Genomic DNA, 115,000 nt, shown 5'->3' with positions numbered 1-115,000 from the left:
CCACCACAATGACATGCAGAATTATTGTAGCTTAAGAATTATACTTAAGCTATTGGTCATTTGAGAGACAGAAGCTCCTTATTGTAAGTTCTGGTTGTCTGATAAATCTATACATACAATGAATGGGGAAAAGACATGAAAATATTTACTTTATTTAAAATATAAATAAATAAATAAAATGTTGATGTTCCAGTTCCGCTGTCGGGGTTAGTGGCAGCTTAGACCCTCAGCTCGTCCACAAAGAAAAGGGGGTCATAACACAATCACAATCAGTAATAGCTTATAACAAGAGAGGTATGATGGATAGTAATGGAGTACTGTATTTTGATTACTTAGAATACTTTCACATTAATTTGCATTATATTATTGTAACCATTTATTGTGTTTTTTTCCCACTGTTCGTTATGCATTTATTTAAAAGATAAAGAAATCCTTTGCCTGAAATAGAGAAGGTAAAAATTGCAAATGCACTCACTGTAAAAATTGCCTTTTCCTTTTTTTCTCATTAATTCATTATATATACTGATCAGCCAGTATTAATTAACAAACGACAAGAACATTCTTAGATGCTAATACACATGATAAATCATATTCACAAATACCAAAATTGAGCTATAATGATTAGTGTAGCTGCAAAGAAAGTATTAAACAGATTTCAAATATGTGAATTAATAATGAATAACATGAAGGCTCTTTATAATAATCCAACATCAAGAATTTGGATTCACGGTCACCAGACTCACTGACTCCAGAAAGAGGAGTGAGTCAGGGCTGTGCCTGGTCTATCCTTCTTTTTGTTTTGTAATGGAATCATTGTCTCTATATATTGGACAAGCAAAAACAGTGGGATAACCAATTAAGAAAACATAAGATATCCTGCTATACCAGGGGTGGGCAAACTACGACCCACGGGCCACATCTGGCCCGCAGGGCCTTTCAATTCGGCCCGCCAAGCTTGTCCAAGTGATATTAAAAATATATATATATATATATTTTTCCCCTTTTTTGCCCTCAGGCATCTGTCTGCACTTGTATCCTTAATAAATATGACGTGAAATGAATCAAATAATAGATTCAATAGCCTATATTTGACAGAAAAGTGATATTTAATTTTTGGGATTTTTTTTTCTCACACCAATGATCGCGGGCCGGCCCTCTGCTACTTGCCTGGATTCGAATATGGCCCTCGGAGGAAAATAATTTCCATTCCTTATGTGATGCATTTTCTTCTCAATTCAGTCTCAAAAGTGGAACCTTATATTTGTGTCAAAGGATTGATACTAAAATGGTTTGTATATCCGTTCAAAACTCTTTACATTTTCTTTCCTAACCAATTATTTTCTGAATTGGACAAAGCCATTCAAGATGCATATGGCATGGCCAAAAACCTTGAATCAGAATCAGAAAAGGTTTATTACCATTGTCAATGAACAAAATTCACAAACGTAGGAACTTGCTTTGGTGATTTTGTGCAACATACAAAGATGAACAAAACAGGATGTATAGAATCAAAAAGGGCACGCAATTTAAATGTACTATAAGATAAAAATAACATTACAGATGTAGTGCAGAAAGTTAACAGTGTAGTGAGTGATTGATTAAATTGCAGTTAAAGTGGCAGGTGTTTAGAAGTGTTCATGAGTCCAGCAGCAGAGGATAAAGAATCTGTTCTTGTGGCAGGAGGTTCTGGTCTGGATGGACCGAAGCCTCCTGCCTGAGGGGAGTGGCCTCCTGCCTGAGGGGAGTGGCCTCCTGCCTGAGGGGAGTGGCCTCCTGCCTGAGGGGAGTGGCTCAAATAGTCCGTGTCCAGGGTGAGAAGGGTCAGCTGTGATCCGACCTGCCCGTCCCAGAGCCCTGGAGACGTACAGGTCCTGCAGAGATGGAAGTCTGCAGCCGATCACCTTCTCAGCAGAGCGCACAATGCGCTGTAGTCTCTGTTTGTCCCTGGCTGTGGCTCCAGCGTACCACACAGTGATGAAGGAGGTGAGGATGGACTCAATGATGGTATTCAATTCACGTAACAAACTTTACAATTGTCAAAAGAAAATAGTGGCTGGGATTTACCTTGCAAGCAAAATCTTTATAATCTGTAAAGACTCAAGAGCTAATCAAAACATTACAATTTTTGTTATCTTATGATCAAAGTTTAGTACCATACAGCACTGACTCAAGACTTTAGATCTGGATTGCAAAAGGCATTACATTTTATTTATAGTTTTTACCAAATTGTGAAAGAAAATCACTGTGTTTTTTTACCGCCATGTCAAAGTGCATTACTGGATTTCTGGTTAATTATAAAGTATTGGACGGTAAATGATTTTCAACATTCTCTCCCTGGGGAGAGAGACGAGGCCCAGGGAAGACCCAGGACACGCTGGAGGGACAATGTCTCTCTGCTGTCTGAGAACGCCTCGGGATCCCCCCAGGGGAGCTGGAGGAAGTGTCTGGGGTGTGGAAAGTCTGGGAGTCCCTGCTTAGACCGATGCCCCCGCGACCCGTGATAAGCGGATGAAGATGGATGGATGGCATCCCACTAGACTTTAAAACTATGAATCTGGGACAGAAAACTCCTGCAATGGAAACAATAGATGGATATCTTTGGAATGTACTTGGTAGCAGGGAAAAAACGTTCACAAAGGCATGGATGACACAGAATGAAAATAAAATGTAAAAATAAAAATACCTGCACAATTCACTTGAAAATTGAAATAATTTCTAAACAAAAGCCAAACTTTGTTTAGAATGTTTGCACCAGCTTATGTTTTCTTTGTGCTCTCTATTTTTAAGAAAATTAAGAAATTAGTAAAATGTTGAGGTATGAATTTGAAAATACCGAAATGTACTGTGTGCAGAGCTGAGAGGGAAAATACTGTCCATATACAAATCATCATTCCTCGGATTCTCTATTGATATTTCAAGGTCATTAAATTATGTATTTTTTTCAAAAACAGCACCAAAAAAAAAAATGCAGGCCAAAAAAAAGATCACAGCTCTTCAAATGATTAATGATTACATCTGAAATTGAGAATTGTGAAATGTTTTTCAAAATTGTAGAATTTCATATTAGATCATAAATTAGCAAAACAACATAAAAGAAAAACTCATTACTCATTTGTGTAATTGTCAAAAAGGCATCTGTAAAGATCAAAAATGAAATAGTGGTCAAATGTTTTTGTATTTATTGTTAAGTGTCACTTAAAGTGTATTTAAAGAGTTATGAGTCATGTTAAAATCTTTTCATTTTAAAACAGTTTGGTGCTGACATGTGCAAACATCTATCTAATTGATTATGATCTTGATTTCTGAATCTTTTGCTCTGAGGTATGTTTGAAATCATCAAAAATACAAAGTGTGAGCATGTGAGTTTGGGTTGTGGACAGATCCATAATAATATTCACAGGGATGTGGTCTATGGTGACATGTGTTTTCTCTCAACTCTGGTATGAAGCTGAAGCAGTGACATTAAAGTACAGTCTATGTCCCCAGAGCTGGCACTGACAGTCTAAAAACATGCAATATAGAAAACTGAAAGGCTATGTTTTAACTTCTACTTCTGTTTTCAATATGTTTCTGTGCAGGAATCTAAAAAATGTTCCACTGTTGTAACAATTCAACACAAGTCAATACAATTCAAACTGCAATAAAAGGCGCTTTTGATTTCAGAAGGATGTTTGTGTGTGATTTTAACCCATTCAAATCCCGGCAAAGCGGTAGAGACCCCGTTGGCATTTTCTGCATTTATTACAGGTCTCTAAATATCATGTTGTGCTTTGAATTCATTAAAAGCATAAGATTATCTAATTTAGTCTCTGGTTTGAAGCTGATATCTCCTGTTGAGTTTATAAAGCAAGTAATGATCAGTTCATGAATTAATACACAAAGTCCTTTATTTATTTATTTTAAGATGCTATTCTGTTTGAGGCTCTTTTACTCAAGTTACCTTCTCTCTATCTACCTTATTTAATATATTGGTTCACAAATAGACAGTCCAAAAACATCTTCTGTTTGTCATTAACCTAAAGTTTATTTCTTAGACTCAAGACACTAAGACTTACATTTTGCTATTGCTATGACTATTACTTGTCTATTGCCATTACCAATACTTTTATTTACTGTTGTTTAATCACTCCCGCCCTTTTTGAAAAGTAAAATTTTGGAGTGAAGCGTTTCCTCATGTGAAAGAAACCAGCCGAGTCAAATGAAAAGAAGTTGCTTTGACCTTGCTGCTTTCATTAGTACCAAACAAAGAGCACTGCATAAGTATCTATGTGAGAATAATTATCTAAATACTTCAGTAAATACATTAATTAAACTTTGATCAGAGCATTCATCAGAGCAGTGCTTAAGTGGAGCCTTGAGTTTTATGGCGGTCGCTGTCAAAACCTCCGCGTATTCAAAATGTTTTGAGCTAGTTGGAGGAGGTTGTGGCTTAACCTCCAATGGAGAGTGTACATATGCGTGGCTGTTTACCCACTGTGGGATTATTAAATTATTATTAAATACTCCAACACTTGCAAATGCGATAGAATGCTGTTGTTCCGACTTCATTTAATGATATTTTGGTAAATGAAATGTGGAGGGCCAAGTTAACAATAGTCAATCATATTGTTTCAGATGACATCACAACATTCAATATTTAATACAGATAGTGGCAGCTAAAACGCATAGTTAAAATACAGATTCTTGTTCTACTATACTGAGTCCTAGGGTCTGGTCATTCATAACAATGATCAACATTTGGGAATTTACCTTTTGAACCATTCATGGCAAAGATAGAAAAATCTTGCTCTTGACCGCATCTGGCAGTATAACATCATCACATTTTAGAAACTGAAAACAACCAATTTGCTTCCATGTCGTACTAGTCGATAAAGGCTCATCCAAATCCGTTGTCGATCTGGCGACAGATGTTGCAATGGCCATTCACCGAACAAGCAGGGCTGACCACAAACTCAAGTCATAATCATTTCTATCAGATACCTTGATCTTATTGATTAATACAATTCATCTAAACGTATTTGAAGTGCCAGTAAAAGTCTAATTCGTCAAACTTCTACGACCCATGAGGGCTACTGTGTGTTTTGGGTTGAGCCTGGTAGAACATCTAAACTCAAACAGAGTGAACAGAATGCACCATTGTGCCAATAATTGAATATATATATATATATATATTTATATATATATATATATATATATTATATATACTTACATATGACAACATAAACATTCCACTTGACTTAAAAACTATGCAGTTAAAACATAAACTTCCTGCAATAAAAACAATATATACGTATCTTTAGAATATACTTTTTGCAGCAATAGAACAAATAAATAAATAATTAAAATAAAAACATGCAAAATAGGCTCCACCCCTGAAAAATAGATACAAAGGTCAGGTCAAGTGGTGAATCAAAAGATATATACCAAGCAGAATATCCATTGTTTCTATTTTATAAAAACTGACAGGAAAAAAGTAAAATACTAGTCATTAATCTTCATTTGTCTGGACTAACTTACTGCATTTCCATCCACATCATTTTGTCCTTGAGCAGTCTGACCACAGGGACACCAATCCATATGTGAAAAGCATTTGTAGAGCTGTATCCTGTTGTGTCCTGTATCCCCCTTTTCAGAAAATGACTGATGCATTCCCAATTGTCCTGGTTTGAGCTCGGTTTTGACCCGTTGCAGACTTAACTGGGCCATGTTACAGTTCTGGTTTAGTCCCAGTTTAGTCCCCTTTTTGATGTGATTTGTTTGAACGTGTGGATACGTAATACAGTTTTGTTGTTGGCAGATTGACTTTCATAAGCTGTGAATACTGCACTGTACCGCAATATTATAACCATTTCTTTGTGTGTAGCTCTTTATGTCCTCATGTGAGAGCCTTGCTGGTCACATGGGGCCGCCTGCCTTAGTTTGACCCTCTGTTTCTCTTATGACTGTGGTCATGTGATTAGATATTGGTAGGTCCATATGTTTTGGGTTGACCAGGTCGACAGATGAGCTTTGAGAACACTGAAGAATGATGATGCCATTCCTCTGTTGCACATACGTGTAATACAAGATCTGTGCAGCAACAAAACATTCATCTCGGGAAATGTAATGTAACGAGGGAGTTCTATTGATGTTTACATGGCAGTGCCATCAGTGGTTGGATCAGAATATGATCAGGATATCTGGTGTACGCTAATTAGATAGCAAGATATACATGCATATTTCTTTTTTTATTCGTGGTTAATGGCCAAACAATGCGTATTTGAAATTTGAAAGTCCTACTGAACATTTACCCATGTCTGTTAGTTGAATTAATTTAATGAATTAAAGCAGGACCTTTTTTCCCTACATTATCTTTAGGCCTTTTTTTCCGTAAAAGCAGCACCATGTGTCAAACCAAACCACAGCACCCAATTTTAAAACATTTTATCAAAGCAAACATTTAAGAAAGGGCCATTTGCATCGTCACATGACACTTAGGGATCTGATTGGCTGTGCAAGGGTGGTCCACCCTGCTTAATTTCTCTGTCTGAAAAGGCTTTTCTAAACTTGTGCTAGTGGTCAAAATATCAGTTTGTGAGAGCTTGGAAGTTGTGAGACAGATGTAAGTATCTACTTCCTAAATTTATAGTTGAGGTACCCCATCTTACAAGGTGCACTATTTAACTATTTAACTATTCTAGTGGAGGGTTTACTACAGTATGGCATTGAAATTCTCTAGTTCAATGAAGAAAAGCAGATGACATCACCAGGGCAAGTTACGGTCATATCTGAGCAGAAGTGAGTCTGTTTGCCTGTTACAATAATGAAAGCATGTTTTTAAGGAATTTCTTTCTGATATCAAAACACAATAATTGGATAAATGCAAAATGGATCTGGGGAACAATTAAAGATGGAGCCCACTACCTTCTTTGAGCAGTATTATTATAACTATTCACAGGCTGTTCTCTCAAGTGCCTTAAACCACAACTGATCACATTCATAAACAGTACACTCAACATCATTACTGTTTTGAGTTGTAATACTACACGCACACATGTATGGGCAGCTCCTCCATTACTGTGGTGTCTTCAATCAGAGGAATGCAGTCCTGTGCCCCCATGTGACCCCCGTCCTGAGCGACAATGCACCAGTAATGTAATAAGTGTGATGTAACAAGGTAATATGGAGCACACTGTATTGGTCCCTGGTGAAGGGGAGCAGAGGAAATGGTGATGAGATTGTAGTCTATCCCTGAGGATGTGTCGAGAGCATCGCAGAGGCCAGTCGTGGGTCCAGTTACAGATGTGGCACAGGTCATTCACTAAACACACGACTGAGCACAAACTCCAGTAACTCCAATTATTACATTTTACCAGATATTTTATTTTAGTAATCAAAAGGCCTTGATTAAGACAAATAACTTTACTGAATAAAGAAAAATATGAAAAAAAATTTCTTGCAATTAAAAAAATAATCAACGCAATATGTGCAGTACACATCCTTATAAAAGCAGACAAACCTTGAAGTAGCATGGTCTCAAAAGCATCATTCAAGTTTGCAGTTTGCTCGCATTGTAAACACAAAATACTAACTAGATTAATCTGTGAACTCTGAAAAGACCTTCTTTTGCAGCGTGCCTCTGTATTAACAAAGAGCACAATACAAGAGTTTAATTACACACGCTTCTGTGGAATGTGGAAAAATGTCTGTTGGGGTCAGAGCAATTTAGAAAGCCTTCACACCACTTTTCAAATCATCGCTGCAAGTTTATTAAAAAGTAAACAGTTGTCTTGTTTTCTTGTGGAAAGTAAAAACAACAACAGTCAAAGATGCGAGAACTGATTTATTTTAAGCGCTGCAATAAAACAAATAGATGAAAAAGAATAAGAGGGAATGTGGTGACAGTTGATGGCTGAATGTATTTGCAGCTTTTACACTTTATATGAAAAACTAAATGTGTACAATGTAATTTTAAGTTCTAAAAAATTACACATATGTATTGTGAAGTACAATACATGATGTCATGCAATAATCAGGCATTGGACCATTCGTACAATAAGCAGCCTTTTAATAAACACTTTAGGGAATCTTAAGCATTCACAAACATTCACCCTAGAGTTGCTTGTCTGTTGAATCAGACATAGATAAATGTTCAGTTTTCATGTACATCATGTGATCTCTCTCTCCCATTCAGTTTGTACAGTGCTTTTCAACACACCCAAAGCACTTCACAATAAAACTAAATAGTCTCGGATTAGAAAAAGAGATGTTAGTCTTTTAAATTAAAAGGAGGCCTTATACTAGAAGCTGGTTTATGATATAAACATTTAACAATATACAATTTGGTCAAATATTTGAAATGTTCAAGGAAGACATAGTGAGGTCTAGTGCACAAATCATGATCAACAGGGCAATATAACAAAATGTGAAATAAATACAAATAGCATGTCCTCGTTTGGTAAAAAAAAGTATTGTTGTTATATAAAATTCCCCTTTAGACCACTGAATGCCATGGAGATAAGACATATATATTTATATAAAACAATATCCAGAAGCATTGACTTGAGTCTTAAAGGGATCTTGCCAGACTTCCAAAGCAAAAGTCCTTACAGGACACTGAATAACATGAAGACAAACAGAAACAATAAAAAATGGCATGTTCAGCTGTGTGCGTTCCCTCAGATGGTGCATAGTGCTCAGTCCACATTTCTGTAGCGTGTGAAGAGGTTGTAGAGGACACGCAGCGTTGACTTGAGATCACAGTTCACAATGTCTGGAAACAAAACAAGGACAATATGATGTTTTGCTAAGAGAAGGCTAGCAGATCTTCACAAACCACACAATCAACTGAAAAAGCTGCATGAAATACATTGTCACGCCTTCCACTTTCCACACAATTTGTAGAAACACTAACAATAAGTAAGTAAGTACATTTTATTTATATAGCACCTTTCACAGACAGGTCACAAAGTGCTTCACAAAACACAGAATAAAACAATAAAAACACAAAAAACTTACAGTGAGCAATACATATACAACAATATACAGTAATAACCTGCACCTCTACTGAATTCTACTGGTGTAATGTGAGTGATGCGACCCCAGTTGACCCCATGTGTGTCTTACCCTCCGGCCGCGGCTTGGGCCTCTCCAGTCCTCCGTCCTGCATCAGCTCGAAGGAGAAGGACACATTGTGGACCTGCAGACAGAGCAGAGCACGTCAGCAGCTCCCTGTGTACTCACTCAATACTGGTCTATACAACATACACCCTGTTTATGAGATAAGTGATAAGAGCACATGGAAACCAAATCCCAAATGCACTCAGGTGGATTTGCGGCAGTGTCAGTAAATACAGATTCTGTCCTTTAGCAGCTGTACAAATACATGTCTGTTCATTTAGCATGAGACAGACTCGCATTGTCACCAGCTCAAAAGAAACTAAAAAAAGAGAAAAAAAATGCGTTCTTTTACTGTGGCTAATGTAATTACCATGTTCTGTGACACCCAAAACGTTTTTAATAGCATTTATCACACGCAAGCACATCACATATAACATTGTCTTTATATTGATTTGATCAGGATTTTAAATCAACTTGGTGCTCATTAAAAAACAAAATAATACAATAATGTATTTAACTGCAAATTTCATTAACATTAAGATTTAAATCAGAGCCTTTTAACATAAAAAATAGACAAATGTATAAGGCTTGACCTCTCAATTTAAAAGTCCCAAGCTGATCATTAATGATTTGAAATAATTAGATATTAATTATAACAAAACTAAATCTATTGTGAATAAAACATGAATTAGTATTTATTAAATACATGTAATTTATTAAGCTTTATTTAATAATACTTTATCAGTAAATCAGTGACATAAACTTGGGAGAGGGTCAAACTAACAAAGGCTTTTGGTGCTTGCTATATTTTGTGGTTTCATCGCTTTTATTTCAAAATGTATACCCCGAACTCTTTATCTTTATATATTTAATAGCAATTGAACTACAGTTCAGTGAATTTAGATAAAACTTCAATGACATGTTTTTCAACACCAAACGTACAACAATTAGAATAGATCTGATATTGTGTTTCCATATACTGGTAATCTTTCTCCAAAGACGACAACTTTTCCATGGAAACTGCTCGAATGAAACACAAGACTAGTGTTTATTGAAAACAGAGCAGCGGCAAAACCCTTTCAGACAATCACTTAAAAGATAGAATTATATAGATAGTGCACTAAAATAGGAGAACTCCTGATGCGTGTAACTACTCTGATTGGAAGTGATAAATGTAGAGAGGAAAAGGGGAAAAAACATTTGAAAGATGTTTTGTACCATGTTGGATATCAGTGTGCGTTCCTGCTGAGAGGAACTAACAGTTTCCTCTTACAAAAGGCTGTATTGTGACAAATATGACCTTACAGACACCACAAAGACGAAATGAGACAATTGGCCTTTTCCTACTAACAAATACAACATGGCTCTGTTCAGTCCAGTCTGGCTCATGGCATCAGGTACTCGGCAGAGCCAGCTATGCCACCACCAGTCTGTAAAGAGTAAACATATCCACTATTATAGTGAATGACGGCACGAATCATAATAAATGATCCACCACGAGAGTAACAGTCATTTAACGTCTCACAAAAACAGAAAATTGTGAATGAAGAGGAGCATTGTCCGATTCAAAAAGTCTCATACTGTCTCACACACTGTCGGACAAAGGATTTAAAAGACCAAAATACATATCGTACAAATAATACATTTTTCTAATGTTTTTGTTGATTTATTTGAATCACCAAATGTATCGAGAGTCATATAAGATGACTAATAATGCTAATTGCTTGTCAACAGTAACATTAATTTAATGTACGTAATATCTGCAGTATATATATATATATATATATATATATATATATATATATATATATATATATATATATATATATATATATATATATATATATATATATATATATATATATATATATATATATATATAGTACTATTTACAGTGTTTTAAATTCAGAAAATTGTCTATGCAACATTTTTGAACAGAATTTATCTTTGCACAAAATTACTTGTTTGAAGGCAATTATTGTCATTTTTTAATTACGCTTAGACCTAGCTACTCTCACCTGCCCGAACAATGAAATACCAAAGGGAGATGGCAGCAAAGGTTTTGTATGAGACCCGCCCAGCCCCACAGTAAACAATAATGGTCAGAGAAACAGTACTAATGGGGTTGTAATAGGAATACACTCTTTCTATCGTTTAGATGCGGCCGGAGCATCATACGGTATGTGGAGCCCTCACATGGCTCTCACATGCTGTAATGGAGTGCAGCCCTGAGCCTTTTCAGGGACTTGTGTGAACAGATTACAGATGCCCAGGGGCTGCCTCTGCTCCTCAGGGCAACAGGGGGGACATTGTGGCCATACTGTCCATTCTGTTTAGTGGATTGGCAAAAGAAGAGTGGCTAAGGCCCAAACAAAAGGTTACTGTGGTGTCCGAGTATAGAGCCTGTTCAGAATTATATAGTGCTACAGGATTCAATAAGGTCAAGAGAAAATGGGATCCGGAGACCTTGCTCAGAAGTGAAGGAGACTGAAGAGTGTTTGAGTTAGGTCCATGTCAAACTATGTCCTAATATACCAGAAATTCCACCTTTCCTGTGCAATAGTACGTATTAAAAAATGGTTTGTAGAACAAAAATACCTCTACTTGTGAAAATAAAATAATTTACATGTACTGCTTTCTCTTATACTTTTTATTGTTATAAGTATCAGTTCAAAAAATAAAAATCACATAAATAGGACACAATGTGACCATACTCAAGTAGTTTTAGAATGGACCTTTATCAGAACTATAAAACCATATAATAACATAAAGAAGGTAACTGAGAGTCAATTGTCACAGTGGCATCAACATTAATTTTGAGTATCGAGCCAATTCCCTTGTTTAAAAATGTTGTTTGAAATGTTTATATTGTGACAACATTGAAGCGATTTAGATTTTACCTTTTGGTCAAAATTCTCAGGCGTCAGAAAGAAGTTGTATAGCGGCACAAAGTATCCCTCCAGCAACCCCATCAAGAGCACCAGGTAAACACCATCTGCAAACTACAACAAATATCTATTATTTATGGGAACGTGTATTTTAAAAAAAGTTTTCAATGTTAAAATTGCTTTGATTAAATGTATAAAGTGTATATCAAAGCTTTTTTGTGTAGTTTACATGGTACCTGTGTATCCAGTTCTGACACCTCGAGGTTAAGCTTGTTCAGATGTTTGTTGACAAATGTAATTAGCGTCTGAAACAGTAAGAGGTACTCATCAGTATCATTATGTTTACATTGTGCATGAATACATAAGAACTGAAGGAATTAATCAGCCCTTATTTTACTATTACTATAGGCAAGTCAAGTTTATTTGTAGAGCACATTTCATACACAAAGTGTTTCACACAACAGGAAAAAAATGCATTCAAATCACAAAGAAATAACAGAAACAGTTTAGGACATAAAAGAGAAGAGTGCAAAGATGATCCTTCTATCACTATCATCCAATACAATCTATATTGTTATATTCATGTTTCTTTTAAGTCGTTTACCTTTATAAATATGCATGTTACACTGACATTTACATGAGTTCAATAGTTGAAAATGTGAGCAACCGTATTTGTACCTTTTTGACAACGTTGAGCTTGTCGGGTGCATGGTCAAAAAGAGTGTCAAAGGCGTCACGCTCTGTGGAGAAATGCATCTCATGTCCATTATTCCCCCCAAAAACTCCACAATGCAACAAAGCAACTCATGGTGAAAGCACTTACCGTGCCTGCCAGAGAAAGCCCTGGAAAAGAGGGGGAAAAAACATAACAGGTGACAATTTCAATACAACCGTCAAAATGTAAATACAATCCAATGGTGTGCAAATCTCATTAAAAGATGTTTATACAGGCTGAAAAGTATTGCAAAATTTAGCTAATAGCACATTCAATTTAATTATTTTTTTTTATGACATGTTGAGTCTCCCGAATGGTAAAATGTGTTCTCATACTTTAAATCCACCGGCCAACATATTATGATTTAATAACATTTGTAAACCACTACATTTGGTTTCACTTCACACCGCATTTTTTCATACCCTTTTGGTATGAAAACCACAACAATTCGATCACAAAGGAATGTATCAGGATTTTGATGCACACACATTCACAAGAGTCGTCAAGAGGATGTCATAATTTGATAAACAATAACGGCACATGGGAAAGGTGTGAAAATTACATTCTCAGAGACACTGTTGGACACAATGAAGACGCTACAATGGCACCGTTCTGCTATTCTACGGAACGAGACTATTATTATTATATGACAATGTAAGCAGTCTGGGCAGCAGTGGTTCTTGGAAAGACTCAGGTGCTGGTGGAGGGGCAGAAGAGGCCTCCCCCGAGGACCAGATATCGCGGCGGGCCGGGTGGCGACAAATGGCAGGGAGGACAGGCTTAGCCCCCCCCACTAACACACACAGTACCACGCGGTCATGGTGTAATCTGGGATGGCAAATGCAGGCAGGTCCGGGCAGCGGTCCTCATGCTCTGGTAATAACCGGATTTCCAGTGTGACTGAAGCGTGCGCGTGTCAACAGTGTGTATCCATGGTAAAAGGTGTGTGTGCTGTTGGCCTCTGGTTATCTCGCACTGCTGCTGCCTCTCTGGAAGCGCGTGTGTGCCATCACATGATTCAATACAATGGATGTCTATTCATAAATTGCATAAATTACTAGATAAGAAATAAAATAAAGCAAATTAAACAGAATAATGTTTGTCATATTCAGCCATTCTAAACCAGTTAAACAAAATCTATACTTTAATATTTTAATGCTCAACAACTACAATTGTGCAACCCAATCTTGACACTTATAATACTTCTATTTTTGTCTAAAACATTTTTCACTGTACATTCATGACATGCATTTTAAAATGTATTTACGGTTTATACTTGATGTACTCTGAACGTAATATCATCATCAAGAACACTGAATAGAAACTGTTTTATTTCCTGCAGATCCTTCCCCTAAGGTCACTTTGTCTGATTAGTCAAATGAACCTCTCTGTTGTGATTGGGTTGCCTTGGCAAAGCATGCGCTCTAAACCAAATTTTCTCCAAATTAGTTCTCATTTAGTCATTGTATATAGAAAAAAGGCTTCACAAAAGCCAACTAAAATCTCCATATAGAATGAATATATTTAAAGCCCCAAATGTTAAAATAAGATGTAATTCTACATTTTATTTAAAATGAAGGAAAAAAAAAAAATTATGATAACGTCTAAAAAGGCTATTGCTGTATATTTTGCATTGGATGAATCTGGTCCCATTGCTGGTCATCACAGTCAATCATCTTAATTTACATATCGATTTGCATTGGAACGTGTTCACAGATCACAACCACCTTGATAAAATAATACTTGAATACCAACATGAAAGTATTTGCTTCCAAGAGATAACAAACTCATTGTTATGACATTATTTTTTCAAATCCAATCCAAAACTAACTCAAATGAAAAATCTTCAATTATATTTATTTTGCTCCACTCCTCATTCTCAGCACTATAGCCTATATTTTTAGTGTCAATAGTCCAAGTTTGATGCTGAAGGCTGTCTCCAGACCTAAAGCTCAGCACTGAATGCCACTCGGGCAACATCAACCCTTTTATAGCACTTTCCTTGAGTTTCCCAGTAAAAAGCAGACTATGTGAATAATAATGAATAGTTTTCTCTATTACCCAAGCAATAAGTGCAGTGTGATAAATATTAAAGGCATCGTCAGGTCACATATTCAGTCATCAAAGCCCGGAGCTGCCTTTGTTTTGCACGGTCCACTTCTCTGCAAACTTGAGTGGAGCTCTTTTATCCGCTTGCCTCCAATGGACGACACCGGACAATACATTCATGAATACACTTGATTATAATTTAAATATTTTACTGCAGCACAGATACTGCATCTTCAGTAGCCCTGGTGATCTGGGCCATTTGTATGAAATATCAAAAAGGGACATCTCTAAAGCTTCAATTCGGTCGGTCTCAAAGAAAAATCTAGCCAATTAGTCCATGTCTGAATATGGGTGACTCGTGTCCAAGGATAGGTATTCAAAGGGCTTGTGAAGACAACCTTATGAGAGATGTTTATCACATAATGTCTGATTTAGCAACAGAAATAGGTAGTGACATTATTTCTGTTGCTTTCAAGTAGGACTCGGGTGATACTGAGTTCAGGCCAAGGCCTTTAGTGTGTGCAAGTGTATTCCCAGAAGGACAAAATGATGGGATGCCAAGCTTTGGCACTGGTGTTAGATCAGGTATTCCTAATCAAGGTTGGAGGCTATGAAATTAATAGTGTGACTTATGGGCATTGTTAAAACTTCCGCCCATTCCCATTACTGTTCTTGTGTGGTACAGTGTGATTGGGATGTTCGTATACTTATTGCATTGTTTATTTGTTCATTTATTTCATTCTCTCTGAAATTAACTGGGTTACATCCCCTTTGTCAAACTCATGTAAGGGTGGGCAATAGATAAAAATTACTATCTAAAATATTTATTTGGATTACGATATTCAGACAATATCCCTGCAATCATGAATGTGAAATGGCTGTAAATGCTTAATATCTAAAATAAGTGTATAATCAACTTGTGGATTAAACTATTATATTAAAGGCGGTATGGACGATTTTTCTGCGATTTGAGAACGCAGGCGGAAGTGCGCATGCGCACTCCCCCGTGAGGACTGATACAACTCACACGTGCGTTTGTTTATTAGCGCAACGGAGCGCATCGCATCTCTCGTCTCCCGTAGATTTCCCGTACTTTCTCAGTCTTCATTTTGCCCCGTACACTGAGGGAACTATATTATGATAGATCCATGCGCTTAGACACGCGGAAACGTGGGGACGAACCGCAAGCGGCTGCAGTGAGCGATAGGTGCGTTTTATGATTGATACGTGGCCGGACAAATGATTTATCCACGCCACGAGGACATATGATTTAAAAAAATTGCTGAAAAAAATCGTCCATTCCACCTTTAAGAACCTTAAAAAAGGTGATATACTCACTAATATAATTTAGCATGGCCCCAAAACAATTTCATAAATTTGTCAATATATATTCCACCTTTCTCATATTATTAGGCCCGAGCGCCACAAGCTGGCGAGAGGCCTATTAATCTCGTAAGGCCGTGCGAAGCACGGCTGCAAAAGTGCGCACGAAATCGAGCGCGAAGCGCTCGCCCACTTCCAAACACTCACTAACGCACTCCTTCACTCATGCACGCCCCGTGCATACTAATTAGTAGTAGGAAAATGGAACATTACCGTTGTAAACGGGCAAAGCCCGTGCAAAAGTGTGCACTAAACGAGCACTTTACAAAGCACTCATTTGCGCTAAGTAGCTCACGAATATGTTCCCCATCTCTTGCATGTTCCGTGCATATAAGCATGTAATGCAAAAATTGAACATTATTACTGTATAGAGGGCCAAAAACACAAAGTGGGCGGAGCCCACTCAAAATTAACGAAAGTACCCGTCAGTGACCAGGGACTCACACCATGAGGTAGGAAAGCGCGAGCGCTGTCCGAAAATGTATAGTTTATGATATTTGAAAAATGGGAAACATTATTTTTGCATCGGAATATTATTCTTTCTTCTTTCTTTCTTCTCGGGACCAACCCCCCTATTTTTACTTCTCTTGTCACCATCTACCTCTGCGCCAAATTTCATGATTCTAGGATCAGATTTTTTTGGGGTAATTTCCTATCACGGTCTCTGTGCGGCGAAGCCGCAAACTGTAGCTAGCATTTCAGAAATCTCCCAAATTTAACATTTCTGCCGTTTGCGCGGATAAAGTCCGAATTGCGTCAAATTAGAATCAGTTGTTAAACTCTTTGCCCTAAACCTACTTCAAGTGAAATTAATTAATTTGGCGCCACAGCGCCCCCTACAGATTTTATATGGAGGTTAAATGTTTAGTTTTGCGAAATTATCTGAAATTTGACACAAAACTCAATTTTGGCATACCCATCAAAAAAGTAAATTGGCAAAAAGCCGCACATTTTGCCAAGAATTCAAAATAAAATTGCTTTTTGATGTTAAAACAAAGGGGAGAAGATGTGACAGCGTCACAGATTCAGCAGTAGGCGTAATAAAAGGACAATTGGGGCGCGTTAGCGCTCCCTCCTCTTGCGGCGTGGCGGCGGTGTGGCGAGGACCGATCATTGCCGCTTGCGGCTATATTTCCTATTTATTGTCTTAACACCTTCACATTTTTCGTGTGACTTACTCTGTGTTCCCGGTGATCTCCTCCTGGATCTGTCTGGACTGAAGGATGCCTTCTCGTTTCTGAAACAAACATTTCATTTAATCGAGGTTTTCTGCTCTGATGGGACAACTGTGGACTATCTCACCTGTACGACCACCACTTGAATAGACACATGGTCGGGTAATCTGATGGGGGCTCTGAAGTGTTGGGATAGCGCCACCAGCAGGTGCAAAATGGCCACAATGCTTTTGGCGTGGACCGCTAAAAGACAAAGGCATATCAATTCAGACAGTGAAACTGATTCATTTTATATTTTTATTTCAGTTAGAATGACTTTGCTGATAATGTAATTTAACAGCTCAAAAATACAGAAACGTCAAAAGTCATTTCTCAAACAAGCGTATGAAGTGATATTTCTGCCCTTTTGTGGTTCATTTCTTTTTCTTTCATTTAAATGTTTTTTTATTTTTTGACATGAAAGAACATGTACAAAAACAAAAAGAAAAACACAACCAGAGAGAGAGAGCAGACACAAAATAAAAGCAGCAGATATCCAACAAATAAAAAATAATTTAAAAAAAGAAATAAAATCATGGCCTAGAGAACCCTAAAAAATGTCCCATTTTGTACAAAGTCTGTCAGATTTGTCCATTTTCAATTGAAGTCCGAATGTAATTGTTTCCATTTTACCCATGTCCATTATAATCATAGTCCAGTTGTTGGTGCCTTTTGTGTCATCCATTTTTTGTGAGGGCTTTTTTGCGGCCACTAGTTGGAAGCTCCAGAGAGAGCTGCTGGTTGTGTCCAGTGCAGGAGTCCTGAGGCCCAAATACATAATGGAATGGTGATATCATAAATTGTCTGTCAGGCTTTGTTGATACAAGTTAAAAAAAACTTGTGAACAACAGGACAATCCCAAAACACATGATCTGCATTTCCCTGAGTAATGGGCCCTTTGACATGGGGTTATAAAGAAACAAGACACACTTTTCCAACAGAATTCCCTCCAAATATGTGATCCTGTGGTTCTCTAGTGGGATGTACATATACCTTTCCACATCAACCAGAACAAAGGGACCCTCTCTTTCCCATTTACTCAGTGTAATCAGTAGAGTGGCTGCCCAGATTGTAAATACAATCATACAATTTTAAATATCAATCCTCTTGAAATTTCAGATTTACAAGATTTAATGAATGTTTCAGTCAACAGGCTATAATGATCATCATCATTTTTAATTTCTTTGTGATAGTTACTCCTTATTTGTAAATACCTTTAACACACCAAAGGATTATTTCAACTCATCAAAGCTCTTCAGATGATTCTCCTTTACTATCTGGTAAAAGACCTTTTTTCAGACTTTAAATCTTGAGTCTATGCTGTCAGGTGTGATTTTTTTTATTATAAGCCAACCAGTTTAAAATTTTAACATCTTGGTTTAGTTTATGTGTTTTCATAAGCTCCTTCCATGTTGTAAGAACAGATTTCACCCAAGAGTTCTCCACCTCCCCCAAATGACACAAACTGTCTGTTATCTGCCATTGAGCTTCATATTCTGGGTCACACCGGTGTAGCAGGGATCTGAGCTGAAATAAAGTCATTGTTCACACAAGGTAAACCCTAGCCTCCTTTTTTTCTTTTTTTAAATAATTGTAAAGTCTTAAATCAGATACATGTTTTTTTTTTTTCCCCTTGCCATATAAATCTAGAGATTGCTTTATTCCACTCATAAAACAGCCAGTTGGGGATGGAAATCAGAAGAGTCTGGAACAGATAAAGAAACCTAGGCAAAACATTCATTTTTATAATTTCAATCCTTTGACTTTGACCATTTGTCTGAAATACGCTGCTCGACTTCATCTATGCGTGCTCCAGTTACTCCCTCTGCTTTCAGCTGAGCGGCCAATGCAGCGGACACAGGAGCTAACAAATAGGCTCTATCTTAAGAGGACATCTTAAGCTATATCTGATGATTAGTTATATTCTTTCCCCCTTCCGATGCAGAGAAGTCACGAGAATCTCTATCTGGGCCGGCGGTAACCCGCTTGCGGGGAGGGACTGCGGTTCTCCGAGTCAGGTTTGATAGCCGGATTTGTGTCTTCCTTGTTTACTCATCTCTTGTTCTTCTTTGGGATTAGGTGGGTCAAACAATGATTTTAAAGCTAAGTTTTGCAGCAGCGTTGTGAGGTGCGTCTACTCATGGGTTCCGGTTATGCGCCGCCATAACCGGAAGTCTTTTGGTTCATTTCATTATCCATTCATGTTTTGTGCAATACTTCAAGATCGATCCTCCAACCAAGTTGCCTGACCAGCCATTCCCAACACGTTTTGACAGACTACTCTCCCGCATTTGAACAGAATGTGGGAGGGACTGGCTGGTCAGGTAACCAACAAAGACCTTTACAGACTCTTTTTAACACTTTCCTGATGCATTGTTAATATATCATCTGAATATTGTTATTGCAATAAAAAAACAAATACATCTAGATATTGATTTTTTTCACTATAGCCTACCATTCCTCCAAATAAATACTGTGTGCTGTACCAAATATAACAAGTGTTAAATAATGATTGTGTCTCCACCTCCACCTGAAACCTTAAGAACATTGTTGCAGTGTGACATTTAAGAGTGTTAGGTAATGCAAGTGTCTCAGAGCGCATCTTCACTCATCCGAACCACGCAAGCGAACCGACAGGATTTACCTTTGGATAAACAATACAATCAGGATCAATTAAGTGTCTAGAGCGGGCCTTTGATTGTCTCCCGTGGCAATGGCGAATCACCAAGAGCTAGCTAAAAGCCTTCATAAAACCTATTAGCTCCTAAGATAAGATAAGATAAGAGGATTCAAATAAGTTACATCAGAACGAGTGTTTTTCTGAGGCTCGGTGAATGGGGGGGATGAAAGCAAAGCGAGACAAAGGAGAATTGATTAAAAGCAAACTCAAAACTTCAAATAAAAAGGAAAGCAACAAACCAACAAATCAATTACATTCAATGTTATTCATAACGCTCTTTAGCATTTCTGTGGACGAGCCCCCGGAGAAGGGCTCTCAAGGACGAACATATACTAAAGGTGCATTATACAGTTCATGTCATTTTCATCCAAGTGTAACTATGAAGGTTATTTTGTGTTTTTATTACCAAAGCTTTCATTTTACACTGAATTGATGTAATTTTATTTTATTCCTTAAATATGAAAATGATGTACAGAAAAATCTGGGTTGAAAAAAATACAATGTTTGGTGGTACAACCACATAGAATGTGGTCTCTGCTTTCCGCCTTGTCGCTTGTTGGTGATCAGTGACGTTTAGAGACGAAGACGGCTCTTTGTCATTAAACAGCCAAACGACAACTCAATAAAGCCACAAGAGGGCGCTCCAGGAAAAAACGTACACATAACTCTTTCTATCGGCCAAGTTTTGAACTAAACGTTCATAAATATATTAATATAAACAAAAATATAAACCACATACTCAAAACATTTTAAAAGTGTAATTTCCCTAATTTTAAAAGCAAAGCAGGTATGAAGAAGCAGGACTCTGGTCATGGGGAACAGGAGCTCGACTACTTCAGTCTGGATTCAACCGGAAGTTAAATAAAAACTTTGAGACACTGAAAATGTTTACACCAAATTTGTTTGCACCTAATTAAAAAACATACACTGTATTTTATTTATTTTTTTAAATTAAAACACAGTACAAACTGAATATTAAAGCATTGTATTATTTTCTAAAGATTTATTCATTTTTTAACACAGAATCATTTAATTTATAATGAATATCTTTGACTTGATTGGATGTTTAAAAAATTCAGTTCACATAATTCAAATGCAAAAAAATCTATTACATCCATTCAGTGTCAAATAAAAGCTTTGGTAGTAAAATCAAAATAACCTTCATACGCAACAGCCTCAGATATGGCACATATTCTTTGGGATCTTGTATATGTCTAATAATATAAGTAAAAGCCTGCATGTTAGTAATTTAGATGTGGGCTAAGAGGATGAGATGGGTATTGACACACGGCACAGCTACATTCCCCGATGGCTGTTCACAATATGAAAGCTCACGGCTCAATAAGAAGCATGGTCATTTGAATCAAGACATAGTACGATCAGGCAGAAATCTGTTAAGTGGACATCTGAGTAAGAGCTGGCACATGCCGAACAGCGGGAGAGGTGTAAGCAGCACCAAAGAGCCTCGAGAGCGACACTCAGAACAATAAAAGTATCTATGTAAAGAAGAAAGAAACACGTGTATAAAGCCTTTACCAGTCTCCCCTGAAAATTGAGTTTAGGATAATAATGATTATTAAATTGAACACGAGTGGTAATGTCAGACAGAACTAGAGTTTTAACTGAGCCAGGCCTGATTCTTTTAATCTTTTCCCATTCAAAAAATACCAGTAAATGCTTTTTGTAACCATCACCATGACAACAGTGTACCACAATAAATCTGCTTTCAATAAACAAATTATGTAACCGTTTCAAACGGTAAGCATGATTTTGATTCCATAAACTTGACCAATCGTGTTCCCAGATACAACATAAACATCAAGTCAAGTCCATTATAGCTTTTGCTGATCTAATCTTTAATACCGTTTGATATTATTTTAATTGGCCGAATAATACCTGTGGTGAATATTTATTGTTATAAGTCAGTCTTTGAGAATAATTTTTTGAGAAATAGTTTAAAGTAGAAATGTCATCAATTGACAAAATTCCCTCAAAATGCTGGGACAATTTACATGCAACAAACACAATATTCTGATAATTTAAACAATCATCTAACAAAATAAAGTTTTCAGGTATTTTATTTATCAAATCATAATGGTCATATTGTGTAAATTAGATGGGTTTTGTCTTTTGTTTACAGTACTTATGGGTAACAGTTGTGGAATTACCTCTACGTATGTCACATCTGTTGCCCATGTCCAACCAGAAGAAAATTAAGGAAAACTAGGAAAGACTAAAAGAAGACTAAAATCCTCAAAATAATGGTGTTAACTATGTTTTAGTGAAACAAGTAGTAAGTAACAAACCTGTCATATGCACTTTACAGTATGTAGCGCCACGTCTGGGAAAATGTATAATAGTTTGAGAATGTACGATACTGTTCAAACATGCTCAGTGATTTTAACCTAAGCAACCTTTTAAATTCTACACTTTCTACAGCTGTTGTAAGTCAAATAAATATTTGAAATAGTTCTCACAGTCGACATTCCAGCGGATGTTTCGTGTGGACAGTTTGAGTGAGTCGTTGATTCGTTCCAGCACAGTCTGCAGCTTCTGTTTCTGCGCGATCTCTGACTGTGTCACCTCTGCCACGTTCAACTTTTCACCCTCCAGTTTTTCTACAGTAAAAGACAAATAGTTTATATTGTAAGATCAATTGCACCAAGTAAATTCAGCGGAGTTCAAATTGTATTATTAAGGTTATCATTTTCTCACCAAAGAGCTTCTGCAGCACCTGTCCGTCAAACAGATCTTCAGCCAGATCTTTCACAATGATCCTCTCTCCAACTAGAACGTCATTGATCCAATCAATCAGCACCTAAACGGGACGATGACAAAACAAGCGCTGTCATATATCAGAAGTTGTTTAGTCTTTTGATGCTGTATTAACTTGCCTTCATGAGCTCCTGTAGTTTGCGGTCATGCTTCGAGTTGGGGTCTACCATAGTGCGCACCTCATTCTCCTCTGAAAAGTATAGTATAAGATACACATACACATTACAAGTCAATAAAGCAGTCATATCTTAATAACTAATAACATTTTAACCAATTTACACCACTGCAACAAAGTTCATATTTTTAAACAGAATAGTTGAAAGATTGAAAACAAACACTTCAAAATATGCAACAATCAACAATGTCATATAATGTTAGTTGGATTAATAAATGTATGTAAATGTAACCTACTGCAAACTAATATTGTTTCAGACATGCGTGTATTTTTTTAAAATTATTCCTAAGTGCTAGTGTTGGATGAAGTGAGCCCTTAATGCTTGAACAGTGTATCTGCATGGTGGCACATGGATCACAGGCAGGAAAAGCCTATGAGCTTTCCACAAAAGGATTTGGCAGCTCAAGCAGCAATGTTGACTTTGGGCTAAAATGTACTTGTCCGATAATAAAGCCAGCTCATGTACCATCACTGCAAACGCCAGGCTGCCAAAGTGCTTCTTCTGCCCACAACCGGAGGACACGGAACTGCACCATTCAATTGTTTTGTTTCTTTGCATCGTAATTAATTATCCGCTGCTTGCAAATTATGCTTTTGAGTCGAACTAAATACATCGGTCTGAATACATAGACCCAATTATTTTCTGGGATGTTGAATGAGGAATTAACTGGCTCTTTAAGGAAATGAAAATGAAATCGATAGAAACAAACAAGGAATAATGCATCAAAGTGGAATATAAATGATTTTTAAATTCATTTATTTTCAAATTGTTGTTTTTTCAGAGTGTGGAGAATAACAAGCATATTAGTCCTGAAGTGTTTACCGAGCATAGTGTCCTCGGGGTCCAGCTCGTAGTGGGAGGGGCTTAGAGGAAGATTGATGGCATTTATCCCTTCCTCCTGGAGATCTGAAACTGAAAAGCATACACAAAAGACATCACTGAATAGTGACCATAACGTCACCAAAATGATCAAACTGGGGGAGGCTAAATGTTTTGTAAAATCCTAAATATAATCATGTTCATTGTGTTTAAGTGAAATCTGTTGTCTAACCCGTCATATGCACTTTAACTACAATTTTACTTCAATCTGTGGACCTTGCTTTATTGATATTGTCAATTATATGTTGTCGGCCACAACAGGAAAAATCACCTGTGTCGACTTTAAAAAAATCTTGTACACAGTCCACATATTTTAGGCCATAAACAATGTTTAAAGTTATGTTAGAGAAACAGTTACCCAGAGGTCAACTTTGAACATAGCCATGTTTTTACAATAATTATTCAATAATAGATTTGGACCATTTCTTATAACAAACTTGTCACTTTTGTCACTGTCAACACGTTTTATTTATTTTTGTTTCAAAGCTGCAAAAACCTGGGTGGCAAATTATGTAATGAACTCCGATCAACAAGTCGAAACCAGATCTGCATGTGTCGTGCACTTCAGGAGCACACAACACAATTAAAAGTTGACAAACAAAGTTATTTACCACAGGTAGCGCAGTGCGGTTCATATTTTAATTGGTTAAAAGGTGCACACAGGGCAGGGGGTGCAGACACAGACAGCACCTCACTGTAGACCTCCAGCATGGCTTGGATGCCTCCTTAAATGTCCCCTTGATTCCACAAACAACCATTAGCAGCATCACTGTGGAGCGCCACTTGACGTCAGACACAAACAGTGTGCTGCTGTTTCCTGCCTCACAGCGGGCTTTACAGACTCCCAGCATGCCGTTCTGCTCAGTGTGTCAGATACCTCCAAAGGCTTGATCTAAGGATGAGTGTGTATGTGTTAAGAGCACAGACTGAACATCCTGTGCATGTCTCTGTCTGTACCAGAACAACATCCACATAATCAGACCTGTACACGAGGGGCTGCCTTTGTGCCCCCAGTCCACATAAAGCTCACATCCAAGATTCTAGACATTACCATTTAGTATATCACCCTTGTGTCTGGACTTTGTGGTTTTGTTGTAAGAGGAAAACACATACAAAATATAAATAAAAGTATGTTTTTTAGATTGCAAGGCTGATAACATACAGCGTGCGTCCTGACAAAAGGAAAACAATTTCCTTTAATAAAAAAGTACTGTTTTAAACCCACATTTTGTATAGATAAATCTTTAGAACAGGTCTGTATGTCCTATAAGTAGCGAGCTGAGCTGAATTCCTGGGGAGGAATAGTTGGATAAGAGCACAGATGTGCAAGTTTATAATAGCTACTGTCAGGGGTTAGCAATTTACAGATTGGTGAAGGGTTATAGCAGCTATACATTAACACCAGCCCAATTAGCACTGGCTTTAACTCCAAGCATCACTTGTGCTATTTAAAGATGACAAAGTCTGTGCATCCAGGAAGAAGGGGGGGGGGTTATCAGCAATATGGTATCTATAACAAAGGGGTGAAAGACACAAGTAATGAACTATCACACTAAAAGTGTTATGCATCACTGGCTAGGCACGTACACCTCTATGGTCACTGGCTCTGATTGGTGTGTGCATATTTCTCCTCCCGCTTCTCCCCCACTGACTCCCTCTCATGAATCTGTTTGTTTAAATAAAGCCAACAATAAAAACAGTCAAGCCATATAGCGAGACGTTGACAAGACAGCATCCTACCTAGAGGACAGAGAGCTCCACATCCCATGATAGTCCGTCTCCGCTGCCCAGTCTTAGGCATCGTCTCGTGGCTAACGTCGCAGGGTCTTGTAGCTCATTCTCCAAGGACCAGGCTAGTGTCTATTCCAGCCAGCAACAGTGTCGTTTCTTGGGACAGTATACTTATCGGTGTCCTTTTTTAGATTTGGCAGTCCTTCTCTTACCTATTCGCTTTCTTGCGTCCTAAGTCGCGAGTCTAGCGGCAGAGTGCAGTACCATAAATATCACAGACTTTAATTTAATCAACGCTCGCACAAGAGCAGGACCAGCCCACCCTTTCCATCAAATCATAAAGCACGGTGCATATGTGTGTGTGTGTGAGGCCTGTAGCGAACACGAGCCAGAGCAAGACGGGGACAAAGACAGCCTCAAATGGGGCTCAGCTGGTCAACAACATCCTGAATGACACCAAGTAATCATCCAATTGAACGAGACCTTTCCCATCTCATCATAAAACCTGGCCTTTAACCGTGAATGTCAGGCCAACTGAAGCCCACAATGAAGCCATGAGGAACTGCAAACCCGCCTCCACAAAAAAGAGGAGCTGGTGGCGTCCTCCATTTACAGAATATCTTTATCTTAATATCTTATTCATGTCTACGAGAAATGCACCGTAAAAGCTGTCGTTAAGCCACATTCAAACGTAGTTCCCAGAAAATTGCCAGGTACAAATGGCCAGAGCCCCTTTCACACATGCCCAGAATGTTGCTGGGTCTGCTCTGTTCACACTTACGCCAGCATTCTCAGCCCTCAGCCTTTCAACGCCTTCACTAAGGAAAGGAAAGTGGTGGCACTGGGAATTTCTATATTTATTATAAGACTCCCTGAATATTCCCGGTAATTTTATTATGTTCCGACTCTAGAAATTGCCAGATTAAAAATGCAAACAAATCTATTAAGATGCCAGGTAAATCCCCTAGTCAGGCTGCATGTGTGAATGGTGCTTTATAATAACAAGTAACACATTAGCATCCTAATGGACCAAATATGGGCAGTGGGTCAGGTAGACCTGGGGTTTGATTGTCCTTGAGTCACAGCATTTGCACAAAACACCAACATTCATCAAGCTACTAACATGTCCATGGATGCATTTCTGGAGAAGAAAAAGTATAACCATATTGACTAAACACTTGAGCAGGTGCAATACCAAAACCCAACACAAAACATGCACAACAGGTAAGAGGTCCAGACCAAGCAGAGCTCAAGATCTGGAGATGGGTCACTTCTCCTGCCAGGGGGCCCCCACGGCAATGAAGGATGGGTCTAATGCAGAAAACAATGTCCCTATATGGAGACAGTAGAGGCTAAACCGCAATACATGTCACTTTTGCTTTAAATATAGGCCTACTGTGTTTTCACAATGTTTTTACAACTTTTGCCTTCAAGCAATCTTCATCCAGTGTTCAAGGCATTTTATACACAAGAGACAGCTCAGAGTTTGATATCAGATATGAAGACAAAACACACAATGACAATGAGTGCTGCTTAGATAACAAAGCAAAGGCAGATGAGACATGGTTCAACATTCAACTATTCCATTTTCAGAAAAAAAACAAACCAAAAACATGTATATTTTCCATAATGCTGTCTGAGTCCAAGATAAGGCTCCTCCATAGTCAGTCCTCATAATGATGGCTCTTATAGTAGGAATGAGATGTGTAACCTTTAAGACTGCCGTACAGTTTAACTCGATTTATACATTTTGGTCCAAGTCTGTTGAAGGCCATGGAACTAGAGTTTTAGAGACATGACAGTGAATGGAGCTTTGAGCACCAGTGTCTTATTGTCAAGCCTTTCATAAGCAATGCGCAAGATTCAGACGGATTTTAAAGGCAAATGACCTTTGACCCTTTTATATAGGGATAAATGTTGTTATCAATAGCGCTGGGTAAAGCCTGTGTCAGTGTGAGTCTGTGCAGGGGCCTCATTCCCCGTTAAGGAGCCTTAATAGAGGAGTCATTACCATACAAGGAGACGGAGCGTACGCATTTCATCGAAGTGCACTTTTACTCATCTATTTGTGTAAGGATGTCCCTTTTATGTTATTGTGGTAAGGATAAGTATATTTTGTCTTTTTTCAACCATAGAATCAGTTAAGTTTTAATAAAGTTTATGCCGCTTTGGACAGCACTTTGCGGGAGTTGACTTGACAGTGCGTAGCCTGTGGTTTTAAAACAAAACAAGCCGTAAAAGATCATATAATAGTTACGAGTCGATTTGGTCTGCAACTTACCTTCTTTAGCTTTTTTCCTCCTGGCTAAAGTTCCACCGAGTTTGCCCAGAAAAGAGTCATCTTTCTTTCGGGAGGACGGAGACTTTGGCGTCGGGGATTTGGGAGAAGACGGAGACTTCTGAGGCGAAGAGGCCATCGTCGTGAACTGATATGAATCCAAGATGCTTCACTTTCCGCAGACTAAAGTTAGCCTAGAGTTACTAAAAACAGACAAATCTGCGTCCACTCCCTAAAGCGGAAACGGAATTCCAAGCATTTTCTCCTGAAGTTGGCGGAGTGTCAGGCCCCTCCTCCAGAGCCCTGTCCCACTGCGGGAGGAGGGAGCGCGCGCCTGTCCGGCCTGTGGATGGAGCTCACCACAGCTAAAGCATAAACACTCATCCCAAACATGTTACACACATCCCAAACATGTTACACACATCCCAAACATGTTACACTCATCCTCCCAAACATGTTACACACATCCCAAACATGTTACACTCATCCTCCCAAACATGTTACACACATCCCAAACATGTTACACTCATCCCAAACATGTTACACACATCCCAAACATGTTACACACATCCCAAACATGTTACACTCATCCCAAACATGTTACAATCATCCAAAACATGTTACAATCATCCAAAACATGTTACACACATCCCAAACATGTTACACACATCCCAAACATGTTACACTCATCCCAAACATGTTACACACATCCCAAACATGTTACACACATCCCAAACATGTTACACTCATCCCAAACATGTTACACTCATCCCAAACATGTTACACTCATCCCAAACATGTTACAATCATCCCAAACATGTTACACTCATCCCAAACATGTTACACTCATCCCAAACATGTTACACACATCCCAAACATGTTACACACATCCCAAACATGTTACACACATCCCAAACATGTTACACTCATCCCAAACATGTTACACTCATCCCAAACATGTTACACTCATCCCAAACATGTTACACACATCCCAAACATGTTACACTCATCCCAAACATGTTACACTCATCCCAAACATGTTACACTCATCCCAAACATGTTACACACATCCCAAACATGTTACACTCATCCCAAACATGTTACACTCATCCCAAACATGTTACACACATCCCAAACATGTTACACTCATCCCAAACATGTTACACTCATCCCAAACATGTTACACTCATCCCAAACATGTTACACACATCCCAAACATGTTACACTCATCCCAAACATGTTACACTCATCCCAAACATGTTACACTCATCCCAAACATGTTACACTCATCCCAAACATGTTACACTCATCCCAAACATGTTACACTCATCCCAAACATGTTACACACATCCCAAACATGTCACACACATGTTACACACATCCCACACATGTCACACACAACATGTTACACACATCCCACACATGTTACACACATCCCAAACATGTTACACTCATCCCAAACATGTTACACTCATCCCAAACATGTTACACTCATCCCAAACATGTTACACTCATCCCAAACATGTTACACTCATCCCAAACATGTTACACACATCCCAAACATGTCACACACATGTTACACACATCCCACACATGTCACACACAACATGTTACACACATCCCACACATGTCACACACAACATGTTACACACATCCCACACGTCACACGCATTCCAAACATGTTACACGCAACATGTTACACACATCCCAAACATGTCACACGCATCCCAAACATGTCACACACATCCCAAAAATGTCACACACAACATGTTACACACATCCCAAACATGTTACACTCATCCCAAACATGTTACACACATCCCAAACATGTCACACACAACATGTTACACACATCCCAAACATGTTACTCATCCCAAACATGTCACACACAACATGTTACACTCATCCCAAACATGTAACACACATCCCAAACATGTAACACTCATCCCAAACATGTAACACTCATCCCAAACATGTCACACACAACATGTTACACACATCCCAAACATGTTACACACATCCCAAACATGTTACACTCATCCCAAACATGTTACACTCATCCCAAACATGTTACACTCATCCCAAACATGTTACACTCATCCCAAACATGTCACACACATCCCAAACATGTCACACACATCCCAAACATGTCACACACATCCCAAACATGTCACACTCATCCCAAACATGTCACACTCATCCCAAACATGTCACACTCATCCCAAACATGTCACACTCATCCCAAACATGTTACACTCATCCCAAACATGTTACACTCATCCCAAACATGTTACACTCATCCCAAACATGTTACACTCATCCCAAACATGTTACACACATCCCAAACATGTTACACACATCCCAAACATGTTACACTCATCCCAAACATGTTACACACATCCCAAACATGTTACACTCATCCCAAACATGTTACACTCATCCCAAACATGTTACACTCATCCCAAACATGTTACACTCATCCCAAACATGTTACACACATCCCAAACATGTTACACTCATCCCAAACATGTTACACTCATCCCAAACATGTTACACTCATCCCAAACATGTTACACTCATCCCAAACATGTTACACACATCCCAAACATGTTACACACATCCCAAACATGTTACACACATCCCAAACATGTTACACACACATCCCAAACATGTTACACACACATCCCAAACATGTTACACTCATCCCAAACATGTTACACACATCCCAAACATGTTACACTCATCCCAAACATGTTACACTCATCCCAAACATGTTACACACATCCCAAATATGTTACACTCATCCCAAACATGTTACACTCATCCCAAACATGTTACACACATCCCAAACATGTTACACACATCCCAAACATGTCACACACATCCCAAACATGTCACACACATCCCAAACATGTTACACACATCCCAAACATGTTACACACATCCCAAACATGTTACACACATCCCAAACATGTTACACACATCCCAAACATGTTACACACATCCCAAACATGTTACACTCATCCCAAACATGTTACACTCATCCCAAACATGTTACACTCATCCCAAACATGTTACACTCATCCCAAACATGTTACACACATCCCAAACATGTTACTCTCATCCCAAACATGTTACACACATCCCAAACATGTTACACACATCCCAAACATGTCACACACAACATGTTACACACATCCCAAACATGTTACACACATCCCAAACATGTTACACACATCCCAAACATGTTACACTCATCCCAAACATGTCACACACAACATGTTACACTCATCCCAAACATGTTACACACATCCCAAACATGTTACACTCATCCCAAACATGTTACACTCATCCCAAACATGTCACACACAACATGTTACACACATCCCACACATGTCACACACAACATGTTACACACATCCCACACATGTCACACACAACATGTTACACACATCCCACACATGTCACACACATCCCAAACATGTCACATGCATCCCAAACATGTCACACGCATCCCAAACATGTCACACACATCCCAAAAATGTCACACACAACATGTTACACACATCCCAAACATGTTACACACATCCCAAACATGTCACACACAACATGTTACACACATCCCAAACATGTTACTCATCCCAAACATGTCACACACAACATGGTACACTCATCCCAAACATGTAACACACATCCCAAACATGTCACACACATCCCAAACATGTAACACGCATCCCAAACATGTAACACACATCCCAAACATGTCACACTCATCCCAAACATGTCACACACAACATGTTACACACATCCCAAACATGTTACTCATCCCAAACATGTCACACACAACATGTCACACGCATCCCAAACATGTCACACACATCCCAAAAATGTCACACACAACATGTTACACTCATCCCAAACATGTTACACTCATCCCAAACATGTTACACACATCCCAAACATGTTAAACACATCCCAAACATGTTAAACACATCCCAAACATGTCACACACAACATGTTACACACATCCCAAACATGTTACACTCATCCCAAACATGTTACACTCATCCCAAACATGTTACACTCATCCCAAACATGTTACACACATCCCAAACATGTTACTCATCCCAAACATGTTACACACATCCCAAACATGTTACTCATCCCAAAACATGTCACACACAACATGTTACACTCATCCCAAACATGTTACACTCATCCCAAACATGTTACACTCATCCCAAACATGTAACACTCATCCCAAACATGTAACACACATCCCAAACATGTAACACTCATCCCAAACATGTAACACACATCCCAAACATGTAACACACATGTAAATGAAAATTGCTTGAAATGTCACCAGTTTTGCAGGTTTGAACAGGAAGTCAAAAAACGTGTTTCCACTAAGACGTTTAAGATCAATATTGTGGTTTACAATGAACAAAATGTAAAACGATAACCAACTTATTTTATGCTTCATTAGGTCCATCCTTTAATATTAGAACTCGTAAGCAATACTAAAGAAAAGACATCAGTGGATGACATTGAGTATTTACATCTGATTATTAGAATAATCAGGTGATGATAATAAACCCAATAATCATTTTTTGAACAGGTTTTCATGGTTTACCATTATTCATTTAAATGGTAGGATGGTACCTGATGTAAATATTTGTCAAATATTTGCCTCTGTCAAGAGACAAAAAATAATAAGGAAATAACAGTATCACAGAATCTTCCATTTAGTTAATTAATACACAAAATGTAATTTAATATGTTGGGACAATGCAAGGGACACATTTTATTGACAGTTTAAACATTAATTTGACAAAACAAATTTGTCATACAGGTTTGTCAAATGGTGGACCAAAGCCTATGTCAAAAGAGGAATTCAAATTATAAAATTGTATTCACATTTTTAAAATGTAATTATATTAACTACATTTTAGTGTATTTATTACTTTTACCAGTTACATGCACTTTAAATGAAATTATTAAATTAAACTTTATTGATTTAAGACCTTAAAATGGGCGTAATGAAATGTGTGCTAAGAATATGTCAAACGGTCATTATAAATATATAGCATAAATTATGTTTTATTAAATATAATTCAATACATTGAAATGACTAAACTAAAACACACACGCACACACACGTGCACACGCACACAGGTCAAACACGAAAGGTCAGACTTCAACCATAACATTCAAACTTCAGCCTCTCACTGACACATCAGGACCTCACAGCTGAAACTTTCCTGTTGCTTTTTGCAGATAAGATAAATATTTGTTAAAGAAAGGGGAAATAATGTGCAATTAACCTGTCATTACGGTACAGTCGCAGTCATTTCCGATTAACCCATGAGAATAAATTAAAATGTCAAGAGATTACAAAAAATGTGAAATCCCAAAACTGTAGTCACTTAAAGTACAAAAAAACATACATTTATGGGCTGAAATGTTTTTACTCATTTGTTGTAGAGCAAAGAAGAGCATAAAGTAGAGAGAAAATAACATCCCTGCACTTCTGTGCAAAGCCAATACAGAACTTGAATCGGTACAAGGGAGAGCGGTTCCTATGCCAACAACAACCAGCGTGTTAAAACCCTTGTCTTCCTTTCAAACCAGTGTTGTGCTTTGCCACGGCACACTTCACTCATCAGGTTCCTCGCTTTGGTCCGGGTGGGCCCAGTGAAACTCGTACCCTCGGGACAGCAGTAGACTCTCCAGGTCCCTGTCCTCGGCGCGCTCCTGGAGCCTCTGCTCCTCCAGTGCACACACCAGTTTGTCCCGCCTCTCCACTGTCCTCATGATCTCTGCCAGCAACTCCTGCTCCTGCTGCAGCTCCAAAGCACTCTTCTGGGCATCTGCCCACAAGACAAGAATGTTTATTGAGTTAGTATGCTTTGTTGTATTGTGAGCATGTTTTACAATGGTACATTGTTATTTTTAAAAAGATGTTAATGAAAAAAGGTTAGTACATCTTATAACCACGTTTTCTATAGACCGTAGTTTTGATTGAAGGGTCCCTACAGTTGGGTGAAATGGAAGCTAATATGATTCAGACTGTCAAGTGGATATGGTTAATCACTTGAAATGACATGCAGAGCATTCTCATACCGTGTTTTGATTGACAATTTTCAAAGGCAAAGTGTTAATTTGCAAATGGTCTTTCATTAGTCTAATGAACATAAACAACTGCATACAGTAAGGCTGTTTAAAGCCTCACAGTAAATAAAAGCCTTTATTTTTTGTTATAGGCATTTTTATTGCAGTCAAAAAACGTTAAAAACATACATTCTTTGTCAGCGGGCTTGCCTCTTTACAAACCTGACCTGTAACTTGGCTTGGTGGAGAGCATGCCACCTGTCTACACCTACCTATGTCATAAAACTGAGCCATCACCATAGAGAACTTTAACTTTAACCTTCCATCTCCATGGAGATATGCAGGTTGCATGCCCGCCATCAGGAATCTACATGTTGCTGTCTGTGACAATCATTTAGAATATATTTGTTTATGAGGAGTGCTTACCCTCTTCTGTCATTCGTTTCCTTAGCTCTTGCTGCAGCCTGCTCTGTGTATCTTCAAGTTCAAGCTCTTGAGCACTAATGGATAAGACGATATTTAAGTTATAACAGATAACATAGTTATTCATATTATTCTAAATGCTACTTTTTACATACAAGATCATTAGCTCGGACTCATAGCGAGCCAGTCTGTTCTTCTCCAGAACTAGTTTGAACCAGGCCTGATACAGCTGGGCCTCATCTCTGTCATCTGAATGGGACTTTTCTGTCAAAGGAAAAAAAAGAAAAGTTATTAGGAAGTGAAACAAGATGAATGAAGAGGAAAAATCTCAGCACAGAAGCAGCACCAAAGACTTTTAAAATCAATTATATACAACTGATAGAAAAGGCCGCTATGCACTCAGATCAAATCTCAATGGCAAAAGTACACCCGAAGGACATCTGCTTTGGCTCAACCAAACAGGACCATACCACGCACTATACAAAACCAAACAAAGGCTCGTACTGTAAAAAGATGTGGCAACAATGAAGCGTCACTGTTCATTGTGGGTGCTGCCATTAGCTGTATGCTTTTATCACACCAGTGGTACAAATGGGTCGAGAAGTCCATAGAGGAAGAATGTGGCTTTTACAGAAAAAATGTTATGGAAACTACACTACTATATTTGTTCAAAGTGTTAATGACAGCGATGTGACAAATCCTGTAATTATGAGGCATGCTGATGATTGAGAATTTGAAGTCTTAAAGCATTAATCATTGTCTGTGACATTAAGTACCTGTTTCTCCTCTTATGAGCTTCTCTATAGCAACACCTCGCTCTTCCAGATCACTTTGTTTCTCACCGACCTCCTCCAGTTGTCTTTGAATTGCCTTGGAAATAGAGAAAATATACTCTAAGCAAGTGACAGTGTTTAGATTTGTGTGAACCCCCAACCTTAAGGTTTGAGGGCAAATATCTATTGGCTGAGCTTCTGCTGCTCCCTTTGGTAAATGTAAAACATGAAATAAGACTGGAGTTGGCCTTTAAAGCCTGGAGTTTTGTCTGTTGCCCAAGTACGTAAATACTAGAAGAAAAGGTTAAACTTTTGGATAAGGACATACATAGGAATGTAAAGGAGTCCTGAATTAAAACTAAAGTTACTAATGTAACTACAGTTCTATGAATGGATGACAGCCAGAGGGCGGAGCACGCATGAAGGGAATCATCAGTGAGTCAAATGCTTCTTGGTCTTTTCTGAGATTTTTTTTTCTCTGAAAAAACACATTTGGGGAACAGTATAACAACATTTTTGAAATGCTGTTGTTTAAGAGTGTTTAAATTCTAACATTATGAACATCAAAGTCTTCAAGGTTTCTCTAAATCATATTATTATATAATATATATAATTATTATATCATATTTTCATTAATATATATTTAATGTCAAGTAAAAACTTTAAGACCTCTAGTGGTATCTATTTTCTATTTAAAGCAAGGACCTCGGTCATACAGTGGTAGTACCTGAGCTCTATGCAGCCTCTTGAGCTGGTCCCGTTTGGCCTGCTGAGCCAAAGTCTTCTCTTGCTTGCTCCTCTGCTGGTCTGGGTGCCACTGAAAATACACACTGAAGTTAGAATAACACATTTTCTTCTTTAATTAAAAACAATTGTAATAACCTTCTTGGTGAACACGGGGTTATCATTTTCATCTTCACTGGAAGATAGTTCTTCTAGGCTTTGCCGCTTAGACACTAAAAAGCACACATTTTATTTTAATAAAAATGATATGCAACTTGTGACGTGTGCTTTTTCATTATTAACTCCAGAGACCTTTGTTCCTGAGGTTGGTGAGGATGGTCCTGATCCCCTCGCTCTCGGAGCCCTGTCTCTGCCTCAGGCGCAGAGAGGAGAACAGATCGACCCTGCGGCGGGGCACAGGCACTTCAGAGACCCTCCTGCTCTTTAGTGACACCTGCTGGAGTAGAGAGGGCAGGTCCCGACAAGCTCCCCATGGGTCAGAGCCCACACTGGGCACTTCACTGCCCTCTTTGTGTTTCTCTGAGCTCCACTCTGCTGCGCTGAACATGGAGCTGAAGTTAAAAGCACCCTCAGACATCGGCCTCTGTCTGCGAGCTCCATCCCGCTTTGGTCTCCTTAAAATCAATGGATATTACACCTTAAAAATAAAATACTGAAGCAATTGGAGGGCCACAAAACAAAACAAAAAACTGAAAATTCCGATCATTTAGCAATATTCATTTATATAATTACATTTTTAGTCTAATGTCTCTAGTAGACGATACAATAGAAACAGGGAAAATCGCTGCATGCATCAGAACACACCATGTGCAAAACATCAGAGGGTTTTATTCATGATCACATGGGTTACAAGGTTGGACACATAAGCCATTAGGGTACATACATAATGACAGTTGTGTTTGTGCTGCTGGGACAGTTCCTCCTGAAGGCGCAGGCGATGAGCTGGAAGACTGAGGACTGAGAGTTCTGGCTTGGGGCTGGACCCTGGACTGGGTCTATCTGGGCTTTATCTCCTACTGCGTCTGTTTGCACCTGATAAGACATCAGAGCAGTGGAAAAACACTTGCAATGCAGAAATAATTCCCCTTATCTCATACACATCATTATCCTTGGACTAATTTTAATGCCAAATCAGAAATCCAGAAACCGAAAGTGCCCAAACTAGGGCAGAGTGAACTTTGATATTATTATATATTATATATTATTGGCGGTATTAAAGTTTTTCTGTTTATTTCTCAGAAATGCTTTGAAAATGTGATTGACCTATTGTGGATCCCAGATGAGACAAGAATTAAATCTCCTATTCGTCTATTATAACTAATTCTAAGAATGTTCCATCGAATAGTATTAAAAATGGTATCTGTCGTCATGGAGACAAGCAGTTGATACCACCAGGTCAAGTTACAGGTCAGATCTGTGAACAGGAGACCACGCTCACAGTAAGAATGCATGTTTTTTAAGGTATTTGTAAAGAATAAAACACTTAAAAGCAAAAAAGGTCAGTTTAATGCTGTACAGTGGAACATTTAATTTTCAGCAAAAACATGGCTATGACGGAAAAGCTGCATAGTTAATGTTAATCTTAATATTTTGACTGCTTAGATTTTACACATGGATTAAAATAATCACTGTTAGATGCTTGGACTAAAAGTGCACTATTTTATTTGGTACAATCCAGGCAAACGAGCCACACATCTCAAGCAGGTGGCAGAACCCTCCACCGGAAAAGTTACACTTTAAGAAGTGCATTTATTTAAACTGTTAAATGGTAATATCATATGTAAATGACCCTCTGTAGAATGTCTACCTGTTTGTTATGTTCTTTTGTTTGGATTTGTCTTGACGGTTCCTCAGCAGTGACCACCTCCCAGTCCAGCAGCTTCTCTCTCTCACACTCAGAGATGGTGAGGCGCTTCTTTGGGACAGACACACCGTCTCCCGTCTTTGTTTCTCCTCCCTCCTTTTTCCCGTCCGAAGAACATTGAAGATCTGTCTTCGAACATTCAGGTAAAACCTTGAAAGTAAAACAATACAGATACATCTTCATTTAGCAGTGAAATTAATTCCACATCTTGTAAATCACCACCAGGACTGTTTGTTACTGGTCTTAATTAATATTACAGTTTGTGCTACAGTTGTGGATATCAAAATCCCTGAAGAGAAATGCACTTGCCCGTTTCTAACATATGCATTTTAATCATTGTCCCCTTCTAATACTGCATGTGCAATAGTTAACAGCTGGTGCCAAGACATAAGGATATTCCTCCTAAATTCCCATGTCAGAAGGCCTCTTTGCTAGAACAGAACATAAACATACACCATGACTGTCTTTTGGTGTGACGTCCTCAAAGTCTGAGTCTGCCTCAGGGACGGAGTCTGCCTCAGGGACAGAGTCAGGTCCTGGTTTGTGTCCTGACCAGCTCCTTTGGAAATGTTTGACAAAGATCAAAGGGAAAGCTGCAACACAACACACAAAATATTACATTAAATCCCACATGCTTAAACATTATCCCATTACTGAAGTTCTATTGGTTACATCAAATAGTAAAAATGTCCCTCTGGTCTATCTCTCTCTTGAACACATTATTAAATCTCAGAATGGACCACCGAAAAATAAGAAGACCAAACCTTAAAAATACAATATACACAAAAGATATACCTGTAGATAAAAAAAAAAATGGGACCAATTTAAATTTAAATGCCTGACAAGAGGGGAAAAGGAAAAGAAGTCATGGGGGGCCAGATATTAAGACAGCAAAATACAAGATAGTCAAGCCTGCCCTCTAGTGGATTATACTGTATGGTGCATCATTTTAAAAAAATATACACAGATTTAAAATGTTGTGTTTAAATCGTTGTGTCTTTGGGCAAGGCACATAAGGGGGCAGCTTCGGCTACAGAGTTAGCTTACCACCATAAAGCTAGGGAACAAATACACAATTGTATAATAATCATACATCAAGTTGACGATACTCACTGGCTTGGATTTTCCTTTTCCATCGATGGCTTTGTTTGCCATTAGACTGTTCTATGATGAAAGGTGAGAAGAAAGACTTACTTCAAACCTACTGTGTGTATGTGAATGTGAACAAACAGTATGTAAATAACCAGTGTCAGTGCGTCTGTCAGTTGATATTAATGGCACACAAACATAGGCAGTGCCAGGACAGTATCTCAGTGGTGATCTGAGATGGACCGTTCAGTCAGGAAATTACAGTCCAGAAAAAACAAACATGAGGCTGGATAAGAAGCCACAGTGTAACAACCGCACCCTGTTAACCCATGAGGCAGACTCCTAAACAAACATCCCATATTCATGAAGCAGAGCTGCTTAGAGTTCAGTCAGTTTAAGATGCTCCCTCAGGGAATATAAAGTATTCAATTCAAGCTTTGAATTACAGGGGAAAAATTAGTAATACTATGCTATGTTTTCAGGGAACGGCACAATATTTTTGATACTCTTAAGATTTGACTGTGTTTAGATTCCATACAGACCTTTGAGACCACCCTGACATGGGGCCTCAGCTGGGTCATTTGAGGCAGTGACCAGACAAGAGGCTTCCAGAGCTTCCACCGCCACCTCAGCATCAGTCTGATCCTCCTCGGGACACTTCTGAAGCAGCACCGCACCTACAATTGAAAACACAAATGAGTTCACCAAACACACATTCCATGCATCGATATCCACTTGTGCATAACATCCCACTGTTTCGTTTTAGCTACTGAACAGTTTAGTTTACATGATGGAACAAAGAATACAAAAGCAAGACAAAGTACTCACAGAGGAGAGATGATCCCACTTGGTTACAGCAAAGAAAGGATTTTCGTTGTAATGATTCGCTCAATTCTCCAAATGTATTCATATTTTATTGATGACTTTGAGGATGTAGAGTGAAAGGATAGAGCAGACCCACAAGCCCATCAGAAGACCTTATCATTCACTTCAGTTCTGTTCATGTCGATGAGACTGGATTTGGTTGGCTACACAAATGTTATCCTCAGTCTGCTATTAATCAATGTTACAAGTGTGTTTGTTTAAAAAGTTGGGATAGTGAAGTTAATTTGGTTGTGTGATGTTAGATGGGGCAATTTGAATGCAGCCAAATACAAACTAAAACAGAGGAACACACAGGGAAACAAAAACAATTAAACAATATATTTTTATTATATATTCTATTTACAGTTTTACAGCATATTTACAACTTAACTTCTTTGGACAATATATCATAATTACTGTAAAACCGTTACAGTACAGCCAGCAAATTGTGCAAAAGGTAGACTGTAAAAGAATACTGAACTTCAGCGTTTCTTATAAATAAAGCTACAACACAATCTGGGGACCCTAATCCCACCCATTATCAATTATGTCTAGATAAAGTAGAGTTTCTGGCCAGTTCTACTTAGGAGAGACATGAGAGGGACCGGGACAGGGGCTCTGAGGGGGCAGGGCCTTCGCCTGAAAGAAAGGGAACCACAGACACCAGATAGACAGATGGACGAGGTTACTTTAAATGGACCGGACAATGAGGCAGCACAAACTGGCTGTGTTAGTTATGTTAGAGGAAAACGCATCACAAGATGAGCATTAGTGAGTCATGAAAACAAAAAAGGTTTTAAAAGAACAGTACATAGTTTGTGTTCTTACTGTTACAGTACATTTGCAGCTAGAACAAATATGGCAGCAGGTTGCTAAACCTATATCTGTCAGCGAGAGAGACATTTTAAGTTCAAACAAACTGGATTTCAGCAGTGGAATGCCATTTCCAATGCTGAAATCAGTTCCAGGAAGGACCCAAATGAGTCATGTGAGGTTCATTCTGATTGGATAATTTTCTTAAGAACCACAACACCAAATGAAAACAACAAGGCCATAATGTCCAGTGTTTTTGAAATAAATCAGAATTACAATTTTTATCAGTAAAAGCAATATTTGATATTTATCTTGTATTTGGGGATGTTACATACTGTTCCTTTAAATAATCCATTACCGGTCATATCAATTTTTTTTTTTTATATATATATATATATATATATATATATATATATATATATATATATATATATATATATATATAAAAATAAAATTTTAAAATATAGAGAGAGAGTTTAAATGAACATTCTGTACAATAGCAGTGATAATCATAAATATATTTAACTCCATTTACAGTCCATTGAAGTTGTTAAAAGGCAGGTATGCAATTAATGTGTAGCCAATAAACACAAGGAAAATATGAAGACTGCATACATGCCACCTTCACTAAATATGTCATGCCACCTTCATGCACAATTTTGGATTGTGACGTTAGCTGTGTAGCTCAGCCAATGTTATACTAAATCTTACAGCCATCACCTTTCCTACTGAAGGAGGATGCAGCATTGGAAACTTAAAATAGACCGAGCAAAATGAAGTGAATGAGAATCAGAACAAAGAATTTAGGAAAAAGAATGGGGGGGAATTAAACTGGGATGGAGGAAATAGATGTTAAAATAAATTACATGAAGAACTTACTTACAAAGTTACTGTCCAAGTGAAACATTTGTTCAAAACTCCCTCAGACAATTCTCTTGCTTAACACTGAAAATTCTTTATTTATTGTGGTCCTTACATATAATGGCAGTTCACAAATGGAGCTTTTGGTTTGTTTAGTTTTAGTCCTAATGAACTAAGTGTAATTCTAATAAAATATAAAACAATATGTTTGATAAAAAATGATGAGAATGAGAAAAAAATAGTTAAAGAAATGAATAACATTAGTCCATAACAGTAATGAAGTTAGAAACCTCATAGGTGTACAATCTGCTGCAATTGTTGCTTAGGATTTCCATTGCACATCTTTGGAGTGCAGTGTTAAGATGCAGCAGACCAGTGCAGTCAGTATAAAAACATGAACGTCTCAAAACAAGCACTTTCAACACTGCTCTGCAAAGCACCGCACACATGTTGGACTAACAAATAAAAGCTTTTGTTGTATAAAAAGAACTAAAAATGTTAACAGTCGACTTTGAAAATAAACATTGGCCTTTTCTAATGGCAATGATTGTCCATCTGTGAAGGGTTTTCTGCAGGTCACAGCATGGAAAAGGCAAAACCGCAGATCCACTAATTCATGAGTATCAAAAATCTGATGCAGCAATACAGTAATTCATGCATATAAAATCAATATAAAAAAGGACACTTGGAATTGTAAAAGCTCTAGTATTTACTCTACTGCTTAAGCCCATGTCTAAGTGAGCTGGTTTAACTGTTCCTGGTAGATCTGACTCGACACCTCGTGCATCAGGCACAGCAGAGGAACAGACACACTCAGCAGCTCATAGAGATACTCATAGTCATGTGAGTGGCTCCTCAAGTGGGACCCTAAAGCTGCCACACACCCACACACATTTCCCAGCAGCTTTTGAGGCAACACCCAAGCAGCCCGGCTTGCACGCCTTGGCCAGTACAGGCCTTGCCTAAGCAAAGAAACCATGGTACCTGCCACTGCTTCACTGCTGGCTGCTGTGCAGGCCGAAGAGTTGTTTAAATGGCTTTGGTCATCCTGCACAAAGAGAGAGTAGTTACAAGTCCAAGTCTGATATAAATTATACATAAAATCAGGTTTAGAAAATTGTTGCATGTTAATGCTCACCGTTCTTCTCCTGAACTTTCCAAAATGAGTGCTTGATAGGCGTTGGGCATAATGCACTTTGCAGTAAAACTTTCCTGCCATTCAAAAACACAGATGTAGAGCTGACATTTCTACAACTTTAACATGACTGCATACTGCAAAAACTCACAAACAAGTTCTTCCCTAAAGCCATGAGTCGTCTGTACCTTCCTGTGAGTCGTATGTGTGTGTCCCCATCCGTAGTACACAGTTGCAGACGTGACAGCGGAAACAGTCGCGGTGGAAAAAGTGTCCATCTGCACTGAGCCTCTCCATCACATAAACCCGTTTGGAGCAGAAGTGGCAGGTGTCACTGCCGCCAAGTGCAGGAGCAAAGGTCCCACGACCAACGCACTGTGGGGTAGAGAGAAACCACAGGATTCTAGTTTATAAGTATTCTATTAATGTGAACATGTGGAGCTGCCCAGCATCCATCAATATCATCTGTTAGACACAGGAACACACCAGCAGACATCATTAGGCCCAGCAATGACACAAACCAACTCAAATAGAAGAAATGATCACTCCAACATCATGTTAGTACTTCAGCGGATTTAAAATGCAAGCCTGGTCTCAATGAGGGGCAGTTAGACATGCTTTGACCATCCCCTTCCATCTTACCGGCACAGCATTCGGCCTGTGATCCGTCTCATACATAATGGCCAACTTTTGGGCTTTAGCATCTATGAATGAGGACACCTTTCCAATGGTACGCTAATGTTACACATACCAAAAAGAAAAGCAGAAAGTCATACCACATGGAGAGAAAATAAGAGAACAAGTTACAGAGGGAATAAAAAACATGAACATATAATAATGAAAACAGAAGAGAACTGAACTGTTTATGATACCTCTTTTAGATAACATGGGGGAGCTTCTGGACAACTCTCAGAGCGAACAAAAGACTTCTGAATAGGCCTTTCAGAACTCACATGACACTGATATCAGAAGAACAAAAGCAGTATAATTAAAATACACTGCATTAAAATTCATATTTTAAAATATATTCATGTAATTTTGTATTTGAGTTGAATTTACTCAATTTATAGTAAAATATGCAAGAATCTACATTTGTTGCAACACTGTTGCAATTGTTTGGATAAAATTAATTACAAAAAGGGTACTCGTGATGGGATGTCACAATTTCAAACTTTTACTGTAATGATTATTGTGAGAATAAACATAGCAATCTAACAATTATTCGTGATTATTAACATCACAAACAAAAGAACAACAAAAATAAATTATGGTTTTGTTTCCTTGTTTTCCAAACACATTACTGCTCCTCAATATGTGACCTTTTTTATGAAATCAAACTTTCTGAATGACCAATTTAACATAAACAGCAAGATAAAAAAGCACTTTACAGTTAGGTTGACTTATTTTGGGGAAAAGTTGAGTATAAAGGACTTGATTTTGCCTCCAAAATAGTTACATTTCTTTTAATTGAACAAAAAAAACATCTACTTTATAGGATTACCTTTGTGAAATCGTTTTCATCCAAAATGTGTTGCTGCGTGACAGTATCAAAGTTAATTGGATAATTTGGCAGACAGGGGGTGCTGTTGTGTCCATTTTCACTGTTCAAATCAGGAAGAAGAGATGCAGTGGACTGTCTGATTGGGCATTTTTCTTTGGCATTGGAAGCGACACTATGGTCAGATTTTACAGCTACATAAGACGACTGAGAAGAGGATTCTTTTAGAGACAGGTTTTCAAATGTAGCAGCACTGGGGGCAGGAGCAGAGGAGAAACCATTCTGGGCTATAGGATCTGGGACTGGGTGGACTGTGGGGTACATAGTGGAGAGTTTAGAGACAGCAGGTGGAGCAGGAGATGAAAGTGAGAGGGAAGAAGCAGAGATTCCATCCTACAAACGCGGAAGAAAAAGAGAAATGAACAGTTTAGGGATAAAGTTTGTGACTCTAACAGAACTGAAAACAGCTGTGGTTAATTGTAGAGTGTGGACACTAGATTTGGTATATGTGTTGTTAGAGCCGTATGTGAAGAAAATGACACTACATGTGTGAAGTAGCTGTTGTTTTATGGGTAAATATGGAACCCAACCTGTTTTTCTGACACAGAAGTTGTCCGAGCTTTGCTGGACCCAGAAAACAAAGAGGAGAGGTGGACAGCTCTCTCCTGTATACTCCTTTTGGTGAACAATGTTGACCCTTTACTCTGTAAATGGCAAGTATTGGTCAATGAAGTGGAAAAGCTGTCTGTGCCAAACTTTACTTCAGCTGATGTGAGCCTAAAATAAAATCACCTGCTGCTCCGTTTCATCAGAGCCCCCATCTGATATCCCCAGAGTGGACCAGTTGCTTGGGACCAGAAGAGAAGATGGGTGCTCTGACAGGGCAATGAGAGGAGGGGTGGGGGAACAGGACAGGGTCACGGGGCTTTTACTTCGAGGAGGTGAAGGAGAGCGGCTGGGGCCGAGAGAGGCACTGGGGTTCTCCAGTAAACGGAGGTAGACCGATGGCTTTAACACAAAGCAGCATAACAGTGGCACAACAAAAAGATCACTTTAGCTCAAATCAAAATGACCACCACCAACTAAAACTAGGGTCCTTCTCAAATACCCAGTATTATATATTATATATATACTAAGTATTGGACGAGCAGTGTATTTAATCTGTGTCATGTCTAAACACAATAACTGAATACCTGCCACTTTGGGCGACTGGGAGGAAGAGGAGGTGGGGCAGCCTTAGGTTTAGCAAAGCGAGGGTTATCCATGTCCACCTCATCCTTCTCCTCTTCATCATCAGAGGAGAGAGGAAGAGAAGATACAGGAGAAGGAGAGACGGATGGATGTGAAAGATCCTCGTCATACTAAAACAAAACCAAAAGAGGAGGAAATGGAAAAGAAATGCAGAAGAGGATGGAGAAATCAATGGAAGGCATTGATGTCTTCGAGTCACAGTCTTAAAAATATCTCACCCTGGTGCGTATTTTTCCTGTTGCGCTGTTCTCCTCAAACTTGGCCAGGAGTTGAGTGGCCATGGATCGGACTTTGTTCTCCCGCAGCTCTCCATTCTCACCAGGAGGGGGAGCACTGTGGCAGGACAGCTATTCCCAGATAAAGACAGCTTAAAAAACAGGTATCCATGGCAAAGTGTGTGGAATGGTAGTAAAGGAAGGTTAAATTCCACTAACCTCTGATAAATAATGGTCACCCTTCCTCCTCCTCTTGTTATCAGAATCGTCTTCCGCTTTCTTGTCGTCCTGTTTGACGTACATCATCAGAAATTCTAATTGCCAAATTTTACATTTTTGTCTAAAAGCGAAGAGTATTGATATCATTTTGTTATCGGAATGTAGAAAATTATTTACCCTGGGTATGCGCTTTCTTGGTTGACTGTTGTTGGCTGCAAAGTCCTTTGTGTTCTCATCAGACTCTCTGGAACCTATCAACATTTAACTCTTTTTATTGCCAATCAAAACACAATGTTATGTCCTTAAGTCTTTCCTAAAATACCAGTATATAATGAACTGGTAGTGAAACTTTTGCACGTATTTTTTTAAAACCTCATGAAACGCCACCAAAGGTTGTGCACCTAACTTTCAAAAAGGAAATATAATCCAGTGTATAATGCTTTTTGAAACAAACGAGTAAACTGATTTTCCCAGATTCATGGGAATGGATTAGTCCTGAGTGACAGTAGTGCAGGTGACTGAGTTTAGTGACTTCTAACATGAAATAAGTGCAAATCAAACACATCTGGTTCCAAGTGGATCACAGTACCTCCACGGTTCTACAGAGCACTTGGATATGGCTTCCCAAGACATAGCAAACATACCAGACGTGTCTCTGGCAGGAACTAACCCAACCACGGCGCTTGGGTTGTGTAATTGAAACTGTGCAGTGGATAAAACGTTCCCTGTCTCCAAGTGGTTTCTATCAGCAGTTCCTGTCTGTCAGGGTCAAGTGTGTTCAATGTCAAGCACAGTGCACAGACAGAAGCTGGCTTATTTGAACTAACTGTAACATACCTGTAACAAGTCTTTTCTGTAAAAGAATAAATAAATAGTTTGCCTTAGTTTGCCACTAATCATGGCATGAGTGAATCATTTTATCCAACTGAGTGAGTTTCTATTGATCAGTTCAGTTGAAGCAAATTGAAGCTGTAACAGAAATGGGTGAACAAACTAACCTTTACTGCTCAGTGGAGAGTTCCTAAAGGCCTCGTAGAACTTGGAGAGGTAGAGGACCATGAGCAGCTTGTCTGGCTCGCCCTCCGTGGCTATCTCCTTCCCTGTGGTGACTGGCTGAATGTTGAACTCTCGCTCTGCTACATCAAAACCCAGCTGGTTGTTTTCTGCAACATCCTCTTCATTTAGACAATCAAAGTCACTAAGAAAAAAACATCAGAATTCAACATGAACTTTGAATTGAAATTCAAAATAGCTTGAGTCTGAAAAATCAGGCTCGACAGGAGACTTTTAGCAGGCCTCAGAACTATTGAGGCCTGAGTAACTGTACCAGCTGCAGCCACATTTCCTTCAGGTTTCCTGGAAGTCCTGTGAACTCACATGAGGTCAGGCCTCTGGCGGTGGATGAGTGCACACAAGGCCAGTCCACTCCTCCAGGACAAGGTCAGGTTAGTGACCTCCACCCCTCTGTAGCCCTGGGTCTGCTTCTGACACCAGGTCAGAAGTCTGCTGGGTCGCACCTCAGACTCTGGTGGAAGAAGATAGTCCAGTCCAGTTACTCACAATAACATTTTCTGTGCTGCGGAGAGATATTCTGTGATATTTATGTACAGTTTGTATAGTCTGCTACGTATGACAATAAAAATAACAACACTATCTCTGTACTAGATAATGCATAAACTGCATTCAATTGAGAAAAATATAAGATACAGTTATAGAGGCTTGGGTAAAGGTTTGAAATATGATTTTAAAACATGATTCCACATGGCTTGTCTATTGAAACGGATGTAAACTGCTGCTGTTTGCTATAGCATGGCACGTCAGCACATGTCTGCCTGACCCTGATGTGGTGTAATGCAATCCCCTGGTATTGTCTGTGACGAGGTGTGTCGGCCTGTTGCAACGCAAAAGCTAATGTTACCGCCAAAGTGGAGCTACTGAAGCATTCGGTATGATGTCATTTTTAGACAAGAGGTCCGTGTGAGAGGGTGTGTACAGGGCTTTTTAAAATATAATTATTGCAGACAACTGAAAACAAGAAATAATTTAGTAACAATAAACAAACATGTTGCATTGTTTTCATAGAGCAGACAATATGTCCAATGGTGGATGGTCAAGCCACTGTACATGTCCCATGGTGGCAAGAAGTCAATATTGTGTGTAAATACACTTACTGCGTCTTTAATCTATCTTTCAAAGCAACCTTTGACCTCACTTTAGTAGGGCAGCCACTCAGTCACTGAAACTTTAAGACCAAATCCACAGCCACTTTCTCACCTCGTCTTGAAAGATTGGCTGATTGACGCTTGGGGCCTCTCTCCAGAAGACCAGAGTCCTGTTTGCCATCAACAACTAAATGTCGCACCTAAAAGAAAAACATGGTTCATTTTTACTTGATAAAAATCACAAATACATTTAAAATAAAAGGACATAAAAGGACAAGGTAGTGACGATATTTACGGCAATAAAAACTTCAGAAATATATAAGATTTTGGACTAACCTGATGAGGCCGGACGCAGTTAGAGTTGAGGTTGGGATACCGTGTTGTAGGGTCTATTGTGTACAGATCAAAATTCTTACTGAGGTTTTCGGGTGTAGTTTGAGGCAGCAGTCTGTAGATGCTCTCCCTGATAGAAGACAACACAAATACCATCTACAGAACAAGTCGGATGTCTGCTCGGTTTGTCTTAACAGACAAATAACGGTTAAAACTCTTATACATAAGCTTTCGTTTTCTTTAGCAAATACTGTCCATCTTTGTTCATATTCCAGAGCCTAAAGCTGAAGCCCAAAGGATTCTGACAGTGTTTCTATGTACTCTGCTAACAGGAAAAACAAACAATAATTACAAAATTGTCAAGGAAGGGAACTTAACTCTTTTACCGAACTATAACAATGACGACAAGTGAAACTGACCTTTCTGCTAGAATCTCTAGAGGGTTTCTGCCCTGTGCCCAGCCTTTCACCATCCAAGCAGCATCAAAGGCAGCCAGGAACCCTCGAGCACAGCCTGTACCCATGGGCCAAAAGGGCTAAAACACAAAACCCGCCCAGCTTTATCATCATCAGGACACTTTGAATCTTGGCTAACAATGACAAAAATAAATACTTATTGCATACCTCTAACAAACTGTCACCCACTAATGTAACCAGTAGCTGATGCCCGTTTTTCTCCCGGATGAGAGCAGCATTCTCGGAGGCATACATGGAGGTAAAGTCAAACATGGCAACATCGCGCTGCCCATAGTGGTTAATAGCATAGTCAAGAGAAGGCAGCTGGTAATTGGTCCCAAAGTCTGCAGCCTCACGAGCATAAGACAGCAAAGCTTCCTGATCCACATTATCAGGGCTTAACAAGCGCTCTGTTTCAATGTAGTCCTGGTAAAAAAAAAAAGGGAAAAAATTGGAAGACAGGATTTTGAGTGTTAACATAACCATGAAAAACATGAAAATATGACCCCTTTCCCTGTAACTAGTAATAAGTGGGTATGAGTGATCATTCTCTCTTAAAGGCCCCATGTGAGCCCACACAGCTGACAGTGAAGCATCACTCTGCACTAGAAGCCAATGTAAGCTGAGACTGAGTCCACTGAGGGCATGAGAGGGCTATATGCCTTCAGAAAAATAGAGTAGGTTCCACTCCAAATCATTTTTGTCCCAGTTATACATGGGTAAATATGAAAATATAGAACTAAAATAAACTATACGTGTTACAAAACATAAGAAAAATTATGATATCAAATATATTAGCGCTGTACTTTCTTGATGGTTTTGATTATTTAAAAGTAGTTGTTTGAATTCATAGTAATTAAATGATTATCCATGTAAATGCTCTGTGCTTTAACAGCTAATAAAGATGGAAACAATAGAGATGGAAACAAATAGAAATGAACCAAATACAGTTATTGGGATCGGCCCTATTTTATGTGATGCAGGAATAAAAAATATGTTCTCGATGTGTCAGCTTACATTCAAAATGACCCCTTTGTCCAGCAGACTGTGTTTCTTGGCCGTCATGACAAAGTAGTGGGTATTGTCCTTGTAGTACACAATGTTCTCCAAGTCGATGCCTGAAGACAAAAGCAGTTTACTTCAGGCAAACAGTTTTACTGCTGTTCATAATGACAGCTGTGGGACGAGTCCATGAACACACTCCAAACACTCACCTGTCTCCTCTTTCAGCTCCAGGAAGAATTTCTGATTAAAGATAAAGGCCACACCACTGATCTCCTCCACTTTAGCTTCAGCTGTGGTGTTCCTGTTCACAAAGTTAGCCGTAATGGCAATAGCCAACTTTCCCCGAAACTCTTTGCGATTAAAACCTGTAAAATGGTAAACATAACAAACACGTCACTGCCTATTTTAAACACATTTTCTCAAGTAATTAAAATGTAAATTCTAAGAAATACAGGACCATGACATGACATTTAAAACTGGCCTCACCATCTAATGTGTTCCTTCGCCCATCGGCTCCAATTACCACATCAAAGTCAAATTCAGAGACTGGATGAGTAGCAGGTCGCACCTCTGCTCGCCATCCTGGACCTGACGACAATAATTAGTCAGAGGTTATCATTTTCATTATTAACCCCCATGTTCTATTTCATCCCTACTGATACTGACCAGAGGGTGACGCAGAAAACACCGATTGATTCCCTGGGCAGGAAATGAGTCAGTGCTGATTCAGTCATCTGGGATTCATGGAACTCCAATTTGTGTATTTTCTGTCTTACTAAAGAACAACAACTTTACAAAGTTACGAAAGTTCTATGAATCCCTGATGACTGCCAGTAAGCACCGAGTGACAGGGAGTCACTGGTCATCAGTATTGATGAAATAGAATGTCCAATGAGAGCCAAATATAACTGAAGAGAGTCCCTGAGTGCCAGTAGAATGCGTGACCCTCCAAGCTGAGATAAGACTTACTGTCATCAGTCTGCTCCTCTGGGGGCTCCAGCAGTTTGACAAACTCCACATTGACGTGAATCTCTATTCCCAGAATGAGAGACACCTTGATAAGCATGAGCTGTAGCTGGCGAATACCTACAACACAACAACAAACTCAAAACACTACAGAGCAATATTAAGCACCATGTTCCACTGTTGTATATGTATGTAGTAAACTTTGAACGAGCCAATAGAACTTATGATACATTTAAACGGTTGATTTGAATATGATATGATATGAATTTGATATGAGGTGATGATAAGTGATAAGTGGCAGATGATATGATCTCAGACTGGAGACACTCACTGATGTGGTCGATGGAGCCAGCGCAGAACTTTCCGTAGAACTTCTTAGCCCCGAGGCCCCTGAGGTCGTGAATGGTGTAAGGCCACAAGTGCAGCACATTGTTCCTGGAAAAGGTGTCTCTCTTCTCTATGACAACCACCTTACACCCCAGCAGCGCCAACTCAATGGCAGTCCGCAGACCACAAGGACCACCACCGATGATGAGACACTGGGGGAGAAAAGGGAACATTGATGAGAAGAAGCAAGAGTAATACTAATACTAATACTGATACTGATACTAATTTTCTGAAGCCAAAGATCCTTTGTTTTATTCAGTTACTCTCCCAGAGGTCTGAAAGTCTGAAAAAGGAATAGGTAGAAGCTTGAGCTTCTACCTATTCCTTTTTATATATTATTTTATCTACTTACTCTACCTCTATATATTTATTATTAGATGATTTGCAAAGATGATACATTTTGTTTTATTTACATTTAAAGTTAGTTTGAATCAAACCAACATTTTAGTATTTTTAATATTTTTTCCACTATACCAATGAATGCTTCTAAAATTATTCCCACAGAAAAGTATTTTGGTGTTTGTATCAAATAATATAAGATGTAGTTTTTGCTATCAAACAGATCATTATAGAGAAGAATTACAAAGGACTCAACAAGTAAGGAATAGTTCATGATGAACTGTGATGAGCTTTGGTTAGATTTAGGAATACTCCAGTAGCATATTGTTTGTCTATTGCATTTACTATATTTTCAACTAGATTTATCAAGCAAAATGTAGTGTTTCTGCAAAACTCCAAAAATGCAACAAGATTCTTTTTTTAAATTGTTGCACAACTTAAGTTCTTATTCCTTCAGATAGTGATTGAAAACATTAGATGTGGTGGATGCTGGCCTATTTTTCAGCTATAGAGAAGGTGATTAATAATAATGATAATAATATTATTAATATTAATATTAATCATCATCATCATCATCATCATCATCATAAGAATGTAATTAAGCCAATCTAATGAAGTGTGCCCTACTTCATGAGATTGGCTTAATTAAATAACATAATGTATATATTTGTTATATTTCTGTCCAGAGCCTTGGCCTCAATGGTTTTTCTCCTTGAGCCGTCTCTGGACTTTTTCCCCTCTTATCTTTTGCTTTTGTCATTTTAGTTTACTGTTAAAGAGCTAATGTATTGTGTACCTATTTGAATGTGAAATCCCTATTTAAACACCATAGATTTTGTTATTGAGCATATACCCAATTTGTTTTATGGTTACATACTTGGCGATAATTTGTTAAATTTAACTGTTGCTTTATACTACTTGCATAATTTCTTGTGCGACTAATCTGCACTGGCAAAGATTTCAGGACAAACAATCACTACATGAAGTGCCAGACTGAGATTGCACTACTATGCCTCCTGTGTTGTGTCAAGCTGTAAAGACAACTGAAGCCTTCAGTCTATTGTTCACAGTCTTTTTGGGGCCAAATCCTGAGCTAAATGCTGCACACATGGCACTTGTAGGAAATGAGTCAACTAATTGTCATGGCGCTGAAGTTACTACATTTTGGGGATAAGAGAGCATTAGTGCTAAATTTGAAGTTGCAGTAGGTACAGTACTGTATTGTAACAACATTACTGCATGTGAAAAATAAGAGATTTTAAAACTCAATTGGTTAAGAAATGTTGGACTATGGCTGCAAGTCTTACCCTTGTGCCCCGGCAAGCTGTGCTCTGCTCGTACGCCTTGTGCTGAGCCCTTTTGTCCAGTTTGGTCCACAGAGCCTTGACCTTCCATGAGGTGACCGCAGCCTTCAGACCACTGAAGAAGTGGGTGTGGTCCAGCGGGTCAAGCTCCAGCTGCCGACACAGGATACTGAAGGCCTGCAGTGTACCTTTGCAGGTGGTTGCCTGTACAAAGGTCTCAAAGAGCTGACTGGCCCGGGCCGTGCGTTCATCCTCAGTCTCCCCCATCAGCTTCAGACGGCTTCACAGTGACATACTCAGGTGAACCTAGGAGAATCAGACACAGAAGAGGCATGGCTACATTTATGTTGGATCTTAATATCTTAATCACAATATACACTCAAATCAATCCAGTAAAAACACTGAAAATGTGATGTGCATTTTCCTAGAGCAAGAAAATTCTGGAGTACTCTAAAGCAGACGTCACATTGTTAGCACGCATGTCCTTAAAATAATATGCACAGGTCTCTGTGTGACTCTGGGTGGAGAGTGTATGATCCAGGACAATAGCTCAGGGAGCAGAACGTTATATAAGGCCCTGAGACCCACACTTCAAACAGACATTCGGTCATATGGTCTTCTCACAACAAAGGTTTTGCTGCTCGCGCTCCCTTGAACACCTGATAGGATTATGGCCCAGTCTGTGCTCAGAGGGCTTCAGCTCTGCAGTCATGAGGAGGAAAGTGTAAGAAAACTACACACACGTGATGTAGCACAGGCAGAGGTGTGGTACAAACATAGTGTACTCTAGGCCACGTCCATGCTCTAGGACCTGGTTACAATAACAGTTCATAAGATTATCTGAATCTTTGGGACATGTATTAGAAAAGAAAACCCTCATAGGAACAGAGATATTTCATTTATAAATACATTTTTAAATACATTTAAAACTTCTATTGCAAAAAACAAATTTATCAATTTAATTCATATTTGATGTGAATAAATATATTATTATATTGAATATTACACTTTGATTTGACGGCAAATATCCAACTTTTGGAGAACTTTCATAAAATGTCTTTGAGGATTCAATCCAAACCTGGTAATACAGCACACTGTGTTCACTTCATTTACTCCACTTGTGCAGAAGCCACCTGTCGCTTGCTTTCAAACTAACCACAGCACTTTGCATGTTTAACTGTCACCATGAGGTCACAGGCTGCGTCTGTATCAACTCTGAAAACCATTTTGAGGCTAAAGATTTTAAACAAACACAGAGCACCAAACTCATCTTAGAATTCACTTTGATCCAAGAGGATATAGTTTCTCACAGCCTGACTAGGACCCACAATGTGTGCGTCACAACATAGTGCAGCGGGCATTGCACACGCAGCTTCAGTGCAGTCATGACGCTCCCACCACCAAACACACAACTGCTGCAGCACACACTCCCTCTGAGGCCAAGTGGCCCAGAGGAGGGCATCAGACACTGTTCTCTCAATTACCACAAACGCATAAATGGGATGTCAATATGGCTTAAAGGCTAAATTCATACCGTTGGGAAAGTTTCATGAAGACTATCGATGTACTTTAAGTCACAATTAATCTTCCATTACTTTGTCCAAAGAAGTTTAGTTGGATTTAATAATGTCTCTACTAAATGATAATAGTAATGAACATAACTTTGTATATTGCTTTTATTTTAGCACAATTGCAAAAGGAGGCAGTGGGGCAATTATCACAAGTAATTAAAACTATGTCCAATGCACACTGAATACTGAATACTTCACCTTTCATGTCTGATTTTTTTTTTCTTCCCAAAATTAAATGGTTTAATTGAAACTTGTAACATGTGCAAATTTGGGCATGTAACAAATCTGATCTAGACAAGTTGGCACAGACTGTGCTCTGAATGCCTCACTGCACAGAGATTATAGTTACTTGGGCAACTGAAATCAAAGACATTCTAAGACCGCCTGATAATATCCATAAATCTTCCCAGAACTGCTCTGATAACTGTGCTGATAAAGCTCACTCAGACTGGGACAGGAGATACACAATAGGAAGTGCAGTCCAATACAAAGCATAAGGCTGTGGGAAAGATCACGTTTCGGGCCAGTAGTTAATGCCAACACATCTGGGAAGGAGGATTCTGAGAATTTGGAGACAGGAAGTCTACATGATCTCTAGAGGTTATTTTAGAAGTTTCAAACCAGTAAAGGCTGCACTTGCATCAATATGCACGCGTAGCCTCTTCTCAAGCCGACTCATTCAGAGCACTGGCTCCAGCTTACTCTTGCCTAGGTAATCCCATTACCGCAGACATTCATAAGGCCTATTAAATACTTTTAGAGATGACTACAATGGCACGCAGGGACTGGGCTGGGCAATATAATACACAAATACTTAAACTTGTTTTCCTTATAATAAAAGCAATCACAAACTGATTTTGTCTTATTAAAAACAAATCACAATTACATTTAATAATAATTGACAGATTTCTAATAATTGTGAAAGGAAAGCCCAATTTCTTCCTCCAAAGTCTGCTCCAAACCACATGCTTTTACTGACAGAGGATCGACCTGTCGGACCCAAGCGTATCATGACTGAATCTCTCAATTAAAATGTGATTAATTCTACAGCCCTAACTAAAACGTATTTATCTAAAGAACAACTAGAAAAAGGGATGTTAATTAAGGCGAGACACAGCAGGTGACAAGGAAAACATGTAGATATATAAATTTGAAACGTTTTCTGTAGTTCACTTACATACCGGTAATAGAAAATGTTTTGCCAGTAGTGATATCATGTTGCTTTAGACAAATCGTCTAGACTAAATCACAGTTATACTATACCAATTTGTCACGTTTTGTTGCAGAAATAATATATAAAAAAAATATACCTTTTTGCTCTATAAATGTCATGCCGTTCAATCAAGATCAAACAGTGACTGGTATGTATGAACTAGTAACACCTTTATATAAAACGTGTTTATAAAATTCCTGCCCGTACAGTTGTCAAACTATTAAAAAAAAACAAAAGAAATACATAGAAACACTCAAAATATAAAATACAATCAAAGGGAATGAAACTATTTAACATAAAACATTCAAAGCTGAGTGGATTTGATTGTTTATTTGGTCAGTACAGTGCATGTTAATGAACATACACGAAATGCATGCTGTGGGGGCTCATTTTCACCCATTGTATTCACTCTAGCAAGCTCACACTCATTCATACATTCATACAGCATACTATTGTACATGCCTTTAGTGGTAGGGGAAACCGGAGCAGCCCCAGAAAACCCAGACAGGGGGAGAACATGCAAAGTCCACACAGAAAGGGCTTCTTGCTGTGAAGTGAGAGCGCTAACCGCTGTGCTACTGTGCCGCCATAAGAAGTAGCAGACAGGAAATGTCCTAAACATTTTAGAAAGATATCTATAAGAGCCATCTGTGTGAACACACCCTTTGACTTAGATAAGGAGCCACTGAACCAGGCCAAACTCATCAGGCCAAAATAGCGCAGAAAAACACATTTTAAAATGGTTTCATCAAGAGTTTAGAAACGGGTCCAGCATTCCAACTCGGAAGAGGCTAGAGCAGGGGTGGGCAATTATTTTCCTCCGAGGGCCATATTCGAATCCAGGCAATTAGCGGAGGGCCGGCCCGCCATCATTGGTGTGAAAAAAGAAAAATCCCAAAAATTGAATATCAAATAAAATACAACTTTTCTGTCAAATATAGGCTATTGAATCTATTATTTAATTGATTTCACGTCATATGTATTAAGGATACACGTGCAGACAGATGCCTGAGGGCAAAAAAGGAAACTTTTTTTTTTTTTTAAATATTACTTGGACAAGCTTGGCGGGCCGGATTGAAAGGGCCTGCTCAACCTAGGGGTCGTGAGATTATTTCAAGGGGTCCCAGATGATTTGAAAGAAAAATCTTAAAATGATACAATTGTCTTAAACAAGGCTTAACCCCCAAGACCCTTATGCAGTGGTAAATGTAGATTAAAGAATGCTAATTTATCTAGGCCTATATCCTCAAAATAAAATCAAACATTAGACATGAGGCAACTTTATCACTTTAGGAGGTAGCCTTGTTTAAATGTCAACAAATGCCAACGGTTGATATTTTGGGGTTCACAGCTGAAAAGGGAACCACTGCTCTAACCTGCCCGTTACTGCACAACAACAGACACCTTAGGTTATGTTTGATTTTGTATTTTTAAACACGGATACATTTGTTGGCAACACAACCATCTTAGAAGCAAAAAGCTCAAATTCAGCCAATGACATCACACGTTTGTATTAGATGACATAACAGGTTTTCAATAAAACTCGTCTCATCAGGACAGAAAGGCTCGTCCATAAAGAAGACTGTATATGAACAGCTGAGTTTTAGGACAAGAAGAGCCTGAGTCAAAGTACAGTTGTGTCCTATTTGTAGTTTCACACAAGCCTCTGGCAAAGGTAAAGGTAGCTCTGTGCTTTGGCACAAAGGTTAGACCAAGACTTTGGGGAGTGTCCTATCCAAACAGTTGGTCAAAACAACTCTTAAAGTCATTCTGGGAGAATATACATAAATTATGAAAGCATGTTACCATGAATCAATAACAGATTGGATAATCAAAAGATAAATTAAGTAAATGAAATCATTTGTCACCTTTGGTTAAACAGAAGGTTAGTCATTTGGGAGTGGTGTTCCAGTTCCAAATACTCACCATAGGCTTGTGTAATAGATATGCTTTATTTGGGGCATGTAAAATGGGAAATCAAACCATAATCCTCAGGGAATTAACAGCACACTCTAAGGAGGCTGGACCTGGATTAGACCTAACCTGTAAACAGTTGTTTTGACAGCAGCATGTGGACACAGCATCACATTTAAATAGCTGGATACAGTATTGTACAGACTAGAGCCAGCCCATTATTTCACATTTAACAATCTTGATGTTCACTAGAACTGGAAAACTACACCAAATATGACTACTATACCAATCTGTGCGCTCACGCACCATGCATGCATTACATCAGAAAAAACTGAACTTTATGTTTTGATGCCTCGTGAGATTACTTAAAATACAGAGATTATATCGCTATCAAAAAATAATTATCTAAAGAAATGTATTAGTAATAATTCAATAGTAATGAATTACACAGGAATAGGGAATACAGAGTAAAGTATAATCCAATTACTGATATTAAAAACAGATATAGTTTAAACAGCTATAAATATTGACATGTAATGTACCCTACTCTGATGTCTGGCAGCTTTCCAGTAGCTCTGGAGTAAACTTAAGACCCTGGACATATGTTGCTGGAGTATAGGATTTCCCAGGTTCACAAGCATCCGGGGCAGGCTAGACTCTGGACACATCATTTGCAGGCAAGCATTTATTTCACAAAAGCGTATGGATTAGACATGGCAGGTGTATGGTGTCACGGCATTTTAAGCACAAGTTTAAAGAACAAAAGATCACACGGGATCAAGGGGGAACTTATTGGGCAAAGTATGTTGCATTGCATAGGAATCAGAGCAGACGTTTTCAAACTGCAAAAATGCAAACTTCTGACCCCACTGGAAAAAGTAAACAAACATACAATTTGTATATTAATTTCAGTAGAATTTGACCCCAATTTTGAACACCCACCAATATGTTTTTTTAGTGTCCATTATCTGTAGTCAAACTGTTTCTTCGGGACACTGGAGTCATGCCTGTGTAAAGGGAGCCTGGCCTTTCCCCTCTGACAGCTAGTGACAGTGACACCCTGTTCCCTGGGGTATTTTTGTCCTCTCAGGCTCACCCACCTCCATCTTCAGGCTCTGTGCAGTCATGTCACAGCCCCTTATATGTGCACACATTCCTGGTGTCAATGCTCACAACATGTTTGAGACCATCGACAGCTTCAAACAACAAGGAAGTGCATAATCTCAAAACACACACACACACGCACACGCACACACACACGCACCTTATCTTTTTATCCCATGCCTTCCGTATGCTTCTCAAGTCAAAAACAATTTAACACTTCACATTTACTTGACAAAAACGACTTAAAACTCTCCATCAAAGCATCAAAAGGATAAACTCAACTCAATTCATCACTATACCATACCATACTAAAAGCTAATTAGAGATCGACTGATGTGTTTGTTTTTTGTTTTTTTAATTAGTCAATGTAGATGCCAATTGTTTAGAATCTAAAGAAACTGCTGGCCAATAATAACTGTTCTGCCAAAAATGTGAATGCAAACGCAGCAGATTGTACCCAAAGACTAATGTCCATCTGTTTAATGGATGTTTGCTATCGACGCTGTTGAAATAATATTGTTTAAGATGGAAAATAAAGTCAACAAACTAAGTTCAGGGTGATAAACAACAGCAGATTCAACTTGCAAAAATACTACAAGAAAAAAAAAATTGAGACATCAAAAACAATATTAACAGAACTAAATACTTCACCCTGCTTCCGTGGAACATTAAGACAAAGGCTCAAAACATCTGTTGAATGGATTACCTTAATTAGAACAATGCATCACCAGAGAAATGCAATAACCTGCAATGTCCCGTGTAGGATCAGTGAAAGAATATTTGTGATATGCTGCTTAACCACGAATAATGACATACAGTTAATAATCTTAACAGTTGACTCTTATCCATCCTCGTTCAGATAATGATGACGGAAAAGTGCTTGGATTCAATGTGGCACATTATTTTCACAATGGATCATTTTGACCGTTTTAGAGAATCTATTACAACAAATTACGCAAAGGAAAAGTAGTCCTTTGTGCAACGGAAACACAACGCCACAACAACTGGAGCTCCAAGATACGCGGCTTTCTGCTTGACTGGATTTCAGCTCCACGAGAGGACGAGACCTGCTACACAACCACACGACCCAGGACAGTGTGCAACAACACTATTTGCACAAAACAATATACATTGAGTGTTGCTTGGCTTCATTCTGAGATCTACTGTGCTCCTTGCCAGATTAAGGCTATCAATATTAGCGCCGGCCTACTGAGAAGGATGTTTTCCATTATCAAAGTAAAGATCAAAGATGTGATGTTTTAGTGTTGAAATGAATACTGGAAAGCCATTTCCATGCAAAAGAAGCACTCTGTGGATTCTAGGGCTTTTTGTCATTTAATAATTCATTTTTGACAGTGCCTTAGTGGACTCTTTATTTTTATATTATTTTATTGTGAGACCTTGAGTGAATTATCTGGAGTTTTGACGTGAAGTGTAAGCTTTATCTCACTTTTTTTTTTAAACATAATGACGCTAATTACTTGCACTTCATTTGTACATGTTTTGTGAAATCCTGTGAGCTTATGATTTGTGTGCAGTTTGGGTCAGATACATACACCACGCCCCATTTTAACCGATTAATCGACTTCATCCCAAGTGTTTTCAACAAAATGGTCAAATCCATTTATTGCTGCCGCTACTGTAACCAATTTGACTAATTTACTTACATATGACCCTAGTAATTCACTCTTAACATAGCAACTGACAATTCAAAACTAAATATTATACATCATGAATAGGGTCAAATGTAAAAGGTAAAACATTTAGCTTTTCAAATTCACTGGAAAACTACAAATCCATATAGGCTATAATAAAAAGTTACTATTTCAAATTAAATAAATGTGTTATCTGTATTATATGTCATCGCATAATCTGTTGGATCCTAATTTTTATATCTATATTAAGCCCACCTACTGTCATGTTAATTGCAGCCACCTGTTGTGTGTAACAAATATAAAACTCTTTTCAGTCAAACTCCCTACGCCAAATTAAAAATCAAAGACAGACAGACAGCACCACATTGAGCACAAGTTCACACCGTTTGCAGTGCCAAAGCCAAAGCCAAAGCAGAAGTGTCAAGCTACGTACCGTGAAGTCCATGAAGAAGAGTCCATGGTAGAGACGTTTTGTTTTTTTGTTTTTTTAATTCCCCACGTTTTAGTCCAAAATATGACCAAATAAATAACGCCGCTGGTTAGTTTCTCTCACAGTTTAAAAAAAAAATATATTGAAAAAAAAAAATGGAAAGCTGAGCGCTCCACGTCTCCTGAGCTCAGAATTAACGCGGCCAGTGAGCGCCGCTTTTACGCTAACGTAAGTGTGTGAACGCTGCTTCCGCTCTGAGGTCGTGTCGAAATAAAAGACTTAACTATTGCGTGTTAGATTGTCTCTAAATGGCACTTGCTTTTACACCTGACATCATAGGCCTAGTAAAAAAACATTTTCAAAGATGTTGTAAATCGTTCTTAAACAATCAAAGAGTCACACCGGTTTTATTATTGTGAAAGAGACAGACGCTCTTTGCTCTGCGCATAGATCTATTGTGACTCTAGGTCTTTGTGCTTGAGGTTTATGGAAACGCGTGTTAAGAAATTAATGTTTGATATGAAGTGTGGAAAAAGAATGATTTCTACACTACATTCAGTGAAGTTATAATTTCATAGAACAGCTTTATTTTTTAATGTTTGGGATTTTATTACGATAGCAGTTCTAAACTTAGTAGGCTCTTTAATAATAATAACGATAACATCAGCTGAAATAAATGTTGGCCTGTTTCTAAATTGAAACTTTGAATGTATACTGTACTGTTGGTTTGGCTCTCGGCTTGTTGCCTTGTCGCTCACTATTTTGTCCAACACTGCTCTCGTGTGGAAAAGAGCTTGAAGTGCAGATAAAAGTTGTCAGTGAAGATTATTTTTTTAGTTTGTATCTAAAACAGTATTCCAATTTCCCAAACCAGTAGCAGATTGGTAAACTGCTATGAACTGCACTGCAAAGCTGAGGAGTTTATTTATTTAGTAAATGTAGCTCATGTGCAAAGTTTGTTTTTATTTATTTTCCTTTCCCTATTTAACCAGAAAAGTTATAGATATAATATTTTGATGTACCCCTGGCCATAAAAGCAGCACGGATCAGGAAAACAAATACTTCGAGTTTGTAAGTTAGAAAGTGGATTAAAAAAAAGACAAAAAGGATAGACAAAAGAGCAGTAAACGGCAAAAGAAAAAAGTTGTAATGGCAGAAGTTTGACATTTTGAAACAAATGCAAAAAGAGCATTAATAGACTGTGTGACTAATAAGCCAATACTGTATGTCCTAATCTTTAACGACTTTTACTCATGTTATTTGAAGCTTGCCTCTCGGTTAATTCTGATTGGCTGCAGTTATTTTCCCCACAGCGGTACTTGTCAGACTTTCCAAATAAAAGTGGTCCAGCTGCGCACGTCTGGCTGTGTCACTGCCCCACAGCCGCAGCTCCGGTCTGCAGACGCACCGCGGAGGAGAGAGATGGCCCGTCTCACGCTGCTGTCCCTGTCCGTGGTCTTTGTGGCTCTGGGTAGAGCCGTGGTCCTCCCCGAAGAACCGGACGAGCCCGCGCTGAGCCTCAACGAGATGTTCCGAGAGCTGGAGGAGTTAATGGAGGACACGCAGCACATCCTGGAGGAGGCCGTGGACCAGGTCTGACTCACGCATTACGCACGCAGCACATCACCGGCCAGACATGCCCAACATCAGATCACACAGTCCTCTTTATTCGAGTGAATAATGTGACTTTTTTGTCAGTTGTTGACTTGTTGAGTGCCTTATTTTTAGGTCAAAATGTGGTGATGTGTTACTTTAAATAGAGTTCAATGTATATTTACTGTAGGCCTTCATAATAGATGTACCTTTTATGCAATAGATAACCACGGAAAGTGCTAAGTCCAATTCTCTGGAGCTCCATCTCAGTCATCACAATGGCACTAATGACAGAGCTGTGTTGGACAAGACCATAAAGGTAGCCATTAACCTATTGAGATATCTTCCCTGCCAGAGTCTGAATTTCATTATTTGTCACTGTTAATCCTAACAGTTTTCATTTGTCATTCCTTGCACTTTATATTTATTTATTTTTTTTACAGACTGGCAATAACCAGACTGGACGGACTGGTCTCTCACACATTCACATGGAGGTCTCAGGCCAGTGGAACACCGCCCAACAGGTACAAGCCTGTTGTCCAAATGTGTATCTGCCATGATAGAGAAGACAAGACGTCTTTAAATAGAAAATCCCTTTGTTTTTTGTTCAATTGAAGACATTCACTGCAATGACAGCAAATTGGCAAGAGAATTGTACATCAAAAACAACATTAAGTCTCAGGTTACACAACAAATTATGGGTTTCCACTCCACTTCTATTTACCACAACATTCTATCCAAAGTCCCCTGCTGAACACACAGTGTATGTATTACAGAAAAGATGGAAGACCTGTTGATGAAAAGGTGATCATTGAGATTTGCTAGTTTAAAATGTGATTTATTTATTTCTATAACTTTAAGCCTTGATAAAAAAAGACTTTCATTCAAACGTGGATAATGTATGATCTCATCTTATGGCTACCTCACTCTTTTTACCGCATGAACTAAAGTGACTAAAGCAGATTTAGGTCATTCTTGCAGTGGTAAAAGAGTGAGTCTGATCTTTCCTGGCAGTTCCCAAGAAGTGGTTTCATTAATTGAGTAGGCTGCTGGAAGAAAAGCCATGGAAACTAGTCCTCTTACAGGCCAGATGGGACTGTGAAATGAGATATTTTCCTTGCAAAGGCAATCAGAGATTCAGACGTCTAAATTACAGTAGAAAGGACAATGCCATTTAGGTTTTTGTGCATTTAAAGTACTGAACGTATGTTGTTGGGGGTTTTATTTGTCCAACATAATAGGCTACTGTGCACAAATGGAAACCAGACAAGAACCATTTGTGAGCAATGGGCTCTGACTGTTCCCAAGGCACAAATGCATGTCCAGGGCTTTTGGAAAGGATACAATAGAAAATATTTTCTTTTTTTATAAAACATGATTTATGATATACTTAAGTGACAACAGTGAACATTCACACGTACTAAAATATTGTAAAATGTCTGCCTCTAATCCCATGTTAGCATGTGTTCTTTACAATATTAGCTTCTATTAGCAGTAAAATCTGAGATAAGTGAACTTTTTCTTTTGCTTTATCAATATTTTTTTCTGAACCAATTGTAGTGTTTGTGTTTAGTTAGATCCTGAGCTTAATTGTCTGGAATAGGGTTTCTGTAAACTTGGTTATTCCTTCACAGTTTTGTTGCATATTGTTTGCACTGCATGTACTGTCGTTTGTGTGTGCGCCCATGAGGAATGCATGGTGGATGAGGACTGTGGAGAGCTGAGATACTGCCTGTATGAGATAGAGAACTCCAAATGCCTGCCGTGCATACCAACAGATATGGTGAGCTGCCCTGGACCCAAGCACTCTCTATAATCTACTATTTTTCAGTTCATTGCGTGGCTTTATTGCCTTTAGCCTTCATGTCTAAATGAGAGTTAAGTACTTCCACATTGCTTATTTTCCTCTGCAGGCCACATACTAACTCATGACTGCTCCACACAAAGCAATCATGGAGATTTATTATACAACATGAAACTTAGTTTGAGTCTAGATTAAAGCACTATATTTTAACGATGTGATATTAATGTATATGTGTGTGTAGCCCTGTACTAAAGACGAAGAGTGCTGCTCGGATCAGATGTGTGTCTGGGGCCAGTGCACTGTAAATGCCACTAGTGGAGAGGAGGGGACCATCTGCCAAGACCAAAGAGACTGCAAACCAGAACTGTGCTGTGCCTTCCAGAGAGGTGAAGCTGTGTTTTAGCTTTTTTAGGATAAAGGTTTAAATTTGTCCTTTGAATGTTTTTCAATCCTCCAATGCATATGGGGAAACACATTAGGAGCAGTGGGCACCACGGTGAAGTGCTTAGGGAACCATCTCCAAATCTTGTGCCAGGCTTGGTCAGGACTGCCTGGAGGATCAGCCTGTGGTGCATGTTGTAGGTTGATGGGGGAAAGTGCCTGTAGTAAACCCACCCAGACACAGGAAGAACACACACAAACTGGAGGCCCCACCTGGCCCGAAAATCAAACCTGGGGAGAGTGCCAGTCACAGCTTCAAATCGAATTATTCAACCTTCATTAAATGTTTCATTCGGACTTAAGGTCCATTAAAAAATAAGTAAAACAATAAGCAGTTAATATATCTATGTTAATAATTTAATTGAACACAAATATTTAATGCATAAACATACATACCGGTATTTGTTTGAAGCCACGTTATCAGACCAAGACCATTAGATTGTCTCCTATAAAACTTATATACATTATGAATTATATCTCTCAACATGATAATCTCTTGTTAGTATTGTTTGTTATCATGTTTGTGTCTGTGGCGTTTTCCAGAGCTGCTGTTCCCTGTATGTAACCCCAGACCAGAGCGGGGCGAGTCCTGTCTGAACCAGCCCAACCTCCTGATGGACATGCTGGCCTGGGACAGGGAGGGGCCCCGAGATCACTGCCCCTGTGCCCACAACCTGCAGTGTCGACCTCAAGGGTAAGAGACACAGTGCCACTTTTCAGAGGACACACATATTCAATTTAATTATTTTTCTTTCAGCCGTGGCGCAGTTTGTGGAGACTGAGACCCCGGATGCAGACCCCTTTAGTGATTTTAGACACTGTTGGGCTCACGGTCATCTTAAGTACTGATGCTACACTTGCACTATATTATTTATGCCTTATAAAATGTATTTGAGCTGTAATAAAGACATTTTGTTAATAAGTGTGCTGTGTTTGAAAATCATAATTGTGTGGTGCTTTCTAGAAATAAACACAAGAGGGCGTACTCTTTCCTCTTTTTCATAGGAAATAGTTTCTCACAAAGGTTTCTCAGCATCACGGTCAAAACACGTAAACACAACCTACAATCACCTGGAATAAATGCATAAAAGTATGAATAAAAAAGGTTTTGATGACTTGGTAAAAGTAATAAAACACTGCAGTTATGGAGATTCTCGTGACTCTCGTGAGGCCAGTGGGTGTGGTCACGCTCCAGTCAGCCGGACAGACGTGAGCGCGCGTGTCCAATCAGCGCGCGGAGCTCTGTGTGACGTCAGGCGGCTCCGCTCTTCCCCGCTCTCGGGCTGCGCTCTGCGGGCTTCCTGCTGCTGCTGCTCCGCCTCTGCCCCTTTTTCCTCCCTCCCGCCGCTGCCGCGCAGATCCACGCGGCCACACCTCACTCCCAGTGCTCCAGCAGCGACCGCATTTCGGGTACGTACACAGTTTCCAGTTGGCGTATTATTAAAGCTCGATTACAACGTTTTACGCATCGGGGACGATCAAACGCGTTAGCATTTTTTTTTAATTTTTTTTAGGGGCGCGAACGGGCGGTTTGACAGCGTGTAATAAAGGGGAAGGAAGCCGTCTGCAGTGTACGTGTGCAGAAGGAACGTGTTCATGACAACTCTTGACTTCAAAGCGACTAACGTGGATCGTGATTTCCGTTCCGTCCACAGCCGCACCGAGGCCCAACGCAAACTTCAGACTGAGCACAACCACCACAGTCTTCTCTCCAACCCTACATTTGGTGCGTTTATGAAATGAAGGCTATTCTTTTTAATCAATTGCTTAAAAAGACCGTTGTCAAGTCATTTTGCTATGCACGTGGTTATTGTATGATGCTTTTGATGGCATACATTTATTACTAAGATGTTTCCTTATGAATAAGTCTTTCATTGCTGGAACTGTGAGTCATTTGCACTATTTCCTTGGAAGGACCAATCATCTTTGACTTGAAATCTTATTTGACCGGAAAATTGTAACTCGTCCTGCTGTAAAACCTGCTTGAGTTATTATCATCTCTACAGGTTGAACATGCATTGGTATTGGTGTCTCTGCTGAACCAACAGTGGCAGAGGTGAACCAACAGGCTCCATTTAAACCTGGCACCATTTTTAATTGACTCTTGAGCCTTTGCTGTAATCACATTAAAAGCTGTCACGTCAATAATTGTGGTTTGAATGGTGCCCCGCTGTGCAAATGGCTGCTGACTACTGACTCTGGTAATGATAGGAGGCAGCTGCATGTAATGACAAGCACAAGATCTGTGGCCTCCTCTTCGCCCGCTTGTGCTCTGGTTTCAGTGTGTAAGAGTCTTCTGTAACATCAGCGTGGTGCTTGGTGCCTTTCTTATTCCACTTGTAGCATCCGTGCAACAGAGGAGAGCGATGGTAAAAGTGTAGCCCAAACAGATTCATTGATCGAGTTGGTAAAATGGGTGAAAATTCGGTCCAATCCGCATTTGACTCTGGATTTGTCTAAACGGCTGTGTTGTGTTGCGCCTCATGATGACATTCCTCATGCCTGGCGAAGTGCCCCGCAGTTTGTTCAGGTCATGCGCACGTTGCACTGCCGTGGTTTTATGTGTCGATGAAGTTTTTGACCTAATTTGTAGTGTCAACATTTCTACCGTTTTGTTCCTTGTTGTAACTTTCCACAGATCCGCCTCGGCACGCTGCTCTGTGCTTGTTCCAATAGACACGTGTTTTATCAGAAATGAGATGTGCCGTTTGTTATTTTTGCAACACACTGCTCAGATTAGAAAGTCCTGGAAACCACAGAAGGGAAAAGAACACAATTTGGTGTATTTGGAGTTTATATTTGCAAATCAATCTGTGTAAAATATCACGCCATGTATAATACTCGTTCAGTCTGGGTAACAAGTGGCCTACTCTAGATTCACCTGATTATTAATAGGCCTTTATGGCAGTCTGGAGACAGCCGTGGTTGTCACATTGATCTGATCCGTTTTATCCTCAGACACAGGGGACTCCTTTAAGAATTATTGTGTGTGCGCTGAATAATTGACTTTAACTGGAGCAGATCAACTGGCTCGTCTGACTCACTGTACACGTGTGACTTTCACCTGCGTGTGATACAAAATCTCTGTTCACTTTTACATGAAGGTGAAGCTTGTTGTTTCAATGCTTTAAAAGATCTGTCGCATCGAAGATTTTCTGCACGTTTTGTTCTCTGCCCATGTTCATTGCACGCATACATCGCCCGAAGATACATGTATAGCCCTATATAACCTGCGCTCCTTACAAACGGCACCCCCATATTTTGCTTCACACGTGCGTTTAATTTTGATATTGTGCAGTGATTGTATTTTGCCTAGTGATTCATGTCGCAGATCATTGGCAAGCCTTTGTTTTGTGTTGTTTTCCCAATGTGGAAACGCTCGATCTTGATACGAGTCAGCTGGAGGATATCTGAGCCCACTATTGTGTGCCAACCGTCCACGGCCAGTGAAAGCAGAATAGCTCAGTGTTGGCCGAGCAGAGACTTCCACTGGAAACGACTGCCTCACGTCTCAGTCACACACATGGGCTGAGCGTGGGGATGTGGACTGCTTTTTTATCTCTGGTCAAAGCTGGACTGAGATAAGAGTCTTTGCACCATTTTGATTTTATTGGTCCCATCACCTTTGGATTCAGTCTCTCACTGATTTTTATTGTTTTAATCATTGTTTATTTGTAATGCCTGGCTGTCACTTGGGATTCTGTTTCTGGAACTCAAAGCTATGCCCTGATGTATGCATGTATGATGTATATTGTGTCCATGCTTTCCATAGAGATCATCTTGCCTTAATCTTGCTCCCCCATACAAGCGCAGAGGGACAGTTGTCATAGTAGCTCATAACACTGTTGCTAATGCCGTTTTTGTTCCCACTTGTTCTTCAAATTCAGTAACAGGAAAAACCGGTTCAGTTGCTAATGTTGGATTGCGAGAGTGGTTTGAAGAACAAAAAGGTTCACAAAAGTCCTGTTCAAACCACATGCATCTACGAAAACTGTGGTTGCCAGGTCATAAAATGTAAAACTTGCATCCTTTTTGTCTTTTTTAATTTACTCTAGCCTACTGTAGCTCGTGATGAAAGTTTGGTGTTTGGGAGCTTTTACCAGTGCACCCCTCAACTTGATTAATTCATGCACAGGACATGTCTTTATTTGACTACAGCCCTACAAATAATTTCTAAAAACAATGGGCTGCTTGTTGTTGCGGCCCATTAGGCCTATGTCCAAAACATACCCATAGCAGGTCACCAGCCGCTATGTTTATCTCTAAACAATCTAAGAACATTCAAAGCACTGGTTACCTACTACACCAGTGCTCTTGCTTTGTACATTTCATCCAATTGTGTATGTGTAAGTGTGCTTGTATGTATTGTTTTATGAATTGTATTGAACGTTTTATTGGCATTTTCTATGGCATTTTATGTATATACTTGTTGTTTGTTTAACTCGTTTAATGTGTTAATAGAGTGCTCTTGTAAATGAAAGCTTGCTCTCCAGGGCCCTCCCTGTATAAATAAATGTTTTAATAAGAACACCTTTTTGAAAGGACCACTTTCTATGCTTTCTACTTGACAATTACTCCCTGTAGTGTATCATGTAGCTGACCATACAACAGCTGAATTTCTAAAACCTGTTATTTCATTTGTGAAAAGTGTGTCACTTTAAAAACTACTTTTATCGGCCGTTTGTCCGTGGGAGTTCATTTCTTCTTCACTGTGGCTCTCCTCAAGGTTCTTCTGGGCTTTTTTAAAAGGCACTATCTTTGATCCGTAGGCTTTATTGGACAGGCCAGTGTAGCGTGAAATGGGGATGAGCGAGGGGAGGACATTCAGCAAATGGTCTGAGCTGGAATTGAACTCATGACGCTGTGCTATTGATTTTTCTACCTGTCTCTTTCTTAAATCCACACATTTTGTGAAGCTCGATGAGGTGAACACATTTTGTCACAGTCTTGATGCTTTATTAAAATATCTATGTCGTTGCCCATCCCTGATGTATTGCATAATTTCTTCTTTAACATCAAATAGACTGGATGGCTCACTGTTTGGGTTGTTCGAGTTAATGTTTTCTTGTCTTATCTGTAAATGGCCTAGTTATCTGCCTCATAGTGTCACACATCCTCACTGACTGATAAGAGCTGCTCTGATACCACACAAGCGCATACATAAAACGTAGTGAGTTTTTGTGGATTCTTTTGAGGAAACGCCCCTGAGGCATTCCTAATCTCGAAGGTTTTAATTCAAAAGCACCTTCTGTAATTTTGCTTTGTGTTCTTTAGGCAGGAGTGGTGTCGAGGACTCCAGGACAAACGCACCATGGTGAACATCCCGGAATATTATGCAGGGAAAAATGTGCTCATCACGGGGGCCACTGGATTCATGGGGAAGGTAAACGGCAACTGCAAAATAAAGAAGACTAACTTGTAATTCTAGTTTGTCAGAGAATGAGCCTGTCACTCGCATCGATTTCAGAGTTGGAGTTGAGGCATTTTTACGACCTAACGTTGTCCTGTTAAATTTGGCCCACACTAATGGACACTAGTGTTTGTTGGTGCAGCCACAGTTAAACCTTTAGTGGCATCAAAGAATGTTTGTCTTATATTGTGATGCCCTAATTTCATTACCAGCTAGATTCATATTTGCTCTTTATGTTCCATTTCCAAAACTATTTTCTTGACTGTCTTTTCTCAGGTGCTGCTGGAAAAGCTGTTGCGCTCGTGCCCAGACGTCCGATCTGCTTACGTGATGGTCCGACCCAAGGCAGGCCAGTCTCCTCAAGCCCGCATTGTAGACATGGTCACCTGCAAGGTATCACTTTGCAAATGAACACTAACGCTGTATAAAGTCTAGATAAGCAGTATTGAGGCAATAATTGTCCTTATCTGGCTTCTGTGCAGTTGTTTGAGAAGCTGCACGAGGAGCAGCCTGACTTTGCACAGAAGATTGTCCCTGTGAACAGTGACCTGACGCAGCCAGAGCTGGGTCTGAGTCAGGAGGACCAGAAAACCCTGGCTGAAAACATTCACATCCTCTTTCACTGTGCTGCCACCATCCGCTTCAATGAACCTCTCAAGTGAGTTCAGAGTCAGTGAGCAGCTCGAGTTATTTTTGTATGGTTTGCAAAATGCGGTGATATTCATTTCACACGCCCCTGGCACAAACACGGAACATTCTATCCATTTATACTTTTTATACAGTTTCAAATATTAAACAATATTTTTTGGTCTGTTGTGCTATTCTTTTCTACGGTGAAAATCAACATTGAACATTTTTCTCTTAACTCTCGTTGTCAGAGATGCCATGCAGCTGAATGTACTGGCCACTCAGAAGATGCTGGCACTGGCTCACAAAATGAAGCAGCTGGAGATCTTCCTTCATGTGTCCACAGCCTACGCCAACTGTGACCGCGAGCTCATAGAAGAAGTCATCTACCCTCCCCCTGTGGACTATCGCAAACTCATCGACACACTGGAGTGAGTGCAGAGTTGTTTTTAGGTTTAATCCTTACTAAAAGCACCCAGGGAAGTATTAAGATTAACAACAGATGCTGCTTCTGCATCTAAAATGTATTTCTGAAACATTGTGCAGCCAGTTTCAGCAGATTAGTGACGCATTAGAAAGTATAGGTCACATAGAGGGATTTAGACCAATGAAAATGGCTTTGAAGTTAAGTGTCACTGCACAGAATAAGTAGAGGCGGTATGGATAAAGGCATTCTTCTTCTTTATGCTGTTTATTTACCTAAGGCTGTCAAACTAATGCCAACCTGATCTTTGATATAGTTTTAATCACGCTTTAAGTGCTTTCTTTCACTAAATTCCCTAATGTCAAGTATAAAATAAAAGATTGCAAATGTCACTTGAATTAAAATGATATACACAGTACCTTTTGGTGTAAAATATTTATCACTTGTGCTTTGTTGCAAATCTACGCTGTTCATTTTCTTGGATTATTGAACTTGAAATCATTCACTTTTCAATGGAATGATTCTACTGCAGACATTTATTTATTCCTGTTGGACTTTCAGGTGGATGGATGATGATATGGTAGCGGTCATGACCCCAAAGCTGATCAGGGAGCGCCCCAACACCTACACCTTCACCAAAGCCATAGCTGAGTACCTGGTTCAGCAGGAGGCTGGAGATATCAATGTTGCCATTGTTCGCCCTTCCATTGTTGGAGCCAGCTGGAAGGAGCCCTTCCCTGTGAGTGTGAAAAACATTTACACGCAAATCATACATCTTCTAGTTCCACAACCTAAACCTTTGCTTTGGGCTTTAGCGTTGTGCTTTATAGGGCTGCACGTAATCTCAATCAAATCGAAATTGCAATTGGAGTTTGCACAATTATCAAATCACAAAGGCTGAAATAATTAGTCCTTTGCGAAGATAGAAATATTCCTTTTTCTTTTTTATCTTGAAATCCCTGGGGTTCTTGTATTAGTCTTCTCTCCAATGTTGACACTCCAGGAGTTCTTTACTATGTGCACTTTAAACAAAATGTTACTTGTTAAACGTGCCTCCCAAATCTAATCACAAAACATGATGATCGGAAAATCACAATTAGATTTTTTTAGTATTTTTTTTTTATTTTTATTGTGCAATGCTAATGATTTACAACTTAAGTGATTGTGTAATTATTTGTAGTAAGACCATTTTATATTTAAAAATTGCAAATGAGACTTAATTTTAGACTACCGACTCATGTTACTGGTAATGTATCAAAATGTTAAGAGTAGGGATGTGCCTCATAAAGCCACCGGTGCCTCATCTTAAGGGTCCTCTGAAGCTCCAGCCCTGTCCGTGCTCCAACAGCGCTGGTCACATACAACATGAAACTGGTCTCCTGAGATTCTGTTTTTATTTTTATTGATTGATTGTGTGCGGATACTTTTTCACTTTGCCCCGAAAAAGAGGTTTTGACCTTAATGGGTTTCACATGGTAAAATAAAGTTTGATGAATAATCTGTCCTGTGTATGCGGCCTTGCAGCACCTCTTTGACCACATGCCACACGGTGTATTGAATACATTTCCTGTCTGTCTCTGTGTGTGTGGTGCTCTGAGAGACACAGACACGGAGAACGGCCCGACACACCGGGTCATCAAAGCTGAGCTGCCGGGTCACATGCAAAAGACTTATCTGAGCGGGGATGCATGGGTCGAGTTTACGAGGAGAGTACATCATTAAAATGTTCAAGTTTTCATTAGTATTTTAAATTTTAAAAAAATTCTGCAAAGATCAATAAGTAGAATAGTAGTGCCATGAATCCTACAATACCCACCCCTAGTTAAGAATGCAAACAGACCAGTTATATGCTGATCACTCGAATATAAGCCATGAATGTTGTATAAAATGTAATGTACTGGAATGGAATGATGGATTAATTGACAATGTTGTTTCAATAGGGTTGGATTGATAATTTCAATGGGCCCAGTGGAATATTTATAGCCGTAAGTTGTTGTTTTTTTGTCTCTACTTTCTCTTACTGTAATACATGAAATATTTTACGCTGTACATCTTAGTCAAAAGTTAAATAAAAGTCTAAAATTGTGCTGTTTTCTGGTCAGGCCGGGAAGGGCATCTTGCGGACAATGAGGGCCTCTAACAACGCAGTGGCCGACCTGGTGCCCGTGGATGTGGTCATTAACACCACTCTGTCTGCAGCCTGGCTCTCGGGGTCACAGAGGCATCACAGGTGGGCAGGATTCACACTGTTCTGTACTGCTTTATGCCATTAGACTCTCTAGGACTCACTATGAAACTATAGATCACCAAATTAGGATTTCACCCAATTTAAACTTTTTTTTTTGTCATTTTCAGACCTAAAAACATTCCAGTGTACAATTGCACAACTGGTGGCATCAACCCGTTCCACTGGGGGGAAGTTGGTATGTGATCACTGATCTCATTTTAGTGCACTTTCAAGTTACGTGCTCAGTTTAGTCACACACCTTTTACTCTTACATCGGCTTGCAAAATCTGCCCATTTTGTGTGAATCCACAATTTGCATTCCTTCTACATCTACATTGGTCTGCTGAGTGAAAATGTAAGGCAGATGTACATGTTATAGAATATTTGTAATTTCTCCATGTTAACGTTTTTACCTAAAATAATGAGGGTAAGCACATATTTACTGCCTATTTGGTAAGACTTCAGAGTAAAATACTGACTTGTGTGAAAACCTTGTGTCTCTCAGAATACCATGTTATATCCACATTCAAGAGGAACCCCCTTGAGCAGGCCTTTCGCCGGCCCAATGTTAATCTCACGTCCTATCATCTGATCAATCAGTACTGGATCGCTGTGAGCCACAAGGCCCCAGCGTTCATGTATGATCTGTACTTAAGGATGATTGGACGAGAGCCCAGGTAATTGGTGACCAGGATGTCCTCTTCGCCTTTAACGCCAACACTTCTGTCTCTCACCTCTCAGCTGCTTTTTAATTTGCAGTTTTTAAATGTAGATGCTTCATAAATGCACTGTTGATGTTGGGTTTGTAAGTTCTTGTCTCTGAACCCTGGGCACGTACGGGATTCCAAATGCATTACCTCAGCTGCCTGTGTTTCTAAATTGTCAGGACAGAATTTCACATAGCTCAGCTCATCTAAAAGGAATCGAGTCATGATGCAGGGGGAAGATAGTGGTAACGATGTAGGACGATTGTACCGTAATAGTCTTCAGTTTTGGTCTAGTAAGTTCTCTTCCAGTCCTAGTTCTTTTCTTGACCCGTTGCCGTGTGTATCTCTCCCTACAGAGTATTGTATAAACATGACATTCAAGACCAACCCTTTAGAGCAGGCCTTCAGAAGGCCTAATGTTAATCTGCGCTCCAACCCCTTTACTAATCAGTACTGGACCGCGGTCAGCCACACGCTGCCGGCCCTGCTATATGACGGCTACTTGAAGCTAACAGGTCAAAAGCCCCGGTAAGGCCACAATAGACTTGCCTGTCTCCCCAATCCTCTCCCCCATGTCCTACAGCTCTTTGTTCTGGGTCTGGAGTCTGGTCTGTACCGAGCTTGCAGAATCACACAGCTGGTTCCAGTTTTGACATGAAACACTTTGATCTATATTCAGAATCAGAAAAGGTTTATTGTCATTGTCAATGAACAGAATTCACAAACATAGGAACTTGCTTTTGTGATTCGGTGCAACATAAAACAATGAACAATGATAAAAACGACCTATAAAAGTAAAAAATAAACTATTTAAATAAGGCAATATATCCTAGTTTAATTCATAACCTTCTGGTTATACCTGTTTAAGAATGCAGGTACTAGGTGTGGAGTTATTTCTACTGCATTAACTGAAGATGGCCAAGAACACACAAGTGCATTTTGCTTTAGGCAAAATGCACTTGCATGCATGCTGCATGTTTCTGAGCGTGTAAACCTTGTGTGGCCATCTTCATCAAGCCCATAATGTAAATACAAGTCTACTCAGTTACTTATTTTCACAGTTCATCTGTTAAATGACAGCGTGCAGACTTCCCACTTGAGCTGCTGGTGTGACCATCCTGTGGTTACGCAAGGTTATGTGTGTAAATGCTGTCGCTGCCAGTGTTTAGGGCCTAACCCTTAAGATAAGATATTCCTTTATTGTCCACACATGGGGAAATTTCATGTTGCAACGCAGGTAGATGCAGAGGAAAGGGACAGATAACTTATAGGAAGTTTAAAAAACATTCTTAATAGAAGAACTCTTATAAACAAAACTCTTATAAACTCTTAAGTCTATACATCTAACTATACATCCTTACTTTTTCTTATATTTGTTACATAGGATGGAAGATTTCTATTGTGCTTTATACCAACTTAGTTTTACCTGAACTGATAAAACAAGCTTGTCGGGACAGAACTTTGCAGATGACAGACTCGGAACAAAATGTTTGAGGTGTACTTCCTGTGTCGCCATCCCTGTCACATGTCGTCAGCATTGCCGTGTGTGGGAATGCTGTGCTGTGAACATGGCGTCCTGTCATTCTCCTCCAATCACGGGAAAGGGTCATGCGTCATAGCACTGGGATAATCAAAAGGTGTATAGTATAATGATGATGCAAACCGCATGGGTCAGGTATAATCTCATGGTTTAAGTCAGAGAAAAGTAACTCATGATTTAACGTTTTGTGATGTGGTTTGATGTTTTTTTTTTAACATTCATTAGCCATGCTTTGCATATTGATAGATTAAGGCTGATTTTCAACACTTTCCTTTTACAGAAGTATTCTGAGCCTATTTGGGAATTGTCAAAATTTGTATCATGTGTTTATTATTTGGTCCTAAATTAGATTACTTTGTTGCTTGAAGGACTCAGAAAACTTCTGCCTGTCACTCGCACCTATGTTGTCATCTTAAACCACTTACTAATATGTGTTTTCTCAATTTCTCTACATTGTGTATTTATGTGTTGTCTTCTTGTGTATTGACAAAAATGAACTGTTATCCTCTCATTTTGACCAATGTCTGAGACTATGAATGAATCTTGTTGCATTCAACATTTTCATATTTGTTATTACAATCTTTACGTGTGATTTCTCTAAATGTCTTCAACCAAAAACCTAGTGAGTCCTGGAAATGGAATTAAATTGTGTTATTTATTTTTTTAATTTACTTTTAACTAACTTGTTATGTTCATATAAAGGCTTTCATGTGCCACAGTCTTAGTGTTTACCTAATTTGAAATGTAATGAATACATTCAGTTTTACATAAACAAATTCTATTTCCAGAGAACAGTGGGTTCCCTCAGTGCTCAAGTGTTACTGCCCTGATCATGTCTTTTTAACTTGTTCATGTCCCGTGGCCATTGTTTGATGTCAGGATGATGAAGACCATCAATCGGCTGCACAAAGCCATGATGGTGCTGGAGTACTTCACCAGTCACTCGTGGGTGTGGCACAATGACAATGTGACCTCGCTGATGACCCACATGAGCCCAGAGGACAAGAAGGTAACGGCACCTGCATCACCATCGGGAACTCTCTTTAATATTATACTTTTTTGTTGTCGTTTGGTGGAGTGAACATATGTTTATATAGGGGGAATGTTGAATTATGTTGCAATCTAGTTAAGAATTGTATTTGTTTTATGTTTTACCTTTTACCAGGAAGAACTTGAACAAATTCTTACTTCCCGGTACAATGTTGACGTGGCTGAGTTCGAATGTAAGACACAAAGCTGGTTGTGTCTTTCAGGAAATGCGAGATCTTTTTAAACTTTTTCCATTTTGTCCTCTGTAATGTATACATACGTCCACAACACCTCAAGCTACAAACGACTTGTGATAGTTTGTAATTTTAGAACTTCAGACTTTAGCTAAAGGAAACAAACACAAAACATTTAAGACCTGTATAACTCGCCAGAATCTATTAAGTTCATCTTATTGAATTAACCTGGGGTATAGAGCTCCTTTTGAGTTAATTAATGACAGTCCGTGAACTAAAAAATTAAGTTTAAATGTACAAATTACAACAACACAATTGAGATCTGTCTGACTGAACAGGGTGGACCTGTCCATGCATGGAAAAAAATAACTTTCTGTAGGACTGTTTTTATTTACTTGTTTACCATGGTTACGGAAACGCAAATTAATGTTTTCTACTGTTGATAAACTTTCATTAGCATTTAGCATTAGGAGTTATGCTTGTAATTGCGTTAATGACAGCTTCCTTGAGATGATTTATGTCTCGTATATTTACCTGATACACCACCACGGCCTTCAACTGCCCCAAAGATTGAAATCAAGAGCGGAGAAATCTGTAGATCAAGGAGACCACTCCACAGGACCACGCCGAACAATCCTGTGCATGTAAACTTATGATCCACCCTGTATTTTGATTCCTCCAGATGTTCAACTTTGACGTGAGGCAGCTTCACTGGGCAGAGTACATGGAAAGTTACTGCATGGGCACCAAAAAGTATGTCCTGAACGAGGAGCTGTCAGGGCTGCCGGCTGCTCGCAAACACCTCAACAAGTAAGAGCCTGTGTACTACCATCTGCCTCGACATTACCACTTCAGGATTAGACCGTAGTGCATACATTATCGAACACTGTGCTTTACAGTTCTCTGCCATTAGCCTCTTGTATGCTTTGAATGGAGCATCTGTCCTGGGGAGCAAATCCTTGCCTTTTAACAAATGGCATGTAAATTAGTTTGATTCTAACTGAATTGTATGTAAACTGTGCATCAGTTTTGAGCCTGGTAAGCTGAACTTTCTTCAGTTTACCATCAATTTTATTTCATTCTTTTCAAACACAATCTACATCTTCCACAATTGAACCTAGACAAGACAGACTTAACGTTTACCATTTAACACAAAAAAATAACACAAAAAAAAACCAAAGTCCGAACCTTGCTTCAAACCACTCTCTTTTACTGACAAATTGGCTCGATTTTAAAAAAGACCAAAGCTTAATGATTATTAGACGTGACTGAAGCTTGATGTTGATTAAAACTCATTCGCCCAGCCATGTAGATGCTACTAAATTAATCGGAATCTATTTTATTAGAGGTAATGGTAAAGAATATATTGGTTGAATCTTCTATCTGACTATCTGCTCCACTCAGTAAAAGCTTGTAAAGTGACTTGAGTACCTTACAATCTTGTCCTACGTACACTTATACGTGTTTTGTCTTTGTTTTTCAGACTGAGAAACATCCGCTACACCTTCAACACAGTCTTGGTAGTTCTATTCTGGCGCGTTTTCATCGCTCGTTCTCAAATGGCCCGAAATATTTGGTACTTTGTGGTGAGCATGTGCTTCAAGTTCCTGTCCTACTTCAGAGCCTCCTCTACCATGAGATAATGAGCAGAAGACGATGGCTGGACTGAACTGCCCGCAGCTGTTCATTTTATAAAAGTTGCTAAAACACAACTCACCAACGCTCGGCAAGAAGGAACGAAGCAGCAGTGGATGACGGCTGCTACACAAGTAGAGAGACGATCATTCAAAGTCCCCTGGTACCAAGCACTGCTGACCTGCTCCGTCTCACCCGGCTGCAGTACATGAAGCAATGCCTGGGAATAATGCTGAAGTTATTTTGAGCCCTCTAAAAATGTACAGGTATCAAGACAACCCCAAGTGCTTTAGCTTTCAATTCCTTACATCTCCTGTTCAAATCTTAGATTTTGAAGAGGATTCTGGCTATTAAATCCATCCCCAAGAGTAAATGCATGATCCAACCAATATCATGCATTAAAAGTCTATTAATGTATGAATGCATCTGCACAATATGAAGAGTTTTGGTTGCATGCATTTACATTGGACGACCAACAATTAATGGTAAAATACTTTACCAACTTTAGCAACTTTTAAAAACATTCTGTTACAGGGTTTCTATTTACTGTGCTTTTCGTTTAGTTGAGGATAATGGTTACTTTCTACTTAGATTTGATTCTTTTAAGCTATTTTCAAATCGGCTTACATTCACTCAGTGCCTACAGTTGACCTTTAACCTCTTGGCTCGCAGGCTCATAGCTCATTATAAAATGAAAGGGTTGGCGTTAAGTGTAATAAAGCTGGTTTTGGATTGAATACTAACTTCAAACATGCAACGCAACCGTTTTTATCAGTTGTAGTTCACCTTTTTGTTCTTTTTAAGTGTATCTTAATGATATACTTGGATAAAGAGCTCTCACCATTCCATTTGACTTTGATCACACAACGTACAGTGTCGTCAATAACGTCTGCCATTACATTTTCACTTCAGGATACAAACCTGTTGCCATGTTCCCTATATAGTTTCATAAAAATATTGTATTAAAAAAATGATAAATCCAGGTATGTGCTTTCATGTTAAACCAAATATACCATTAGTAATTTTTTTTCTTGCAATCATTCCACGTTATTTCATGTTCAAACCATACCCACATTCTCCAGGGAGCCATCGTGTTGGAAAAACCCACCCTTTGTGAAATAATTGTGCAAGAATCGTGCCTGAACATTGGTCTGCGGTCTCGAAATGAAACCGAGAAGTCGGATCTATGTTTTGTACTGACGAGTGTAAAGCTATATTTATGTAGCCAGATTAAAATATGTATTTGTATGCTATTCTCCTGGTTGGCTGTTACACAAGAGGCTACAGGTGAACTCTTGCTTCTTGCCCTTTGTAAGTTTTGTATGCTATGAATGTAATGTGTAACAGCCTGGATATTTTCATAATGGAGTTAAGAAAGTTTCCATGCTGTTTCTATGGTTGAAATTGTCTGTGGCAGATAGTGAATGATTCTCTTGGACCTATGCTGTGTCTTATTCAGGGGTTACCACTGTTTGAGAAATGAGAGTTGAGATTTCTTAGTCTTGATAACGTGACAAATTCGGCCTTCTGTGAAGGACATGACACAAGCAGCAAGTTTCTTTTGAGGTTCATGTCAAGTGTTTCTATTCATTCATGTGATTGTTTGGGATTTAACTGTGGTAGCTGTAAACTCTTTTTTTTTTGAGATGGTAGTTCAGAGGTGCAATGGCATCCAGCTGTAAAATTGATCCACATTAAATTTTTCTTCCAAATCGAAGACCAGCTCCCGTTACTGTATAATACCCACTATATATATTTTCTATTACTTTTACCTGCCCTTCATCTTTATGCTAAAACAATCACCAGCCATTCAGCTACATCCCAACTTTGTATGTTGTGCGTTTTATTTGTTTTGTACACGCAATTGTTCCCTGTTCTTGTAAAATCAAATGTTTAACAATTCAAAGGGTGCCTTTTAGTTTGTATACGCGAATGGAATAAACTGATACATTTCTCTTTAATTTGGCCGTATGCGTGTTGTTCTTCCAGATGCCGCTAAATGGACAGACAGCTAAACAAGTCTGTTGGTAGCATTGTGTCCATGTGACCCGCTTCCTGATGCAGAACAGATCGCCTCGCACACTGAATGGATATTGAATTGAGTCCATTAAGATTTAATAGTGCCATTCAGGATTAACACTGTGAATGGGAGTGTGGCTTTATAGGAACGGCCTAGAAATAATCTGCCTCGGGGAACTTGACAACTGCCATGTTTTAGTAACTATAGAGGGACCAAAATCCAATATAATTTTAGTTTGCGTGACAGAGTGGCATATAATGACTTGGGTAGTAGTTTGGTCATTGCAGATGTTGTAGAAAATGTGCTATTATTAGGCAATGTGTGAGCTTTGTGGGTTGAAGCTGTCCTTTTTTTTTATTTTCTTGTCATTATCAACAAAACATTATTGATGCTATAATGGCATTTATGGACTGCCAATAAATGCTCTGTGGCCATCCATCATTGTGGAAAGATGAGTTCCTGAAAATCTAATTTGTTTTTAATACCTTTTAGTACCTGCTTCCGAAGAGTGCACACGCTTTTTTGCTCGCTCCGCTTGCTATCGCTGCTTTCCTTATTTATTTTGCTTTTTAATCAGTTTTTGTCTTCCAAACATTTTTGCTTTAGACTTTTTCAAGTAAACCAAGGATTTTAAGAACATTTTTCCAGTTTTAACGACATATCTGACGCCAGCGACATGTCCAGGAGAAGAAGTGAGAAAGACTGTGAACGCTGTCGGAAATATCAACAAGAAATTAATGAGCTGAAAACACGGATATTTGTTTTGGAATCTGAAAAAGTTCTTCACGATACCATTCCTGTGTCAACCGACGGTAAGAAGAGCACACTTTTTACAAGAAAAACTGCTACTTTCAACCTAAACCGCAGTGACTCTGTGTTGTTTCCAAAACTGTCTAAAAACCAGAAAGACCAGGCTGTTTCTTGGAACAAACTTGGAGCAAAGCCTAAACGATACAAAGATAACGTGAAGTCACCTAAAATACAGCTCACCAACAGATTTTTACCACTTTCAGAGATGGAATTAAATGAAAAAAGGAAAGATGACGTGGCCAAAACACAGCGAGGAGGAACTGTGCCAAAAGCCAAGGTCACACGGATTGTTTTGATAGGAGACGGGGCGATAAGTCACGTGACGCATGAAAAGATAAACACACATTCTTTTCCAAGCGCCACTGTTTCTGAGATAACGTCACTCCTTCCAAATATGGCTAAGCATGGAGGAGCTAAACAGCTGATTGTGCACGTGGGTGCAGTGGACATGCGGCGGGAACAGACTGAAGTTTTGAAAAAAGACTTCTTGAAGTTATTCGACGTGCTTGATAAAATGGAAATCAAAACTTTCATAAGTGGACCTCTTCCAAACATCGACAGGAGGATAAACAAGTTTAGCCGGCTTCTTCAGCTGAACACATGGCTGTCCAAAGAGTGTCCCCCGAGAGGACTACACTATATTGAGAACTTCTATCTATTCTGGAAACGAGAGGACCTGTTTAAGAGAAATGGCCCCCACCTATGCAGAGGTGGAGTGAGGGTGCTGACAGAGAACCTGCTCCACGCTCTGAGGCATTGGACTGGGCCTGGACAGGGTCCTGAGCAGATAGTTAGAGAAGAGAGGAATGAGAGAAGAATTCCTGCTCCCTCAGCCAGAGACCGAGCCAATGTTTCAACATCAAAAGCATCACAACCTCAGCCTCCACCAAAGGATTCAGCTCCAGCTGCTCCACATTCACCTCCACCGCCTCCAGCAAAGGAACAATCTTCAAAGGCCTTGGACCCATCTGTGACAAGCCCAACAACATCCCTGTCATCGCCCCTGCCTTCACACCAGCCCTGGGTTCCCCCTGCAACATCTACTCCCACTAAAGATTCATCATTCTCCTTCTCATCTCCACTCTCACCCATGGGCCTTCCCAGCCATTTTGAAAGTCTGATCAAATCAGGCATTAAGATGGCTCCACTCACGCCCAATATAGCAAGGGCTATGCCGACTACACCAACAAAAGCCCCACCACCCATCCCCCCTCGCCTCTCACCTGGTCCCAAACTCTCCTTGGCTACAAAAGCCCCACCACCCATCCAACCTCGCCTTTTACCTGGTATCTCCCATAGCTAGGATGCACTGGGTCTCAGCGTTGCCGGGACTTATTGTCACATTAAAAATCAAACCAACCCGGGGCCCTATGTAAAAAGAGCCCCCCCAGTGCTATTTCTGTAGTCACATCATCACACAGATGGAAAAACAAAATGCGAGTCAGGCCCAATCTGAGAAATGTGATTCATATTCCCTGTGAAAAGATAAAGCCCAGTCCCACTGAAACTAGTCTGAAACTTGCTGTGCTAAATGTCAGATCCTTATGTAACAAATCTCTCTTAATTAATAATTTTATTTCTTCTTATAATCTTGATTTTATGTTTTTAACTGAAACATGGCTTGACAAAAACACAGGAAATGTAGTTCTGATAGAATCTGCTCCACCCAACTTTAAGTTTGAATCTGAAACACGAGAAAACAAAAAAGGGGGTGGAGTCTGTGCTGTCTTTAGAGATGAAATAATTACCCGCAGGTTGTCTTTTGGGGTGTTTTCATCATTTGAGTATGTATCCTTTAAAATGGAGCTAAAACGGTCTCCATCCATTCTCTTCATTGTTTTATACAAGCCTCCCCAGCACTGCCAAAGTTTTATTGATGATTTTACTGAGATGCTTTCAGTCATATGCACAGACTTTGATGGTTTGGTCATTACAGGTGATTTCAACGTGCATGTTGATAATATTTGTGACAGAAACGCTAAAGAGCTTGATGCTGTCCTTGAAACCTTCAGTCTTACTCAGCATGTGAGAGGCCCCACCCACAGCAAAGGACACACTCTAGATCTCATAATTACAAAGGGGGTAAATATTTCAAATGTTAATGTGATCGATGTTGCTCTGTCTGATCATTTCTGTGTCTTCTTTGACCTGTCTGTTTCTCCCCAACCTCCGGTTGGTCCTGCAGTTGTTCAGCGGAGACACATAAGTGATGGCACAGGTGCACTTTTTATGGAAATGATAAACTTTGAAAATGTCTCATGTTCTAATGTAAATGATTTGTTGAACTTTGTTACATCTAGTGTTTTGAATGTTCTGGACACCATCGCCCCTATAAAGGCTAAAATGGTTAAAAATAAGCAGAAGGCGCCGTGGAGAAATGATGATTCGGTCAGGGCACAGAAAAGGGAGTGCCGCAGGGCCGAACGGAAATGGCGCAAGTCAAAGCTCCAGGTTCAAAAAGAGATTTACAAAGAAAAGCTGAACATGTACAACCTAATCTTATGTAGAACTAGGGAAAGATATTTTTCTGAAATAATTGGAAGCTGCAGTAACAACTCGCGTGTCCTGTTTGCCACAGTAAACAGATTAACAAACCCTCCAGCTCAGCTGCCGTTAGAACTCATTTCCACATCCAAGTGTAATGAGTTTGCATTATTCTTTAATGACAAAGTTCAGGGCATTAAAAATGCTATAAATCCCACAATGCAAAAAATTACCCTAAAACCACCAAGACACTTAGAGCTAACTCACTTTGCACCAGTAACTGACAAAACTGTCCATGAGATCATCACCAGTCTGAGTTCATCTACATGCTGCCTTGATGTGTTACCCACCAGATTTCTAAAGTCTGTGCTGAACAGTTTGTTAGCACCATTCACTCACATAATTAACATGTCGCTTCAATCTGGAACATTCCCAATGTCTTTGAAAACTGCGGTCATAAAGCCTCTCCTAAAGAAGAGCAGTCTTGATGCCGCAGTACTGAGTCATTACCGGCCCATCTCTAATCTGCCATTTTTGGGCAAAGTCCTTGAAAAGGTTGTTTACCAACAGCTCACAGATTTCCTCTTAATAAACAACTCATTTGATGTTTTTCAGTCAGGTTTTAGACCTCATCACAGCACTGAGACTGCTCTTGTCAAGGTGACAAATGACATCCGCCTGAACACTGACACGGGCAAAGCCTCAGTCTTAATTCTGTTAGATCTGAGTGCTGCTTTTGACACTGTCGATCATGGGATCCTCTTACAGAGACTAGAGGACTGGGTGGGCATCACTGGCACTGCCCTAAACTGGTTAAGGTCCTATCTGGAAGACAGGAAGTACTTTGTTGAAATTGGTAGCTGTGTCTCAGACCACATGACCCTGACCTGTGGAGTGCCCCAAGGGTCAGTCCTGGGTCCCCTTCTGTTCAACCTCTACATGCTGCCGTTAGGTCAGTTGATACGCAGTGAAAATGTGTCCTATCACAATTATGCAGACGACACTCAGATCTATGTTTCACTATCGGCAGGTGACTATGGACCAGTGGATTCACTCTGTCACTGCATCCAACAGATCAGTGTGTGGATGCAAAACAACTTTCTCCAGCTGAACTCAGACAAGACTGAAATAATCGTTTTTGGCCCACAGAAACAAAGAGAAAGTGTTAGCGGTCACCTCCAGAGTCTCGCTCTAAAACCTACAAACCAAATTAGAAATCTGGGGGTAATAATGGACTCAGACTTGAACTTTAATAGCCACGTCAAATCAATAACATCAGCAGCTTTTTACCATCTAAAAAACATTGCCAAAATCAAAAATATAGTGTCAAAACCAGATTTAGAGAGACTTATCCATGCGTTTGTCTCCAGTAGATTAGACTACTGTAACGGCCTGCTCACTGGTCTCTCCAAACGAGCTGTAAAACAGCTGCAGTACATCCAGAACGCTGCTGCTCGGGTCCTGACTAGAACCAGGAAGTATGAGCACATTAGTCCTGTTCTCAGGTCTCTGCACTGGCTCCCTGTGGCTATGAGAATAGACTTTAAAGCAGCTCTGCTTGTGTACAAGTCTCTCCATGGCCTAGCACCAAAGTACATCTTGGATATGTTAGTGCCATATGAACCATCTCGGACTCTGAGGACCTCAGGGACCGGCCTCTTGCTGGTGCCCAGAGTCAGGACAAAACATGGGGAATCTGCGTTTCAGTTTTATGCAGCTAAAATCTGGAACAGTCTTCCTGAAGATGTGAGACAGGCTTCTACTCTGACAATGTTCAAATCTAAGCTAAAAACAGTTTTGTTTAGCTGCGCATATGACTGAAAGGATTTTTTCTTTGCACTCTTCTCTTTTGTTTGTGATTTTATTAGTTTAGAAAATCAGTTGGATTGATAATTTTTAATTTAGTTAATTTTATTGTATTTCTGTTTCTGTAATTTCTTTGTGATTTGAATGCATTTTTCCTGCTGTGAAGCACTTTGAATTGCCTTGTGTATGAAATGTGCTCTACAAATAAACTTGCCTTGCCTTGCCTTGTAAGTATAAAGTGAGATGTAGAAAATGTAGGTAATGAAGTTATGGTGCAGTAGTATTCGGCCACTACAGGCCTCCATAAAAGTAGTTGTATTATTTGTTCAAATGGTGTATTTGGAAGTACAGTACATGCTAGAAGTGTTATGTTCAACCACTGTTTGAAAGCTCACTGGTGGTCTAGTTGTTTAAAGCCTTGCGGTTAATTCACTGGGTTTGACCAGTTGCTGAATGTCTCTCCCCTTTCTCTCCCCATCTCTTGCTACAACTGTGCTGTCAAAGACTTCAGGCCATAAAAGGAAAGTGATCTCACAGTAGTGGTGGGATGATTCCCAGAACGGTGTGCTACACCAGGTCATGGTTTCCCTGCAGCCCTGGTTTCAGAGCTCCTGCAGTGCCCCATGGCCCCTGTGGCTCCTGCAGTTCCCATGGCTCCTGCGGCTCCTGTGGCTCCTGTGGCTCCTGCAGTGCCCCATGGCTCCTGTGGGACTGTTAGTCTACTCATCTGGATCAACAGGAACTGGTGGCTTTCAGGGATTAGCACACACACACACATACACCACACACCACACACACACACACACACACACCCACACACACCAGACACACACACACACCACACACACACACACCACACACACCACAGACACCACAGACACACACACACACACCACACACACCACAGACACACACACACACACACACACATACACACACACACACCACACACACACACCACACACACACACCACACACACACACACACACGGAGCTGATAGATCCCAAATAACCCTCTGTTAAATATAGAGAACCACCCTGTGTGTGTCAGTCTGCTAAATCAGCTTCTGTAGCTTGGTCAGTATAATTAAGGACAATGGTTCAAGAGTGTGGATCTACTTGTACTGTGTGTTAAGGTTGTTCATGCCCACAAAAGTATTTGCTGGTAGTTACTTTACAGAATAAAAAATAGCCACTATTAGGCAAATGTCATAGGCCTAGTGGTGTCATTTAGCATGATAATGTGTTTTTTTGGCTTGCACCATCAATTTAATATGGAGTTAGGACATATCATGTAAAATCAACTTTTATGAGCTTTTAACCATGTATTAACAATGTTCCCTCATCACTTACTTGAAATGCAGTCTATGAAAAGAAAACAAATCTCCTGCTTGTCCGTATGAGGGCTCGGAACCGGAATGCAGTCAAGTCAACTGTACTGCTGTTGAAATAAATTAGTGTTTAGGTTTTCTTACTGTACACAGCAAGTGTCTAAACAGAGAATAGGGCTAATAATATTTCTGAACACCTCATATTGTCATGTAAAAGTAATTTGTTGAGTCATTTACTGGTTTGATACTGTCCACTTCCAGCATGCTGCTCATACAAAAAGTCATCACCAAGCTACTGTCTGTCCGGTAAGTGCCTATAACTTTTCATTTACCGGTATTTGAGCTGATACAATACAGTATAGAATAAAATGACAAATTCAAGCCTGTTAACCTTTATGCATTTGTGTCAGAGCGAATAACATTGTAGCCGTGGTAGACTGGGTTCCCAGCTCTTTAAAGACTGTTTTAAAGGTCACAAAGACTGACTGATTGTCTAACTCTGTGACTTGGCTGTGTAGTATTCACAAGCTTTTTGTTTTTCCACATTTTTCTTCTCTCCTCAGTGTCAAAGGTTATGTCGCCTCTTTGTTTGGTTATTAAACCAGTGAAACAGCACATATTTTCAGAGATTTCTAAACAGCAACTACTTTTATTTTTCTTAGTGAGAATACGGTTTTATATACATCCAGAATAGTAATTAATACATGCTGCACTATCAATATTATCTTACCCCTAAAAATGCCTCTCCAACTTCAAGCTTTGTGTGCATTTGACAGCTGCACCACCCTCACCAGCACAACCCTTTTGACTGTGTTTTGTGAGCGTTGAAGCTCAGACCACCTGCAGACCTCTTTAAAGCCCCTTGTATAACTGCTGCTGCTCCTGTCTGGCTCCGTGTAGTTTAATCATGAAGAAGACCATTTCTACTCTGATGTTTCTGTGCCTTTGGACTGACGCTGGCACCTACACAGCTCAACCAGGTAAGCAACATAATAACTCATCTGAATATCTAGCTGAGGTTTATTCAATATGCAAAGAACACATTTCTAACCGATTTCAAAGCAGCTGTCTTCTTAAGCTTTTTAACTGGTTCTCCAGGGGAATAATCTCATAACTACGTTTGCGGCTCCATCGCACAGAGACCGTAAAAGCTATCCTTAAAATGTGGATAACTTTAGATGCCCCACTTGTCTAGAGGACGTACACCGATTTTGAGGTTGGTGGGCAAAACGCACTAGGAGGAGTTCGTTAAAGTGTGAAACAGAAAAATGTGGATATTCGAGAGATTTAGCGGTATTCCCATAGGGATAACATGGGAAGTTTATGTCATCGCTACGACTACGCCGTAAAAATTAAGGCATTTGTCTGATTGGCTTTTTTGATCGGGACGCCAAAATAGAATTTTGGGTAAAGTTTAGAAAATTTTGGTAAAACTAATTTTTGACCTTCAATGTTAATTTAAAGGTCACTCTGTAGGGGGCGCTATCGCGCCCATTTCAATTTTGTCATCATAAACTGGTCCAAACTAGAAAGTTGAACAACTGATTCAAATTTGGTCATAATCGGACTGGTTTTGATCAAATGGGAACATTTTTTAGATCTGCAATATCCCAAAATAAGTTGTCCAACTTTGCTGCGGCGCAATGTATTTTGACTTTTGTCGGTGGCGCTGTCGCGCCATTTTTTGACGAAAAAAAAAAATGGCCCAGAAAAAACAAAATTTTTCGCCGATTCTGAATTTTGGGCAAAGTTTGGTGAGTTTTTGAGCATGTTCAGGGGGTCAAATTAGAGATCAAAGCGCTGAAGAAGAACAAGAAAAATTAAAGCCGCAAGCGGCATCCAACGGCCCTCGCGGGCCGCCGGCCTTCCGACTCTGCGCTTTCGACTTGATAAAGATGGCGCCCTTATTGTGTGTTGAATTAAAAAAGAACTTGACAGACGGCGACACGTTGGACATGGCCAATCCAGTGCAAATCAACACAAGTGTCAGTCAAATTTGCTGCTCCGCCGCACAGAGACCGTAGCACTTGGAATAAAAATATGGATAACTTTTGATGCCCCGCTTGTGTAGATGATATTCCCAAAAGTTAAACTTGATCGAGCTATTGCCCACGGAGGAGTTTGTTAAAGTGTGAAGCATAAATGTGAACATTTTAGAGATTTCGCTGTTTTCCCATTTGTGACATCTAATTGCGGGTCCGCCACACAAAGACTGTACCACTTAGAATATAAATATGAAATATAGCCGCAAGCGGCAATGATCGGCCCTCGCTACGCCGCCGCCACGCCGCAAGAGGAGGGGGCGCTAACGCGCCCCAATTGTCCTTTTATTACGCCTACTGCTGAATCTGTGACGCTGTCACATCTTCTCCCCTTTGTTTTACCATCAAAAAGCTATTTCATTTTGAATTCTTGGCAAAATGTGCGGCTTTCACGCACAGACCGTGACTCTTAGAATAAAAATTAGGATAACTTTTGATGGTCCACACCTGAAGATGAGTCTCCCCAAATTTCACGTTAATAGGGCTGACGCCCTAGGAGGAGTTGGTGAAAGTATTTATAAGTGTAAGCATGTTCTGGTGATTTCCCCATTGGAATAACATGGGAGGTTTCGATCATCGCTACGGCAAAGCCATAACAATTATGACATGGGTCTCATTTACTTTTTTGATGGGGATGCTAAAATTAAGTTGTGTGTCAAATTTCAGATAATTTCGCAAAACTAAACATTTAACCTCCATATAAAATCTATAGGGGGCGCTGTCGCGCCAAATTAATTAATTTCACTTCAAGTAGGTTTAGGGCAAAGAGTTTAACAACTGATTCTAATTTGATGCAATTCGGACTTTATCTGCGCAAACGGCAGAAATTTTAAATATGGGAGATTTCTGAAATTTTAGTTACAGTTTGCGGCTTCGCCGCACAGAGACCGGGAGAGGTATCAATGTAATTTGGATAACTTTTGATGTCCCACTCCTCAGTAGCATTTTCACCAAATTTCAGCTTTTTAGGGCCAACGCCCTGGGAGGAGTTCGTAAAAGTACGACGTTTGGAAAAACTCCGAAGTCATGTTTAGCCATTTTTGAAGCAATATGGCCGACATTTGGTTCGGGGGACGGCGTTGCCGTAATAATATTTTTTACTTCTCTTGTCACCATCTACCTCTGCGCCAAATTTCATGATTCTACGATCAGATTTTTTTTGGGTCATTTCCCATCTCTCAATGCATTTTTGGTACATTTGGTGGCGCTGACGCGCCAATTTTTTTCATTTTAGAAAAGGGAAATAGCCAGAATGTAGAGAGGCACGATTTTTAGAGGTGTGCAAATTTTTGTGACTTTTCGTCAATGTTCACTGGGTGAAAAATAGGGGGGTTGGTCCCGAGAAGAGGAAGAAAGAAAGAATAATATTCCGATGCGAAAACAATGTTTCCCATTTTTCAAATATCATAAACTATACATTTTCGGAAAGCGCTCGCGCTTTCCTACCTCATGGTGTGGGTCCCTGGTCACTGACGGGTACTTTCGATAATTTTGAGTGGGCTCCGCCCACTTTGTGTTTTTGGCCCTCTATACAGTAATAATGTTCAATTTTTGCATTACATGCTTATATGCACGGAACATGCAAGAGATGGGGAACGTATTCGTGAGCTACTTAGCGCAAATGAGTGCTTTATATGGGGATGACGACCGCTTCGCGGTCGTCATCCCAATGTAAAGTGCTCGTTTAGTGCGAACTTTTGCACGGGCTTCGCCCGTTTACAACGGTAATGTTCCATTTTCCTACAACTAATTAGTATGCACGGGGCGTGCATGAGTGGAGGAGTGCGTTAGTGAGTGTTTGGAAGTGGGCGAGCGCTTCGCGCTCGATTTCGTGCGCACTACGTGCGCACTTTCGCAGCCGTGCTTTGCACGGCCTTACGAGATTAATAGGCCTCTCGCCAGCTTGTGGCGCTCGGGCCTAATAAATTTTGATGCCCCGCTTGTGGAGATGATTTTCCCCAAATATGAGTTTGATCGGACAATCGCCCTAGGAGGAGTTTGTTAAAGTGTGAAGCATAAAAATGTGGTGATTTGAGCGATTTTGCGATTTTCCCATAAGGATAACATGGGATGTTTCTGTCATCGCTACGGCTACGCTTTACCAAATATGACTTTGGCTCTCATACTTGTATGATCAGGATGGCAAATTAGAATTTAGTGCAAAATGTCATGTCATTTGGAAAAACTCTTGTTTACAGGCCACTCTGAAGGCCAAATAGTCCAAATTCTGCGAAAAGTTTGCGGCTCAGCTGCACAGAGACCGTAAATGTTATCCATAAAATTTGAATAACTTTAGATGCCCCACTTGTCTAGAGGAGGTACACCGATTTTGAGATCGGTGGGCCAAACGCACTAGGAGGAGTTTGTTAAAGTGTGAAGCGTAAATGTGAACATTTCAAGGATTTGGCGTTTTTCCCATTTGTGACAGTATATTTGCAGCTCCACGGCACAGAGACCGTACCACTTAAAATCAAAATATGGATAACTTTTGATGCCCCATTTGTGTAGATGATTTTCCCCAAATATGAGTTTGATCGGGCTATCGCCCTAGGAGGAGTTCGTTAAAGTGTGAAGCGTAAAAATGTTGTGATTTGAGCGATGTTGCGATTTTCCCATAAGGATAACATGGGATGTTTCTGTCATCGCTACGGTTACGCCGTACAAAATATGACTTTGGCTCTCATACTTGTATGATCAGGATGGCAAATTAGAATTTAGTGCAAAATGTCATGTCATTTGGAAAAACTCTATTGTTTATAGGCCACTCTGAAGGCCAAATAGTCAGAATTCAGGGAAACGTTTGCGGCTCCGTCGCACAGAGACCGTAAAAGTTATCCTTAATATTTGGATAACTTTAGATGCCCCACTTGTCTAGAGGACGTACACCGATTTTGAGGTTGGTGGGCAAAACACACTAGGAGGAGTTCGTTAAAGTGTAAAACATAAAAATGTGGTAATTTGAGAGATTTTGTGGTTTTCCCATAGGGATAACATGGGAGGTTTCTGTCGTCGCTACGACTACGCCGTAAAAAATTAGGCATTTTTGTGATTGGCTTTTGTGATCGGGACGGCAAAATAGAATTTTGGGTAAAGTTTAGACAATTTTGGTAAAACTAATTTTTGACCTTCAATGTTAATTTAAAGGTCACTCTGTAGGGGGCGCTATCGCGCCCATTTCAATTTTGTCAGTCTAAACTGGTCCAAACTAGAAAGTTTAACAACTGATTCAAATTTGGTCCTAATCGGACTGGTTTTGATCAAATGGGAGCAATTTTTAGATCTGCAATATTCCAAAATAAGTTGTCCAACTTTGCGGCTGCGCCGCACACAGACCGTAAAAGGTATCTCAAAAAATTGGATAACTTTAGATGCCCCACTTGTCCAGAGGACGTACGCCGATTTTGAAGTCGGTGGGCAAAACGCCCTAGGAGGAGTTCGTCAAAGTTTGACGTGAACAAAATGGCTAACACAGCGTGTTTTCATTTTCAAAGGAAGATGGCGGCCATAGGGTAAGTCTGGGGGCGTGGCCACAATAATATTTTTTTTTTGTCCTCATGAGAGGAATGCGTGTCCCGAATTTCGTAGCTTTACGCCAAAGTTGACCTCGGGGCGTCTCCCATAGGCGCAATGTATTTTGACTTTTGTCGGTGGCGCTGTCGCGCCATTTTTTAACGAAAAAAAAAAAGGCCCAGAAAAAACAAAATTTTTCGCCGATTCTGAATTTTGGGCAAAGTTTGGTGAGTTTTTGAGCATGTTCAGGGGGGCAAATTAGAGTTCAAAGCGCTGAAGAAGAACAAGAAAAATTAAAGCCGCAAGCGGCATCCAACGGCCCTCGCCGGCCGCCGGCCTTCCGACTCTGCGCTTTCGACTTGATAAAGATGGCGCCCTTATTGTGTGTTGAATTAAAAAAGAACTTGACAGACGGCGACACATTGGACATGGCCAATCCAGTGCAAATGAACACAAGTGTCAGTCAAATTTGCTGCTCCGCCGCACAGAGACCGTAGCACTTGGAATAAAAATATGGATAACTTTTGATGCCGCGCTTGTGTAGATGATATTTCCCAAAGTAAAGCTTGATCGAGCTATTGCCCACGGAGGAGTTTGTTAAAGTGTGAAGCGTAAATGTGAACATTTCAAGGATTTGGCGTTTTTCCCATTTGTGGCAGTATATTTGCAGCTCCACGGCAAAGAGACCGTACCACTTAAAATCAAAATATGACTAACTTTTGATGCCCCGTTTGTGTAGATGATTCTCCCCAAATATGAGCTTGATCGGGCAATCGCCCTAGGAGGAGTTCGTTAAAGTGTGAAGCGTAAAAATGTGGTGATTTTAGAGATTTCGCTGTTTTCCCATTTCTGACATATATTTGCGGGTCCGCCACACAAAGACCGTAGCACTTAGAATCAAAATATGGATACGTTTTGATGCCCCGCTTGTGTAGATGATATTCTCCAAATATGAACTTGATCGGGCAATCGCCCTAGGAGGAGTTTGTTAAAGTGTGAAGCGTAAAAATGTGGTGATTTGAGCGATTCTACGATTTTCCCATAAGGATAACATGGGATGTTTCTGTCAACGCTACGGTTACGCCGTACAAAATATGACTTTGGCTCTCATACTTTTATGATCAGAATGGCAAATTAGAATTTTGTTCAAAATATCATGTCATTTGGAAAAACTCTATTGTTTATAGGCCACTCTGAAGGCCAAATAGTCAGAATTCTGGGAAACGTTTGCGGCTCCGTCGCACAGAGACCGTAAAAGTTATCCTTAAAATTTGGATAACTTTAGATGCCCCACTTCTCTAGAGGATGTACACCGATTTTGAGGTTCGTGGGCAAAACCCACTAGGAGGAGTTCGTTAAAGTGTGAAACATAAAAATGTGGATATTTGAGAGATTTTGCGGTTTTCCCATAGGGATAACATGGGAGGTTTCTGTCATCGCTACGACTACGCCGTAAAAAATAAGGCATTTGTCTGATTGGCTTTTTTGATCGGGACGCCAAAATAGAATTTTGGGTAAAGTTTAGAACATTTTGGTAAAACTAATTTTTGACCTTCAATGTTAATTTAAAGGTCACTCTGTAGGGGGCGCTATCGCGCCCATTTCAATTTTGTCAGTCTAAACTGGTCCAAACTAGAAAGTTTAACAACTGATTCAAATTTGGTCCTAATCGGACTGGTTTTGATCAAATGGGAGCAATTTTTAGATCTGCAATATCCCAAAATAAGTTGTCCAACTTTGCGGCTGCGCCGCACACAGACCGTAAAAGGTATCTCAAAAAATTGGATAACTTTAGATGCCCCACTTGTCCAGAGGACGTACGCCGATTTTGAAGTTGGTGGGCAAAACGCCCTAGGAGGAGTTCGTCAAAGTTTGACGTGAACAAAATGGCTAACACAGCGTGTTTTCATTTTCAATGGAAGATGGTGGCCATAGGGTAAGTCTGGGGGCGTGGCCACAATGATTATTTTTTTTTGTCCTCACGAGAGGAATGCGTGTCCCGAATTTCGTAGCTTTACTACAAAGTTGACCTCGGGGCGTCTCCCATAGGCGCAATGTATTTTGACTTTTGTCGTTTGTCATTTTTTAACGAAAAAAAAAATGGCCCAGAAAAAACAAAATTTTTCGCCGATTCTGAATTTTGGGCAAAGTTTGGTGAGTTTTTGAGCATGTTCAGGGGGTCAAATTAGAGTTCAAAGCGCTGAAGAAGAACAAGAAAAATAAAAATAATAATATTTTTAGCAAAAACAATATAGCCGTTTCCACTATAACAACAAATTATACATCGTTTGAAAGCTCTAAGCCTTCCCGATGCCGTCATGGGGTGGAATCATCATTACGAGCGCTTACGCGCTCGTCACTCCCTATTCCGTCGGGATGCCCCGCCCACTCCCCATAGACTTCCATTGATTTGAGCAGATACAAGCATGACCCATGCCTGCGGCATGGATTTTCGCGTACGGGACGATGCCAAGAGGGTTTTTGGAGGAATAGCAGGAGTAAGTATGCATGATCCATGCCTTCGGCATGGGCTAGTTCACTGTACTTGCCAGGGGCGACGGGGTACCAAACATGCGGGCTGCGCCCGCATGTTTGGTCAGACAGTTGCAACGCTGCCTTCGGCAGCATTGCGGGAGCAATAGGCCCTCCGCCCTGCTGGGGCTCGGGCCTAATTAAGAGAGATTTGTTACATAAGGATCTGACATTTAGCACAGCAAGTTTCAGACTAGTTTCAGTGAGACTGGCTTTATCTTTTCACAGGGAATATGAATCACATTTCTCAGATTGGGCCTGACTCGCATTTTGTTTTTCCATCTGTGTGATGATGTGACTACAGAAATAGCACTAGGGGGGGCTCTTTTTACATAGGGCCCCGGGTTGGTTTGATTTTTAATGTGACAATAAGTCCCGGCAACGCTGAGACCCAGTGCATCCTAGCTATGGGAGATACCAGGTAAAAGGCGAGGTTGGATGGGTGGTGGGGCTTTTGTAGCCAAGGAGAGTTTGGGACCAGGTGAGAGGCGAGGGGGGATGGGTGGTGGGGCTTTTGTTGGTGTAGTCGGCATAGCCCTTGCTATATTGGGCGTGAGTGGAGCCATCTTAATGCCTGATTTGATCAGACTTTCAAAATGGCTGGGAAGGCCCATGGGTGAGAGTGGAGATGAGAAGGAGAATGATGAATCTTTAGTGGGAGTAGATGTTGCAGGGGGAACCCAGGGCTGGTGTGAAGGCAGGGGCGATGACAGGGATGTTGTTGGGCTTGTCACAGATGGGTCCAAGGCCTTTGAAGATTGTTCCTTTGCTGGAGGCGGTGGAGGTGAATGTGGAGCAGCTGGAGCTGAATCCTTTGCTGGTGGTGGTGGAGCAGCTGCTGATGAATCCTTTGGTGGAGGCTGAGGTTGTGGTGCTTTTGATGTTGAAACATTGGCTTGGTCTCTGGCTGATGGAGCAGGAATTCTTCTCTCATTCCTCTCTTCTCTAACTATCTGCTCAGGACCCTGTCCAGGCCCAGTCCAATGCCTCAGAGCGTGGAGCAGGTTCTCTGTCAGCACCCTCACTCCACCTCTGCATAGGTGGGGGCCATATCTCTTAAACAGGTCCTCTCGTTTCCAGAATAGATAGAAGTTCTCAATATAGTGTAGTCCTCTCGGGGAACACTCTTTGGACAGCCATGTGTTCAGCTGAAGAAGCCGGCTAAACTTGTTTATCCTCCTGTCGATGTTTGGAAGAGGTCCACTTATGAATGTTTTGATTTCCATTTTATCAAGCACGTCAAATAACTTCAAGAAGTCTTTTTTCAAAACTTCAGTCTGTTCCCGCCGCATGTCCACTGCACCCACGTGCACAATCAGCTGTTTAGCTCCTCCATGCTTAGCCATAATATTTGGAAGGAGTGACGTTATCTCACGTTATCTTGGAAAAGAATGTGTGTTTATCTTTTCATGCGTCACGTGACTTATCGCGCCGTCCCCAACTAAAACAATCTCCGTGACCTTGGCTTGTAGCACAGTTCCTCCTTGCTGTATTTTGGCCACGTCATCTTTCCTTTTTTCATTTAATTCCATCTCTGAAAGTGGTAAAAATCTGTTGGTGAGCTGTATTTTAGGTGACTTCACGTTATCTTTGTATCGTTTAGGCTTTGCTCCAAGTTTGTTCCAAGAAACAGCCTGGTCTTTCTGGTTTTTAGACAGTTTTGGAAACGACACAGCGTCACTGCGGTTTAGGTTGAAAGTAGCAGTTTTTCTTGTAAAAAGTGTGCTCTTCTTACCGTCGGTTGACACAGGAATGGTATCGTGAAGAACTTTTTCAGATTCCAAAACAAATATCCGTGTTTTCAGCTCATTAATTTCTTGTTGATATTTCCGACAGCGTTCACAGTCTTTCTCACTTCTTCTCCCGGACATGTCGCTGGCGTCAGATATGTCGTTAAAACTGGAAAAATGTTCTTAAAATCCTTGGTTTACTTGAAAAAGTCTAAAGCAAAAATGTTTGGAAGACAAAAACTGATTAAAAAGCAAAATAAATAAGGAAAGCAGCGATAGCAAGCGGAGCGAGCAAAAAAGCGTGTGCACTCTTCGGAAGCAGGATGCTATGTAAATGTGAACATTTCAAGGATTTGGCGTTTTTCCCATTTGTGACAGTATATTTGCAGCTCCACGGCACAGAGGTCTCTGTGCCGTGTAGCACTTAAAATCAAAATATGGATAACTTTTGATGCCCCGTTTGTGTAGATGATTTCCCCAAATATGAACTTGATCGAGCTATCGCCCTGGGAGGAGTTCGTTAAAGTGTGAAGCGTAAAAATGTGGTCATTTTAGAGATTTCGCTGTTTTCCCATTTCTGACATATATTTGCAGGTCCGCCACACAGAGACCGTAGCACTTAGAATCAAAATATGGATAACTTTTGATGCCACGCTTGTGTAGATGATTTTCCCCAAATATGAGTTTGATCGGCCAATCGCCCTAGGAGGAATTTGTTAAAGTGTGAAGCGTAAAACTGTGGCGATTTGAGCGATTTTCCCATAAGGATAACATGGGATGTTTCTGTCATCGCTACGGTTACGCCGTACAAAATATGACTCTGGCTCTCATACTTGTATGATCAGGATGGCAAATTAGAATTTAGTGCAAAATGTCATGTCATTTGGAAAAACTCTATTGTTTATAGGCCACTCTGAAGGCCAAATAGTCAGAATTCTAGGAAACGTTTGCGGCTCCGTCGCACAGAGACCGTAAAAGTTATCCTTAGGTTTATGTCATCGCTACGACTACGCCGTAAAAATTAAGGCATTTGTCTGATTGGCTTTTTTGATCGGGACGCCAAAATAGAATTTTGGGTAAAGTTTAGAAAATTTTGGTAAAACTAATTTTTGACCTTCAATGTTAATTTAAAGGTCACTCTGTAGGGGGCACTATCGCGCCCATTCACTCATTCTTGACTATTTCTGTCATAGCAGGAGTAAGTATGCATGATCCATGCCTTCGGCATGGGTTAGTTCACTGTACTTGCCAGGGGCGACGGGGAACAGTTGTTTTCGCAACATTGTTTTCGCAACATTGTTTTCGCATATTCCGATGCGAAAACAATGTTTCCCATTTTTCAAATATCATAAACTATACATTTTCGGAAAGCGCTCGCGCTTTCCTACCTCATGGTGTGGGTCCCTGGTCACTGACGGGTACTTTCGATAATTTTGAGTGGGCTCCGCCCACTTTGTGTTTTTGGCCCTCTATACAGTAATAATGTTCAATTTTTGCATTACATGCTTATATGCACGGAACATGCAAGAGATGGGGAACGTATTCGTGAGCTACTTAGCGCAAATGAGTGCTTTATATGGGGATGACGACCGCTTCGCGGTCGTCATCCCAATGTAAAGTGCTCGTTTAGTGCGAACTTTTGCACGGGCTTCGCCCGTTTACAACGGTAATGTTCCATTTTCCTACAACTAATTAGTATGCACGGGGCGTGCATGAGTGGAGGAGTGCGTTAGTGAGTGTTTGGAAGTGGGCGAGCGCTTCGCGCTCGATTTCGTGCGCACTACGTGCGCACTTTCGCAGCCGTGCTTTGCACGGCCTTACGAGATTAATAGGCCTCTCGCCAGCTTGTGGCGCTCGGGCCTAATAAATTTTGATGCCCCGCTTGTGGAGATGATTTTCCCCAAATATGAGTTTGATCGGACAATCGCCCTAGGAGGAGTTTGTTAAAGTGTGAAGCATAAAAATGTGGTGATTTGAGCGATTTTGCGATTTTCCCATAAGGATAACATGGGATGTTTCTGTCATCGCTACGGCTACGCTTTACCAAATATGACTTTGGCTCTCATACTTGTATGATCAGGATGGCAAATTAGAATTTAGTGCAAAATGTCATGTCATTTGGAAAAACTCTTGTTTACAGGCCACTCTGAAGGCCAAATAGTCCAAATTCTGCGAAAAGTTTGCGGCTCAGCTGCACAGAGACCGTAAATGTTATCCATAAAATTTGAATAACTTTAGATGCCCCACTTGTCTAGAGGAGGTACACCGATTTTGAGATCGGTGGGCCAAACGCACTAGGAGGAGTTTGTTAAAGTGTGAAGCGTAAATGTGAACATTTCAAGGATTTGGCGTTTTTCCCATTTGTGACAGTATATTTGCAGCTCCACGGCACAGAGACCGTACCACTTAAAATCAAAATATGGATAACTTTTGATGCCCCATTTGTGTAGATGATTTTCCCCAAATATGAGTTTGATCGGGCTATCGCCCTAGGAGGAGTTCGTTAAAGTGTGAAGCGTAAAAATGTTGTGATTTGAGCGATGTTGCGATTTTCCCATAAGGATAACATGGGATGTTTCTGTCATCGCTACGGTTACGCCGTACAAAATATGACTTTGGCTCTCATACTTGTATGATCAGGATGGCAAATTAGAATTTAGTGCAAAATGTCATGTCATTTGGAAAAACTCTATTGTTTATAGGCCACTCTGAAGGCCAAATAGTCAGAATTCAGGGAAACGTTTGCGGCTCCGTCGCACAGAGACCGTAAAAGTTATCCTTAATATTTGGATAACTTTAGATGCCCCACTTGTCTAGAGGACGTACACCGATTTTGAGGTTGGTGGGCAAAACACACTAGGAGGAGTTCGTTAAAGTGTAAAACATAAAAATGTGGTAATTTGAGAGATTTTGTGGTTTTCCCATAGGGATAACATGGGAGGTTTCTGTCGTCGCTACGACTACGCCGTAAAAAATTAGGCATTTTTGTGATTGGCTTTTGTGATCGGGACGGCAAAATAGAATTTTGGGTAAAGTTTAGACAATTTTGGTAAAACTAATTTTTGACCTTCAATGTTAATTTAAAGGTCACTCTGTAGGGGGCGCTATCGCGCCCATTTCAATTTTGTCAGTCTAAACTGGTCCAAACTAGAAAGTTTAACAACTGATTCAAATTTGGTCCTAATCGGACTGGTTTTGATCAAATGGGAGCAATTTTTAGATCTGCAATATTCCAAAATAAGTTGTCCAACTTTGCGGCTGCGCCGCACACAGACCGTAAAAGGTATCTCAAAAAATTGGATAACTTTAGATGCCCCACTTGTCCAGAGGACGTACGCCGATTTTGAAGTCGGTGGGCAAAACGCCCTAGGAGGAGTTCGTCAAAGTTTGACGTGAACAAAATGGCTAACACAGCGTGTTTTCATTTTCAAAGGAAGATGGCGGCCATAGGGTAAGTCTGGGGGCGTGGCCACAATAATATTTTTTTTTTGTCCTCATGAGAGGAATGCGTGTCCCGAATTTCGTAGCTTTACGCCAAAGTTGACCTCGGGGCGTCTCCCATAGGCGCAATGTATTTTGACTTTTGTCGGTGGCGCTGTCGCGCCATTTTTTAACGAAAAAAAAAAAGGCCCAGAAAAAACAAAATTTTTCGCCGATTCTGAATTTTGGGCAAAGTTTGGTGAGTTTTTGAGCATGTTCAGGGGGGCAAATTAGAGTTCAAAGCGCTGAAGAAGAACAAGAAAAATTAAAGCCGCAAGCGGCATCCAACGGCCCTCGCCGGCCGCCGGCCTTCCGACTCTGCGCTTTCGACTTGATAAAGATGGCGCCCTTATTGTGTGTTGAATTAAAAAAGAACTTGACAGACGGCGACACATTGGACATGGCCAATCCAGTGCAAATGAACACAAGTGTCAGTCAAATTTGCTGCTCCGCCGCACAGAGACCGTAGCACTTGGAATAAAAATATGGATAACTTTTGATGCCGCGCTTGTGTAGATGATATTTCCCAAAGTAAAGCTTGATCGAGCTATTGCCCACGGAGGAGTTTGTTAAAGTGTGAAGCGTAAATGTGAACATTTCAAGGATTTGGCGTTTTTCCCATTTGTGGCAGTATATTTGCAGCTCCACGGCAAAGAGACCGTACCACTTAAAATCAAAATATGACTAACTTTTGATGCCCCGTTTGTGTAGATGATTCTCCCCAAATATGAGCTTGATCGGGCAATCGCCCTAGGAGGAGTTCGTTAAAGTGTGAAGCGTAAAAATGTGGTGATTTTAGAGATTTCGCTGTTTTCCCATTTCTGACATATATTTGCGGGTCCGCCACACAAAGACCGTAGCACTTAGAATCAAAATATGGATACGTTTTGATGCCCCGCTTGTGTAGATGATATTCTCCAAATATGAACTTGATCGGGCAATCGCCCTAGGAGGAGTTTGTTAAAGTGTGAAGCGTAAAAATGTGGTGATTTGAGCGATTCTACGATTTTCCCATAAGGATAACATGGGATGTTTCTGTCAACGCTACGGTTACGCCGTACAAAATATGACTTTGGCTCTCATACTTTTATGATCAGAATGGCAAATTAGAATTTTGTTCAAAATATCATGTCATTTGGAAAAACTCTATTGTTTATAGGCCACTCTGAAGGCCAAATAGTCAGAATTCTGGGAAACGTTTGCGGCTCCGTCGCACAGAGACCGTAAAAGTTATCCTTAAAATTTGGATAACTTTAGATGCCCCACTTCTCTAGAGGATGTACACCGATTTTGAGGTTCGTGGGCAAAACCCACTAGGAGGAGTTCGTTAAAGTGTGAAACATAAAAATGTGGATATTTGAGAGATTTTGCGGTTTTCCCATAGGGATAACATGGGAGGTTTCTGTCATCGCTACGACTACGCCGTAAAAAATAAGGCATTTGTCTGATTGGCTTTTTTGATCGGGACGCCAAAATAGAATTTTGGGTAAAGTTTAGAACATTTTGGTAAAACTAATTTTTGACCTTCAATGTTAATTTAAAGGTCACTCTGTAGGGGGCGCTATCGCGCCCATTTCAATTTTGTCAGTCTAAACTGGTCCAAACTAGAAAGTTTAACAACTGATTCAAATTTGGTCCTAATCGGACTGGTTTTGATCAAATGGGAGCAATTTTTAGATCTGCAATATCCCAAAATAAGTTGTCCAACTTTGCGGCTGCGCCGCACACAGACCGTAAAAGGTATCTCAAAAAATTGGATAACTTTAGATGCCCCACTTGTCCAGAGGACGTACGCCGATTTTGAAGTTGGTGGGCAAAACGCCCTAGGAGGAGTTCGTCAAAGTTTGACGTGAACAAAATGGCTAACACAGCGTGTTTTCATTTTCAATGGAAGATGGTGGCCATAGGGTAAGTCTGGGGGCGTGGCCACAATGATTATTTTTTTTTGTCCTCACGAGAGGAATGCGTGTCCCGAATTTCGTAGCTTTACTACAAAGTTGACCTCGGGGCGTCTCCCATAGGCGCAATGTATTTTGACTTTTGTCGTTTGTCATTTTTTAACGAAAAAAAAAATGGCCCAGAAAAAACAAAATTTTTCGCCGATTCTGAATTTTGGGCAAAGTTTGGTGAGTTTTTGAGCATGTTCAGGGGGTCAAATTAGAGTTCAAAGCGCTGAAGAAGAACAAGAAAAATAAAAATAATAATATTTTTAGCAAAAACAATATAGCCGTTTCCACTATAACAACAAATTATACATCGTTTGAAAGCTCTAAGCCTTCCCGATGCCGTCATGGGGTGGAATCATCATTACGAGCGCTTACGCGCTCGTCACTCCCTATTCCGTCGGGATGCCCCGCCCACTCCCCATAGACTTCCATTGATTTGAGCAGATACAAGCATGACCCATGCCTGCGGCATGGATTTTCGCGTACGGGACGATGCCAAGAGGGTTTTTGGAGGAATAGCAGGAGTAAGTATGCATGATCCATGCCTTCGGCATGGGCTAGTTCACTGTACTTGCCAGGGGCGACGGGGTACCAAACATGCGGGCTGCGCCCGCATGTTTGGTCAGACAGTTGCAACGCTGCCTTCGGCAGCATTGCGGGAGCAATAGGCCCTCCGCCCTGCTGGGGCTCGGGCCTAATTAAGAGAGATTTGTTACATAAGGATCTGACATTTAGCACAGCAAGTTTCAGACTAGTTTCAGACTAGTTTCAGTGAGACTGGCTTTATCTTTTCACAGGGAATATGAATCACATTTCTCAGATTGGGCCTGACTCGCATTTTGTTTTTCCATCTGTGTGATGATGTGACTACAGAAATAGCACTAGGGGGGGCTCTTTTTACATAGGGCCCCGGGTTGGTTTGATTTTTAATGTGACAATAAGTCCCGGCAACGCTGAGACCCAGTGCATCCTAGCTATGGGAGATACCAGGTAAAAGGCGAGGTTGGATGGGTGGTGGGGCTTTTGTAGCCAAGGAGAGTTTGGGACCAGGTGAGAGGCGAGGGGGGATGGGTGGTGGGGCTTTTGTTGGTGTAGTCGGCATAGCCCTTGCTATATTGGGCGTGAGTGGAGCCATCTTAATGCCTGATTTGATCAGACTTTCAAAATGGCTGGGAAGGCCCATGGGTGAGAGTGGAGATGAGAAGGAGAATGATGAATCTTTAGTGGGAGTAGATGTTGCAGGGCTGGTGTGAAGGCAGGGGCGATGACAGGGATGTTGTTGGGCTTGTCACAGATGGGTCCAAGGCCTTTGAAGATTGTTCCTTTGCTGGAGGCGGTGGAGGTGAATGTGGAGCAGCTGGAGCTGAATCCTTTGCTGGTGGTGGTGGAGCAGCTGCTGATGAATCCTTTGGTGGAGGCTGAGGTTGTGGTGCTTTTGATGTTGAAACATTGGCTCGGTCTCTGGCTGATGGAGCAGGAATTCTTCTCTCATTCCTCTCTTCTCTAACTATCTGCTCAGGACCCTGTCCAGGCCCAGTCCAATGCCTCAGAGCGTGGAGCAGGTTCTCTGTCAGCACCCTCACTCCACCTCTGCATAGGTGGGGGCCATATCTCTTAAACAGGTCCTCTCGTTTCCAGAATAGATAGAAGTTCTCAATATAGTGTAGTCCTCTCGGGGAACACTCTTTGGACAGCCATGTGTTCAGCTGAAGAAGCCGGCTAAACTTGTTTATCCTCCTGTCGATGTTTGGAAGAGGTCCACTTATGAATGTTTTGATTTCCATTTTATCAAGCACGTCAAATAACTTCAAGAAGTCTTTTTTCAAAACTTCAGTCTGTTCCCGCCGCATGTCCACTGCACCCACGTGCACAATCAGCTGTTTAGCTCCTCCATGCTTAGCCATAATATTTGGAAGGAGTGACGTTATCTCACGTTATCTTGGAAAAGAATGTGTGTTTATCTTTTCATGCGTCACGTGACTTATCGCGCCGTCCCCAACTAAAACAATCTCCGTGACCTTGGCTTGTAGCACAGTTCCTCCTTGCTGTATTTTGGCCACGTCATCTTTCCTTTTTTCATTTAATTCCATCTCTGAAAGTGGTAAAAATCTGTTGGTGAGCTGTATTTTAGGTGACTTCACGTTATCTTTGTATCGTTTAGGCTTTGCTCCAAGTTTGTTCCAAGAAACAGCCTGGTCTTTCTGGTTTTTAGACAGTTTTGGAAACGACACAGCGTCACTGCGGTTTAGGTTGAAAGTAGCAGTTTTTCTTGTAAAAAGTGTGCTCTTCTTACCGTCGGTTGACACAGGAATGGTATCGTGAAGAACTTTTTCAGATTCCAAAACAAATATCCGTGTTTTCAGCTCATTAATTTCTTGTTGATATTTCCGACAGCGTTCACAGTCTTTCTCACTTCTTCTCCCGGACATGTCGCTGGCGTCAGATATGTCGTTAAAACTGGAAAAATGTTCTTAAAATCCTTGGTTTACTTGAAAAAGTCTAAAGCAAAAATGTTTGGAAGACAAAAACTGATTAAAAAGCAAAATAAATAAGGAAAGCAGCGATAGCAAGCGGAGCGAGCAAAAAAGCGTGTGCACTCTTCGGAAGCAGGATGCTATGTAAATGTGAACATTTCAAGGATTTGGCGTTTTTCCCATTTGTGACAGTATATTTGCAGCTCCACGGCACAGAGGTCTCTGTGCCGTGTAGCACTTAAAATCAAAATATGGATAACTTTTGATGCCCCGTTTGTGTAGATGATTTCCCCAAATATGAACTTGATCGAGCTATCGCCCTGGGAGGAGTTCGTTAAAGTGTGAAGCGTAAAAATGTGGTCATTTTAGAGATTTCGCTGTTTTCCCATTTCTGACATATATTTGCAGGTCCGCCACACAGAGACCGTAGCACTTAGAATCAAAATATGGATAACTTTTGATGCCACGCTTGTGTAGATGATTTTCCCCAAATATGAGTTTGATCGGCCAATCGCCCTAGGAGGAATTTGTTAAAGTGTGAAGCGTAAAACTGTGGCGATTTGAGCGATTTTCCCATAAGGATAACATGGGATGTTTCTGTCATCGCTACGGTTACGCCGTACAAAATATGACTCTGGCTCTCATACTTGTATGATCAGGATGGCAAATTAGAATTTAGTGCAAAATGTCATGTCATTTGGAAAAACTCTATTGTTTATAGGCCACTCTGAAGGCCAAATAGTCAGAATTCTAGGAAACGTTTGCGGCTCCGTCGCACAGAGACCGTAAAAGTTATCCTTAGGTTTATGTCATCGCTACGACTACGCCGTAAAAATTAAGGCATTTGTCTGATTGGCTTTTTTGATCGGGACGCCAAAATAGAATTTTGGGTAAAGTTTAGAAAATTTTGGTAAAACTAATTTTTGACCTTCAATGTTAATTTAAAGGTCACTCTGTAGGGGGCACTATCGCGCCCATTCACTCATTCTTGACTATTTCTGTCATAGCAGGAGTAAGTATGCATGATCCATGCCTTCGGCATGGGTTAGTTCACTGTACTTGCCAGGGGCGACGGGGAACAGTTGTTTTCGCAACATTGTTTTCGCAACATTGTTTTCGCATATTCCGATGCGAAAACAATGTTTCCCATTTTTCAAATATCATAAACTATACATTTTCGGAAAGCGCTCGCGCTTTCCTACCTCATGGTGTGGGTCCCTGGTCACTGACGGGTACTTTCGATAATTTTGAGTGGGCTCCGCCCACTTTGTGTTTTTGGCCCTCTATACAGTAATAATGTTAAATTTTTGCATTACATGCTTATATGCACGGAACATGCAAGAGATGGGGAACGTATTCGTGAGGTACTTAGCGTAAATGAGTGCTTTATATGGGGATGACGACTGCTTCGCGGTCGTCATCTCAATGTAAAGTGCTCGTTTAGTGCGCACTTTTGCACGGGCTTCACCCGTTTACAACGGTAATGTTCCATTTTCCTACTACTAATTAGTATGCACGGGGCGTGCGTGAGTGAAGGAGTGCGTTAGTGAGTGTTTGGAAGTGGGTGAGCGCTTCGCGCTCGATTTCGTGCGCACTACGTGCGCACTTTCGCAGCCGTGCTTCGCACGGCCTTACGAGATTAATAGGCCTCTCGCCAGCTTGTGGCGCTCGGGCCTAATAAAATAAAATAAATAATAGTAACCCTCTTATTTACAGCAGTTATATGGACGGAGAATATTGCACCAATATGATTGACATTATGTTAGAGTATTGCATACGAATATGACAGTATTGCGTATGAGTATGACAGAATTGCACATGATTAGGTCAGTATTGCACATGGGTATGACAGTATTGCACATGGGTATGACAGTATACACGTGTTCAGGGCTAACAGTATTTTGTTTTGTTTTGTTTTGTTTAACGGCTCATATAAAAATATTTGCTGACTTGGTTGTTGTCTGATCTGGCCCTAGGTTCAAAGTGTGGGGCTCCTCATGTGTGGAACCCCCTGGTGCATGCTCTGAGAGTGGTCGGAGGCGCTGAGGCTGCACACGGATCACACCCTTGGCTGGTCAGTCATTCTAATGCTGTCACACCAAACACATGTCTCCACACTTCCTCCTGCCTGATCTGTGACACAAAGTGACTCTTGCATCACCACAGGGCTTGCTGTATTTCGCTTTCATAAGAAAAGCATAGTTCTCTGATGACCTAGATTAAACACTAGAAGAACTGCAGCTGGTGGATTCTGGCTGTAAACATACAGCATCTGTCTCAGGAGTTAGCTTACATTTTACATTGACATTTACATATTTAATACGCTCTATGTAATGTTCTTATAATTATTTGCATTCCAGGTATCTTATGAAGAGTTTTTAATAAATCAAGAAGTTTACAGTAAAGACAAATTGTATTCTTTAGCATGACCTAAAACCTCAGTAACATTTCCATGGGCCTTAAATGCATGCTATAAACATGATGGCCTGTGCTTCCTACAAGTTCCTCTGTGACGTTGGCTATTTGTTTTTTTATATTATAGGTTTCTCTGAGGAAAAAGTGTCATCATTTTTGTGGAGGAGCCATTTTGAGCGACCGCTGGATCATGACTGCAGCACACTGCTTCTCATCAACTTCAAGGTACAGATACAGATGCACTATGTATTTTTTCTGCCATGCCATTTGCTTGTCTCCATGGAGACATGTTGTGTCTTCACCTGGAATGTTCAGTTAAATGTCTTCATGGGGCAAATTTTAAGCAAGGAGAAGGGATGGTTTAAAAGAGTTGTGTAGGAGGCATTTTTTTGTAAAAAGAAAAGAAGAAGAGAAAGTCGGAAGTGCCACACATAAAAATAACTTTTATGATCTTTTAACCGTGTAATAGAATAGTGTTTCCTCATCATTAGTTAACCGGGTTGTATTTTGATTGATCAATGCATGTTTGAGTATTTCCTGTATTGTCTTTGAGACATGATAGCTCAGTAAAATGCGCTTTCATTGATCACTTAACTCCGCCCACTGCTATGCACTTGCAATTATAAATTAAAAAGAGTACAAGTATAAAGGGAATCTTTCCATATCCACCTAATGTGACAATGCCTTGTTAATAGAACATCAAAAACTTCAACTGCATAGCTCAGTAATACAAATGAAAGTAGAAATTTCAAGCCTCCACGACCATGTGAAAGGTATAACCAACACAAACAAAGTCTCCACCTCCTATTATTCCATACATTTATTTTATCTTATTGAAGAAAAGAAGCCAGGTCGGAGGTGGGGATTGTTTTGTATGTCATTTTGGTAACTGTTGAATTCTGTGTCCTTTCAGGGAGTCCCTCAGAAGTGTGAGGGTGGTGATTGGGGATTTTGACCAAAACATATTTGATGAAGAGGAGCAGGTTTTGCTCATCAACAACATCTTAGTTCATGAGAAGTACCATCCCACTGTGCCTATGAACTATGACATCGCTCTGTTGGAACCAAGTCAACCAATTCATTTAGGTAGGTTCTTCTCTTCTGCCAAAGGCTGCTTTTGTCACACCATCACTAGATTTGGTTCTGAACCTGCTTGACAGGTAAATGGGTTCAGCCAGTTTGCCTCCCGCTGCCTGATGACCACTCTCATCCTGACACCAACTGCATTGTGGCTGGATGGGGAAGAACCAAGGAAAGTAAGTGGGCTTTTGATGTTTGTCAAGGTGGCCCAGTGCTGCAGCGGTTAGCACTCACAGCCTCACAGCAAGAAGGAGGTTTATCTTCCTGGTGGTGTGTGAAGTGTGAATGTTCCCATGTAGTACATTCTTTAGTGTACTGAATGTGAATTGTAATTGTCTCTTTCAGGAGGACATCTTTCTACTACTCTTCATGAGGTCCAGTTAAACTTAGTGGACCCGGCTAAATGTAAACATGTTCTCCAGACTGTGAAAAGTGCCATATTTCCTCCACAGAGGTTAAACAGACCTCTGCCTGCACTGTCTCTGCTATGTGCTGGTCCAGAGAAAGGTGGTAGAGACGCCTGTCAGGTAAAACACTGTTGTATGAGCCTGTATTTTCATCAGTAATTAACGTAAAAAAAGTCTGCTGCTTCTCAGGGGGATTCGGGCGGACACTGGGTGGCTCTGGGTGTAACTTCCTGGGGCAAGGGCTGTGGTCGGAGCTGGGAGTTAAACAACAGTCGCCCCCCATCACAAAGAGGTTCTCCTGGGGTTTTCACTGATGTCAAACTGATGCTGCCCTGGATCAAGCTGACACTAAGACAGGGTAAATGATATTCAATAGTGAGTTCAAACCGAATTGTAAAGCTAAGAGGGAGAAGTAAAAACCTTTGAATCTGAATGTCACTAAAAGGTCTGTTACTCCAATAATACAAGCATGTTTGTGTTTTCCCCACAGCTGAGTCGAAGCAGTTGGGAAGGCCTTTATCCAGTGAGCTGTTTTTATTCTCATTACAGTCATTTTTCATCTATATTTCATGCATGCCTGTGGCTCTTTGATGAGAGCTCTGTGTGTGCCAGGGCTGTGCGGTGTGCAGGATGGCTCTGTGACTAACACTGAGGGGGTCATCAGAAACCCCACCTCCCAACGCCGTTACTATGACAACAACGAGTGAGTGACAGTGAGATGTGTGTTTCTTGCTTTGAGGTGAAAAGCAACAACTGTCTATGCTTGAATAATCTAAGTGACTTTAAGTATACGTCTTACTGCTTATATATATATATATATATATATATATATATATATATATATATATATATATATATATATACATTTGTTTATTATAAAACTATTTAGCCGCTGCAGTTGTAGTAGGCCAAAAGCAAGAAGGGAAATGTATACTTTGATTTATAGACTACATGTGTGGCGGCAGTAGCTCAGTGGTAGAGTGCTCGTCTTCTGATCCAAAAGGTCGGCGGTTCGACTCCCCGCTCGGTCAGAGCGGTCAAATCCACTGGCCTGCAGGTTGGCGGTACGATCGCAGCTCATGTGAATACTGCTGTTGTGTCCTTGTGCAAGACACTTAACCCAAATCGCCCCGCAGTGTCTGCGTATATCTGGGGTGCGAATGGGTGACTGGTTCCTTGATGTAAAGCGCTTTGAGTACCTTGACGGTAGAAAAGCGCTATATAAATGTGACCACCATGTGTGTGTGTGTTCATAGGCTGTGTGTTTGGAGCATCAATGCCCCTCCTGGACACAGCATTTTACTGGAGATTGAACATTTGGATTTGGAGAATGACTCATACTGTTTCTATGATCACCTCACTCTGTCTGTAGGGCCTAGAAAACCAGTTGGTGAGTTTTACACAGAGTCATTATATTTATTGAAATGTCTGAATGTGGAACTTACTTACTGGTGCTTGCTTATTTACTTACTTATTTTACTTACTTTACTTACTTTAGTCATTCAATTCTATTCATATTCCGTATCTTTTGCAGGTATATTCTGTGGAAGGGTCCATCCCAGCCAATTGTATCTCAATAATTCTCATCATGCAACAGTACACTTCTCCTCTGATTTAAGTGTAGTGGGAAGTGGATTTGTCATGAAGTACAGCGCTGTTCCAAGACTTATTGATCCCGGTAGGAAACGGCATAGTTAACCTTAAACACACATCTGTTTGCACTTTTAATGTTCACTCCTTTTGTATTATTTAAAATGTGTAGTATTTGTACAACAATTGACAAAGCCCACTCCCTTAGTTATTTTCTAAAGGTGTTTGTCAGTCAGGTATTATTCTTGTTCTGCTTCAGAGAAGCTGGAGAACTGCATGAACTATAGTGTCAATATAATGTGTGTAAACACAAGATAGACATTGGCAGTCTGACGGACTCTGGGGACGAGTCTAGGTGGTTGTCCCATGACAGAGATAATGAGGTGCACAAGACACACAGAACAGGCCTGTGTTGCTATAGCGCTGTTGGGTATTGAGGAAAAGGGAATTCAAGATAACTTACCTTTAGGTATAGTACATTCAGTAACAAAACCTGGAGGTCATTTGGCAATTCACTGCAACACATTCGAGAAAAAAACAGATTATACATGTAGGATTAGGTCTTACTTGAACAAAACAATGTTGCTGTAACAGATTCCCATGGCCATTGATGACTACCATCACCTACTGTAAAAAAAATTACATGTTACATATTTTTACACAATTGCCCTTAAAGTACAATTACATTGTGTTTCTCAATGCATAATCTTGAGAATAAAAAAACAACTATATCAGTGGGCGTTTGTTCTTCAGGCTGTGGCACTGTTGTTCTGGTGCAGAATGAGACCAACATCCACAGCCCGGGTTATCCCCTACACTACATAAACAACTGTATGTTCAGATGGGTGGTCCACACATCCCAGGGTCACATTATTAAGGTAAAACAGAGTGCAGACATTCAATCAAATCCTTAATCAATAGTAATAACTATTGTTTTTGCCCTCAGCTTAACTTAACTGACTTTGAGTTGGAGGAGTCCAGCAGATGCCTTTATGACTCCCTGGTGGTCTTTGGAGATGTGGAAGGAACAGAAGAGATAGGTATATGAACCAAAAGGCTCTAACATGATGTCTAAGCTCACACATACGTTCTCACTGTGAATTGTGTTGGTGTTGGCAGCTGTGGTTTGCGGCGCCAGTGTTCCTCCTCCTGTGATCTCCTACCACAGTGTCATGGTGCTTCAGTTCACATCCGACAGCAGTGTCACTCACCGAGGCTTCAGTGCCAATATAGAGTTCATCCACCAATCAGGTTTGCTTGAGAATTTGATGTCACATAGTGGAAATACAGGCACGTGGGATTAGAAGTATGAATTGTATGTATTGATGTGAGAGTCAGCATATCCATGTGATGTCTCAGAAGTGAAACTAATTGGCCAATGTCTAAAGATCGATTGACATTAACATAAAGTACATTTTATACAACAAATATGACACATTTTTACTGACCAAATTAGCACAAGTGTTGTTTTTTTAAGGGAAGTATCAGTAGTATCAGTGGAAAGGCAAAGGGGCATTTCACACACAATCACCAGCTTTGTTACTGTAGTTTTATGACATGATGTGTTGTTTTTTTATTTGCATTCAACAAAGAAATGACATGGTTGTGTTGCAAATTTGCATCAGGAGAACATTTACAGAAAGATGCAACAATAACTTCAAAATCAGATACACAATATATCTCAAGGTTAGTACTTTGAATTTGTATTACTCAAATCTAGAAGTAACATAGTAAGATCTATACATTAGGTACTACTTTGAGCACACATGCTTTAATATTGCCTGGGATCCAGAGTACACACTCCAATTCTTTACAAAAAGTGATGTCAATCTTGATAAAAAGTACAGCGAAAGCTACTGTCAGACATAAATAATAAAACTTATATCTTTGTTCATCAGTACACACTAACGAGGGCTGGACAGTTAGTCTGTGTGTAATGTGTGCTAAACAATGCTTTAGTATCAGTGGAAAGGCAATGGAAAGGCAATCACACCCAATCACCAGCTTTGTTACTGTAGTTTTATGGCATGATTAAAATATCCAATATAGTTGTATATTTGTATATTACTGTAAGATATTCCAATACATTAGATGGTGCTGGCTGAACTACTTAAGTACAATTTAGTTTTCTAATAATTATTACGCCTTTGTTTTCAGAAAACACCTGTCACAAGCCAAATATACACTGCAAGCTGTTCTCAGATGGGGCTTGGTTTAGTAACTACATTAAATATTGCGCGGAATATTTAAAAATAACCAAACCCATAACTCCTCCAAGACAAAACGTCCTCTGGACAGTGCTTTTGAAGAGATTGAGAATTACCGCAGGAAATGTCAAAAGCGTCCTAATTCCTGAAAGGATGTTTATCGCTCTGTCGCTGTGGTAACTGTTCCTGTTCCTCACCCCACACCCTTCAGTTCCTCTGCGACAACACCATGCCTCCTCACTCCAGCCTATTTACAATAAACACTCTTACAAATTTTACTTTTGTATTCATTTAGAACTTATCTTTTCCCTCAAATGATGCTATATTTTGTATCTTATTTATACATTTTAATCTAAATGATTTAATAAAATGATGTTATAGTTGTAATCCAGTTGACTAATGTTACAGTGCAGAATATATTTCTTTTTACCTTGTATCTTTCTGGTAGTAGTAATTACACAAACAGCACTGTGGCTCCATCTTGTGGTTGTTTATCATATAATGTATTTGAAAATTAGGACAATTATTCACAAAAGGTTCGAATGATGAGGGAAACATTGTTTACCTTCTTTACTAGTTTCTTTACAACGGTGTATATAATATTAAGTAGTATACATTATATTTAGCCCCTGACCAGGCTAAACTGTAAGTTAAGTTCTAAAGTATTTTTTGACAATATTTGAACAATAACATTATTCATATGGTTGATACATTTCTTCTTTATTCACAGAGACTTTGTTGGGTTAAAGGAAACTGGACCATGAAGCCGAGGACCTGAAGCCGAGCTCAGAACCTGTGTAAATGAGGCTGAGATCAGACAATCAGGAATTTACAGAGGGATTGAAAATACATTCAGTGTATAAAAAAATACTGAATGTGTGGTGGTTCCCAATCTTTTTCTCCCATTGACCCATATATCACACATGTATACATTAGGAACCCAAATGTCATTCTCCTACAACGGTACTGTCTAAGAAAAAATGTAATTACTTTATGATTAATTATAGCGGTTATAGAACAGTAATGATCATAAAATACTTTATAAGCTATTAACATGCCATTTGTTCATTAACAATCACACAATCTAGTCCGGACCTCTTTTTCAAGAACCCCTCCTGGAGTTCCTCTGGAGAATCTTTGGGGACCCAAATTTGGGTCTTGACCCCAAGGTTGGGAATGACTGATCTAAAACTTCTTAATAATAATAGAAACAGGTCCATTGACATCCTGTTCAAATCTGCAGAACTTAACTGCCACTTCATAGCAACATTTCACCGTTAAAAGCAATGGATGTTTCACTGGCATGTTTTTATTTTTGAAAATGTGACATTTTGGACCCTACATGTGCCAGTCGAAGTCTGATTTGAAAAAATAAATAATCATAACTAATTACAGGGATGTGGGCGGAAATAAGAAATGGGCAAAAACAGGAATTTTCTGATTGCTCGTGCCTCAGATGCAGGTCAATACAGAATTACTCAAACATATAAATATCAGAATTCTCAGACTAGATCTGCAAATTGAGAATGTCTCTTGGATGAGAGTCAAAATGTCTTGTGTCCAGATGACTATAACTGAATCTTTTTTACAATGGAACACTCCTGGACGAATGAGGGATTACACTGACCTGTAGTCTATGTCTGTGTCTAGTGAAACAGGAATGATATTTGTACTGTTCAGCTTTCACATATCACAATATTCCAAACAAACGCATTCATTTGGAGGTGACATCAGAGTTTAGCTGTAGTGTGTAGTGTGTGAGGTGAAACAGGGATGGTAGTTGTGCTGTACAGGTTTCACACGGACAACTACACGTGGAATGCAGTAATATGTACAAGTGATATGTATAAACTGTAACATCTTTGTTTGTCCCTCCAGTTAAAATAGTAGCTCATCATTATTGTCAATATCACCCACCCTCAGCCTGTACCTAAAGTTTATGTGTACATGTATTTGCACAATTTATATTTGCTCCATTAAAAGCAGCTTTTCTGACCAGACCACAAAGTGCATTCCTCAAAGTTTTGTTCTATAAAACCAGGACTAGGTGTTGACTGCAGCTTTTCTGTGACAGCAAAACACGCTCTGGCCTCAGAGAGTTGTAAAAAGTGCTTGTAAACTCATTGCAGTGAATAATATAATGTGGGAGAAAGGATTAACTATAACCGCTGCAAACTGTTTTAAATGAATCAGCTACAGAGCCTTTAGTGGGTCAGGGATTCCTTGATGTTTTACCATCATAGGGTAAATCAACTTTGAGTGTGTTACGTGCACAAAATAAATAAGGTTAGGGTTAGGGTTAGGGTCAGGGTCAGGGTCAGGGTCAGGGTCAGGGTTAAGGTTAGGGTTAAGGTTAGGGTTAGGGTTAGGGTCAGGGTTAAGGTTAGGGTTAAGGTTAGGGTTAGCCATGAGGCTATATGGCCGTGCCGCGGGTCCTGAAACTGCTGGGTTAATTGCGGCCACGGCCTTTTGAAAAAGCTCCAGGGAGCCACTAGAAGGCGCTAAAGAGCCACGGGTTGCCGACCCCTGGTTTAGGGCTGTAAACAACTGGTGAGTGTTAGCTTGCTATTCGTTTATGTATATTAATACTAAAAATAATTTATTCCCAAATGATAAGTGCTTGTGGCTGTGAAAGTGTTGTGTTGTTTACCATTAAAGCCCTCAAAGCTTCCACAGTTAGGCCCAACGGGAACGATGAGTCTTCTATTGACTTAAATAATTATTCTGGTTTCTCAAAAAAGAAAAAGAAAAGACATAGACATTTTTATAAAAAAGTGTCTAAAATATTTCTATAATAATGCATCACACATTATTTGTTATGCAGTCTTTGTAAGCAACATATAATAGTATTAGCCAGACATAATATATCAAACGTACAGCGACTGGACATGATTTTTTTAGTGGACACCCTGTATATTTATTATCCTGTAAAAGCAA

The 115,000-nt window shown here is 40.0% G+C and overlaps 5 protein-coding genes across 11 annotated transcripts; 3 read left to right on the top strand and 2 right to left on the bottom strand.

Moving 5' to 3' along the window:
- Positions 1 to 7,809: 7,809 nt before the first annotated feature.
- parvaa (parvin, alpha a) lies at positions 7,810 to 28,138 on the bottom strand. The gene is made up of 13 exons (XM_072434886.1): positions 27,871 to 28,138; positions 23,802 to 23,891; positions 22,923 to 22,993; positions 22,744 to 22,846; positions 22,506 to 22,646; positions 17,437 to 17,552; positions 17,313 to 17,371; positions 12,811 to 12,830; positions 12,666 to 12,727; positions 12,224 to 12,292; positions 12,000 to 12,101; positions 9,106 to 9,178; positions 7,810 to 8,752 (listed from the first exon to the last, which is right to left on the bottom strand). Exons 1-13 carry the CDS (start codon positions 28,004 to 28,006, stop codon positions 8,676 to 8,678), a joined length of 1,119 nt encoding a protein of 372 aa, XP_072290987.1. The 5' UTR covers positions 28,007 to 28,138; the 3' UTR covers positions 7,810 to 8,675.
- A 4,778-nt stretch (positions 28,139 to 32,916) lies between these two features.
- Positions 32,917 to 60,680, bottom strand: mical2b (microtubule associated monooxygenase, calponin and LIM domain containing 2b). Of its 4 annotated transcripts, XM_072434380.1 has the most exons (37): positions 60,572 to 60,680; positions 52,685 to 52,987; positions 50,983 to 51,190; positions 50,655 to 50,771; positions 50,172 to 50,273; positions 49,895 to 50,050; positions 49,698 to 49,798; positions 48,849 to 49,106; positions 48,645 to 48,760; positions 48,229 to 48,355; positions 48,005 to 48,092; positions 47,108 to 47,255; positions 46,729 to 46,928; positions 45,908 to 45,981; positions 45,731 to 45,799; positions 45,515 to 45,643; positions 45,239 to 45,406; positions 44,838 to 45,053; positions 44,636 to 44,749; positions 44,049 to 44,438; positions 43,420 to 43,506; positions 43,190 to 43,282; positions 42,736 to 42,922; positions 42,551 to 42,624; positions 42,397 to 42,460; positions 39,417 to 39,551; positions 38,899 to 38,949; positions 38,239 to 38,378; positions 37,729 to 37,935; positions 36,805 to 36,953; positions 36,213 to 36,535; positions 36,060 to 36,133; positions 35,905 to 35,994; positions 35,181 to 35,274; positions 34,560 to 34,668; positions 34,408 to 34,481; positions 32,917 to 33,740 (listed from the first exon to the last, which is right to left on the bottom strand). In XM_072434380.1, exons 2-37 carry the CDS (start codon positions 52,946 to 52,948, stop codon positions 33,526 to 33,528), a joined length of 5,211 nt encoding a protein of 1,736 aa, XP_072290481.1. In that variant the 5' UTR covers positions 52,949 to 52,987; positions 60,572 to 60,680; the 3' UTR covers positions 32,917 to 33,525. The 4 variants fall into 4 exon arrangements, with proteins under 4 accessions (XP_072290481.1, XP_072290482.1, XP_072290483.1 ...); XM_072434381.1 differs by lacking the exons at positions 43,190 to 43,282; positions 43,420 to 43,506; positions 44,049 to 44,438 and having other exon boundaries at positions 32,920 to 33,740; XM_072434382.1 differs by lacking the exons at positions 43,190 to 43,282; positions 43,420 to 43,506; positions 44,049 to 44,438; ... (1 more) ...; positions 44,838 to 45,053; positions 45,239 to 45,406 and having other exon boundaries at positions 32,923 to 33,740; positions 60,572 to 60,679.
- Positions 60,681 to 61,921: 1,241 nt separating this feature from the next.
- Positions 61,922 to 65,320, top strand: dkk3b (dickkopf WNT signaling pathway inhibitor 3b). Of its 3 annotated transcripts, none has more exons than XM_072435780.1 (7): positions 61,922 to 62,161; positions 62,385 to 62,480; positions 62,605 to 62,667; positions 63,852 to 63,944; positions 64,207 to 64,351; positions 64,950 to 65,100; positions 65,164 to 65,320. In XM_072435780.1, exons 1-7 carry the CDS (start codon positions 61,991 to 61,993, stop codon positions 65,186 to 65,188), a joined length of 744 nt encoding a protein of 247 aa, XP_072291881.1. In that variant the 5' UTR covers positions 61,922 to 61,990; the 3' UTR covers positions 65,189 to 65,320. The 3 variants fall into 3 exon arrangements, with proteins under 3 accessions (XP_072291881.1, XP_072291882.1, XP_072291880.1); XM_072435779.1 differs by having other exon boundaries at positions 61,923 to 62,161; positions 62,605 to 62,685; XM_072435781.1 differs by lacking the exon at positions 62,605 to 62,667.
- A 4,348-nt stretch (positions 65,321 to 69,668) lies between these two features.
- Positions 69,669 to 80,160, top strand: far1 (fatty acyl CoA reductase 1). Of its 2 annotated transcripts, none has more exons than XM_072434769.1 (12): positions 69,669 to 69,789; positions 70,093 to 70,209; positions 70,299 to 70,474; positions 70,695 to 70,874; positions 71,429 to 71,606; positions 72,808 to 72,852; positions 72,970 to 73,097; positions 73,223 to 73,290; positions 74,158 to 74,329; positions 76,221 to 76,350; positions 77,247 to 77,374; positions 78,048 to 80,160. In XM_072434769.1, the coding sequence occupies exons 1-12, from the start codon at positions 69,718 to 69,720 to the stop codon at positions 78,205 to 78,207; spliced, it is 1,554 nt and encodes a 517-aa protein (XP_072290870.1). In that variant the 5' UTR covers positions 69,669 to 69,717; the 3' UTR covers positions 78,208 to 80,160. The 2 variants fall into 2 exon arrangements, with proteins under 2 accessions (XP_072290870.1, XP_072290869.1); XM_072434768.1 differs by lacking the exon at positions 74,158 to 74,329 and adding an exon at positions 73,600 to 73,771.
- Positions 80,161 to 87,465: 7,305 nt separating this feature from the next.
- Positions 87,466 to 111,160, top strand: LOC140348487 (ovochymase-2). Its single transcript, XM_072434423.1, has 14 exons — positions 87,466 to 87,630; positions 106,341 to 106,438; positions 106,907 to 107,004; positions 107,693 to 107,865; positions 107,940 to 108,035; positions 108,205 to 108,386; positions 108,456 to 108,624; positions 108,757 to 108,789; positions 108,879 to 108,969; positions 109,523 to 109,656; positions 109,801 to 109,944; positions 110,610 to 110,734; positions 110,803 to 110,896; positions 110,976 to 111,160. Exons 1-14 carry the CDS (start codon positions 87,558 to 87,560, stop codon positions 111,158 to 111,160), a joined length of 1,695 nt encoding a protein of 564 aa, XP_072290524.1. The 5' UTR covers positions 87,466 to 87,557.
- Positions 111,161 to 115,000: the final 3,840 nt, after the last annotated feature.

Source organism: Eucyclogobius newberryi, unplaced genomic scaffold (genome assembly GCF_026437365.1).
Source record: "Eucyclogobius newberryi isolate DKJ021-1_F unplaced genomic scaffold, fEucNew1.0.hap1 SCAF_7, whole genome shotgun sequence".
NCBI lineage: Eukaryota > Metazoa > Chordata > Actinopteri > Gobiiformes > Gobiidae > Eucyclogobius > Eucyclogobius newberryi.
Note: the sequence above shows the minus strand (reverse complement) of the source record. Positions and strands in the feature narration are given on the sequence as shown.

What these genes read in the sequence shown, in the direction of transcription:
- parvaa (XM_072434886.1), bottom strand. Translation starts at nt 28,006, where the DNA reads ATGGCCTCTTCGCCTCAGAAGTCTCCGTCTTCTCCCAAATCCCCGACG. An exon ending in GAGATCACCGGGAACACAGA is followed by an intron (nt 12,831 to 17,312) that starts GTAAGTCACACG and finishes CCTCTTTTCCAG; the next exon opens with GGCTTTCTCTGGCAGGCACG. An exon ending in CTGAGAATTTTGACCAAAAG is followed by an intron (nt 9,179 to 11,999) that starts GTAAAATCTAAA and finishes CTCTGTCTGCAG; the next exon opens with GTCCACAATGTGTCCTTCTC.
- mical2b (XM_072434380.1), bottom strand. Translation starts at nt 52,948, where the DNA reads ATGGGGGAGACTGAGGATGAACGCACGGCCCGGGCCAGTCAGCTCTTT. An exon ending in AGCCAATCTTTCAAGACGAG is followed by an intron (nt 47,256 to 48,004) that starts GTGAGAAAGTGG and finishes TTCTTCCACCAG; the next exon opens with AGTCTGAGGTGCGACCCAGC. An exon ending in CAAGAAAGCGCATACCCAGG is followed by an intron (nt 45,800 to 45,907) that starts GTAAATAATTTT and finishes TACGTCAAACAG; the next exon opens with GACGACAAGAAAGCGGAAGA.
- dkk3b (XM_072435779.1), top strand. Translation starts at nt 61,991, where the DNA reads ATGGCCCGTCTCACGCTGCTGTCCCTGTCCGTGGTCTTTGTGGCTCTG. An exon ending in TGGAGGAGGCCGTGGACCAG is followed by an intron (nt 62,162 to 62,384) that starts GTCTGACTCACG and finishes TTTATGCAATAG; the next exon opens with ATAACCACGGAAAGTGCTAA. An exon ending in CGTGCATACCAACAGATATG is followed by an intron (nt 63,945 to 64,206) that starts GTGAGCTGCCCT and finishes ATGTGTGTGTAG; the next exon opens with CCCTGTACTAAAGACGAAGA.
- far1 (XM_072434769.1), top strand. Translation starts at nt 69,718, where the DNA reads ATGGTGAACATCCCGGAATATTATGCAGGGAAAAATGTGCTCATCACG. An exon ending in GGGTCACAGAGGCATCACAG is followed by an intron (nt 73,098 to 73,222) that starts GTGGGCAGGATT and finishes TGTCATTTTCAG; the next exon opens with ACCTAAAAACATTCCAGTGT. An exon ending in GTTCCACTGGGGGGAAGTTG is followed by an intron (nt 73,291 to 74,157) that starts GTATGTGATCAC and finishes CTCTCCCTACAG; the next exon opens with AGTATTGTATAAACATGACA.
- LOC140348487 (XM_072434423.1), top strand. Translation starts at nt 87,558, where the DNA reads ATGAAGAAGACCATTTCTACTCTGATGTTTCTGTGCCTTTGGACTGAC. An exon ending in CGTTACTATGACAACAACGA is followed by an intron (nt 108,970 to 109,522) that starts GTGAGTGACAGT and finishes GTGTGTTCATAG; the next exon opens with GCTGTGTGTTTGGAGCATCA. An exon ending in GGAAGGAACAGAAGAGATAG is followed by an intron (nt 110,897 to 110,975) that starts GTATATGAACCA and finishes TGGTGTTGGCAG; the next exon opens with CTGTGGTTTGCGGCGCCAGT.